The sequence below is a fragment of the Salvelinus alpinus genome, chromosome 19, assembly GCF_045679555.1.
Source record: "Salvelinus alpinus chromosome 19, SLU_Salpinus.1, whole genome shotgun sequence".
In the NCBI taxonomy this organism is placed as follows: Eukaryota; Metazoa; Chordata; class Actinopteri; order Salmoniformes; family Salmonidae; genus Salvelinus; species Salvelinus alpinus.
The window spans coordinates 24,629,736-24,773,914 of record NC_092104.1 but is presented as its reverse complement, the minus strand read 5'-3'; the positions used below and the strand labels follow the sequence as shown (position 1 = coordinate 24,773,914).

Below are 144,179 nucleotides of genomic sequence, written 5' to 3'. Positions count from 1 at the left end.
CGGCAGGGACTGGGAGACAAGTCAGGCTTGAGGGAAAGTAGCAAAGTACAGAGAGCTCCTTGATGAAAACCTTCTCCAGAACGCTCAGGACCTCAGACTGGGGCGAAGGTTCGCCTTCCAACAGGACAACGACCCCAAGCACACACCTAAGACAATGCAGGAGTGGCTTTGGGACAGGTCTCCAGGTGTTATTTTCACATTTCTTTTTGGGCTTAATTGTGGTCAATTTGCAGTGTAAAGTGTTATAGTTATTTTCTGGCCCCCTGACCAGCTGCAGCTGAATCTAGTTGCCTACCCCTGACTTAGATACACCACTCAAGTCAAGGCGCATTCAACTACTCTCACTGACTCAGACACTTGAGATACAATACTAAGTTCAGTCAATAGAAATGCTACTACTGTGTATTGTATATGCATTCTCATAGGCCATTCACTCTGACTAGGTGCATGTCCAGATACAGTCTGTATTAGTAGCTAGTAGCCCTAGACAATATGTTTTCCATTTTAGTTATTTAGCACATGCTCTTGTCCAGAGCAACTTACAGGAGCAATTAGGGTTGTGTCTTGCTCAAGGAAGGGCACATCGACAGATTTTTCACCTAGTCAGCTCGGGGAATCGAACCAATGACCTTTTGGTTACTGGCCCAACGTTCTCATGTTCAGTAGTAACCCATGTTGTGTGTCCTCCCGCCACAGCCAAAGAAGACCCCATCCTATTAGAAGATTACGTTAACAGTGACCCCATCACCGGAGTGGTCACAGCAGCAGCCCTGTGGTCAAGCTGCTTCTGCCCCCCGGTCAGTGAGGACTCACCAGAAGACACCACCCCAGCTGCAGAGCCCTCTGATGGGCCTTCAGTAGACTGCCAGAGCCCTGTAGGCTCCACCACCACAGACAGCTCTGGGACTGGAAGAGCAGCACAGATCTGGAGAAGATGGTCAGGTCCAACAGAGACCGCCAGAACCAAAAGGCAGAGTGTTATTAGAGTAGGTAGAGGGAAGGGCAGGAAGGTCAGTGTTCCTGTTGATAACTGGCTGAGTGAAGAGACCGAGGAGCAGGTAGAGAACTTTGATACAGAACAAGACCCAACAGAAACAACCCAGCCAGAGGTTTTAGTGTCCAGCCCAGCCAAGCACACAGTACCTGGTAACAGAGAGGGTGAACCTAATACACACAATACCTCAGACCCTGTAGATACAGATCAATGCACTGGCACACTTCCAGATGCAGGTAGGAGTGGGGATAGTCCAGCTAGAGCAGACACTGATACTACTACACCCTGCCCTCCTCCAGATAAGGTTAGCACCACAGTGGCTCCCTCAGAGCAGAAGGCAGTGAGCCATGTAGAACAGAGTACAAACAAAGGCGGGCAGAGAGGAGCAGCTCAGGGCCCAGGCCGCTCCAGGGGTAGAAGGAGCTCTTTATACGCCAGCTCAGTCATAGAGGAGGAGCAGGCTTCTCAGCCAAATGGGCCACAGGCAGTGGAGAATGATAACCACGGTTCAGGAATGGAGCTGGGTAATGTTATAGAACAGGCCTCCACCTCCTACCCAGACTCTCTCCTTCCCCCCTGGGCACAGGAAGAGTTCAACATTGATGATGTGCTAAGGCCTCTCCCCTGCAGGGGGCATCGGTCTGTCCGCCGCAGCCTGAGGAACCAGAGCCAGAGCAGCACCCTGGAGGCCGCCGGCCTGGCCTGGCTACCCCACACCTCTCCGGACTCCATTAGTGCTGTCCGCAGGAAGACCAGGGGCAGACGCAGCTCCATCCAGGCTCTACTACACCCTCCCCTGGAGGAAGTGAACCACACTAACCTATGAGCCACTCCAATGCTAGCATGTCCACTACCTGGACACTGGCTGTGAATGAAATGGCACCCTATTCACTACGAAGGTCGTTACTTTTTTTGACTAGGGTTGGCCATTTACACCTGCTTTTGATACTGTTAGAAAAGCTATTGGTTGTTGTGAGTTTTATAAAGCACTGTTTCTGTTTTTAGTAATTAAGTAGTATAAATTGAATAAGATCTACCTTTTAATGTGATTTAACAGTTTGGCAGTTATTGTCATTTACCAAGGCTCATGGGAGTAGGAGATGTACAGACAGTGCATGTTTTACTCTTTGAATGTGTACCTCCTGTATTCATTAAATAAAATGGGGATCTTCCAAACTATTAATTGTCTGAACATTATACAGGCCTCTCTTGAAATGTCTGAAAAGTTGAATTTATAAATACACTGCTCAAAAAAATAAAGGGAACACTTAAACAACACAATGTAACTCCAAGTCAATCACACTTCTGTGAAATCAAACTGTCCACTTAGGAAGCAACACTGATTGACAATAAATTTCACATGCTGTTGTGCAAATGGAATAGACAACAGGTGGAAATTATAGATTCCAAGAACACAGGATGAGATGTTACTATCCTTTGTGCAAGCACTTCCAAGAGTTCATGAACAGTGAGACTGGTGAAATTTGGGGAGCGCATCGTCAGTAGTGTACCTTTGGTTCCTAGGGTGTTTCGGCCTTTCACACTATACACCCTCCCCAAAGGCGGCCAGCGACAGGGTGATCAATCCTACGCTTGCGTCCCATTCCCAATTAGTCAAAGGAGTTGCCTTGTTGTTGATAGCCAACATCCCATGGGACTATGCATGGCAGGGGCGTCTTCCTCCCTGAGTCAAGCATTGTTGACCGCATACCTCCTGGCCCTCTCACTTCGGGGACCAGCTGGGGTCTTTCCTCTTCATCCAGAGCCATTGACTGCTGCCTTCTGCCACCTCTGATACAGCTTTGATTGCCGAACGCTGGCTCTGGCCCTTAATTCCCAGGTCTCTAAGCAGTCTGGTTGTAGATGTTGCCACAAAACCTCTGCAGCCCACCTCCACTGGTCGGACTTCTGTGTTCCAGCCATGATGCCGTGCTTTGGCAGCTAGATCGGCATAGCGCAGATGTTTTCGCTCATAAGCCTCATCTACTGAGTCCTCCCAGGGTACTGTGAGCTCAATGATGAAGACCTTCTTGAGCGAACGGGACCAGAGCACTATGTCAGGTCTTAGGGTGGTGGTTGCGATCTCCGGAGGAAACACAAGTTGCCGGCCAATGTCAGCTAGCATTTTCCAGTCGCGGGCCAAGCGCAGCTGGTCTCGCTCTAATGGTGTAGAGCCGCTCTTCGGTGGTTTAGCCCCTTCGCGGACAAAGGTCGTCCGTAAGGGGTGTGATGCTGCTGGGGGTGGTAGGGAGTTGGTGGCAGCTCGCTTGTCCTCCAGGGCGGAAGCAAGGTTTTTAAGGACTTGGTTGTGACGCCAAGTGTAGCGTCCTTGGGTGAGGCTTGTTTTACACCCTGTGAGAATGTGCCTGAGGTTGGCTGGCATGGAACAGAGGGCACAGTCCGGATCTTCACCATACCATTGGTGAAGATTAACTGGTGTTGGAAGGACGTCATATGTTGCTCTGATGGAAAAGCTCAACCGCCTCGCTTCCATGGCCCACAGATCCTTCCAGCTGATCTTCCTCTTCTCCACACTGTCCCATCGAGTCCACTGTCCTTGTTTGGCAAGAGAGACTGCCTTGGCCCACCTTGCAGCCTCCTCCTGATGGCGTACTTCCTGCACTACCATCTTCCGCCGCTCTGGTGCAGTGGCCTTACTCCAAGCAGCACGGCTAGTTAGCCCAAGGCCTCCTCTCCCTTGCTGAACATGACCCACAATGTCAGCATGTCTGAGGGCTGCTGTTGCCTCCTGGACTGCTTTTCCTGGCCTCCATTTGCGCCCAGTTGCCAAGGTCGGCGCGTTGTTGCTCACCACTGGGTCTCGAGATTCATTCAGTGTCATCTGGAGCCTGGTTTTTGCACACTTGAATTCCTCTGTTAGACTGGTGAGGGGCAGCTTGAGGACACCATCTCCATAGAGGCCTATGGTGGTAAGGCATCGTGGAACTCCGAGCCACTTCTTTAAGTAGCCTGTGACTCCTCTTTCCATCTTCTCCACTGTTGAGATTGGAACCTCATACACTGCTAGGGGCCACAACACCCGGGGTAGGAGACCAAACTGCAGACACCAGGCCTTTAACTTTCCAGGTAGCTGGGTGTTGTCGATGGACTGTAGGCTACTACTGATGTCTTTGCGCAGCTGTTGCACCTGGTCTTTGTCCTTCAGGCTTGCATCATACCACCTTCCAAGGCTTTTTACCGGCTGCTCAGACACTGTTGGGATTTGGTCATCTCCGATGAAGAATTTCAGGTCAGAGAGTACTGCCTTCACAATCGAGATGCTGCGTGACTTGGATGGTTTAATCTTCATACGGGCCCAGCTGATGTTCTCCTCGAGTTTTCTGAGCAGTCTCCTGGTGCATGGGACAGTGGTGGTCAATGTTGTAATGTCGTCCATGTAGGCTCTGAGTGGAGGGAGGCGGAAACCAGAGTCGACTCGCTGTCCACCAGCAACCCATTTTGAGGATCTGATGATAACCTCCATTGCCATTATGAATGCCAACGGAGAAATGGTACATCCCGCCATTATTCCTACATTCAGGCACTGCCATGAGGTCGTGAACTCTGAGGTGGTGAAGCAGAACTGCAGATCCTGGAAGTACGACTTCACCAGGGTTGTGATGGTGTCCGGTATGTGGAAAAATCTGAAGGCAGACCACAGGAGTTCATGGGGCACAGAGCCAAATGCATTGGCGAGGTCGAGGAAGACTACATGAAGGTCCCTTTTCTCCACCTTGGCCATTTGGATCTGGTGCCAGATCATGCTGGAGTGTTCCAAGCAGCCAGAGAACCCTGATATTCCTGCCTTCTGTACAGATGTATCGACGTACGCATTCCTTTGCAGGTACTCGGACATCCTCTGGGCAATGACCCTAAAGAAGATTTTACCCTCGACATTCAGTAAGGAGATTGGGCGGAATTGGCTGATGTTCACTGCATCCTTCTCCTTAGGGATCAGGACCCCGCCTGCCCTACGCCACACTTTGGGTATTATCTTCTTTTGCCAAGCTGTTCTCATAAGCCTCCAGAGGACCCTCAGGACGTCTGGTGCGTTCTTATACACTTTGTACGGGACTCCATTTGGCCCCGGGGCTGATGCTGTTCTTGCCCGTCGAACTGTGTTTTCCACCTCTTTCCATGTCGGAGGGCTGGTCTCAATATGATGTTCCGGGGGTTCAATGGGTGGGATATCTGATGGGATGGCCAGATGTTCATGTCGCTTTGAGTCAAAGTTTGTTGTTATCAGGTGCTCCTCTAGGTCTTTCTTTGTTGTTTTTAGAGCTCCACTTTTTTCCTTCGTGAAGAGACTTTTAAGGAACTTGAAGGGATCTTTATAGAATCGAGTTCTAGTTTGTTCTTTCTTCCTTCTGCGTTTCCGTAGGTTCTCTGCTCTACGGAGGGATGCCAACCGGGTTTTAATGTCAGCCTGAAGTGCCTCTATGCCCTCCTTTTCCACTTCCGAGGCCTTCTTCCACTGTTTCTTAAGCTGTCTCCTTTCTTGAACGAGGCGCTTGATTTCTTGTTGCCTCCTGGAAACTGGTGGGGTTGGAACCTTTCTCCCGCCTTTTGCCTCTTGCACTCCAAAGCTTTCTGCCCCGTACTCATAGATGATGTCCCCCATCCTCTCCAACTTCTTCTCCACTGTGCCTCGAAGTTTCTCAAGGGTCAAGGTAAGGTCAGTATTCACTGCTTCCCACAACTTCTTGTCACTGGCGCCAGGCCACTTCACATACGGTCTGTGCCCTGGTAGTCTCCTCTCGACTGCAGGTCTGGGAGGCTGGGTGAGTTCCACTCCTGTTGTTGGTTCCACCTCAGGTGTTACTTCGGTGCTTGAGTTTACGTCCTCCATGACAGTGGTACTGATGCACTGCAAACTATGGTTTGCGTCCAGTTGCTGTGCTTCATTCGACTGATTTGATCGCTTTCGCAGAAAGTGATCAATGCGGGGCCTCTGTCTCTCTTTACCCAAACACCCCTTCTTCCCCTGGTGGATCCTCAACCCATGGTGTGATGTAACTTTCCTCCAACCACAGACACATACCTGCATCTGTTTGTGGCCCGCTGTTGCAGCGGAACTTGTGACAGTTGCTGTGGTGTTCTCTTGTGCTGTGCTCTCATTACTCGTAGTCGTTTCCGGTCCAGTCGTTACCATGTTGTCAGCCGATGAGTCATCTTCCGCCCCCGCTCTCGCAGACTCTAGGGGTATTCTCGTATGTTGACTTTCTGTAGCTAAAAGCGGGTGTTTCCAACATACTGCGAAGCTTGGGAAACTACAGAAATGGGAAGCTACCCCATGACTGTCCCAGTGGGGTCTATTCCCTCCTGTCAGCCGTCTCTCCGTGCCGCCACAAGGACTTTCCCCTGTTGTCAGCTGATCTTTCTCAGCAGTCACTGGACTAGTCCAGATATTCAGATTCCAAGAACACAGGATGAGATGTTACTATCCTTTGTGCAAGCACTTCCAAGAGTTCATGAACAGTGAGACTGGTGAAATTTGGGGAGCGCATCGTCAGTAGTGTACCTTTGGTTCCTAGGGTGTTTCGGCCTTTCACACTATACACCCTCCCCAAAGGCGGCCAGCGACAGGGTGATCAATCCTACGCTTGCGTCCCATTCCCAATTAGTCAAAGGAGTTGCCTTGTTGTTGATAGCCAACATCCCATGGGACTATAGGCAATTAGCAAGACACCCCTAATAAAGGAGTGGTTCTGCAGGTGGTGACCACAGACCACTTCTCAGTTCCTATGCTTCCTGGCTGATGTTTTGGTCACTTTTAAATGCTGCCGGTGCTTTCACTCTAGTGGTAGCATGAGACGGAGTCTACAACCCACACAAGTGGCTCAGGTAGTGCAGCTCATCCAGGATGGCACATCAATGCGAGCTGTGGCAAGAAGGTTTGCTGTGTCTGTCAGCGTAGTGGCCAGAGCATGGAGGCGCTACCAGGAGAGGCCAGTACACCAGGAGACGTGGAGGAGGCCGTAGGAGGGCAACAACCCAGCAGCAGGACCGCTACCTCCGCCTTTGTGCAAGGAGGAGCACTGCCAGAGCCCTGCAAAATGACCTCCAGCAGGCCACAAATGTGCATGTGTCTGCTCAAACGGTCAGAAACAGACTCCATGAAGGTGGTATGAGGGCCCGACGTCCACAGGTGGGGGTTGTGCTTACAGCCCAACACCGTGCAGGACGTTTGGCATTTGCCAGAGAACACCAAGATTGGCAAATTCGCCACTGGAGCCCTGTGCTCTTCACAGATGAAAGCAGGTTCACACTGAGCACATGTGACAGACGTGACAGAGTCTGGAGACGCCGTGGAGAACGTTCTGCTGCCTGCAACATCCTCCAGCATGACCGGTTTGGCGGTGGGTCAGTCATGGTGTGGGGTGGCATTTCTTTGGGGGGCCGCACAGCCCTCCATGTGCTCGCCAGAGGTAGCCTGACTGCCATTAGGTACCGGGATGAGATCCTCAGACCCCTTGTGAGACCATATGCTGGTGCGGTTGGCCCTGGGTTCCTCCTAATGCAAGACAATGCTAGACCTCATGTGGCTGGAGTGTGTCAGCAGTTCCTGCAAGAGGAAGGCATTGATGCTATGGACTGGCCCGCCCGTTCCCCAGACCTGAATCCAATTGAGCACATCTGGGACATCATGTCTCGCTCCATCCACCAACGCCACGTTGCACCACAGACTGTCCAGGAGTTGGCGGATGCTTTAGTCCAGGTCTGGGAGGAGATCCCTCAGGAGACCATCCGCCACCTCATCAGGAGCATGCCCAGGCATTGTAGGGAGGTCATACAGGCACGTGGAGGCCATACACACTACTGAGCCTCATTTTGACTTGTTTTAAGGACATTACATCAAAGTTGGATCAGCCTGTAATGTGGTTTTCCACTTTAATTTTGAGTGTGACTCCAAATCCAGACCTCCATGGGTTGATAAATTTGATTTCCATTGATAATTTTTGTGTGATTTTGTTGTCAGCACATTCAACTATGTAAAGAAAAAAGTATTTAATAAGAATATTTCATTCATTCAGATCTAGGATGTGTTATTTTAGTGTTCCCTTTATTTTTTTGAGCAGTGTATATACACTACCGGTCAAAAGTTATGGAACAGCTATTCATTCAAGTTTAAAAAAAAATTTAAACTATTTTCTACGTCGTAGAATAATAGTGAAGACATCAAAACTATGGAATGATGTAGTAACCAGAAAAGTGTTGGACTATTATTTCCCTTTGCTTATTTGAGCTGTTCTTGCCATAATATGAACTTGGTCTTTTACCAAATAAGTATATCTTCTGTGTACCACCCCTACCTTATCACAACACAACTGATAAGCTCAAACGCATTAAGAAGGAAAGAAATTCCACACATGTATTTTTTAGAAGGCACACCTGTTAATTGAAATGCATTCCAGGTGACTACCTCGTGAAGCTTGGGGCGGCTGGTAGCCTAGTGGTTAGAGAGTGGGACTAGTAACCCGAAAGGTTGCAAGATCGAATCCCCGAGTTGACAAGGTAAAAATCTGTTGTTCTGCCCCTGAACAAGGCAGTTCCTAGGCCGTCATTGAAAATAAGAATTTGTTCTTAACTGACTTGCCTAGTTAAATAAAATAAAAAAGCTAGTTGAGAGAATGCCAAGAGTGCAACGCTGTCATCAAGGCAAAGGGTGGCTATATTTTGTTTTGTTTAACACTTTTGGTTACTACATAATTCCATGTGTTATTTCATAGTTTTGATGTCTTCACTATTATTCTACAATGTAGGAAATAGTAAAAATAAAGAAACCCTTGAATGAGTAGGTGTTAAACTTGACTGGTAGTGTATATATTTTTAATTCTAAACAATTAAAGTTACTGCTATAGTTATTTCCTACAATAGATTAGACTGCAGTGATCTGGTTTCCCGAACCAAGCTAGTCAATATACACACAATTATCTACTGACTTACCAATCAATACTAACTCAACTGGTAATCATAGTGAATATTAAATGTCAACATTAAATACCATTGTATTTAGTCTTACTGGTATTCATTTCCCCTTTGGACCGGATGTATTTTTCCTTGTCTCTAATGTGGCTTTTACAGAGAGCCTAAACTGAATCATGCTTTTTCACCCTAAAATGTATAGTTATGAAATGGATGTTTTAGCTAATGGAAAGGAAAACATTCGGCTCTACATATTGATATGGTAAATACATAAATAAATAAAATAGCAGGTGACTAATGTATGCGATTAAAAAAATGGTCTTTGCATGGGTCATATACACTATATACAAAAGTAGTGGATTCGGTTTCAGCCACCTGTTGCTGACAGGTGTATAAATTTGAGCACACAGCCATGCAATCTCCATAGACAAACATTGCCAGTAGGATAACCTTACTAAAGAGCTTTGTGACTTTTTTTGTGACTTGTTCCAGTTATTCCAGTTCACAGGAATAATGGCCTGGGGCTGTTTTTCGTGGTTCGGGCTAGGCCCCTTAGTTCCAGTGAACTGAAATCGTAACGCTACAGCATACAATGACATTCTAGACGATTATGTGCTTCCAACTTTGTAGCAACTTTTTGGGGAAGGTTCTCTCCGGTTTCAGCATAACAACGCTCCCGTGCACAAAGCGAGGTCCATACAGAAATGGTTTGTCGAGATCGGTGTGGAAGAACTTGACTGGCCTGCACAGAGCCATGACCTCCTCAACCCCATCGAACAAGCCATGTCTCCGTGCCCAACCTCACTAATGCTCTTGTGGCTGAATGGAAGCAAGTCTCCGCAGCAATGCTCCAACATCTAGTGGAAAGCCTTCCCAGAAGGGTGGAGGGTGTTTTAGCAGCAAACTCCATATTGATTTTGGAATGAGATGTTCGACAAGCAGGTGTCCACATACTTTTGGTCATGTATTGTATTTTATTAGACAGTTAATTCTGTATGTTGATAGTTGGCCAGTAGAGGTCACTCTCCCCTCATCTAAATCCCAAAGACAAGTGTAGTGACAAGAAAATACATAACCACAGAAATGTAGATTGAATATTGGTCTCCTATGTTCATGATAAAACATTTGGAGAAATCCATATTTTCATAGGTAGGTGAGGTGACCATATAATTACGTAGAGGGATGTAACTGGCTACATCTAGAGCCATATACAGTCATGTGAAAAAGTAAGTACACCCTTTTGAAAGTAAATTCCAACCACATTCATTGATAGAGGTAACCCAATTTAACAAATTACACACAAAAACATTTGCTTTGAAAATGTTATACTATTAAAATAAACACAAATGCAATTTCCTTATGCAGAAAAAAATGTGTACACCCCTACCTTTACCATCACCTAAAATGGCTAAAATTAGGATCAGGTGCCCCAAAACAGGTGCAAATGATTAGGAAATCATTAGAGAGTACATTGGGAGGATCCAACCTTCCATAAAGATTAGAAACTTGGTCTGGTTTTGTCTTAACCATATGGCTATGTGGTAACACATCATGCCAAGATCAAAAGACCTCAGAGGACTTCAGAAGTAACATTATTGATGCCATGAGTATGGGAGGGGTTACAAATCCATTTCCAAGCAATTCGAAGTACAATGTTCCACTGTCCGATGGATCATCCACAAATGGAGAAAATTCCAGACCACTGGCAATCTACCTAGGACAGGTCGTCCCACCAAATTCAGCCCAAGAGCTGACCGAAAGATGCTCATAGAAGTCTCTAAAAATCCCAGGGTAACATCAAGGGATCTACAGGCCTCTCTTGCCACAATCAATATCGAAGTGCATGAGTCAACTGTCAGAAAGAGACTTCACAAACTTGGCCTACATGGGAGGTCAGGAAGAAGCCTCTGCTCTCAAAAAAAGAATATCAAGACTGACGTTTGGCAGACAACACCTGGGTAAAGACCAAAGCTACTGGAACAATGTGCTCTGGACAGATGAGTCAAAGGTAGAGTTGTTTGGCCGCATCTTTGGCAAAAACGAAACACGGCCTTTGAACAGAAGAACCTCATATCAACTGTAAAGCATGGAGGCGGTGGCATTATGGTTTGGGGCTACATTAAGTTATTTCAGCCAAAGGGGGCAACACCAGCTATTGAAGCTAGGGGTGTACTTCTTTTTTTCGCACTATGGTATTGCATTTCTGTAGATTTTTTTTTTATTAATAAATTATTGCAAAGTATAATCTGTTTCATTTATTAAATTAGGTTACCTTTATCTGTCAATAGTGTTGAAGTAAAGACTTCATATACATCTGTCCAAATATTTACAAAAAATGACTACTTTTCAGGGGATGTATTTACTTTTTCACATGACTGTATGTATTTCTAATAATAAATGTAGCCAGAGCCATATCCAACCCATCCAATAATAAAAAATATCAAATATTTGTCATATGTAAACAACAGGTGTACACTAACATTGAAATGCTTACTTACGTGTCCTTTTCCAACAATGCAGAGTTAAAGTGGAATATAAAAATTAGAGAAATAGTGACACAGGAAATAAATAGAATGAGTAAAAATAACATGGTTATATACAGGGAGTACCAGTACCGAGTCGATTTACAGGAGTACAAGGTAATTGATGTAGCTATGTACATATAGGTAGGGGTGACGAGGCAACATGATAGATAATAGACAGTGGCAGCAGTGTATGTGGCAAGTGTGTGGCGTCTATATGCATGTTCTTGTTGTGTGGGCGTATGTAGTATGTGTGTTGGGTAGTCAGTGTAAATATGTTTGAGTGTGTGGGTAGAGCCAGTGCAGGAGAGTTAGTGCAAAAAAAAAGGTCAATGCAGCTAGTCTGGGTAGCCATTTGATTGCGCTATTTAACGGTTTAGCAGCCATGGCTCTGGGGTATAAGCTCTTCAGGGTAGTGTTGGTTCCAGACTTGGTGCACTGGTACCGCTTGACGTGCAGTAGTAGAGAGAACAGTCTATGGTCTGGGGGGCTGGAATCTTTGAAAATGTTTTGGGCCTTCATCTGACACCATCTGGTATAGAGGTCCTGGATGGCAGGGAGCTCGGCCCTAGTGATGCACCGGGCCGTACTCACCACCGTCTATAGCGTCTTGAGGACAGGTTCCTTGCAGCTGCCGTACCAAGCGGTGATGCTGCCAGTCAAGATGCTCTCAATGGTACAGCTGTAGACCTTTCTGAGGATCTGAGGGTCCGTACCAAATCTTTTCAGCCTTCTGAGGGGGAAGAGGTGCTGTCGTGCACTCATCACAACTATGTGGGTGTGTCTGGACAATGATAATTCCTTAGTGACGTGGACACAGAGGAACTTAAAGCTCTCGACCCACTCCACTACAGCCCCATCGATGTGAATGGGGGCGTGCTCGCTCCTCTGTTTCCTGTATTACAAGACAAATATAGTTTGTCTATGTCAAGTGTGTAAACTAAGGGTAAAGCAGTGATTTATTACCTATTTTTTTATTTCAAGATCCCTCTTGTTATTTTGGCCAGGTGGGTACATGTCACCATCTGGTGGAGCCAGTAGGACAATACATACATCGAACAATTCATCAGGCCTACTCAACTACTTGACATTCAATCCATTGTTGGATATTTTGCCATTGTACTACTATGTGGAATAATCTGCCATTTTAAAAACACGCTAAGAAATACTTGAACACACATTCTTATTTGTTATAAGTTTGTCTTTTTTACATAAGATCATTAGTAGAATCTGAGTCATTGATCAATTTGTCTTTGTTCTATCCTTGTAGTTGGACTCATATAAATAGCTTTGTTCCTTAATTTCTGTCTATAAAAGTGATATGTGCTGTAATTGCAGTGTAGGGCTGAATGTGTCGTCTCCTACTACTTAATGGGTTCAGTGGGGCTGTGTGTGTGGTGTGAGTGTCGGGGTGTGAAGCCTCTGTCCCTGGGCCTGGCAGACGGGCATAGAGAACACGGCTTAACACAAGAACAATGGAGTCCTTTGACCAAAAAGACGCCCCTAAGACATGTGGCCTCTTGTCACCGTGGCAACCCCCCATGGGATAGAGCGGGCTGACAGCTGGAGGGAGAGTTACAAAAATGGAGTCCATTCTTTCCACTGAACCTCTCCTCGTCTACTCTGTCATTCCCTCTCTCAATCATCAACGTGTGTGTGTAGTAGGCCTATATGTTACACTGCACTTTCCAGCTGTTGCTGGATAGGTCCACTTTATGATCTCAGGTTTTAATATACTATATAGGCCTGGCAGGCCGACCTATCCTTCTAAATAGAAAGTGAGTGTGACACCAGGTGATAAATAACACAATTGTTATTTCCTGCTCATGGAACAATAACATTTACCGATAGGGTCATTGATACTTATGAGTGATTTACAAGATCTTGCACTACATCTGTTTTTACACATTGTGCAAAAGCTATTCCAACAAAAGAAAACTTTCCTTAATAACAAGATAACACTTGATTTATATAATGTTACATACATTCTACACCACACATCCCTTCTCTGCTAAGGAGGTGAATGGTGTTAACAGTTTTGTTCATATCTGCTCCTCGGGACCTTAGTGTTATAGTAGGATGAGGATCTGTGCTCTCAACTTTCTATTATTCATGCACTCTCCCTCAGCTCTGCATGGGTTTCCTGTAAAGCTAAGGACAGCAGAAGGATGAGGGAAACAAAGAGTGGAGGGGACTACTGCAACACCAAGGGCTCCTAGGGCCCCTCCCACTGGGATCACACTGGTTGAATCAATGTTGTTTCCACGGCATTTCAATAAAATGACGTTGAACCAACGTGGAATAGATATTGAATTGACGTCTGTGCTCAGTGGGCTTCCTCCAATCTATTTGTGTTTTTCTCCTGATCTGTCCAGCTACTATGGTTGTAGTAGTGTTAGCTGGCAGGTGACTCGCCCCAGGGCTCTTATATGAGTAAATAAAATACAAGTCTAATTTGAATAGAATATTAAGTAGAATAGAATTGTGGTGGTCACTTGATTGACAAGTGACTTGCGGTATGTTAACAAGCCAAACCAACATACAATATGTTCTGAGTGAGGGACAGCCATTAAACTGAAGAGCTGTGCTGCTGCCCAGTTGAAGAATATAGAACACCTATAAGAGAAGAGTTCTGGGCATGTCTGGACTAGATGAGACACAATCTGACAAGGTGTGTCTTTGGGATGAGGTGAGGAACATACCCTGGTTGAATCAAAGTTCTTTCCCCATCATTTCAACCCCCCAAAATATATGTGATGACATTGAAGCAATGTCGAAAAATTATTGGATTTGCAAAAAGTAATCGACGTAACGCCATTTCCTATTTTTTATCACCTAACTTTTAACGTCAATCCAATGAGATGGTGACATTTTATTTGTATTTTACGTAGAATTTACTTTAGTTGACAACTCAACCAGATATAAATCAAAACTAGACATCGAACTGATGACGTCTGTGCTCAGTGGGTAGTTTGCCTGTGTGTGTATCTCTGTGTGTTTCTGAGGGAAGCTCATTCCCCAGTGGACCTATTATAGCATGAGGTTTTTGATGTGGAGAACCTAGACGAGAAGTAATCATGGTTCAAAACACAGGTGGCTGGTGGCGCCTTAATTGGGGAGGACAGGCTCATAGTAATGGCTGGAACGGAATTTTAGGAATGGTATCAAACACATCACACACATAGTTTCCATGTGTTCAATACCATTCCGTTCACTCCATTACAGGCATTATTTTGAGCTGTCCTCCCCTCACCAGCCTCGTGTGGTTCAGAACCTTATGAATACACTAATGAAGATGAATGCACTGATTGTAAGTCGCTCTGGATAAGAGCATCTGCTAAATGGCTAAAATGTCAATATAAACATGACACTGGACAAGGCTCCATATCAGAGATGACTAGCCCACCACAGGGATGATACTAACTAGACGCTGTGTGACCTTGAAGGGATAATAGAAGTAGGCTACCCAGGAAGGCTTGCAAAAAATATATACTGGGGTCGTATTCATTAGGCACCAAACAGAAGAAAACAGTCGGAAACAGAGATGGATGGACTACATGCATTGGTTCAATAACAAACGCTCATTTTGGTTGTTGCATTAGGTTTTGCATAATGAATATGCCCCTGATCTGAATCTGTAGAAATTAACTTTGGGGTTGTGACTGTGAGAAATGATCTGTCTCCGTTCATGACAGACGTCAACCATGATAAATTAGCAGTTGTTTGGGTCGGTGTTAAGTAAATGGAGTCATTATTGACAACCTTAAAGCTCTCTCTGTTTGCGGTGGTATCAGTGAGGACTTCCAGGCCCTGGCTGGCTGCCCGCAGTAAAAGGGGTTGTTGTGATTCCAAGTGGATCGGGAGGGAGTGGGACTTAGCCTGGAGGTAAATTGTGTCTGTGATGTAGATGGATAAAGGTCAAGTTGTGGCAGACTGATGACCTTATAGAGGAAGTACAGGCAATGGTCTTCTATGGGCATGTGGCAGCGGACAGAGGGCCTGTAGATTAGCTGTGACATGCCCATTTCCTGTTTATTTGAACAATTCTACTATCTCCGACATCATGGCTATAGTACATTATGGGAGACGTTACTGCATCTTATGAGAAAAATATGCTCTAAACGTATTTCCCCCCCGATCTTTCTACTTTCCCCTGGTCGACACAGGGGGGAGACAAACATACAGATCTGTACACAAACCTGATCCTAATTATGTGCTATCTTGAATGGCTAAATGAATAATGAGGATCATAGAATACTTAGCGAGGACTTACACCATGTGTTTTATTTGATCTATGACATAAGGGCTCAACCTAAAAGTAACCCATGTTGAAATTTCATATGGGTCATAATCTTGAATACGTATCAATGATATTAACAGGGAGTATTCAAGGAGAGGCATATCCACAGAACACTTAAGATATCAAAGAACTCTCCATTACCTATAGGTTAATTAATTGACAAACCCACATGCCCCCAGTAGTCATTCATTCCAACTCATAATGAAGCTAATAAAGCAGAAGCACTGGTGATACTAGTTATTGAGAAGGCTTATGAGAAGGAGATTATTGAGAAAGTAAGTGTTGCGTGAGAAAATGGGGATATACTATGGGAGTCTGCAGAGACAGAGTGGAAGAGAAGCAGTGCAGACAATGAGCTCCAGAGGTTAAGTCCCCAGCCCGCCAATAGGGCCCACAGGAATGCGAAAGGGTCTTGGAGGGGGCATTGTTGTCTGAGGTGCATCCTGCTCAGTGTATGAGACCACATTACAACTCAAGGTCTATAGACTGACTGGTCCATGGGAATGCTCAAGCTTATTTTTGTAGGAGAAGACATACTGTAGAAGACATAAATCACGTGGGGTACACCAATCTCGCAACTTTTTCTGTGTGTAATGTTTGTTTTTTCTTTTGAAATAATCTAAATAAATATGTAAATAGTAAACAGAAACACTGATCATCCAGGATATTGCAGCATTCTTCTCTGTTTGAAGAACCTTCTGGATAAATACAACTTGGGGCCTCGATATCCCTTCGCTGACTCCTCTCAGGCAGAGCGGCATGTGGTACCACTGTGTATCAGGGACTATAGCCCCAGGGGAGAGTCCTAGCCCTAACCCAGTTTGTGTCTGGGAAAGACAAAGGGAGTCCAACAACACACTGAATGGACTGGGGGCTGTTTATCCCCCTAGGAACATGCCCATGGCAGAAATGGAGCTAAGCCAGAGTTAAACCACCAAATGTGTTTTACCACCTTCAATAATGTTCCTCTCTTAACACATGAAAAGGGAGGCGTTAAATTATGACATGCATCCCGCTGTAAGGTCTAGACTTGTCTGAGAATTCTGTGATTTTGGGGTATGGCAAACTAGCAGTGTTTTGGAATGATGCCTTAGCCAATGGATTCTCTCCAACAGGGTTTGGCTATGGTAGCAGTACCAAAGGGACCCAAATTGCCTGTACAACAATGAGTATGTCACAGTAATGCCTTGCATTATGACAGAGTAATATTCCTGTTTTGAACCAACAGGTTCCTTCATGGACATGCAGATTTGTTACAGTTGACAAAGCTCTTTGTCATAGATATGTCAGTACTGTAGCGCTACTGTCTGTCATTGTTACTGAATACAGAACTCCACCACTTAGGATTAATTATATTAGAGTCAGAATTAGTTGTTAATCTAAATTACCTTGTCAGTGGCACATCTCTAAATGTACTCACACTGAAAGGATTGCAAGGCACAGTCAGCGAGACAATTGATTTGTCAAACCTCAGAGTTTTCCAAACAACCTCTTCCTTTATCTTTCAATTGGGCAATGTCTATGACAGAGAAGTGTACTTCAAGGCACTTTAAAAGTACTTTAAGTTATTAGCAGAGGAGCGTGTGTTTTCAGCTGAATTTCAGAAAGAGGAAAGACTGCAAAGAGTTCTCCACCACTTTGTGAGTGTGTGAGAGGTGTCTGGCTTGTCTTTAAATTCAAACCTCAATCCCTGGAGTGTGACCAGTCAGGCGGGGCCCTGGCTCTGGGTTTCCAACAAGCTGCACTTTACCTTCCAGCTGCTCTCTGTCCCCTTTGGATTGAGGGAGGGGAGGGAATAGGGGCCATGGGGGTGGAGATGGGTGGGGACATGCTCTTGCCGGACAGGCCTGGAAATTTCCTTTTTATGTTTCAGCAGCCCATTCCAGGATGGGAGGGGTGTGAGCTGTGGGGTTTTGGGACTTGGCTAGGAGCCAGCCACAGCAGGAAGCTTGCTAGTTCACATGAACAAAAGCAGTCCTGGCCACTGCCTAGCTATCTGTGCAGGACTCAACAGCTCTCACTCACCCAACCCCCAAAACAGGAACTTTGCACAGTTATATGGGTCCGGCGTCACCACTGCACAGATTGACTGCAGTCAGTTACTCACAGCTGCACTGACTATTCAACCCTCTTTACACATGAATGCATGTATGTAATGTCAGCAGTGTTTCTTCATTGTGTTTACAAAATAAAGTATTCTCTTTGACTAAATGCAACAGGCATAGAAGGATTTTCTTTTCATGTTCCCTCATGTTTTCATTCGTTATTTGATACTCTGTGATATTGTCTTTCTCTACTGCTCAAAATCTAGTTGTCTGACCGTCTTTATAGCTGCCAAGGCTATTGGCAGTTATTGGTTAGTGCCTCTCCTCCTGTCTGTGCACCCTGCCTGTCTGTAAAAATCTAATCAAATCAAAGTCCATTGGCCACGTACACAGATTTGCAGGTGGAGCGAAAAACTTGTGTTTCTAGCTCCAACAGTGCAGTAATAATACCTAGCAAAAAATTGTTTAAAGAAAGAAATAAAGAAATATCAGAATATATAATGCCCTCTCTGAACCCCTCATAGGCCAGTATGTAAACAGCAGCATGGACCAAAACAAAAGTCCCACTGTTGATCTGTCTGGCAGAAGACCATGCATCCTTTTACTCGCATCCAGGGGGTGTTTCCACTGTTTTTGTTAAACCAGACTTCTGCATTAATTGATATGATCTCTGTCATAGATCTCTGTCATAGTGCATGACATTATTCATTGATGTTGATTGCTATATGTTTATGTTCAGGTTGTGCACTTGGGGGGTTATGGTCTCAATACATATCTCAACAAACTTATGTTCAGTTTCATTTTATGATCACTATAATACTGAAATATTTGAAAGATACCATTTTCTAATATTTTAAATGTATGCCATTTACAAGCCTTTCGCTACACCCGCAATAACATCTGCTAAATATACAGTGGGGCAAAAAAGTATTTAGTTAGCCACCAATTGTGCAAGTTCTCCCACTTAAAAAGATGAGAGGCCTGTAATATTCATCATAGGTACACTTCAACTATGACAGATAAAATGAGGGGGAAAAATCAAGAAAATCACATTGTAGGATTTTTAATGAATTTATTTGCAAATTATGGTGGAAAATAAGTATTTGGTCAATAACAAAAGTTTCTCAATACTTTGTTATATACCCTTTGTTGGCAATGATAGAGGTCAAACGTTTTCTGTAAGTCTTCACAAGGTTTTCACACACTGTTGCTGGTATTTTGGCCCATTCCTCCATGCAGATCTCCTCTAGAGCAGTGATGTTTTGGGGCTGTTGCTGGGCAAACGGACTTTCAACTCCCTCCAAAGATTTTCTATGGGGTTGAGATCTGGAGACTGGCTAGGCCACTCCAGGACCTTGAAATGCTTCTTACGAAGCCACTTCGTCGTTGCCCGGGCGGTGTGTTTGGGATCATTGTCATGCTGAAAGACCCAGCCACGTTTCATCTTCAATGCCCTTGCTGATGGAAGGAGGTTTTCACTCAAAATCTCACGATACATGGCCCTATTCATTCTTTCCTTTCCACGGATCAGTCGTCCTGGTCCCTTTGCAGAAAAACAGCCCCAAAGCATGATGTTTCCACCCCCATGCTTCACAGTAGGTATGGTGTTCTTTGGATGCAACTCAGCATTCTTTGTCCTCCAAACACGACGAGTTGAGATTTTACCAAAAAGTTATATTTTGGTTTCATCTGACCATATGACATTCTCCCAATCTTCTTCTGGATCATCCAAAATGCTCTCTAGCAAACTTCAGACGGGCCTGGACATGTACTGGCTTAAGCAGGGGGACACGTCTGGCACTGCAGGATTTGAGTCCCTGGCGGCGTAGTGTGTTACTGATGGTAGGCTTTGTTTCTTTGGTCCCAGCTCTCTGCAGGTCATTCACTAGGTCCCCCCGTGTGGTTCTGGGATTTTTGCTCACCGTTCTTGTGATCATTTTGACCCCACGGGGTGAGATCTTGCGTGGAGCCCCAGATCGAGGGAGATTATCCGTGGTCTTGTATGTCTTCCATTTCCTAATAATTGCTCCCACAGTTGATTTCTTCAAACCAAGCTGCTTACCTATTGCAGATTCAGTCTTCCCAGCCTGGTGCAGGTCTACAATTTTGTTTCTGGTGTCCTTTGACAGCTCTTTGGTCTTGGCCATAGTGGAGTTTGGAGTGTGACTGTTTGAGGTTGTGGACAGGTGTCTTTTATACTGATAACAAGTTCAAACAGGTGCCATTAATACAGGTAACGAGTGGAGGACAGAGGAGCCTCTTAAAGAAGAAGTTACAGGTCTGTGAGAGCCAGAAATTTTGCTTGTTTGTAGGTGACCAAATACTTATTTTCCACCATAATTTGCAGATAAATTCATTAAAAATCCTACAATGTGATTTTCTGGATTTTTTTCCCTCATTTTGTCTGTCATAGTTGAAGTGTACCTATGATGAAAATTACAGGCCTCTCTCATCTTTTTAAGTGGGAGAACTTGCACAATTGGTGGCTGACTAAATACTTTTTTGCCTGTATGTATGTGAGCAATACAATTTGATTTGATGTGATAATGGTAGTTTCATGCTGGTTTAGAATGTTTTTTGCACTCATATATTTATCGTCTGTCAAAAGCTACTACAATAGCCTGCCTGCCTGCCTACATTCCTATCTACCTACCTACTTACTGTGTCATACGGGTAGCTACTTTAATGTGCATATGTTTTGTCTCATATGGTTTTTCTAACCAGTGAAAACCTCCTATGATCTAATTGCTCCCTTTATGACTTGATAATCCCTCTCTGAGGACTGCAGGGTGCTAATCATTTTAAACAAAGCTTCACATCATTTAATTTAGCGTCCAGGGAGATCATAAGATCATCATGAATAGGGAGTTTTAATAGGGAGGGCTGGTCTTTGCCTGGTTGATATACAGGCAGGCGTTGATGTTTTCTATTCAACAAAAAGCAAACTAAAGAATGTAATTCATTTCTTCAGTTCCAACCCACAGGGCACACACTGGTTGAATCAACGTTGTTTCAACGTCATTTCAATTCAATTACGTTGAACCAATGTGGAAAATACGTTGAATTGACCTCTGTGACCAGTAGGATGTGACAATTTGAATGTATTATACATTGTTGATATAATCATATACAATCGTATGAATAAGATCACTCACTGATAGCATTAAACTGATCCATGCATGATGTAGCCCTACAAGACATAATGCACTTAGCACATAATGTGGCACTTGTAGATTCAGAGATCGTGTAGTGAGATATCAAGAAATGTTCCCTAAATGTCCAAATGATATGCAAATGAAAAATATGCTATTATTTCAAACAATACCATATTGTTTGAAAACAGCTCCCCTTCTGAAATGCAGAACATTCATGAGCGGGAAAAGGTGTTACAAGATTCACCTGTCAATTCCAATTTATGGTCGTTTCTTCCGGTGTCGATTGGTGTGGTTCTCTGTTGCTCGGCATTGCGCTCATTTAAAATAATCGTTTTATTGTGGTATGAATATATTAGCCATAATAATCTGACTGGCGAGGAACCAGCGATCAACCTAAACAGATACACTTTGTCGAATGATACTAGCGTAGTCGGATACTAGTAACAAGCCTCCGATATTTATTTGGGGCACTGTATCTTTGCTGGTTCATCCTCCTGCTCTAATAGATAACAGAGCCTCTACAATAGATTGCAGAACCTACCGGGCTGTGTAGAGATGGCTCTCGCTTTGATCTTTAAATACCCTCTCATTTAAAACCACACTCAGTTGCTTTGATTTTTCTCTCACGAGCCAGCTGTAAAATGTATAAATTCAGACGTTCCCTTAAATGACACTCTCTGTGTGCGCGCGCGCCCAGTGGAGACAGCAAGAACACCTTTCTATCCTTTTTTTCTGCTCCACCATCTGTCCCTCCCTTTCTTCCATTTCATGTGTTCAACCGACATCCACCCCTCACAGCTACAACTCCGTTGTCCCCCCCTCTCCCCTTGCATTGAGTTTTCCTGTCCACTCGGCTTTGCAGTTTGAACGACGCAGACCGTCCCTGGCCCCGACTGTTCCCCCCTCCCCCACTAGCTGAGCTGCTGTTTCACTCAAAGATGGCGTCAGCTTTGGAGCCTCTGGTCTCTGGCTGCATTTTTGGGCTTGTTGTTGTCTCGGATTCAAAGGATTTTTGGCACATTCTCTTCGGCAACTCGACACGAAATTCCGGTGAGTAGCGGCTAGTGGGGAGAGGATATTACAAGGTCTCCGAGCTTCCTTTTGAAACCCGAACTGGACCAGTCCTAGCTTTCTGGGAAACGCGAGAGGTAGAGGGAACGGGGTACAGGGAGATGAAGATCGCGAGGGGGGGGAGCGAGCGAGCGAGCGAGCGGAGGCCTACTTCGCTCCAACGGCCTTGTCTTCACCGCATCGCAGTCCGCAGGCACTATGTGGGTGGGTGATGCAGGAAGGAAGTAAGGAAAGGTGAGGGATAGGTAGCCGTGTGTAGAGACGCGTCTTGCGGGAAATATTTTCACCCAGAGCCGAGGCGAAGGAGGCCGAACGGCCATAGAACATATATTGTAACGTTGAAAAATTATCCACTATGAAGTCGTCATTTTGTCACTTTCCCGATAGCGGTTATGGCCGTTTACAACTTACATTGTGCATTTGCAGTCAGCGATCTCATCGTGAATATCATCCATTCTATTCTAAATTAGATTGTTCCTTGTGATTGTTGCCTGTGTTATTGTTTGAAACCTCGGGCGTTGTAGGAATCTGTCATTGTTGATTGTGTCAAAGCACTGGTTTCCTTAAGACAGCTAGTTAGCTACACGTTGTTACTGTTTTGCGCTATTTCGTTACTGCTAGCAAGCAAATTAGCAATATCAGTTCGCGGGAAGGTTTGTAGCAACACAGCTAATTGCCTATCATATCAGTGAGAGTAAACAGAGGAGTAGGTTGAGAAAGTGAGACACTTGGCTATTGCTTGGCTAGCTAGCTAACGTTAACTACTGTTAGTTAACTGTGCTATAGTAACGGTAACACCAATCTGTTTTGAAATAAATGGCTAACGTTAACATGGTTACTATAGCTAGCTACCAGTAATGAGACAGATGTTTAGCCAGATAACGAACACATCTAACGTTAGCTACCTTAGGTCACTTTTTTTAACGATATATATTAATCAGCTACTGCACAAATGTAATCCAAGATCATGTTTGTTGTACATGGAATACAAATATATCTAACGTTAGCATGCTTGCTGAAATCAAGCCAAGGCACTGAAAACATGAGATGTGGATAGCTAGTAGTGTTCTGTTTATTTAGCTATTTCAGTTTATTTGTTTTGCTGTTCAAAGTGAGAACCATGTGGCTTGGCAAAATCATAATGTCAAGAATTCAACAACAATGTTTCCCGTTCTCCATAATCTGGGCTGTTGTTGTTATGACCTTTTATCAATGTCTGTTTTCTCACCCAATTCATGAGCCCATGTTGTGAAATTCTTAGGTATATAAAGATAATATACTATAAAATGTAAATAAAGGAGGTAGGGCTTTCTTCCGTAGTGTTTACTATGAGAGTTCTGGTTTTGTGGTTTAAAGAATCTGCATTTACACAAAAATGGAGAACAGAATGTAAAGTTACCTCCATATCTACATTAGAGATCATCACAGTGGCTGATGTTTACCTACTCAGACGCTAGGCTGGCACTGTCCTTCTGAGCTAACTATGCCCTCTGCTCAGGGTTTTCTCTTCCTGTCCTAAATGTTTTTGTTATGTTCAGTGTTATAAACAGTGCTCATGTCAGGTAATGTTGATTTAGACTTCAGGCAGCATATATCCATCTCATACAAGATGTGTGCTCCCTAACTGTGTCTGTGTGTAGTTGCCAAGCATGACTTTGTTTACATGCTGCTGCTGTTTGAGGAGTGTCTTAGTACATGTCTTTTGAGGGTTACATTCAGTAGGCACTAAAGGAAGCAAATGTTTTGAAATGGCAGAATTACCCTCAACTCTAATACAAAACTTAAACATGTTTTTCTTTCAGTTTTTGCCTGCAGAATGTGACCGTCTTGCTGCTTTCTCTCTTTCACATAGTTTCTGACCCTTCCATGTGTGTGTCCTTTGTTTCTGCAGGGTGCGTTTCCTGCTGAAGTTGACTGTGCATGAAGGTGATCAGCCCTCGCTGCTCCCTGGGGTGAGATCTGTCCCCTTCCAGTCCGGAGAACAAGTGGATACCGCTGGAGAGCGAAGGAGAGAAAGAGGGTGAAGGAGTGGAGCCGCACGGATGAAACACATTTCCATCCTTCTGCAAAAGAGTTTATTCCAATAATCTACAGAAAACATTTTTTTCCCACTGTCCTGATTCTACCCTTACAGTACAACTGATCTTCAACTCAAGATGACAGTCACGGTTTCCACATCACACTGAGAGCCTCTTATTTACATTGAGGGGAGACTGAATCGTCAGGTTGTAGTCGTTTGTCCCTCGGCCCTTTGCAACAGGCAGTAGTGGGAGAAACCTAAGTGTTATTGTTGTAGTGTGTGTGGGTCCACCACAGCTCCAGAGTTAGTCTAGTACCTGCTGCTCCACGACACTGCTCTCCCCCAGGCTAACTGACCCTGCCGGGAGAGGTAGTGGGTGGACCAAGCTTTATTGGGGGGGTTGGCAGGGGAGCCTATGCTATGGTGAGCTGTTCCCTGCCGTGCTGCTCAGGACCAGGCTCTGAGGGACTCTCTGTGCGGCCCCGGGACAAAGGATAGTCTTCGGACAGAGGGGCTAGGAGGAGGAGGCGGCCTGGGCCGCGGGATTCTTACCCTTTGCCCGCTACGGGCGTGTGTTTGTGTGTGTGTCGTCATTGCGACCTCCAGCTGCAGTCATGGTGAAGCTGGCCAACCCAATGTACACCAACTGGATCCTAGAGGCCATCAAGAAGGTGAAGAAGCAGAAGCAGCGGCCGTCGGAGGAGAGGATATGCAACGCTGTGTCCATGTCCCATGGGCTGGACCGCAAGACTATACTGGAGCAGCTGGAGCTCAGTGTCAAGGATGGAACCATCCTCAAAGTCTCTAACAAGGGGCTCAACTCTTACAAGGATCCGGAGAACCCCGGCCGCCTGGCCTACCCCAAGCCCCGCCTGGGCAGCGGTGGAGGAGGGGGTGGTCATCATGGGCATGTGGGCCATGGCGGGAGCCACCATCGCTCTGGGAAGAAACCAGGGCTGGACTGGAACAAGCTGATCAAGCGTTCCCTGGAGGGGCTCCATGAGCCAGGGGGCTCCACCCTAAAAAGTGTTGAGCGCTTCCTCAAGTGCCAGGGGGATGTGGCGGCCTACCTGTCTGGCAGTGGCTCCATGGGGCCCGGGCTGTTCCACCAGCAGCTGAGAGTGGCACTGAAGCGGGCGTGTGCCCACGGCAGGGTGGCTAAGAATGGGCCGCTGTTCCACCTCATCAGCCGTAGCTCCCAGTTGGATGGGACAGGCACCGTGGCGCTGGACTCCCTCCCACCTGTCCGCCTGCTGCCACACGAAAAGGACAAGGTAAGCCATGCACCTACATTCACTTTCTCAAATATAAACACAATGTAATGTCTCTGTAAACCTACAGTGTAAGTGCTCTTTTTACAGTTAACCGTTTTCAATCTGTCATTTTTGTCCCCTGTGGCAGTGGAAAGAATAAGTGATAATTAATTACATTTCTATAGCACTTTTTATAAAAATCTCAAAGCGCTTCAAAAGCAAAAAACAAACAAGCGATACATCATGAGTAGCCTAGCCTTAGTTAGGTCACCCAATAGAGGTCAAGTCTGAGAGCATGCATCCTCTAAAGACGGAGGGACAGTCCATGGCTTGATCAGAGGAAGGTGGTCAGGGAGATGGTTGAAGACCAGTGATGATCATGTAGAATTAAACAAACAATGAAGGCTGAAGGCAGCACACCACACAATCAATCTTAGCAGAGCTAGAATGATATTTTATAAAGTGGTTTCCCATGTGGTTGTAGGGCTGCCAGGGAAGACCTAATGCCAAAAATGTAACTATCTCATGCAATTAGTAGCCAGGTCGGGCAGCCATGCAGTAGAGTTTGTAAAACCTTGAACCAGTCTGTGCACAGTACACAAACAAAATCCCTCTAACTCCTTCCAGGGCATTAACTTCCATATTGCGTGAACACACTGTTTGCACAGCGTGGCTTGATTGATAATGTCTTTGTTGGAGTGAGTGGTGTCAAATGCAGGGCTTTAGAGTGCAACCATTTTACTCACATATGAACCTAAATATTTTCCTGTGTGACTTGAAATTTGTGGGCAGTGCGCCTAGAAAAATGTAAGGATTCTAGCTTTAATATCAATTTTTTAAAATTATGTTCTTAAATGTTTGTGTCCGCCTACATTTTTTAACTTAGGTGTACACGTGTTCCTTGTAAAAAAAGAAGGGAAAAAGGGTAAGTTTAGAGCCCTTAAATGGTTTAATACATTTCAAAGATTAGCTTGTGAATATAAGCAGGGGACGTAGCTGATAAAGAGTTCTGAGTAGAACAGGTCCGTCCACAGGTCAGAGAAGCACCATGGGGGAGACGACCAGCGGAGCATCGCTGTGGCGGTCAGTGGGTCCGGCTTTCACTGTCTCTTTCAGGGGGACGGGTCAGCGTGTAGTGGTGGTGTGTACTCCAGGAGGAAGCAGGGTGAGCGGAGTGCCCTATAAGCATTGGGCTTAGTTCTCTGTGGGCAGCTGCCAGGGGCGAGTGCTGCTCTACAGCCCTCTGTCTCAGGCCTGCAGCAGGAGGAGAAAGAGAGGGAAAAGAGGTGGTCAGGGAAGAGTCACGTGGCGCCCAGTGAGTATCATGCCAGGACGAGAGAGACTGGTGACCAGCTGCAGGGCTGGGTGGGGGTGAGGGAGGGATAGAGAGGGGTGGACACACACACACACACACACACACACACACACACACACACACACACACACACACACACACACACACACACACACACACACAGAGATTGGTGGACACACACACACACACACAGGGAGAAGGGTGGACACACACACACACACAGGGCGAGGGGTGGACACACACACATAGGGAGGGGGGTGGACGCACACACACAGGGAGAGGGGTGGACGCACACACACAGGGAGAGGGGTGGACGCACACACACAGGGAGAGGGGTGGACGCACACACACAGGGAGAGGGGTGGACGCACACACACACACAGGGAGAGGGGTGGACGCACACACACACACAGGGAGAGGGGTGGACGCACACACACACACAAGGAGAGGGGTGGACGCACACACACACACAGGGAGAGGGGTGGACGCACACACACACACAGGGAGAGGGGTGGACACACACACACACAGGGAGAGGGGTGGACACACACACACACAGGGAGAGGGGTGGACACACACACACACACACAGGGAGAGGGGTGGACACACACACAGGGAGAGGGGTGGACACACACACACAGGGAGAGGGGTGGACACACACACACACACACACACAGGGGGAGGGGTGGACGCACACACACACACACACACACACACAGGGGGAGGGGTGGACGCAACACACACACACACAGGGGGAGAGGGGAGGAGACACAAACACACACGTGGAGAGGGGTGCACACACACACACACACACACACACACACACACACACACACACACACACACGTACGTGGAGAGGGGTGGACACGCACGCGCGCGTGGAGAGGGGTGGACACGCACGCGCGCGTGGAGAGGGGTGGACACACACACACACACGCGTGGAGAGGGGTGGACACACACACACACACACACGTGGAGAGGGGTGGACACACACACGTGGAGAGGGGTGGACACACACACACACACACGTGGAGAGGGGTGGACACACACGTGGAGAGGGGTGGACACACACGTGGAGAGGGGTGGACACACACAGGGAGAGGGGTGGACACACACAGGGAGAGGGGTGGACACACACACAGGGAGAGGGGTTGACACACGGAGAGAGGGCTGGCGGAGAAGGGACATATGGGGGGAAAGGAGGCGGACAGAGGGAGGGGAAAGGAGGCGGACGGAGGGAGGGAGGTGGACACCGATAGAGGGAGGGAGACGGGGGAGCGGAAAGGAGGCGGACACCGACAGCGGGAGGGGGGAGGAAGGCGGACGCGGAGGGATGGAGGAAGGTGGACATGGAGGGAGGGAGGTGGACACCGGTAGAGGGAGGGAGGTGGACACGGATGGACGGAGGGAAGGAGGAGGTGGACACGGACAGAGGGTGGAGGTGGGGACGGAAGGTGGAGGTGGGGACGGACGGACGGAGGGGGGGAGGAGGTGGGGACGGAGTGAGGGAGAGAATCGTTACAACACTGTGTATATACATAATGACATTAGTAATGTCTTTATTCTTTTGGAACTTCTGGTAGTGTAATGTTTACTGTTCATTTTTATTGTTTATTTCACTTTTGTATAATATCTACTCCACGTGCTTTGGCAATGTTAACATATGTTTCCCATGCCAATAAAGCCCATTGAATTGAGAGTGGGAGGGAGGGAGGGAGTGGTGGGAGAGAGAAGAGGCGTTGGTCCCAGAGGAAGAGGCCTGGCTGTTGCATGTTCTGAGAAAGAAGAGGCAGAGGAGCAGACATGCAGGCGACAGAAGACACACCCACAGTGTAACCCGATAGACAGCTGGATGGGAACTAACCTCTCCTAGGGGCAGGACCGCACTCATACTTGCACACTAGCTAACACACATTACATTCAGGAATGCATACACCTATGGCATGCATACGCACCTCTGCATGCACTGTGAACAAACACAAGTGCACGCAAGCTGGCATACTGTACACACTCGTGTACACAGACAACCATGTGCTTGTACGCACCCTTACACTAATGCACTGAGTGTACAAAACCATGACTGACTGACCAGTGAAACCAGGTAAAAGCTATGATCCCTTATAGATGTCACTGAATCCATCTCAATCAGTGTAGATGAAGGGTAGGATTTTTAAGCATTGAGACAATTGAGACATGGATTGTGTATGTGTGCCATTCAGAGGGTGAATGGGCAACACAAAAGATGTAAGTGCCTTTGAATGGGGTATGGTAGTAGGAGCCAGGTGCACTGGTTTGTGTCAGGAACTGCAACGCTGCTGGGTTTTTCACACAAGTTTCCCATGTGTATCAAGAATGGTCCACCACCCAAAAAGACATCCAGCAAACTTGACACAACTGTGGGAAGCATTGGAGTCAATATGGGCCAACATCCCTGTGGAACGCTTTCGACACCTTGTAGAGTCCATGCCCCGACGAATTGAGGCTGTTCTGAGGGCAACAGCGGGGGTGCAACTCAATATTAGGAAGGTGTTCTTAATGTTTTGTACACTCTGTGCAGTACACACACTTATCAGCCATGGGATGATATCCAGGTCACAGCAGGGATGACAGGGCTGTAGTGTATAGTGATCTGAATGGTCCTCCTCCTGCTTTCCAGCCAGACTCTGTTGTGACTGGGTGAGTAGTACGTTTCGGTTCTGCTCTACTCTTCTCTGCCGTACAAGGGGTTTGTCTTGAGGCTTTCAGTTCATACTGCAAGGGTTTATCCCAAATGCTGCCCTCTTCCCTATATAGTGCACTACTTTTGACCAGGCCCCTTAGGTCTCTGGTCAAAAGTAGTGCACTATATAGGGAATAGGGTGCCATTTGGGACTTACGCTAGGATTATCTCTGCCAGGTGGTGGGAGCAGCCAGGAGTCACATGCCTGACTGACCTGCTGGTTGTTTGCTATGTAGGCTAACTCACTACTGACCCTCTGGCCCAGATGGCCTCCACTTATAGGGATAATCCACCACCAGAAATAAAATAAGAACATGACACTCCTGTCACTTGGTGAAAGCCTGTGTTCAGTGGGTAAAAAAAAACTTTCCCCGTGATTTAACTTCTATTTGGACTGTCTGTGAAATTCGGAAAATCGAGTAGGAACGCATCATAGCTACTGTACAGGGTTCTTGTCATTGGAGATAGAGGATAACATTTAATAATGCTTTTAAAACAATTACCTACTTCCAGATTGCCAAATCAGCCAATAGATGGTATGGGCATACTGTCTAAAACACATCTGTTTATATCCTCATGACTAAGTAGAGATTTTGCTTAGATGTGCTCATTCTATACGGTGTACCAAATTATTCAACTCAGTTTCTCTTTCAAGTACCATCTCGCAATGCGGCTTGTGTGTCTGTGGGAAACGTGGGAACTGGCCATTGTTGCCATAGCAACGTACTCTGGGCAGAGGAGCTGCAAGCTGAACTTGGTGAGACTCTTAAATTGATAGGGCAGTTTGTTTAGGAGATTTCACAGGTAGCTAGCTACTGTACTTCACATGCTGATATTGACTTGTATTATTGTGTGTAGCTACGTTAGTTGGTAGCTACCTTTGCATTATGGGTTTTGTAGTCCACTAGAGCTTCAACCAACATGTTCCTACCAATCTTGTTCTAATGACAAAATGAAACATTTGTTCACCAAACATATTGTTTTCACGTAGTAGTGTTAGAGATGGGGGGGATTGATACAGTTACAAATCGGGATATTATTTTTGACGCTCTATCGTATCATTTTGACAATATGCAACATTATTGCACTAGTTGGCTGTACTTGCACCAAAACACCAGTATTTTTCCTTCGTAGCTTGTTCTCCAGGTTAAATACGGAGCCAATTTGTTTTCAACACTTTCATTTCCTTTTTTTTGTAAGATTATAAAATATAATTAACAATACAAAACATACACATACACGGTGCATTCAGAAATTATCCAGACCCCTTGACTTTTTCCACATTTGGTTACGTTACAGCCTTATTCTAAAATGGATTTACCTTTTCCCCCCCTCATCAATCTATACACAATACCCCATAATGATAAAACTAAAACAGTTATATAAAAAAAAAAAAAATCTTTGCACATTTATTCAAAATAGAAAACGTATGTAAATGTGATAAGTATTCAGACCCTTTACTCAGTACTTTGAAGGACATTCAGAAAACTTGTCCCGAAGCCACTCCTGCATTGTCTTGGCTGAGTGCTTAGGGTAGTTGTCCTGTTGGAAGGTGAACCTTCCCTCAGTCTGAGGTCCTGAGTGCTTTGGAGCAGGTTTTCATCAAGCATCTCTCTGTACTTCGTTCATCAAGGATATCGCTGCTCCGTTCATCTTTCCTTCGATCTTGACTAGTCTCCCAGTCCCTGCCGCTGATAAACATCCCCACAGCATGATGCTGCCACCACCATGCTTCACTGTAGGGATGGTGCCAGGTTTCCTCCAGATATGACGCTTGGCATTCAGGCCAAAGAGTTCAATCTTGGTTTCATCAGACCAGATAATCTTGTTTGTCATGGTCAGAGTCCTTTAGGTGCCTTTTTGGCAAACTCCAAGCTGGCTGTCATGTGCCTTTTACTGAGGAGTGGCTACCGTCTGGCCACTTTACCATAAAGCCCTGATTGGTGGAGTGCTGCAAAGATGGTTGTCCTTCTGGAAGGTTCTCCTTTCTCCACAGAGGAACTCTGGAGCTCTGTCAGTGACCATCGTGTTCTTGGTCATCTCCATGACTAAGGCCCTTCTCCCCGAATTGCTCAGTTTGGCCCGGACGGCCAGCTCTAGCAAGAGTCTTGGTGGTTCCAAACTTCTTCAGTTTTTAAGAATGATGGAGGCCACTGTGTTCTTGGAGACCTTCAATGGTACCAGTCCCCAGATCTGTGCCTCGACACAATCCTGTCTCTGAGCTCTACGGACAATTCCTTCGACTTCATGGGATTGGTTTTTGCTCTGACATGCACTGTCAATTGTGGGACCTTATATAGACAGGTGTGCCTTTCCAAATCATGTCCAATCAATTGAGTTGAACACCGGTGGAATCCAATCAAGTTGTAGAAACATCTCAGGGATGAACAATGGAAACAGGATGCACCTGACCTCAATTTAGAGTCTCATAGCAAAGGGTCTGAATGCTTATGTAAATAAGTTGTTTCTGTTTTTTTTTTTTTATAAATTTGCAAACATTTCTGAACCTGTTTTTGCTTTGTCATCATGGGGTATTGTGTGTAGATTGAGGATAAAAACATATAATACTTTAGAATAAGGCTGTAAAGTAGCAAAAATGTGGACAAAGGGAAGGGGTCTGAATACTTTCTGAATGCACTGTACAAAAGACATCACACAAACATCCGCTACATCACACCTGCCCAGACCCACATGCTCACACCCCCATCTCCAGTGCCTGCATCACCCTGCGCCACATGGCCTCAAACTGCACCATTTTGTTTCTCTCCATTGCCCACGCACTTTCAACATTTAGATAATAAAGCATTTAAACTTTCCATTGTGTTAACAAGAAAAGTGTCTCACTGCACCCTCATATGCCATGTCTTGAAATATGCAGACAGATGGATTAAAAGAACATTTACATTGTAATACTTCTGACAGCCAACTTTAACTCGGCCCAGCACTTTTATTTCCATGACTGATCAAAACTAATTTTCTCATGGCATTCTTGGCCTTCTGCAGCAAACATATGGTGAGCAATATGTTTGGAACATCGAATCTCAATAAAATCACAGTATCGGAAGCGCAATACATATAGAATGGTGAGAATCGCAATACGTATTGTATCGGCACCTAAGTATTGTGATAATATCGTATCGTGAGGTCCCTGGAAATTCCCAGCCCTAATTAGTATTATTTAACACTGTTAATCATAGGAATTAGTGGTTTGGGGTGGATTATCCTTTTAAGATAGTGATCCGTCTTTGACTTAGTTGAGTAAACAGGCTCATTCGTAGTGGTGTTAATTTGTTGTTTGGAGCCGTTGCATGGTGAACTCTGGATGTACTGCTACTAAAGCAGCTTCCTTGCTGGCTGGTAGTGATTTGAATGTTTCTCTTTGGCATTCAGGCAACCTCCAGACCAGACAGCTCTGCTCCTCTTATGCTGCTATTTGCAGTATTAAAGTAGCTGCCTCACCATGTCTCTGCCATAGAGCCTCTGTCAGCCTCATGTCCTCTAGCTTATCCCACTGTGTGTTTGTGTGTGTGTGACTGGTGGGGTGTGACACTCACGCTTCCCTCTTCTCGCTCTCTCACTCAGGCGAAGGCTCATCAGTGCCATATTGCCTTCATGATTGCTAGTGGTTGTAATTTAGAAAGGGAGCGGTGGGTGAGGGGAGAGATGGGAGGGGAAAAAAGCAAAACAAATGGATAAGCACCGGCTTTGACCCCATGGCAGGGGAGATTTGTGTACTCAACACCGAATGACTGTGTCACACAGCTCCATTCAAACATTATTGCAGACCCACTCTCTCCCCCTAATAGGGGGTCACTACCGGGCCATATTGGGGGAGGCAAGGGGGGTGTGGAGTCAGTCAAGGGTCACAGATGTATAGATAGCAAAACTCATTGCTTTTCCTGAGATGAGCCACCCAGAGCCAGCTGTAGTTATGAGCCTAGTGGGCCATTAGGAGACTATGGGACGGGGATAGGATGGGAATTGTTAAGGTGTCGGGAAGGGAGGTGAGGTGAGGTGAAGAGCAATCGTGGCCCTGTGCTTGCCCTTTTCACAGCAGCTGGACCCGGGTGAAGCAGAGTTCTCCTCACTGATGTTGCTGTGTCAGGGGAGGGACTTGTGAAAATATAAGCAACTGATTGGATTGGGGTGACCGTGTAGTGTTCTCACTGACCTGATTCATTCTGTTCAGTGTGCTAGCAGGTTGGTGGTCTGCCTATGAATGAGTTGTAGGCCTAATTGGAGCCTGATTGTGTTTTTATCTCAGTCACTTTCAAACCGTAATGGCATACGCATGTACCGCTCTCCCTGTGTAGGCTAATTACTGAAACGTCTTACATGGATATTAGCTCCCCCTTTTAGCTAACATTACAACCCTCTACTGTTTTTATCTGCTAAGTAAAGGCTTAGCGCAACACAGGACATAAATACAACATACCAGTAAACAAGGATTATGTGCCTTGGGTCAGTGCGGTCTCCCCCCCCCCCCCCCCCCCCCGCTGCATCGCCAGTGCGGTCTCCCCCACCGCTGCATTTTCAGTGCGGTCTCCCCCACCGCTGCATCGCCAGTGCGGTCTCCACCACCGCTGCATTCTCAGTGCAGTCTCCCCCACCGCTGCATCGCCAGTGCGGTCTCCCCCCCCCCGCTGCATCGCCAGTGCGGTCTCCCCCCCCCCGCTGCATCGCCAGTGCGGTCTCCCCCCCCCGCTGCATCGCCAGTGCGGTCTCCCCCCCCCCCCCGCTGCATCGCCAGTGCGGTCTCCCCCACCGCTGCATTTTCAGTGCGGTCTCCCCCACCGCTGCATCGCCAGTGCGGTCTCCACCACCGCTGCATTCTCAGTGCAGTCTCCCCCACCGCTGCATCGCCAGTGCGGTCTCCCCCACCGCTGCATCGCCAGTGCAGTCTCCACCGCTGCATTTTCAGTGCGGTCTCCCCCACCGCTGCATCGCCAGTGCGGTCTCCACCACCGCTGCATTCTCAGTGCAGTCTCCCCCACCGCTGCATCGCCAGTGCGGTCTCCACCACCGCTGCATTCTCAGTGCGGTCTCCCCCACCGCTGCATCGCCAGTGCGGTCTCCCCCACCGCTGCATCGCCAGTGCGGTCTCCCCCACCGCTGCATCGCCAGTGCGGTCTCCCCCACCGCTGCATCGCCAGTGCGGTCTCCCCCACCGCTGCAGTGTTTCTGTGTGTAGAGAGGCGCTGGCCAGGTCAGAGAGGTGTCTGGACTGAGAAGTGAGACATTTCTCTCAGTAGTGGACACCACTGGGGTCCAGAAAGAGGGCCATATCCCAGAGCCATGATGACAATGTCTTTGAAGTCCGTTGAGTATCAGGTTTGCAATAGAGAGAGCAGATATTTGTTAGCAGTCTGCTAAGCCAATGGATCAAGTAGGGTTTAGGAAAGTATTGATGGACAATACAGGGCTGATTTATTTGTTAGTAGACTAAACCATATTATGGCGAAGTGTGGAGTCTGGGGAAAGTGCAGGTTGATTTGCATTGGAGGCAGCTATTGTTTACATTTAACCCAATGCATTACCTGGAGTCCTTAGGAGACATCATTTGAATTTGCTTCTACTCTGTGCTCAAAGGCCATGTCCATTGACCTATACTTCTCTTGGGTTATGGATGTATTTGGCCTATGCTTGGCCTTTAAATAGGGATGTATTATGAGCAGGTTGTTAGTGTTGGTGTTTCACTAATGAACAGAGCTCATATTTCAGAGCTCATATTTCACTGGCCAGGTGTTCCCACTTGCCCTAGTGACACCAGAGGTGTATGAGTCACACCCAGACACAGACAGCATCTGGGCAGTAGTCTGGTGGAGTACCATTATCAGGCTGACTGGGGTTAAAGTGGCTACGGCAGGAGAGAGTGATGAGAATGCTTGTTGGCGTAGAATGATTGCGGGGCTATGTAGAACTATAACCCAGCAAATACGGCCAATGTGTTCTCCATCTGGGAAGTCTTTAGCTGGCACACACACGGCCAACTCTTACCTTTTTGATACAGTGATTACTGATTTAGCCTTTTACCTCGTTAACCTCCCTGCTGTATGGTGCTTCACTGCTTCTAACAGCTAGACCGGCAGGAAGCACATCTATTTGAACCAAAATCCCAACGCGTGTAATAAGGTCATTTAGTTAATGCTATTATCCAAATCGACTTTCAGCCAGTAATACAGTGATTCAGGATATGTGGTCCATTGGCCCATGCAGGAGTCAAACACACTACTTGGGTGTTCCTAACACCATTCTCCACTCAACCATTTGAGCCAGCGGAAGATGTATAGCTAGCTATGTTAAGTCATCCACTCCCACTCCATATTCCTGCTATGCCTGGAGGTTGTGTGTTTCATGTGTGTGTTCCTCGTGACGAGAGTGTGCGAGTGGCCGAGCGTGTGCTGCGGAGCGACTGGCCTGTAACGGTGATCAATGAGGTTGTGGTGAGGGGGCTGAGTCTGTATTGGGGACGGGAGGAGGGGCAGCTCAGCGCTGCCTGGTGGTTGGATGGTGAAATAGGTTTCACATGTTAATGAGAACCATGACTTGAGATGAGACAAGGACAACAGGGCATATTCTCTCTCTCCCTCTCTCTCTCTCATCCTATTTCCTCCCTCCCTACATCCTTATCCTTTCGTCCTCTCTTCATTGTTCTCTCTCTCATTATCTCCTCCTTTGTCCTCTCCCTTTCACTTGTTCCTTCTCTATTACACCCAATGCAAATGGACAAGGAGAAACCAGGCCGCTCTCACAGTGCATCTCTCAGCTAGGGTATTGTACACCAGCGATTCTCAACTGGTGGGTCGCGACCCACATTTAGATCGCAGGAGATTTTGAATGGGTCGCGATGTATCTTATAAACGACTAAAACCAGGTAGAAAGTGTGTAGCAATGATAATTCATTAAAAAAAAAAAAAATATTTAATGGAGTTAAGCAATTTTTCTTCAATCGCAGTATCTTCAATATAGAGTTATTAGCAGCGCTATTTAGAGGATTTGGTTGATTTTTGTGGTCTCAAACCAGTGAGCTTAACCTTCTGCATCAAGAATATGAGTAAAGTGAAATTATTGACAGTGAAAAAGGTGGGACTATTGTTCCCTTGTTATATAATTGGTACATTTACTATCAATACAGCATTAAACAGTAAAACACATTTTTGAAAAGTAACTGTTCTCCAGATTGCATTTTGCCAACCTAAAAAATCGCAATGTGAATATTGGATTGCGACTGAGACAACTTGGTTCAATTTGAGTCCTGAGGCAAAACCAGTTGAGATCCACTGTTGTACACCATGGACATCTGCTACCGTAGCATGAGCCAGTGTATCTTTCATAATGGGACATCTAACGTGGAAAATCTAGGCCTATACTATAAATCCTTATTAACTAGGCTCTGTTTTTGCTCAAGTGTTGGCCTTAGTAAGACAGAGGGCTCGATGTCAGGACAGGTTAAGGTTAGGGTTACTTCTACCTGTCTGGGTATAAAGGGCTTGAGCCCTCACTCTAACCTGAAGGATGCTTATCCAGACTGTCTGTAGTTGTTCAAGCATGTAGAGATTACTCTGCTGTTGCGTTGACATGGTGAGATGAGTTATAGGCGTGTCTGTGTTTTGACTAACGTTTCCTGCCTGCTGAAATCATCTCTTATTTAGTGTGTACATAGTAGCATACAGGTCAACAACACAGTTGTGGGAATTCTGGACTATAATGTCACCGTCTGCCAACCATGTGACTGACTCACCAGTCTGTAAGTTTATGACTAATAAAGTAGAAGACTATCTCTTGAGGGAAATATATTGCTAACCTTACAGAAGGTTAGGGCTGTAGGTAGCCTAGCAGTTAGAGCAATGTGCCAGTAAGCGGAAGATCGTTGGGTCGAATACCCGAGCCGACAAGGTGAAAAATCTGTATGTTCCCTAGAGCAGGGCACTTCACCCTAATTTGCTCCAGGGGTGCTGTACTACTATAAAAACAACCCTGTAAAACAACACATTTCACTGTACCTATCTGGTATATGTGATCATAGCATTTTTGGGGGGCTTTTAAAAAAGAAAGCATGCCTCCGTGAGGAATTTCAGGGAAATGTACACCATTTGTCCCACACATATTGTCTTGGAAAACGATTTATTTCTTTAGTGCCAGTAATTGAGTCATATCACCAATGAAACCCCACACTAATGTGTATGTATGAAACCCGATGGCTGTGCTTTGCATGCGCTAGCTGCTCGAGCGTGGAGAGAAAAAGCGAGTGAGTGAGCACACACAGGGCAACCTCCACTGGGAGCAAAGGGGTTAACTGGCAGGAATGATTGAGGTGTTGGTCTCTGGGAGACTGCACAAAGGACTGCTGCCATATTTTCCCTCCTTTCTCTTTTCTACATTTTTTTTCTCTCTCCTAGCTCTTTCTTGCTTTCTCTCTCTCTTCTCAATGTGAGGTGTCACTGCATGCAAGCGGGAGCCTGAGTCAGAGGGAAATGAACCCAATAAATCAAGCTCTTCGGACTGTCTTTTCTCCTCTCCCCTGCTTGGACCTGCTTTTCCATCCCTGCGTGGAGCTATGTGCAGTCAGCCAGGAATGTCTTTGCCCCTGCCCCCAGCCTTATCCACCATGGTTTCCGTTTGGAAAATTTGGCGACATTTGAGAAATTTACCGGACATCCATATGTATTAGGGCGTCCACCCACGGTGCTCAAAATGACATTTCCATTATTGTAGTTCATCTTAAAAGAATAGAAAGTTGTAATAAAGTAGAACGATGTTCTTATACCAACATGACAGGTTTTACTGAAGTCTTCATTCCTCCTATAAATCATACATTAATATCATTTAAAAGCAGAAAGAAACATTTAGCCCAGAACAAGTTGCCTACACAGTAATAAAATACACCTTCAAAATATACATTTTTTATAGTATCATTTTCTAACGACCTGACCTATAAAAAGTATGAACATTTTAATTAAGAAAACACCAATGTTTTCAAATATAATTGAGGCCGCTCTAATTTAATTTAGCCTAGGCATGAACATTTTAATTAGGCCTAATAACAACATGGCTGTCTAGGAACACCAGAGCCGGGCCGTCCCGTCCCACTTCCCATTCCCGCTGCGATTCAGCACCACAGCAGCGGAAAGAGGCTGCTCTAGGCGGCCACAAAATGAAGAAATTAATAAACTGATGTTGGACAATCAAATTCAATATGTAAATAAACTATTCGTTAAGGCTGGTTCATTGAGAGAAAGCTTATTTTTCCAACGGTCCTGTGAAACGAGGCCTGTGCCACGCATTCATGAAAGCACTTTTTACAGTTCTACTGGATGATGTTAATAAATGTTCTGTTTATTGTAATTTGAACTTTCGTGGGGTCATGACTCTCGTCGTGTGATATACATGGCTTATTGATAACTCTGTTTCCTACTATAGGCAATTGGCTGCCTAGTGATTGCAGCATTGTAACTCTCCGACGTGAATAGTTTTCAACGTTGTGTTGTTTCCAAGTGCTACTGAATAAGCTCAACTGAAATGCACCAATTGCGCATGATCCAACATTATTACTCTACTCGAGTCTGTCCATTCCAAATCTTTATACTATCTATACATGACACGGACGGCATATGTTGATCTTGCTTAGGGCGGCAGTGGAACTTCTAGGACCGGGCCTGACCAACACAATAATATGCCTCTAATTTACTTGAGTTTGCGGCGGACCTTGACCTGCTCAAAGTGAGCCGCTGCTGTTGGGAAGTCAAAACTGTCCAACTCCTTAGAGTGGCTTGAGATGTGCATCAGCCTCGTTACTTTGTCTTCAAGAAGGTGCGATCTTGAGACCGTCTTCTAATCTGTTTTGGAGAAAGAATTCCCTCTCGTCGGGCACACTGGAAACGGGGATAATCAACACAATCTTCACCAATTTTGCCCAGTCTTTTAGCTTGATTAAAAATAAACACACTAATTTCCAAGTAGCTTGAAGATTTATTAGTGTATGAAATATTTAAGTTGGAGCACATTTGACTTCTTCCATCAATGATTGAAATGCATTATTTTGTGATGGAAACATTTTTTTTGCAGACGTTTTGGCTGGCAACAATTGTATTTATTTTTTGGGCCCGGCTTACAGAAAGCCTCCCCCGCCCCAGCATCCAGCCCTTTGCGCCAGCTCTATAGCCTGACCCCAGTCCAGGCTTCCTACCTCCCAGCCCCCTGGGCTTTAGTCATCAGCCTCCCTCCACCACTGACTACTCCCCTGGGCTCCAAGGCTCCAGGGACATTGAAGGAGAACCATCCCATCCCTCCTCCTGTTTCTATCCCCTCTATGTGTGCAGGGAAGACAATTGTGTGTGACTCACTCTGTGTAGCTGCCCTGTGTCTGATATGACTGTGTGAGGATGTGTTTGTGTTTGTTGGTGTGTGTCTCTGAGAAAGGGTCCTGGGTGGCTCTCCTCTTCTCATGCTGAATGATTTATGGCATCCCAGACACACACGTCAGATGGTGTGCTACAGTATAAGCATCAAAACAGAACATGGCCTTTAGTGGCCTAAGACTTAAGGCTGGGACGATACCAGGATCACTATTTTTTCCAAGGCAAAAATGAAATCACGAAGCAGATGTAACTCTTTTGTCATTTTAAAAACCTGCTGTATATAAAATATTGTGTGCTATAGCTTGGAAAATAAATAAATATTTCCAACATTAGGGCTGTTCTCCTAAAGAAGTTGAATCCGCTTGTTGTTTTGTTTCCTTGCCACGATACTAACAGGTATCCCGGCCCTACTCACACTGCACAGCGCTGCTCTGGAAATGAAATGGGAAGTTGTGCAGCCGTTCAAGCCGAGTCAAGGGAGGGACGGTTCATTCAGGTCATGCGACATGTTCTAGTATCAGATCAGGTCTGATCAAGCAGTCAGTTAGGAGCAGAACCAATTCCTCTGTGTACTGTAGAAACTATTATCTCTGGGCCCATATGTTGGAGTTGGACTGCTGATCTAAGATCACGTCCCCCGTGTCCGTTCATTATAATCGAAAAGGCAAAACTCATCCTAGATCCTCACTCTTACTCTGAGACACTTTGTGAATAATATGGGCCTTGATCTTCTGTAGTATAGGCAGGCTTTCATTATCATCATCATCATCATCATCGTCATAGCCTTTAATGGTCATCTGTTAGATCACAACATCCTCACCAGGGAAGAGTCTGCTGCCTCTGCCATTCACTTAATCTCACTGACAAATTAACTGTATTCATTTCCTGTCTGATTGAACTTTAACTGCTGTCTCTGTGGCTGGTTCAAACCTTCTCACAGCAGGCTCATTGACAGTGATCTGAATGTGGACACAACGATGCGCTGTTGTTTTACCCCTCTGTCTGGTACAATGGAACTGTTAATAAGTGACTCTCCCTCTGTGTGTGTGTGTGTGTCTCTCTCCCTCTCTGCCCCCCCTCGCTCTTTCTCTCTCCATCTCTCAGCCTGTGGCAGAGCCCATCCCTATCTGCAGCTTCTGCCTTGGCACTACGGAGTCGAACCGAGACAAGAAGCCAGAGGAGCTAATCTCCTGTGCAGACTGTGGCAATAGCGGTGAGTTGCATTGTGGCAGCACGGTTTCTATACGCTGAGACATCAAGGCAGCACTGCCTGCTACTTCTGCCTGCACCTTGTTCTATTGGATTTGTCTTAGGTTTAACTAAAGTTATAATTTGACAGGTTGGTTCTCGTAGATGTCTGAATTTGGTAGTTTGTTGTCATGGTTGATTTTGGCTCTATAGGGCCTTTTGAGTGTCATTTTTTTCTATTGTGAGGTGGTGGTGTCCTGTGGTTGTCAGGATAGTGAGTGTGTGGCTCTGTTGATCTGTGTCCCCTAGGCCACCCGTCTTGTCTAAAGTTCTCACCAGAGCTCACTGTGCGAGTCAAAGCTCTGTGGTGGCAGTGCATCGAATGCAAGACCTGCAGCAACTGTCAAGATCAAGGCAAAAACGCAGTGAGTGTTTGTTTCCGTGTGTCTCTGTGTCTCTGTCAGCCAGTGTGCCTGCCTGTACTTCAGCACAATACGTAGGAATCAGATCTGTTGTTTTGCAACAAACTGAGAACTATTTTAGACAGCTGCTGCAGATGGTTCTCTCTCTCCTCAGACCTGTCAAGTACAGTTCTGGTTGGAGGGAAATATGCAAATGGTGGAAATGTCAACTATTTAAACATGACGGCAGCGAGTGACCAAATGTTTACTGTGCGTTTAGGAGAACATGTTGTTCTGTGACTCCTGTGACCGGGGGTTCCACATGGAGTGCTGTGACCCCCCACTGATGCGGATGCCAAAAGGTAACCCCCCTCTCCACTACTTCTTCTCCTCTCTCCCTCTCCTACCCCTGACCCTCCTAATGTACCTAATAAAATCCACTTAAACATGCGCTGTCCATGGAAATTCCTACCTCTGTGCAGTAAATGGATCCACTGTACATCTAAATGACTATGGCCATGAGATAATTGGGAACAAATGACAAAGCTCAGAAGGACCACAAACCAAGACGGTACATCTTTCCACCAGTGTAATGACATGGACCTTTATTGTGGTTTTAATGCTGGTGGTACTGTGTAGTGCATGTCAGTGTATGATGGTAGTACCGAAGAAGCGGTTTCATGCCAGGCCAGCTAAGCTAATACACTCCTGATCTCTTCTGATCGGATCTCTTCTGATCTGTTTTGCTCTCCCACCAGGCATGTGGATCTGTCAGATCTGTCAGCCCAGGAAAAAGGGAAGAAAGCTCTTGCATGAAAAGGCAGCACAAATCAAACGGCGCTACAACGCACCACTGGGACGACCCAAGAACAGGTTGGTAACGACATGGAGAGAGCAGCACCGTCTGGGAGCTAGCAGTACGACACGGTGCTAGACCTGTAAAACACAGCGGGTCGCTTCAGATCAGCCCCACTAGAGTTTCACTGGCCAGTCAGACTGTTTTTAATGACTGCCTATTAGTCTAAGAGCTGAGTTTCATGCCATAAATGAAGCTTCTTTGGAGCCTGGACTCTAGCTATATGACACTCGCTGATCAACCAAATGGAGTTGTTTAATGTGGGAGTGGGGAACCTAGCTGTGCTCTTTTGTTGACATTACTTGATCATTGGAAACACAACCAAAACATTTTTGTCTGTCTTCTGTTGCTCTTGTTGCTATGTAAATGTATTCCAAATGACCAGGCCTTAGTCTATATAGGGTGTTGCTATTAGCTGGTGGGTGTCTGAATAGTCCTGTCTCCCATTGCAGGCCATTCAAGAAGCTGCGAGGGCCGGGTGGGCGTGGCAGGCGGAAGGGGGGCCGTCGCTCGCAGGGCTCCTCCTCCCCGCACTCGTCGTCCAGCTCGTCCTGCGAGGGTTATCCTGGCGACGACCGGCTGCTGTTCTCCCTACGAGAGGACTCGTCGGAGCAGGGAGGCCTTCGCTTCAACAAGAAGACCAAGGGCCTGATTGACGCCCTCACAAAGTTCTTCACGCCCTCGCCCGATGGACGCAAGGCCCAGCACGAGGTGGACTACTCCCAGCAATACCGCATCCGCAAGAAGGCCATACGCAAGGAAGAGGGGGACGACAGGACAGGTGAGGAGGGTATGCTGAATAATGCATTGAATATTGAGGGTGAATGAGGGGTTGTAGTGGCTGTATTTGTATCAGTCAAAAGCTGCACTTCATACTATGTCCTTCAGACAGACCCAACACCTGCAAAGTGGTTGTTGGTCTTTGAGAACTGGCCCAGTGTCCACACAGTTGTCAGTTCTAGCCCTTTGTGTATCAGTCAGAACCTTAAAACATGAATATACTGTCCACTTTCTGTAAGTGTCCCACTGACTTATTGTCCCCCTCTCTGTACTTCACAGACAATCAGGACAGTAGTGACTGGCGTGAGGATGAGGACAAGCTACCAGGACACGAGAACCTGACAGAGAAAGACGTGGAACTCTTCAGACACATCCAGGAGCTGGCGCTACAGGTAACCACAAAGACGGAGACAAAGAAAGTGTTTTTGTGTGTGTGTGTGAGAGAGGTGGCACTGTGGTTCAGTGCATTGTCAGGGCAGAGCTGATCTGTCGGTGTGATCCCTCACTGGCACAGACAGATCAGAGCTTCAGATCACTGCCGTACATCACAGGAGAAAGGCTCTGTCCCAACGCAGGGTTTGATTCTTGTTTTGGTCAGTAGGAGAATAGGAAAGGCTGGTGAAAAGTAGGTGCAAGCTCAGCGTTATTTCAACTTTGTATTTTATAATTTATGGTTTCCTGTTGTGGTTTGTTTACAATTACATTGTAGACTAGACACATTGTGAAACTGATTGTCTTCCTCTGAGAGTGGATCCTCTCTCACAGCAGTCAGTGAAAAAGATTCAACGCAGACCTGACTCTGTAGGCAGGGGTGACTGGCCTTAGGTGTGTGTGTGTGTTTTTTTGTTTGTTTGGCAGCGTGTGGTTACCAGCGCGTGTCAGCAGAACCCAGTGGCAGATGCTTGGGAGTTTCCACTCAAGACAGACCAGAGAGCTAATAATAATTATGTAAGCAGGCGTCAGGGTGCCAGCTGCACAGGAGCCGGAGTGGGTGTGCCTGTTTGGTTTACTGTGCCTGTGTGGGTGTGCCTTGGCGTGTGTATATGTCTTTCTGTCACTGTGTGTCTGAGTGCCGGTGTGTGCCAGGCCCTAGTGTGTGTGTCGGGCATACCGTGCTGGGTTAGGCAGGGGGCAGTCAGAGGCCCAGTAATCCCTGGTGTGTAATCTTGGTCTGATCCATGTTCTTTTCTTAATCCCCTGTTGGAAAACCTGGCCTTCACTTGATACTGGAGTTCCAAACCTGAACCCCCCTTCTCTGCTCTCGTTTTCTCTCTTTCTCTTGCCTATGCAGAAAGTGGGGGTGACCGGCCCTCCAGATCCCCAAATGCGTTGCCCATCTGTCATCGAGTTTGGCAAGTTTGAGATCCAGACTTGGTACTCCTCTCCGTATCCGCAAGAGTACAGCAGGTAAACGAGCACAAACATTTCACATGCTCCACTCTGAGTCAGTCCACTGTTAGTTTCTGTTCGTATAATTGATGTTAATGACTTAAAGTCAGTTTTGCTCTTGTCTGGTCCTCATCAATTTCCCTCCATCTCCTGTCCCAGACTGCCTAAGCTCTACCTGTGTGAGTTCTGCCTGCGTTACGTGAAGAGTCGCAGCATCCTCTTCCAGCACATGAGGAAGTGTGCCTGGTTCCACCCTCCAGCCAATGAGATCTACAGGAAGGATGGTGTCTCCGTGTTCGAGGTGAGACAGACTGAGAGAGAAGCAGATGGAGGCCACCGCCCTGCCACAAGCCAGACCGCTCCTGCCACATCCTGTGCTCAGTGTCACAAAGACTCTCTGTGGACTGAAGGTTGAGAATTGAGAACGCTACATACTGCGGCAGCCCAATTGTGATCTTTTTTTCACAAATTTGACTTTTGACCAATCAGATCGGCACTGAAAAAGAGCTGATGTAAAAACATCTGATGTGATTGGTCAAAAGACCAATTAGTGGAAAATAGATCAGAATTGGGCTGCCTGTGTAAACGCAGCCTAATTGAGGGGCAGTCCGTCCGTCTGTCTGGTAGGATGGCGTCTGCAGCTCTTGTTTCATTGCCTCTGCAGCCCGTCCCGTCCTGACTCGTTCCCTCCTGACTCATCCTCACTCAGCAGCAGAGTAGAATAGCTGGGATGTCAGGCTATTTGCCAGGGAGCCCCTCTCTCCTCCTCTCTCTTTCCCAGCCAGGGACACCAGAGATGCCATGGCTCACATCATTGGCATTATTGTCTGAGACTAGTCCCCTCCTCCCATATCCCACGTGTGTCTGTCTCATAGTTACTCATTTTAAGGTTCGGAAACGGGCTGAATGGTGCAGTCAAGACTGTCCTTTTGAACTTGGATCATTGTAGTCAAACTCATGTGTAATACTTGTATTTGTTATATTCATGTGCACGTTTGCCTCGGCAGCTTGGTGGTTGCTCTCTGCTCATGTCATGCAAATCAGATTCCTTTCTTGCAATACAGGTTTTCATTCATTTAATTTATTCATGGTGTGTTTGTTTTGTTTTGTCAGGTGGATGGGAATGTGAGCACAATCTACTGTCAGAACCTGTGTCTGTTGGCCAAGCTGTTCCTGGATCACAAGACACTGTACTACGACGTGGAACCCTTCCTCTTCTACGTTCTCACACAGAATGACAGCAAGGGCTGCCACCTGGTGGGCTACTTTTCTAAGGTACGTCTAACCACCAAATAATCCAAATAAACACATCCATAAATAATCACAACCGGTTAAACCCTAAAGTTACTTTTAGGGACAGATCTAGGATCAGCTTACCCTCCCCAAATCCTAACCTTAACCATTAGTGGATTTGCACAAAGTGGTCTTTAGATCAGTGTCTGGATGCACCTTCATTCTGTTCTAGTGAAATACCTCAGTATGCAGAGAAACCTCTGCTGCTTTGATGCTCTGTCTCACCGCTTACTGTCTGTACGGATGCAGGTGCTCTTATTAACATACAGAATAGCTGCCAAAACACTGCAATGATCTTTACACACACACACACAGACCTCTATGGTGCTAGCACAGTCTTTCTCAGAGTACATTACCATGCCTTTTCCCCCCTCATTGGAATCTCTCTCTCACGCTCTCTTTCCCCCTCCAGGAGAAGCATTGTCAACAGAAGTACAACGTGTCCTGCATCATGATTCTTCCCCAGTACCAGCGCAAAGGCTACGGTCGCTTCCTCATCGACTTCAGTAAGGAGCTCCGCCCAGGCTCAGCTACAGCTCCTCTTCCCAGTCATATTTGATGCAGTGCAAATTGCTCTGAGCTGCTGTAGAGTTTTGGGTCAATGCCATCAGAATAGCAGTCAATCCCATTGAATTGAACTAGCAACACGTTGGGATCTGATTCAAAGTGCCTGTAATGAATAATGTCCAGTCCGATTCCTTGTTGAGTTGAATAAGTGAAACCTCATTGGCCCCTTCCTACTCCGCTTAGCTGTTTGGAATGGGATGATTTAGAAGGTGGTTGTTTTGAGGAAAGCTGAACCACTATCATGTTGTGGTAGAAATAGTAGCATTTATTTATAATACACAGTCATAGACTGAATTGTATACACCAACAGTCATAGACTGAATTGTATACACCAACAGTCATAGACTGAATTGTATACACCAACAGTCATAGACTGAATTGTATACACCAACAGTCATAGACTGAATTGTATACACCAACAGCCATAGACTGAATTGTATACACCAACAGCCATAGACTGAATTGTATACACCAACAGCCATAGACGGAATTGTATACATCAATGTCAATTGACCTTGTATAGCCTACCGATTTTAACATTGATCTTGTTCTCACCCCGCACCCTTCCCTTCCAGGCTACCTGCTGTCCAAGCAGGAGGGCCAGCCCGGCTCCCCAGAGAAGCCCCTGTCAGACCTGGGTCGTCTGTCCTACATGGCCTACTGGCGCAGCGTGGTGCTGGAGTGTCTCCATGAGGTCCGCGACCGCCAGCTCACCATCCGACGCCTCAGCAAGATCACTGGCATCTGCCCCCAGGACATCACCGCCACGCTGCACCACCTCAACATGCTGGAGCAGAGAGGGGAGCGGTGAGAAACTCTCTCACAGACACACTCACAGGCATAATCATGATGACAACACAAATTCAACGATGCAGAAATTAGCAACAACATGCTAAACTACAAGCCCATTGAAAGCTGGCGAGACGATTCTACAGCATAGCATTCTACAGTCTGTTTGGCATCTGTCATTTGTTCAGAGTAGTTCTTCCCTCCCTGTAGAGATAACCAAACTGTCTCTGTCCCCCTGTAGGCTAGTCCTGGTGCGTAAGGAGAAGCTGGTGTCCAGCCACATGGCTTGTCTCACCGCCAGGCCCCGGCTGCTAGAGGTGGACCCGGACTGTCTCCGCTGGACCCCCGTCATCGTCACCAACACCGTGGTTTCAGAGGAGGAGGAGGAGGAGGAAGGAGAGGATACCTGCAAGGAGGTGCAAACAATGATGCTTCAGTATATTTTTTGATATCAGATGAATGACATTACAACAATGACTTGAATGGATTAGAAGTAAATGTAGTTATTATTTTACAGATCAAGCCTAGCCACAAAGTGTCTCCACTCTCCTGGCTCGTCCGAGGAGAAGAGGAGGAGGAGGAGGAGATGATGATAAAGTGCTTCCCGGGGTTCCCCACCAGCCAAAGCTCTCCGGCCTCCTCCCCAGTCCGCTGTCCCCTGCCCGTCCCCGACCACCGGTCCCCTCCCCCCGCCAATGGAGAGCGCAGGGGCAGGGGCCGCCCACCCAAGAACTGGCCCTGGGGCAAGGTGAAGGACGGGCCACGGACTGAGAGGAGGCCGGGACCGGGACGACCTCCAAAGATACGGTTGGAGGTGCAGGATTTCGATGAGGAGGAGGACAGGGCTGAGGGCACTAAAATCAGCCCCACCTCTGGCAGCAGCCCACCATCCCTGTTCTCTTTAGACAGACAGCTGGCTGATTCTACAGGTACCTTCAGGCCCTTAGAGATGCTTGGCAGGCACCCTGCTGTCCCTCCCCCACGCAGCAGAGGGCGCCCTCCCAGGAAGAAGGGCCCCAAGCGCAGGCTGAGTGAAGGTCCCGGAGAAACCTTGCCCCAGCTGCCCCTGGCGCCCAGGCTCAGCGACCCGCCTCCAGTCAGACGGAGCTGCTTCAGTGAAAGCAGCGAGGAAGAGGAGGAGGAGGAGGATGAAGATGATGATGACGAGGAGAGGGGGACTCACTCCCCACCCATCCTCACAAAGCCCACCCTGGGGCTCAAATGCAAGGTGAATGGGAATAATAAAGTTCTTCTTGATACAGGTCACTTGAAATGATGAGATAGTGCGAACCTCTAAAGAAACATTTGCAAGATTATTTGTTCCTACTTACTGCTTGTTTGCAAAAAAAAGTCTGTATTATATTTCAATAGCTGTTCCCATGTCTCCACAGAAGCCGTTGAGGAAGAGGCGCATGCGTCAGCGCAGCCACAGCCACGCCCACAGCAGCGTGGTGACAGAGACCATCTCGGAAACCACCGAGGTGCTGGACGAGCCCTTCGTAGACTCTGACTCTGAGAGGCCCATGCCCCGGCTGGAGGAGGAGAGCCCCCTGGGACACCCCCTGAGGTGTTACCCCCCGGCCCGCTCCGCCCTACGACACACAGAGACACCGCCCAAGAGAGCCCAACGAGCCAACCTCACAGAGTCAGAGGAGGATGGTGAGGCCACAGGAGTCCTTAGGGCTAACAGAGCAGTTATTTATATACCAATGTGTTGGTAGAGCTGTATGTTAGGCATTGATATACAATACTTGCTTGAGTAGATATGCATGTGTAACAATGGATTTCTCTCCCGTTCTCTGTTCTTGTACAGAACCCACTCCTGTTCTGAAGCCAGCATCCTTCCTACGGAACCCAGAGCCTATGGTCTCAGCAGAGACCCCGGCGGCCAACCCAGAGGCCCCCGTCAAGAAGAAGAAAGGCTGGCCCAAGGGCAAGCCCCGTAAGCCCCTGCACTGGAAGAAACGGCCGGGCATACCCCCTGGCAGCGGGGCAAAGCCGAATGCAGGGGACACCAGCCTGACCAACTCAGGGGACCCTCCACACCCCAAGATCAAGATGAAGCCGGGCCGCAAGCCCCAGAGCTTGTACCTACAGCGGGCCCAGGAGGAGGCCGAGAGGCAGGAGGCAGAGAGACAGAGGCTGGGTCTGGGAGGGGTGCAGCAGCTAGACAAGCCCCTCCAGCAGCTAGAGGACCGAGCATGCAAGAGGGCCTCAAGAGCCACAGCTACCGACAACGACAAACACAAAGACTCTGATGAAGAGGATGACTACCTCCCCAAGCCCGTGGAGCAGAGAATACCCAAGAGGCGGGGAAGACCGCCCAAAAACCCAGCCCTGCGACAACAACCTGTCCCAAAGCAGCCTACTGTCTCAGAACCAGAAGAGGAGGAGGAGACAGCGAGGGGCTGGGTAGAGGACAAGCTCAGCCGTCCACCGTCCCGTTCCCTGCTCTCTCCGTCCTCTACCGGAGGCCCCAGGGTTCCCCAGCCCAGTAGACCAGACACGGACAGAGTCATGGCTGACAGGGATGAGGAAGACGAGGAGAGGGATGATGAAGAGTGTGCCACCCTGGGCACCAGCAGCAGAAGGACTGAGGCCACGCCAGGCTCAGGCAGCAGACGCAGCGACGACCACGATGCAGACGATGAAGGAGACGGACACCTTGAGGACAAGAGCAACAGCAAAAAGCGGAAGAGCCAGGACTCTGAGGAAGAGGATGAAGATGACGAGGAAGAACCTACCTCCCCCGCCTGCTCTCCTCCCGTCAAAGAAGAACCCCAGGGCGGGGAAGGTTTTTTAGACATGCAGGGCAGTGTGCAGGCCAGAGACTCCTACGTCAGCAAGCAGGAGGAGGAGGACGAAGAGGAGGACGAAGAGGCGGAGGAGCTGCAGGAGGTGAAGTGCCGGCCTCTGGACGCGGCACAGGACGAGAGAAGGCGGCGGGAGGCAGAGGAGTCAGCAGCAGCTGCCGCGGCGGTGGAGACGGTGACAGCCATCTCAGTCCCCTCTGAGCCCCTGGAGCTGCAGCAGCTGCACCCCGAGGACAAGACCGTCACGCTGCTGATGGAGCCCCAGCACCCACACCCTCACCAGCACCCCGACTCCTTCAAGGAGGAGCTGAGCCACCACCACGGGTCCCACCATGGTCAGCACCACCACAGCAACGAGCTGGACCTGGAGACAGTGCAGGCGGTCCAGTCTCTAACCCAGGGAGAGGCCCAGGATGAGGAGCCAGAGAGCCACGGGGTCTCCCACGGAGCCTACCAGGACTGTGAAGAGACGCTGGCCGCCTGCCGCACCCTGCAGAGCTACAGCCACGCCGGGGAGGCCGAGGAGGAGACTACCCACCTGGCCCTGGTGGAGGAGTGTGGAACCTCCCAGCACAGCAGCCCCCTGCCCCACACTAACCCCCCCATGCCCCCCTTACCTAGCCAGTCAGTCCGCTCCATCAACAGCCCAGCAGGCATGATGGAATCTGGGCTGGGGCAGCAAAGAGGGGGCACACCAGGCCCTACTGGGGGAACAGGGGCAACGGGAGGAGGAGGGTACACCCAGATCACTCCTGAGCACCCCAGTTCCTTGTCGGCCCCATCCCAGCAGAACATGGAGACCAGTCCCATGATGGACGTTCCGTCGGTGTCTGACCACTCCCAGCAGGTGGTGGACAGTGGCTTCAGTGACCTGGGCAGCATTGAGAGCACCACAGAGAACTACGACAATCCCAGCAGCTACGACTCCACCATGGGAGGCGGGGGCAACGGGGGAGGGAACAACGGCAGTAACCATGCGGCTGTGGCTGCCTCTTCCTCGTCGTCGACGGGCTCCTCCTCTTCCTCCAGCTCGGTCACACCCTCCTCACAGGGCAGCAGCTGCTCCTTTGTCCCGGCGCCCTGTCTCACGTCTTCCAGCGGCGCAGTGACATCACAGCTTGCCATGGGCAGCTGCAGTCTCATCCAACAAACTGGACCAGGGCCCAATAACGGGCCGGGAGGCAACAATGGTGGCAACAACAGCGTGCCCCCGCCGCCACCCCGTCCCCCATCTGCCAACACCCACCAAGGCATCAAGTCCCCTCAGAGCTGTGTGATCGAGAGGCTGCCCAGCGCCAGCCAGCAGTCCCAGAAAAAGGTGCAGCATCAGCCCCCTCAGCAGCAGCAGCAGGCTCCCCACCCCCCGCCCTCGGCCCCTCCAACCCCCCACCCGCCCCAGCAGCAGCAACCTCTGTCCCAGTGCAGTATGGGGAACGGCTTTGGCTCCACACCTATGATCATGGAGATCCCTGAGAGTGCCTCCCAGGGAGGGGGCCGCAGCCTGTACGAGCGGATGGGCCAGGACTTTGGTGCAGGGGGTTACCCACAGCCCTCGGCCACTTTCAGCCTGGCTAAGCTGCAGCAGCTCACCAACACCATCATGGACCCCCACGCCATGCCCTACTCTCACTCTGCCTCTGTCACATCTTACGCCACCAGTGTTTCTCTGTCTAACCCTGGGCTGGCCCAGCTCTCCCCCTCCCCACTCCCTCCCTTAGCCCAGGGCCAGGCCACCATGACCCCCCCCCCCCAACTGAGCTCTGGCTCCATGAACCTGGGCTCCCTGCAGCTGCAGTGCAACATGCCCTCCAGCAACATCGGCCTGCCTCCCCCGCCCCACACCCAGCGGCTGCAGGGCCAAATGGCCACGGTGAAGGGCCACATCTCCATCCGCTCCAAGGCCCAGCTGGCCCCCGCTCCCTCCCCGCACCAGCAGCAACTGTACGGACGCAGCTCTGGGGCCGTGGCCATGCAGGGCTCGCCCCGTACCCTGGCTGTGCAGCGTGGCATGATGCCCAACCTCATGCCCACACCGGCCGGCTACAACACCATGAACATGAACCAGCTGAACGCCATGTCGGCAGGCTACCGCATGCCACAGCCCATGATGAACAGCGGTTACCATGGGAACCCCCCTTACATGAACCAGCCCACCCAGTACCCCATGCAGATGCAGATGGGCATGATGGGGGGACAGGGGTACCCACAGCAGCCTATGCAGCCCAATCACCACGGCAACATGATGTACACGGGCCCCACTCACCACAGCTACGCCGGCGTCCCCAAACAGTCGCCTTACATGAGCAGATGAGCAGAGCACCGAAGAACAACACCGCAGCTCTAGAGACAGATGGGAGGAACACTCTCCAACCTGACCTGACACTCGCTGATGGAGGGAGGGACTCTGCCTCTCTTTACTGAATGACTTACTGTTGTATCCACCCTCTCCAAAGCCCGAGCGAGCGAGCGCAAAGAGAGAGGGAGGACTATGTTTTTCTGTTTTGTATGTTGTCATTTTGTTCCATTCAGTTGGACACATTTCCCCCCCCAAGCTGGCTGTGTAGGGAGTGAGCTGGCAGAGCTGGGGCGATACATCACGGCTAAATGGTCCCCTGGTACTGTATGGCAGACTGCTCTAGTCTAGTCAGACCTAAGCGACAATGCTCCTCTGGCACAGTTTCTACGCTAACGGAAGAGCTCCTCTCCACTGTTTACCTGGCAGAGAGTGGAGGAGGTGGAAGATGGACTTTGGAGGACCTTACATTGTCAAAACTGAGAAAGGAGAAAAAAAAGTGGTTAACTAAATATATGAAACCATGCACACAATCTTTTAATTGAAATAGGAAGCCTTACCTTTAAAAAAGAGACTATGATTATAATTGTAGATGGACTTGTTTTTTTAAATTTTATTATTATTTTGAATACTTTTGTTTTCATTTTGACAGCTGTTGAAAAGAACTTGTGTGCAGTCCAACCTGTCTATGCTTTGATCGTGGCATACTGGAATGGTGGTTCACCCTCTAGCTCCGACACATTCTCACACACGCGCATCTCCATTGCTTCTCTGAGCCGTGGCATTTGTCTCAGATATGAGTAGAAGTGGGGCCTCATTGGAGAACAACAGAGTAACAAGTGTGGAGGGTCTTCCAGGTAGGACGGTGTGTATCAGGGCAGAACAGAGGAATACAGTGATGGAGGAGAGACGAGGGGTCACTGTCCATTAGTCTGTCCATAAATAAATAAACCAGTAGTGTTCTCAGCATCACCAACAGGATGCTGTAGCTGTTTGTTCTGAAATGATTAGATGTAAATGTTCTGGTACTTCCTGTTGATTCACAGCACAGTCCACCAGTCTCCCATTGCAGCATTCACACGTTTTTCATCACACTCCACAGAAGGCTATTAGGCCTTTTTACCCCATTGATGGTGTACATCTGTCAGCCCCATGCAGTTAACCTTCCATGGAATAAATAAATACACAGAGATTTGAGGTCAAACTCACTGCTTTAAGGAACATCAGCTGAGCCGCTTCGTTAAGTGTTAGTGACAGGCATCCTCTCTGAAGGGTGTTTTCTGTTAACCAGTTAATCTGTGCAAGTCTACCATGCACTTCCATTGACTAGTAGAGATGTCTGAGCTCTATGGACCATCAGCATCTAGAGAGGTGGCCAATGCCAAATACTGTGCATTGTGTACGCCCACCACACACGCAAACATCTGGATGGTTACCGTGTTAGGATGGGGAGGGTGGGTTAAGAATTTACCCAGTTGTCTCAGTGTTCCAGTATTCAAAGTCAAAATGAGGATACTTTTCTTACAGACCTGACGTTTCATATATTATTTGTGTGTATTATTGTTTTTCGTTTGTTCGTTTTATTTTCTCTGAATTTTATCAGACTGGGCAGCTTTCTTTTATGACACAAGCTGACTCTTTTTGACTTTAGAACCTATTGTAGAGAATGTTTTTTCTATAATATAAAGAAATTCTGACGTTGATATTGGTACTGTCATTTTTTTCACTTCTGTTTCAGGAACAAAAACTACATATTTTTTAGCTTGACTCTTGAGGTAATATTATAAAGAAATTCACAAAAAAAAAAAAAAAAAAATTACCACTCACTTTTAGTGAATTTAAGATGCCTTTAACCTCTCCATTCCACTCATCTCTAGAGTTTTCTATCTTTGTGTAGTATATTAATGCTATTTTAAAACAAAAGGAAAAAACAAATATCTAAAGGTCACTTAGCTGTTCTTTTGTTTGGATTATTTGTGTGTGAATAGGACGACTTCTTTACATTTAAGAGGCATGTAAAAATGAGCTCAGTATATTTGTCTGTTTATATCGCTTCCCTTTTTGTATCCTTTGTAATTGTACATGGTGCGTTGTAAGCTAAGAGAGAGCGCAAGATATAAAGAGGAATGGGGCTGGCTGGGTGCCTTGTGAAGGTTGATAGCGCCCGGCTGCCTCGATCTCTCTACTTAGTCCCTGTATGTATTTCCATTTATTAGTTTTTTCTTTCTTAGCAAGTACTTTCAAAGAACTCTGTACATTTTAACATAAAACAAAAATAAATTATGTTGAGCCATTTATGTTGTCATGGTATTTCTTGGCTCTATTGTTCTGACTCCTAATAATTGCTGCTCCTTGGCAATGATAATATTTTCTTTATTTAGAAACTAATGTTGCTTGCTTACATTATTTGTGCTTCTTTGCAGATAAAAAGCCTGTAAATATTGCTATGCGAAGCGGGCTCATATAAGATCCAGTGTACAGAAGAGTGGATCAAAGACTAGTTGGTGACTGCAAAAAGTCAGACATTCCATTCAAGGGAACCCTATGAAGAAAATGTACAATCATCCCCATCAACAGCTTTCTACTTGTCAAGACACCTGCTACATCTTCAATATAAGCCAGAGCGAGCGATTCTATTATCCTATTTATCATTTACAGAATCACATATGGAACTGTCAAAGGGTCAGATGATATACTGATTTAACAGTTGGCCTATTATCTCTATTGCACATATGTAAGTATCACATTCGTGGCCTATTATGTGTAACATATTCAAGTAGCCTTCACTATTTTAAAATACAAAAATATAATACTATCCTGGCGTCGCAAACACCATGCTCTACCAACTGAGCTACAGAGGACCATTTTCTATTGCATTTCTCATTAATAGAATGTATCTATAATGTATCCACAAGATGAAATCTGATACGATCCGTGGACGATGTCTTGACACAAAATGTCAGACACCGTTTTGGTGAGCCAATCAAGGTGCATGTTCATCTGGCGTTTAATAGGCACTGTCCAATTACAATCGAATTCCGAGTCTGACGTTAAGAAACTTCCGCACTATGGACCAATCACTATTTGGGAGAGGCGGGCATTCTTGCTGTTTCTCGTCTCCGATTGGTCCTCTCTGGTGTCAGCTTCCTCATTCCGTTCCAGCTAACGGAGAAGAAGCGACGGCCTTTTCTAATCTTTCATTGAGAAAAGGTGAAGGCGAGAGGAACACACCAATAGATTGTCTTTGGTATGTAATTACACTTTCTAAACAGACGCAATAGCAGTAAAATATTGAGAGCAATGCATGATTAATTCCATTCTCGGTATTCACCATCGCTGAATGACGGGATCGCCTTCTGTCACAAGACAACTGTGTGTGGCAGGAGGAGGGTCTGAATCACGGATGTTGTAGGGATACAGATGCAGGCCCGTCTTCCAGTAAAATACCATATTACCGTCGACTCATCTTATTACCGCACAGGTTCGTGTGCATGCAGGTAACCTACCCGTAGCACGGCCGCCCACTGCGGAACCTGATAGCAGGACCGAATATTTAATGAAATCGTGTCACCTGTCACCCTACATGAAACATTGTCACTGCTCATAGATGTATGTCTACATTTGTTGAAGGTACCACACGCGCGGTGTAACTCAGACTTTATTCCAACGGCATGGGATGGTATAGCTAAAACCGTTTTAGAGTCGCTAAATTCTTATTTTCCTATCTCAGCCTCCAGCCAAAATGATCCACAGCCTGTTCCTCGTGAATTCCTCGGGGGACATTTTCCTGGAGAAACACTGGAAGAGCGTTGTGAGCCGCTCCGTGTGCGACTACTTCTTCGAGGCGCAAGAGCGCGCCAGTGAGCCGGAGAATGTGCCCCCAGTCATTCCGACCCCCCACCACTACCTCATCAGCGTCCTCAGGCACCGCATCTACTTTGTGGCGGTCATCCAGAGCGAGGTGCCGCCGCTCTTTGTCATCGAGTTCCTACACAGGGTAGTTGATACATTCCAGGTTTGTACTTGGTATACTAACTTTTCATCCTTTCACTTGTACAGGCTCTTCATCACCACCACCTATGTCTACCTTGCAATGTAATCTGTCCATTAGTCTAGAGTCTTAGAACTGGTAACTCTCTGAGTTACTGATTGTCTTATTGTTAAGTTACAAGTGTTTTTACTTTTTAAAGGAAGTTGTAAGTCATTGATCAGAATATACTCATCCCTCCCTGTTATTAGGACTATTTTGGGGTGTGCACAGAGGCAGCGATCAAGGACAATGTGGTGGTAGTATATGAGCTGCTAGAAGAGATGCTGGACAATGGCTTCCCCCTGGCCACAGAGTCCAACATCCTCAAAGAGCTCATCAAGCCACCCACCATCCTGCGCACAGTGGTTAACACCATCACAGGTGCCTGAAGATTACCATGTCTGCCTCTACACAGTCACTATGTCATCACTTTTTCCTGACCATTAAAAACCTCAAACTCATAGTATTATACCATATAACCTGACCATGAAAAACAGGCCCTTAGTCATGACATATGTGTTCATCATTATTTACATTATTTCTTAATTATTCATCATTATTTACATATTATTGGCAGCATTGGAAATAATACTGTATGTTCTTAAACTTTTCATTTAGACCCATGTCACTGTACACAACTATCTGAATGTGTACATCATGTTTGTGTCATATTTGACTGTTCTGTTGTCTGTAGGCAGCACCAATGTAGGGGAGCAGCTCCCTACTGGACAGTTGTCTGTAGTGCCATGGCGACGCACTGGAGTCAAGTACACCAACAACGAGGCCTATTTTGATGTAGTGGAGGAGATTGATGCCATCATTGATAAATCAGGTATAGTTGGCCCACTGCCCCATCATGCTGTCAGCTAAACCTGTCCTGACCCATTAAAAACAACAGAAACGCAGAACTTGACATTCTGATTGACTCTTTCTCCTCTCTCTCCATCTCTTTCCATATTTCTCTCACACACTCTTAGGCTCCACTATTACAGCAGAGATCCAGGGGGTGATTGATGCCTGTGTGAAACTGACAGGCATGCCTGACCTCACTCTCTCGTTCATGGTGGGTTCTCTCTTTCTCTCTCTCTCTAGCCCAGGGGTAGGCAATAATATAGGCTCGAGGGCCACATTGGGGTTTCAAAATTCAGCGGATGGCTGCACAGACTTTTTCCCCAGACCTATTTGTTTTGTCAAAAGCAATTTAAGGTCAAGAAAAAGGGAAGTTATTTGAAAATATATGTCCATTATAATTTCTACATACTTTCTATCTCGTTTTAGATGTTCAAGAGTAGCCTGGAGTGTTTTGTTTTTTTAACCCATTGAATGGTCTTGCGGGCCGGATCCGTAGTTTGCCCACTCGTGCTCTAGCCAGTAGTTTATATCCACTCTTGTCCTTAGCAAATAACCGTTCCCTCTCTTCCTCTCCGTATGAAATCATTAATGTTTGTAATGTTTTTGACCTGTGTTGTATAACTGTAGACTTCCTGTCTGTTTCTCTTCTGTCTTGAAAACATATTTTTTACTGTTGTACTGAATAACTGTGTCAAAATTGTCCTGTCTGTTTCTCTCTCCCCCTCTCTTTCTCTCTATCTTGATACACCTGTCTGATCCTGTCTCAGAACCCTCGTCTGCTAGATGATGTGAGCTTTCACCCGTGTGTGAGGTTCAAGCGCTGGGAAGCGGAGAGGATCCTCTCCTTCATCCCCCCAGACGGAAACTTCCGGCTGCTCTCCTACCACGTCAGCTGCCAGAAGTCAGTACTGCGCTCTCTTTACCTCTGCAAAGCCAGACTAAACATCAGGTTATGTGCTCAAGGCATAACACACACACACACACACACACACACACACACACACACACACACACACACACACACACACACACAGAGTATCTGAATGTTTTCTTTTTCTTTTCATTGTCTTAATTCAGTCTCCACCCATTAAGCTCAACAAGGTATTTCAAAATTAACATTGTAGTTGGGGCTCGAACTAAAACTAGAGTTGTTGTAAAATGTTAGCTATATGAAGTCCTGTGTTTGGTTTAGCGTTACATGAAATATTAAATGGATGTTTTTGGCAAAGCATTAGATGTAAGTACAATAGTATAGTGTCGGTTGCGGACATCTATTGGTATAGATTGGATCATTATTCACTTGTGGTTTGGCTTGGGAAAACCCAGAAACAATATTTTACAGAAATGCCAGTATGGTAATGCTCCTAATGTTTACATTATATATCCACATTTTTTGTTTGACGTTTCATGTTTAAAGGTTGTAATAACAATGTAACAAACTGCCATCTGTGCAGAAAATAATTCACTTGTTCTTTCAGTATTATTCACTTACTTGCACACTTTGTGTTCCGTGTGCTTTGTGCTGTTTCTGTCTCTGTGCCCGTCCTACCTGTGTTATTCTGACACTCTGTGTCTGCCCCTCAGTCTGGTGGCCATCCCAGTGTACGTCAAGCACAACATCACGTTTAGGGAGGGTAGTTCTCAGGGCCGCTTTGAGCTGACCCTGGGCCCCAAGCAGACCATGGGGAAGGGGTTAGAGGCTGTTATAATCAGCAGCCAGCTACCCAGAGGAGTCCTCAACACCAACCTCAACCCCTCCCAGGGGACATACAACTTCGACCCTGTCACTAAGGTAAGGTGGTGGGAAAAGGAGTGTGTGTGTGTGTGTGTATGCAGACATGGATTTACCTGACCAGTTTAGTGTATGCTGTAAACATACAAAAGGGTATACAGTGCATTCGGAAAGTATTCAGAACCTTTGATTTTTTCCCCCACAATTGTTACGTTACAGCCTTATTCTAAAATAGATTAAATAAAAATTGTCATCAATCTACACACAATACCCCATAACGACAAGCGAAAACAGGTTTTTCAAAATTTGGGCAAATAAATACAAACAGAAATACCTTATTTACATAAGTATTCAGACCCTTTGCGATGAGACTCGAAATTGAGCTCAGGTGCATCCTGTTTCCATTAATCATCCTTGAGATGTTTCTACATCTTGGAGTCCACCTGTGGTAAATTCAATTGATTGCCGTGCGGTTGAAGGAATTGTCCGTAGAGCTCCAAGACAGGATTGTGTCGAGGCACAGATCTGTGAAAGGGTACCAACATTTCTTTGCAGCATTGAAGGTCCCCAAGAACACAGTGGTTCCATCATTCCTAAATGGAAGAATTTTTGAACCACCATGACTCTTCCTACTCACCCGGCCAAACTGAGCAATCGGGGGAGAAGGGCCTTGGTCAGGGAGGTGACCAAGAACCAGATGGTTACTCTGACAGAGCTCCAGAGTTCCTCTGTGGAGATGGTTGTCCTTCTGGAAGGTTCTCCCATCTCTGCAGCACTCCACCAATCAGGCCTTTATGGTAGATAGGCCAGACAGAAGTCACTCCTCAGTAAAAGGCACATGACAGCCCGCTTGGAGTTTGCCAAAAGGCACCTAAAGGACTCACAGACCATGAGAAACAAGATTCTCTGTTCTGATGAAACCAAGATTGAACTCTTTGGCCTGAATGCCAAGTGTCACGTTTGGAGGAAACCTGGCACCATCCCTACGGTGAAGCATGGTGGTGGCAGCATCATACTGTGTGGATGTTTTTCAGCTGCATGGACTGGGAGATTAGTCAGGATTGAGAGAAAGATGAACGGAGCAAAGCACAGAGAGATCCTTGATGAAAACCTGTTTCAGAGCACCCAGGACCTCAGACTCGGGTGAAGGTTCACCTTCCATCAGGACAACGACCCTAAGCACACAGCCAAGACAACGCCAGGAGTGGCTTCGGGACAAGTCTCTGAATATCCTTGAGTGGCCCAGCCAGAGCCCGGACTTGAACCTGATCAAACATCTCTGGAGAGACCTGAAAGTAGCTGTGCAGCGACGTTCCCCATCCAACCTGAAAGGGTTTGAGAGGATCTGCAGAGAAGAATGGGAGAAACTCCCCAAATACAAGTGTGCCAAGCTTGTAGTGTCATACCCAAGAAGACGCGAGGCTGTAATCGCTGCCAAAGGTGCTTCAACAAAGTACTGAGTAAAGGGTCTGAATACTTATGTAAATGTGATATTTCTAAACCTGTTTATGCTTTGTCATTATGGAGTATTGTGTATAAATATATGAGGGATTTTTTTAGAAGAAGGCTGTAACGTAACAATGTGGAAAAAGTCAAGGGGTCTGAATACTTTCCGAATGACTGTATAATCTTACATTTAATGGATTGGTTAATTCCTCCTCGCACCCACCTGTTTGCGTTCAAAACAATACCCTTCTCCCTGTGTGTGGTAATAACAGTGGAAGGCTGCTCTGTTGTCCGTTTGCAGCTCTTGTCATGGGACGTGGGTAAAATCAACCCTCAGAAGCTGCCTAGTCTAAAGGGCTCTATGAGCCTGCAGGCAGGGGCCTCCAAGCCAGACGAGAACCCCACCATCAACATCCAGTTCAAGATCCAACAGTCGGCTCTTTCAGGTTAAACACACCTTATCAGAATTGGTTATTACACTCTAGAGTAGCAATTGCTCCTTAGCCGCTGAACTGGTATTAGTTAACTTTACCCATATTCTTAACCGTAATAATTTTGTGATTTAAAGAAATATCTAACCCTAGATTATATATTAATATTGTATCTACTAACTCCATATTAGTCAGCTACATGACATCCACACAGTTTATTCACAGTGTCACCTTCTACCATTAGATGGAGACAAGATACTCTATTTGTATTTGCTCTATCGGATCCACACAGAGGTTTGCATCTGTTTCCAAAAGGGATGTGGGCTACTTCTCTTGCAATGGCCAAATCAATGATTTATATGACTTTCTGCAGAATACATATTAAATAGCAATGTGACACCTTCTCTCTTTTAATTTACTTGTTCTTCTCCAGGACTGAAGGTGAATCGGTTGGATATGTACGGGGAGAAATACAAACCATTCAAAGGCATCAAGTACATGACCAAGGCCGGCAAATTCCAGGTGCGGACATAGAGGCTCGGCTCTCCGCTCTCTGGCCTCTGCACCAATACTACTACTGTAAAAGAGAGAGGGGGAGGTTTCCGATGATGGGGAATAAATACAGAAAATATAGGGAAGGGAGTGTCTATGGACATTCCCTGTGTAAATGCATTTCAGGATTTATCCACACAAACTGTGGGCTCTGCTGTCTAACTGAACTAGCTACCACAGAATGTGTGACACGACACACAAAAGCATATTTAATGGAGTTGTTTGCGAATAGGTGGCGATAAGAGACTATCCGTCTCAATGTGTCAACAGCATTTTTAGTAAGCTAAAGCCTGGAATTGGTCTATCTGTTGTGTGTCATTTCTGGTTCCTTTTCCAATCTCATTGCTATCCTTTGAGTTCCTTTTGTGAGCGAGAATAGCAGGCAAAATGGTTTGTGTGCTTCTACTGCTACTACCTCTCTTCTCATGCTCCCATCCATTCCTTATAACCAACGGCCCAGAGTTTGGGTCATCACGAGTTAACACAGCCACAATGTCATAATTATTTATTGAGTTTATTTTATTTTTTTAACCTTTATTTAACTAGGCAAGTCAGTTAAGAACAAATTCTTATTTACAATGACGGCCTACCAAAAGGCAAAAGGACTCCTGCGGGGACTGGGGCCCGGGATTTAAAAAATAAATACAATATAAATATAGGACAAAACACACATCACAACAAGAGGGACATAACACTACATAAAAAGAGGCTTAAAACAACAACATAACAGCAAAACATGACAGCAACACAACATGGTACGAACATTGGGCAAAGTCAACAGCACAAAGGTCAAGAAGGTAGAGACAACAATACATCATACAAAGCAGCCACAACTGTCAATAAGAGTGTCCATGATTGAGTCTTTGAATGAAGAGATGGAGATAAAACTGTCCAGTTTGAGTGTTTGTTGCAGCTCGTTCCAGTCGCTAGCAGCAGCGAACTGAAAAGAGGAGGGACCCAGGGATGTGTGTGCTTTGGGGACCTTTAACAGAATGTGACTGGCAGAACGGGTGTTGTATGTGGAGAATGAGGGCTGCAGTAGATATCTCAGATAGGGGGGAGTGATGCCTAAGAGGGTTTTATAAATATGCATCAACCAGTGGGTCTTGTGACGGGTATACAGAGATTACCAGTTTACTGAAGAGTATAGAGTGCAGTGATGTGTTCTTTAAGGAGCATTGGTGGCAAATCTGATGGCCGAATGGTAAAGAACATCTAGCCGCTCGAGGTCACCCTTACCTGCCGATCTATAAATGATGTCTCCGTAATCTAGCATGGGTAGGATGGTCATCTGAATCCGTGTTAGTTTGGCAGCTGGGGTGAAAGAGGAGCGATTACGATAGAGGAAACCAAGTCTAGATTTAACTTTAGCCTGCAGCTTTGATATGTGCTGAGATAAGGACAGTGCACCGTCTAGCCATACTCCCAAGTAGTTGTATGAGGTGACTACCTCAAGCTCTAAACCCTCAGAGGTAGTAATAACACCTGTGTGAAGAGGGGAATTCGTCTTACCAAACCACATGACCTTTGTTTTGGAGGTGTTCAGAAGCTTGTTGGAAACTAAGAAGGCTTTGAGGACCTTTAAGGTTGCAGTGACACATCCATAATCTGAGCGGAAACCAGATTGCATACCAGAGAGAATACTATAGACATCAAGAAAGCCAGTCAGTTGATTATTGACAAGTTTTTCTAACACTTGATAAACAGGGCAAAATAGAAATTATGGCTAAGCCCTGCCCATTTATACAATTAATCTTCTTAAAATCTGATTTTAACCCTAACCTTAACCACACTGCTAACCTTATGCCTTACCCTAACCTTAAATTAAGACCAAATATTATAATTTTTTCCATCAATTTTGACTTTGAGGCTGTAGAATCTGACTTTGTGGTTGTGTTATCTAGTGGGATCCCAGAGTTTCTTCTGGTCAGGTCACATGGCCAGGACTGGATAAGTTCCTGGCTCTACCTATATTACATGTTATTCTAAATTCTGTATTCCCTTGCTATTTTCTCCCTTTACTTATTCCAATGCTCCCTGTTTTCTGAACTTCACCCTTCGGTCCTCCAAACCAAATGCATTTCTGTGTCTCTCTGTTATCAACTCTGGAGTCACGCACTGGAGTTTGAGAATGTGACATGAAATTTCTCCGCCTGAATCATTCACTACCATGCCTATTGTTCTGTCAACAGTTAGTACTATAGGCATAACCATGTCATTCTCAAATCCAATCTAGTGGTTTGTAGGATGAGGTTGACACAGTATGTTACTGTTTTTCTCTCTTTTTCTATATCATGTAAGGCGTCAGGTCGAGCACCTTGCTGTGGCCTACCTGATGTTTTATCCACCTTAATCCCTCCCGATGGCCTTTTTTAAATTCTTATTTATTCAACAATGATATAATCCTGATAGGAGCACCAAATCGGATGCTGAATAACCCAGCTCATATCATGCAGCTAAAATTTATCTGTATTACTCTATAGTGAATTCTACAGAGGCTTGAGCATCATGAAGACCAATAACATGAAACATGCTGCTCCCCTATGATGTTATTGAAGCTTTTACTCACAGTGGCCTGGCTTTCCTATGTTTTCTATAAGTTCTCCATACTGACTGACTCCATACTGCAGTTTGATGACACGGTTGGTTGGGTTTCCCTATCAAGAATGTTCAAGGTTCGGGTTTACAGCTTTTGTTTGTTTTGTTTGTGTGTTTGTCAAATTAATTCAAATTTAGTTTTACAATGCTATGACATTAAAGAATTAAGAAGTGATATGATATACGTTGAATTATCCAGTCCATTGTGTTCCCCTCTGATAGATACTAGGAAACTACAAATCAATGTAGTGTACATCTGGTTATACCAACTAAAATAACCTAATTTGTCTACATGTTTGTAACAACAAACACATTTCTGTCTAAAAATCATCTTGAGTATTATAAGAGCCCATTTATGATGATGTATGGGAGGTTTGATTAAAGGTTCATGCCATCCTTTTTAGTTTCACTTAATTTCAATACAATGATCTTGAAGTACAGTATCATCAAAAATGGGAAACGAATGTTATGGGGTCAGTTTCTTTTCTACCCCATATCATAGGCTCAGGGGTGAAAGTAAGGCGGTATGGTCAGGTACTGCATCCAGATTAAATAAATAGTGGGGGTATGCCGTACCGGTAAAACGTGAGCCTATCACAATTAATACAACATGCCCAAACAAATGTAGGCTATTGCACCATTATTTAACATAACTGCATGTCAGCAGCATGACAAATTAGTGAATTGACTGGAAGCCGGGTGGTATACGCTCCAAATTGCGTTGTGGTTTTATAACACTTACATTTTGTCAAGGCAGGGAAGAGTGGCTGACACGGAGGCGCTCGTGAACAACAGTGGCTGCATCAATTCAGGCTACAAGTGTAGACCTAATGACAATCTCAGAATTTCATTACACTATACGTAGGTGTTTTGTAACTGATGTCTCTTTCCATTCATCAAATTGTGGGTGAACAGTGTACTGTTGGGGTTTGGATGCTGAAATTATTTTGTGAGTGAACGAATGCGCGCAGGTAGCCTACAGGAGCGCCTATGTAAGTGCTTGTTTGACAATCAGGTGAAAACATCACGACTGGTTGTGTTTATTGCACATTAAAAGCAATAAGGCAGCGTGTCCATAAGGCTTTCCCTAAAGTAAATTGCCAAAATTAAATAGCCTAATTAGCTTAGTCTATATAGAAATAAATATAAATCATTCAAAATAGGCTACTACCCCATACAGCATGATTTGGCCTCAAATGATCATTTTTAAAAAGCTGTGGATTGTTTTATATTGGATAGCCTACAGTCGGAAGGACCCGTAATTTATACAGCGCGCGCTGCAATTACCAAATAGATGATTGTTAAATTGCGACTGTCGGTGAAAAGCAGAGAGACCCAGCCAGGCATATCACAATATTTAAAAATACAATCGCGGAAAAACTGTTTTGAAAGCAAATGGCTATTGCTGTAAAGAGATGACAATGAAAACACTCCAATCTGTCTTTGAGTTATCAATATTCTTAATTTAATTGAGCGAACAGTAGCCTATTGGCACCAGCTGAGACATCCGCCATATCCGGGTGAGTGTGCATATTGACTGTCTTTATAATTGGGCCAGTGCCACTTTTGTTTGTTTTTGGACAATAATTTCCTCCTCCAGGTTATATGGTTGTCATATTGTATTTGTGTCTCCCCTTTTTGTAAGCCGATTAGATGGATCAGTCAACATCGTTTTTATTGCTCTGTTTGTCAGTGTTTTTGTAGTTTAAAAAAAATGCGTGCGCACACTTGGGTGTCCTGTACCAGTAAGAAATAAATTAAATCGACTTTCATCCTGCATAGGCTAGATTGAACATTACTCTCAAATTCTTCTGTCTTAACATTAAGACATGGCTAACGCCAATTACTAATACTAGGCTATCTATGGATAATGCCATCATGGCCAATACTTATTTTAATTTTAATATCATTTTCATAAAATTCATCAGGAGGACATAGCCCATCTGATATGTGTTAACTTCTGAAAAGTAATGCCCTAATTTATAACTGATGCCATTGCATGTTTGAATTCTATTGAAGGTTTGTGTAAAACGCAAAAAATGTGTCCTGTCTGAGATGAGAATGACGTTGTCCCAGGGGGCATGTTGTTCCACTGCGTTTATCGAACTCCATTCCGTAATTTGCTGATCACTTTAACATCAACACAACGTTTTCTTCTCCCCTTCGACTTTTAACTCTAACCAGACCTCAGACTTTCGACGACTCATACGCGAAAAAGTGTTTAAATAAATGTAAGACAATCGCGATTTTTTTTCTTAATCTGATCACTTATTGGGTTATTGGTTGTTTTTAGTTTTTATTCTGGGAGTTGAGTTGCTGTTTAAGTTACTTGTCCATTGCAATTTTTAATAACTTTTCACATTATTATAATTCACCTTCGAATAACATTTCAATATTAGTATGTAGACTTTTGCTAAGTCTTTGAAGAGGGAGTTTTAGCTGTTTTTTCCCCCTCACTTAAAAAAACGTTATCTAAGGTGAAAAGTCGAAACATTTAAAGAACCACCCTCAAACGTGGTATGTATCCTATTAACTACATTTCTCTATTTACTTTACTTTCTATGACCATAAGCCTTTCTAACAGCCTAAGAGCTTGTTGTCAAAAGAAATCTAGACGTGTAGGCTATTTCGCCCAGTGAAAGTAAGTAGTTTCTCACCAGTAAAGCAATTAGTCAAATACACATTGGGGCCACTGATAAACTCCATTATTAGTTGTGACTTCACACATGCCCTAACAGATTTATAACGTGTTCGATCTGACAGATAATAGGGTTTATGTAAATGTAATGATCCCATCTAATTGTGTATTGTTGTATCTGGTGTTTTTCTCACTTTTATCCTTTAATCGTTGTTCTTGTCTATTTTGCTTCCTGGGGTGATGTTTTGAAAGTCTAGGGGGGGCTTCCTTATTTGATGTTTTTCCCCCTCCACCCCTTTTACCTGACACTTCTGTAAACTATATAAAAATGGTTTTGTACTTAAGTAATAACGAGACTGTAACAGTCTTGTGCAGCGGTGGCTTTGCTGCAAGTTAAAGGACCGGTTATAAATTGCTGAATAAGCCACGTGCTTATTTGGGAAGGGTAGCGGAGCTTGTTACTTTGTGGAAACGTTCCATTGCATCTGACTGATTCTGCGCAAGACTACGAAGAAAGTAAGTAGCAAAAATAACGACTTTCAAAAAAATGTTTGGGATGATTGACAATATTGCAATAGTAAAGTAAGAAGTAAAATTTTCGGTTCTCCAGGGCGATTTGCCACACTGATACTTTTACGTTTTACGAAGCCAAAAAAAGCTTTTTCATTCGAATTTCAGACACGTTGACAGTATTCAGTATATTAGTGAGCCTAATAATAACTAAGCTATATCAGTCGTTCGAGCTCATTCAATTAGAAAGTCTCATTATACATATTTCAGTGTGTCTTTTTATATGCACAGCTGCATGCTACAGCAGTGATTCAACATGAGCTTAATGTTACTGCCACGGAGAAACAAGTTGCCTACGGCGGGGTTATCGACACAGTTAAAACAACATTGCAGTTTATTGACGGCTGACTGGAGTCTGACTGTGGAACAAAGAGCACCGTCGCGGGTTCAACGAGACCCCCTTTCTCATTCATAGAGAGAGGGCAAACCAAGCCTCCTCGTGGGAGGACTCGCCATTATAGAACTCAGCATATTCCCATATCGACCCATGAGCATGACATCTTTCTGGCATCCCCAGCCATTTCAAATTACAGGTCTAGACTACTAATAACTGTCATTAGGTGAGATTCATGTCTTTCCCAGTAAAGCAGTTATTGATTAAGGTTTGTTGGGGGAAATGACAGGTGAGTTTGTTTTGTTAGTATGGCGTGTCATCTTTTCCCAGAGTTTATAGGCCTAAATGGAACAGACAGATAGCTGCGGGAAGTAGGTGTGCTGCAGCACCCGCTGATAAATGTAAATAATTTTGGCAAAATTAGGCTATACATTTTTTTTCTCCGCCCAAAATGATATTACTCCTGTCTGAACAGACATAAATACAATAATTCAAAATACTACATAATTTAGCTGCAGAGGATCAATAGCTTCAAATAAAATGTAGAGCTGTGGATAAAGTTATCACAAGCAGTTCTTGGGAAGACCACAATTTGGGCAGCATGCGTGCCAAATACAATGTATTCGGAGAGTATTCAGACCATTTCCCCTTTTCCACATTTTGTTTTGTTACAGCCTAATTCTAAAATGGATCAAATAATTCCCCCCCCCTCATAAATCTGCACAAAATACCCCATAATGACAAAGGGAAAACAGGTTGACATTCTTGCAAATTTATATAAAAAAACAAAAACAGAAATACCTTATTTACATAGGTATTCAGACACTTTGCTATTAGACTCGAAATTGAGCTCTCTCACGTTTTAGGTAAGACGCTGATGCAGACAACGTCGAAGTAACAACAGTTTATTATTCCAACAGGGGCAGGCAAAAGACAGGTCAAGGGCAGGCAGGGGTCAGTAATCCAGGTAGGTGGGGCAAAGACACAGGGCGGCAGGCAGGCTCAGGGTAGGCAGAGGTCAGTAATCAAGATAGGTGGGGCAAAGGTAGGCAGGGTCAGGGCAGGTAGAACATGTCAATACTGGGAAACTAGAAAACAGGAACAATCGAGAGACAGGAACAGAGGCGAAAAGGCTGGTAGGCTTGACGAAACAAAACAAACTGGCAACAGACAAATAGAGAACACAGGTATAAATACACAGGATAATGGGGAAGATGGGTGACACCTGGAGTGGGGTGGAGCCAATCACAAAGACAGGTGAAACAGATCAGGGTGTGACAAGCTCAGGCGCATCCTGTTTCTATTGATCATTATTGAGATGTTTCTGCAACTTGATTGGAGTCCACCTGTGGTAAATTCAATTGATTGGACATGATTTGGAAAGGCACACACCTGTCTATATAAGGTCCCACAGTTGACAATGCATGTCAGAGCAAAAACCAAGCCATGAGATCGAAGGAATTGTCCGTAGAGCTCCGAGACAGGATTGTGTGAGGCACAGATCTGGGGAAGGGTACCATATTTATTTTGAAGCATTGAAGGTCCCCAAGAACACAGTGGCATCCATCATTCCTAAATGAAAGAAGTTTGGAACCACCAAGCTGGCCGCCCGGCCAAACTGAGCAATCAGGGGAGAAGGGCCTTGGTTAGGGAGGTGACCAAGAACCAGATGGTCACTCTGATAGAGCTCCAGAGTTCCTCTGTGGAGATCAGAGAAGATTCCAGAAGGGTAGACATTACTGCAGCACTCCACCAATCAGGCCTTTATGGTAGATAGGCCAGAGGGAAGCTACTCCTCAGTAAAAGGCACATGACAGCCCTTTTCGAGTTTGCCAAAAGACACCTAAAGAACTCTCATACCATGAGAAACAAGATTCTCTGGTCTGATGAAACTAAGATTGAACTATTTGGCTTGAATGCCAAGTATCACTTTTGGAGGAACCCTGGCACCATCCCTATGGTGAAGCAAGGTGGTGGCAGCATCATGCTGTGGGGATGTTTTTCAGCAGCAGGGACTGGGAGACTAGTCAGGATCAAGGGAAAGATGAACAGAGCGAAGTACAGAGAGATCCTTGATGAAAACCTGCTCCAGAGCGCTTTGGACCTCAGACTGGGGCAAAAGTTCACTTTCCAACAGGACAATGACCCTAAGCACACAGCAAAGACAATGCAGGAGTGGCTTCTAAACAAGTCTCTGAATGTCCTTGAGTGGCCCAGCCAGAGCCCGGACTTAAACACTATCTAACATCTCTGGAGAGACCTGAAAATAGCTGTGCAGCGACGCTCCCCATCCAACCTAACAGAGCTTGAGAAGAATGGGAAAAACTCCCCAAATACAGATGTGCCAAGCTTGTAGTGTCATACCCCAGAAGACGCCAGGCTGTAATCGCTGCCAAAGGTGCTTCAACAAAGTACAGATGACCACAGGGATGCGTGCTTAGTCCCCTCCTGTACTCCCCTCCCGTTCACCCACGACTGCCTGGTTGCACACGACTCCAACACGATCATTAAGTTTGCCGACTGCATGACTGTGTAAGGCCTGATCACTGATGACGATGAGACCGCCTATAGGGAGGAGGTCAGAGACCTGGCTGTGTGGTCCGAGGACAACTCCCTCTCCCTCAACATCAGCAAGACAAAGGAGCTGATTGTGGACAACAGGAAACGGAGGGCCGAGCACGCCCCCATTCACATTGACGGAGCTGTAGTGGAGCATGTCGAGAGCTTCAAGTTCCATGGTGTCCACATCACTAAGGATCTATCATGGTCCACACACACCAACACAGTCGTGAAGAGGGAACCACAACGTCTCTTCCCCCACAGGAGGTTCAAATGATTTGGCATGAGCACTCAGATCCTCAGAAAGTTATACAGCTGCACCATTTGAGAGCACCTTGAATGGCTGCATCGCCGCTTGGTATAGCAACTGCTTGGTATCCAACAAGGCACTATAGAGGGTACTGCGTACGGCCCAGTACTTCACTGGGGCCAAGCACCCTGCCATCCAGGACCTCTATACCAGGCAGTGTCAGAGGAAGACCCTAAAAATGTTCAGACTCCAGCCACCCAAGTCATAGACTGTTCTCTCTGCTACCACACAGTAAGTGGTAGCGATGAACCAAGTCTGGAACCAACAGGACCCTGAACAGCTTCTACCCCCAAGCCATAAGACTGCTAAATATACAGTTGAAGTCGGAAGTTTTACATACACTTAGGTTGGAGTCATCAAAACTCGTTTTTCAACCACTCCACACATTTCTTGTTAACAAACTGTAGTTTTGGCAAGTCGGTTAGTTAACCAAATAGCTACCCGGATTATCTGCATTGACCCTTTTTGCACTAACTTATTTTGGGACTCATCACATACGCTGCTGCTATTGTTTATTATCTATCACTTTATTCCTAGTTATATGTACATATATATCTGAATTACCTTGTACCACTGCACATCAACTTAGTACTGGTACCCCGAGTATATAGCCAAGTTAGCGTTACTCATTGTGTATTTATTATTAGTTTTATTATTACGTGTTTTACTTTGAGAAACAGACGCCTCACAAGTCCTCAACTGGCAGCTTCATTAAATAGTAACCCGCAAAACACCAGTCTCAACGTGAACAGTGAAGAGGCGACTCCGGGATGCTGGCCTTCTAGGCAGAGTTCCTCTGTCCAGTGTCTGTGTTCTTTTGCCTATCTTAATCTTTTCTTTTTATTGGCCAGTCTGAGATGTGGCTTTTCCTTTGCAACTCTGCCTAGAAGGCTAGCATCTCCTCACTGTTGACGTTGAGACTGGTGTTTTGCGGGTACTATTTAATGAAGCTGCCAGTTGAGGACTTGTGAGGTGTCTGTTTCTCAAACTAGACACTAATGTATTTGTCCTCTTGCTCAGTTGTGCACCGGGGCCTCCCATTCCTCTTTCTATTTTGGTTAGAGACAGTTTGCGCTGTTCTGTGAAGGGAGTAGTACAAGATCCTCAGTTTCTTGGCAATTTCACACATGGAATAGCCTTTATTTTTTAGAGCAAGAATAGACTGATGAGTTTCAGAAGAAAGTTCTTTGTTTCTGGCCATTTTGAGCCTGTAATCGAACCCACAAATGCTGATGCTCCAGATACTCAACTAGTCTAAAGAAGGCCAGTTTTATTGCTTCTTTAATCAGGACACCAGTTTTCAGCTGTGCTAACATAATTGCAAAATTAGTTTTCTAATGACCAATTATCCTTTTAAAATGATCAACTTGAATTAGCTAACACAACGTGCCCTTGGAACACAGGAGGTTGCTGATAATGGGCCTCTGTACGCCTATGTAGATATTCCATAAATCAGCCGTTTCCAGCTCCAATAGTCATTTACAACATTAACAATGTCTACACTGTATTTCTCATCAATTTGATGTTAAAACCTTTTGTCAATAGGGGGAGCTGTTAGCATTATTTTTTTTTTTACATTTCCAAATTAAACTGCCTCGTACTCAATTCTTGATCGTACAATATGCATATTATTGTTATTATTGGATAGAAAACAGTCTATAGTTTCTATAGGAGTTGAAATTTTGTCTCTGAGTGGTACAGAACAATTTCTACAGCACTTTTCATGACAGGGTTCAGATTTCAGAAATTTTTACCTCTGATCTGGGGTCTGTTTATAAGGCCACAGTGAATGCTATGAAGAAACCGACACTACCTACGTCTTCCTCTGGGTGTCTGTACGTCATCACGTTTTCAATGAAGTCTATGGGACGTTCACAGCCATTATAAATGACAAAAATGTACAGAGACCCCTCTTTCTCAACGTGCGCCTCAAGCGTGAAGGCCATCGGACCTGCCTCGTTCCAAATCGTTTTCTAACCAGCAGTATTTCTCCGGTCATGTTTTCAGTCGTTATAGTTGTTAAAAACATCATAATGTAGTGAATTTTAACCGTTTTATATCAATTTATATCCGTTTAGTGCGATTTTGAGGAATTTCTTTGTCGTGCACTCTGAAAGTTTGGACACGCTTTAGGGTGTCGGTCGTTGGTGATGGACATTTCGAAGGACAGAGGACATCTATCGACCAAAAGACGTTTATAACATAGAAAGGATACATTGCCCAAGAATATGATGGAAGATCAGCTCAAAGTAAGCAATATTTAATATGATAAACCGTGTTTCTGTCGAAATATTTTAAACGCATACATCGCCATTTTGTTTGGTATAGCTTCACTTGGCCAACCCTGTATTGAAAAGTAAGGATAATTTTAAAAATGTAAATCAGCGGTTGCATTAAGAACTAATTTGTCTTTCGATTCCTGTCAACCCTGTATTTTTTAGTCAAGTATATGATTAGCTTTTAATTAAACTAGATCACTCTGATAGATGACGTCAGACATATTGAGGCTTGATTTCCTAGTATTTTCATTGTGTAACCACGGTTTTGTATGGCTAAATATGCACCTTTTCGAACAAACTGTATATGTATGTTGTAAAATGATGTTACAGGAGTGTCATCGGAAGAATTCTGAGAAGGTTAGTGAAAAAATTAATATCTTTTGGCGGTGATTACGTTATAGCGCTCTTTGCCTGGAATCGATGCTCTGGTAACGTTGGAACATGTAGTATGCTAACTTATCGATTTATTGTGTTTTCGCTGAAAAACGCTTAGAAAATCTGAAATATGGTCTGAAATCACAAGAACTGGGTCTTTCCATTGCTATGCTTTGTCTATTTTTATGAAATGTTTTATGATGAGTAAATTGGTCATACACGTTGCTCTATCTAGTAATTCTAGTGGATTTGTGATGGTCGGTGCAATTGTAAACTGTGATTTCTACCTGAAATATGCACTTTTTTCTAACAAAAACTATCCTATACCATGAATATGTTATCAGACTGTCATCTGATGGTTTTTTTTATAGGTTATTGGCTATCAATATCTTAGTTGAGCCGAATTGGTGATAGCACCTGAAGGAGTAAGAAACTGATGGAGTTAGAATAGTGGTGTATTTTGCTAACGTGTTTAGCTAATAGATTTACATATTTTGTCTTCCCTGTAAAACATTTTAAAAATCTGAAATGGTGGCTTTATTCACAAGATCTGTATCTTTCATCTGGTGTCTTGGACTTGTGATTTAATGATATTTAGATGCTACTATCTACTTCTGAAGCTATGCTATCTATGCTAATCAGTGTGTGGGGGGTGGGGGGTGCTCCCGGATCCGGGTTTCTGAGGCTGTAAAAGTTAATTTAATATACAAAAAATTAGCTTTTCTTTCAAAAACAAGGACATTTCTAAGTGACCCCAAACTTTTGTGAAGGTGTTAGGGTAATATCAAAAGTAAATCAAGCCGTTGTTTATAGGGAAACTACAAGCAGGATATTATATCGCTGCAAACACAACATTACAGTTGAGCCATTTTCTTTGCTAAATTAAGTTCCATCAGAATTAAACAAAACACTTGTGAACTGGTTTAAACATTCACAAAAGTTAGATTGCAGCAATTACCTAGAAAAGCTAGTACCTACCGTACCCAAAAAATGACAGCAATAGGCTAATAAAAGGCCTATCTTAAACTAAATACGTAGCTCACAATTGAAAAGACATATCGAACTTAATTTAGCCAATGAAAATGCCTCAACAGAATGAAACTAAACATGTTTTGCATATTTAAAGAACTGGTTTAGATTAATAAATAGGCCTACAATAATAACAATGATATACAATAATAAGGATTATGATTATAAATACGAGAAGAAAAAAACGTTTTTTAAATTGCATCTTACCTGATTAGTGAGTTGAACAGTAGCCTGCATTTGGCCATTTGTATGATATAAACAAATATTGTAATATGGATGTAGAAATGCATTTAAAAAAGGCAAATGTTTTTCCCAGACCATGCAACAACAAAAAATCCATTGTATGGAAATGTCCAAAATGATTCTGCTCAACTGTTTGCCATCAGCAAATGCGATTATAGATGAATGATTTTTTTCTCTTCCCCCCAGCACCCCCGACTCAAAACATCTTCCCACAGTTATGAACAGACACATTTAAATTGTTCATTGTAAGTAGGCCTAACTGTTCTTTTCCATCTTTCTTTCCCATGCCGTCTATTCCCACTTTCAGAAAGCACCCAGGTAGGCTACTGCTGGACAGGTGAGACCAGACCATGGCTCCTCTGACACCTCTTCCCCTGTTGTGGTTATGGCTGACCCCTGTCCATCCCGCTGGGTAGCTGGGAAATATGCCCTATCATCAATGACCTATCTCATCCTGCAGCCCAACCAGGAGACTGACAGGACAGGACTAACATACTCATTAGCCCTTCTCAGCTCTTACAACAAGTACCTCCCCAACTCCAGACCATTAGACTACACTACTCTGTTGCTGTGCTGTTCTGTTTTTATCCCTCACATTGCCACCAGGACAGTGCAGCTAAGCTTTAGGCTGGACTGTCTGCCAGCATGCACAGGGCCAAGGGAGGGCCTGGCCCCCCACACTTCCAGGACATCTATGAATTCTCCTTGGATGGTGACGAGACCGCGACCCAGATCTTTCTGCGGGGCCCGGGGAAAGCCATGGAGGGCCCGGGAATGCCCCGGTCCCCTCACTACAAGTATATCCAGACTGAGCACCAGCAGGGGGGTCTCTTCTCCCTCGGGCCCCCTACCCATGAAGAGGCCCTCGCGGCCCTCCAGGGAAAGAAGAGGAGGCGGTGCGGCGTGTGTGGCCCCTGTATGCAGAAGGAGAACTGTGGCACCTGCAGCAACTGTATGAACCGTAAGATTGGGAAGCAGATCTGTAAGCTGCGTAAATGTGACCAGCTGAAGATGAAGGGACAGAAGGACTGGGAGGTGAGTGTAAATGACTGACCAGACTTCTAACTAACACACATTTGCATGATATATTCCCAGTGGCTATTTCTCCTATGTCAGTGTGAGACTGTTTGGAGCTGGTTGAGGGAAATTGAAAATGTCTCTCTAAGATATAGGGCCCTAAAATGTAAATGTCATGATCCATATCAATTTAACAGTTTAAACATTTAAAGGTTTTATAGGTTGAGTTTTGTATACAGATAATGGCCATATGTGGACGTACCACAGCAGAGGAGGATGGTATTTGTGTTTCATAACTGATTAATCACATTCAATTTAAAACAGCTAACGTTCCTTTTTGAGTTTGACAAAGACAGATTTTAAAGTGCATGTAGCTGGCTGTCTTAGGTTTTCATCAGACCACATAAGTCATAACAAACTGATGTTAAAGCCCCTGTCTGGATCCACCCTGGAAATTATTTAGGTGTCAGGTCTGGACAGGCATCACCCCAAGGCCTGGCTATGGGAATAGTCCACCCAAATGACACATACACCTCATCTTACCTATCCATAAACTCACCTATGTTTACCTAGGAACAGCTTACCATTGTTAGTCTCTACCAGTCTGTTTAGCTATCATTCCACTCCTTGCCACTCCTGTCATGCTAAACATCTTTGGCATATGACACAGAGTACAAGGAGTGGAATGTTAGCTCAACAGACTGGTACCCAGGCTATACCATTGTCATTGTTTAGTACAAAACAATGGGGGAGGTAGGACCCCTGTTGGTGTGCTCCAAATAGCATGTCTGAATGGACAACTTAGACTAAATTCAAGCTAAGTTGTTGAGCAACTAGTGGACCTGTCCTTGTCCCAGACAGACGTTGTAAACCAGTCATAATTACTCAGCAGGTTTCCAGCCTGTTTGACCAGCGGTTTGTCATTAAAGGTCAGGGAAACAGATGAGATGTCCACTGAGGTGTGTGTGCCTGTGGCAATGTGCGTGTGTAGATGTAAAAAAAAAGAACTAGATATACATGTATTGCAGAAGATTTTGACTTCTAGAAAGCTTAATACATTACATTTTGGTTTGGCCAAGTACTGAGGTTTTGTGCCAATGTAAGCAACCACCCCAACTGTCTCCATTAGCTCTGTTTGTGGAATAATGAAGATGAGGGTCGTGTTTGGTTCCTCCTTCCATTCAACAAACAGCAGCAGTGTAGAATTCCTTCTAGCTCCCTCTGGAGCTCAGGGTGGGGGTCAACCTTAGGGCCAGGGAGGGAGGAGTAGCGAGGGTGTGGTGGTTGACCTTAGGACCAGGGTCACGGAGGGGGGAGGGTGTGGTGGTTGACCTTAGGACCAGGGTCACAGAGGGAGGAGGGGGGAGGGTGTGCTGGTTGACCTTAGGACCAGGGTCACAGAGGGAGGAGGGGGGAGGGTGTGTGTGTGTGTGCGGTGCGTACACAGGACGGGGGATGGGGTTGAAAGGTAGGATCAGGGTGGGGGTTGACCTTAGGGTCAGTGCAACGGTGGAGGGAGGGTGTGGGGGTTGACCTTAGGACCAGGGCCCCGGAGGGAGGAGGAGGGGGGGGGGGGGGGGGGTGTACACAGGATGGGGATGGGGCTAAGAGGCAGGAGGACAGGAAGAATGTAAATAAATAGTCAGCAGTGAGGAGGAAGGGCTCAGGAAAAACTGAACTGGCTAGGCAAGGCCACAGGAAAGAGCCTGCTGCTCATCTACTCTTTCCTCCCTTCTTCCCTCTCTGTGTGGGTTTAAGAAAGGGGAGGGGGGGTTGTACACAGAGACATGGAACACATTTTGGACATGGTGGCCTATAGCCTTGGGGACAGAGGAAAAGATCTGAGGAGGGGGGAAGAGGTTCAGTCAATTACAGGAAATCTTGGCTTACCTCCTGGACTGCCCTCCCCTGCTCTGTCACTCTGTCCCCTTTGTTTTCACACTGTCACTTTCCCAGTCTGTGATTGGTTACCTAGACCTCAAATGTGGTCATATTTAAGATGAGGGTCATGGAGAGGAGTTGTAACTTGTAACCCAGACATTTCACTAGTCCTGCTTTAGTGGGAATGACTTCAATTCATGGATTTATCTTAATTTATCGTCCTGCATTCACTTACAGCACTTGTCAAAATCATTCCAGGGATGGCCGAGTGTCTGCAGGTTTTTGCTTCACCCTTGTACTTCATTGATTAATTAAGGTCACAAATTGTTAAGGAACTCCCCTCACCTGGTTGTCTAGGTCTTAAATGAAAGGAAAAAACTAAAACCTGCAGACACATGGCCCCCCGTGGAATGAGTTTGACACCCCTGACTTACAATAACTCTATATTCAGGGACCAACATTGTAGAAACACACAGCTATATCTAACATGATACTCATGATGACCTCTTCTATCTGTCTCAGAGAGGAATACAGAAGCAGCCCAGCTAGTGTTTATGGACTGGAAAGATGATCCTATGCCACAGGTTTTCACTCAGTGCCATTGTTGTTAGAAGTAGAATGTTTATGGCCACCATAGATTAGACCAGTGACCTCGTAGGGTAACTCTACCTCTGTTTAACCTGGAGTAGGCCTAGCTAGGGTCTGATCCCGACTAGTGTCTGCCCTAAATCATTTTTATTAACCATTAATACTGATCTGTCTGTTTCTGTCTTATACTGTATCTGTCTTTTTAGCTTTGTAGATCTAGTTATAAGTTAGACCAACAAATTAACAGTGTATATACATGTAACTGCCAAAATAAAGGAAACACCAACATAAAGTGTCTTAATAGGGTGTTTGTCCACCACAAGCCACCAAAACAGCTTCAATGTGTCTTGGCATAGATTCTACAAGTGTCTGGAACTCTATTGGACAAATGTGACACCATTATTCTACAATAAATGTTGTTGTTTTTTGTTGGTGGTGGTGGAAAACACTGTCTCAGGCACTGCTCCAGAATCTCCCATAAGTGTTCAATTGGGTTGAGATCAGGTGACTGAGACACACACACACACACACACACACACACTTTAAACTCCCTATGGTCCTTTGAGACCCCTCTTTCAAAGTCACTGACATCTCTTCTAGCCATGGTAGACAAAATATTGGCCAATTGGGCATTTTTATACAAATTCAGGAGTATTTCCTTTATTTTGGTAGTTACCTGTATATTGATGGTGATTTTTCTCATTGAAACAAACCATTGCACCCTGGTAACAGTGTGATTAGAGCTATCAGAGTTATAGGTGATGTGTGACTAATAATGTCTGTCTGTCTGTCTGAACCTGAGAATTCCCTCCCTCGTCACTCTTACACACAGGGATAGAGTGTGTGGGCGGTGGGTGTTTGTATGGGCCATGCTATAATGCGGACTGTATTTACAGTGTAAGATTGTAATGGCCAGCCATGAGTAGGATGGACAGAGAGAATAGGCTGTAGCTGTGCTCTTTAGGTGAACTGTATTAAGCACAGAGGTTGAACAGCTCCCTCCCATCCCCTTCACCTCTGTCTTTTCTGAGTCCCCATCGCCTTGGCAACCACATCCCATCATCTCATTTGAGATCCGTGGTTGCCATGGAGCCGTGAGGAAGCCTTGGCAGAGAGCTCTGTAAATATTGTTCATGTTTTTGTTAGTTTTAAGTGTTTTTTTTGTTGCATTTAAAATAAAATAAAAATAGTGGGGGGTGAAAACCTGTTGAAGGTTGAGCTAAAATATCCGGTGGTGACCCATGGAGTTGCAGGACTGATGATGGGAAGTCGGTTTGCTTGGCTTGGCTAGCTAGCTGACCAATCTAATTTGAATGATGCATCAACGCCTGATCAACACAGCACTGGCTTTTTATTCCACCTGCCTCTGTTTCTGGAAGGATGTGGACTGTATGAGGGGATGACAGAGGCTCGCCGCATAGTACACTTACTGATTACTGCCGAGGTGTGGTGGTCTCTCGGGCGCTTATAGCTGCCAAAGCATCACAAGTGAGTGCTACACTTTCGGTAGTGGATGTTCCAGCTTTCCTACAGAGGAGAAGTACTAGCTGTGAACTTCAGAGACAGAGGTGCCTGATGAAAAGCTCCGGGCCTGCCTGTCTGATGTTTTCCCTCCCTGGCTAGACCATCGTCGACATCTCCGCTCACTCTACTCATGTACTGAACTGCATCATGGTCTGGCTGTGGAAGACCATCTCCCATCAACTACTAGCTCCCTGAATTATTATTTTTTAAATTATTATTATTATCTATCTCCATCCATCATTGTCCTCTCCAGATGAGAGCTGGCCACACATCTCATGGTGTTTACACCCTTATTGCCTTAGCCTCGGGAGACCAGGCATATCATTTGGAAGGATGGCCACGCAAGACTACTTCAGCCTATATACAGTTGAAGTCGAAGTTTACATACACCTTAGCCAAATAAAATTAAACTCAGTTTTTCACAATTCCTGACATTTAATCCTAGTAAAAGTTCCCTGTCTTAGGTTAGTTAGTATCACCACTTTATTTTAAGAATGTGAAATGTCAGAATAATAGTAGAGAATGATTTATTTCAGCTTTGATTTCTTTCATCACATTCCCAGTGGGTTTACATACACTCAATTAGTATTTGGTAGCATTGCCTTTAAATTGTTTAACTTGGGTCAAATGTTTCGAGTAGCCTTCCAAAAGCTTCCCACAATACGTTGGGTGAATTTTGGCCCATTCCTCCTGACAGAGCTAGTGTAACTGAGACAGGTTTGTAGGCCTCCTTGCTCACACACGCTTTTTCAGTTCTGCTCACAAATGTTCTATAGGATTGAGGTCAGGGCTTTGTGATGGCAACTCCAATACCTTGACTTTGTTGTCCTTAAGCCATTTTGCCACAACTTTGGAAGTATGCTTGGGGTCATTGTCCATTTGGGAGACCCATTTGCGACCAAGCTTTAACTTCCTGACTGATGTCTTGAGATGTTGCTTCAATATATCCACATAAATTTTCCTACCTCATGATGCCATCTATTTTGAGAAGTGCACCAGTCCCTCCTGCAGCAAAGCACCCCCACAACATGATGCTGCCACCCCCGTGCTTCAAGGTTGGGATGGTGTTCTTCGGCTTGCAAGCCTCCCCCTTTTTCCTCCAAACATAACGATAGTCATTATGGCCAAACAGTTCTATTTTTGTTTCATCAGACCAGAGGACATTTCTCCAAAAATAACCATCTTGGTCCTCATTTGCAGTTGAAAACCTTAGTCTGGCTTTTTTATGGCGGTTTTGGAGCAGTGGCTTCTTCCTTGCTGAGAGTGCTTTCAGGTTTGGACTCGTTTTACTGTGGATATAGATACTTTTGTACCTGTTTCCTCCAGCATCTTCACAAGGTCCTTTGCTGTTGTTCTGAGATTGATTTGCACTTTTCACACCAAAGTAGGTTCATCTCCAGGAGACAGAACACATCTCCTTCCTGAGCGGTATGACGGCTGCGTGGTCCCATGGTGTTTATACTTGTGTACTATTGTTTGTACAGATGAACGTGGTACCTTCAGGCATTTGGAAATTGCTCCCAAGGATGAACCAGACTTGTGGAGGTCTACAATTTCTTTTCTGAGGTCTTGGCTGATTTCTTTTGATTTTCCCATGATGTCAAGAAAAGAGGCACTGAGTTTGGTAGGCCTTGAAATACATCCACAGGTACACCTCCAATTGACTCAAATTATGTCAAGTAGCCAATCAGAAGCTTCTAAAGCCATGACATAATTTTCTGGAATTTTCCCAGCTGTTTAAAGGCACAGTCAACTTAGTGTATGTAAACTTCTGACCCACTGGAATTGTGATACAGTGAATTATATGTGAAATAATCTGTCTGTAAACAATTGTAGGAAAAATGACTTGTGTCATGCACAAGGTAGTCCTAACTGACTTGCCAAAACTATAGTTTGTTAACAAGAAATTTGTGCAGTGGTTGAAAAATGAGTTTTAATGACTCCAACCTAAGTGTATGTTAACTTCCGACTTCAACTGTACATTACTCTATATTTAAAGATGTATATGGTGTTTTATAGGTCTACTGCCTCTTTTATTTAGTCTGTATTAAGCCAAGTAAAATAAAAATAAAAAGTAAGTCATTTAGAAGACATCTTCTTACAGTAACCATGTGGCAGGTTTTGATCACATACCCGACTGTGAACCAGGCCTAATAAGCTGTGAGCAGTGTGAGTACATATGACAGGAGCGATCACACTTCTCTTAGTCCAATGTATTGATGGGTGACAGCCAGTGGTGTGTTTGTGCTATTGCAGAGGGAGGGGAGTGGTTGTTATTAGGGATTAACCGGAGGTTCTAGAGACCAGAGGCATGGTCACATGAGAGGACAGGGTGGATGGAGTCGGACCTGAAATAATACTGTTAATAGTGTTGTAATTACAGCCGGCCACCCACCACACCCCCCCACCCTCCTTTGAATTGTAGATCTTTACAACTCATCATTAAAGTGGTTGCAATGAGTCTCCCTCCCCCTGATTCTGTTCCTCAGTCTCGAGGGGTGTGGGAGTGGAGGTGGGTTGTCACAGGTCTGGGTGAGTGAGGAGAGTGTTGGGGGGGTTGGTAACCTGTTTACACCAGACTGAACACCACTCATTCTTGTTTAATTTGTTCAGTCTGGTATAAGCAGGGTTGATAGGGAGGATGGTGAGGCCTGTGTTACCAGGCACTGTCATTTGTGTGAGTGGGGGTGAGGGAGACTGACTGACAGGGTATGTGGGAATACGCTGAGATTTAGGTATGAGGGTGCTTGTTTTTTATATCAGGATTACAGTAATGTCATTGAGCAAATGGGAGTGTGTGTGTGTGTGTGTGTGTGTGTGTGTGTGTGTGTGTGTGTGTGTGTGTGTGTGTGTGTAAAGAAATGGTGAGGGCCGTCTGGGGTTGCCGGGTGTAGTGTGACCAGGTCAGTCAGTACTGAGTATTGAGATGGGTTGGAGATATACGGTACATTACGTGAGACTGAGCAGTCCACAAACTTCTGCGTTAGTCTCGACTCAGAGTCGCATGTCTAACAGACCTTATTACAGATATATTTTTAACACTCGATTACTGTAAGCGCTGCAGAGCGAGAGCATGCTGTCCCGCGTGCCACAGACACACAAGAAAGCCATGGCACGCCGTCAGATGCATGATGATGTTGGTCGGTCACCACCCATAACACAGCCACGCTGCGCATCTGCTCTCGCTGTCCCCCACACACACAGTCTGTCACATGGGGATGACGCTGGAGAGACGAAGCAGGTACGGGAGTCAAACATTTAATAAGGAACGGACATTGTTTTTGTCTTTGTTACCCTTGTGCTGACACTGTGTCAGCACAAGGGTAACAAAGACAAAAACAATGAATGGAACAGAGCGGGGAACTAACAAATATAGGGGAGGAAATAAACAGGTGATGAATGAGTCCAGGTGAGTCCAATATCGCTGATGCGCGTGACGAGGGAAGGCAGGTGTGCGTAATAGATGGCAGGAGTGCGTGATGCAGGGCAGCTTGGCGCCCTCAAGCGCCAGGGGGGAAGAGCGGGAGCAGACATGACACACTCACTCACACTCAGACTCTCTCTCACACACACACACACACACTCACTCACACTCACTCTCTCTCTCACACACACACACACACTCACTCACACTCAGACTCTCTCACACACACACACACTCTCACACACATGGCAGCGGGCGTCTCCAGTGAGTGACGTCAGAGCAGGGGATTTCACACACCAGCCATATGAGAGGCTGTGGCTCAGACAGACATTACAAATGCTGTGTTACTCACTGACTGACTGCTTTACTACCACTCCAGTCCCGCTCTTTCTCTCTCTCTTTCTTTCTCTCTCTTTCTTTCTCTCTCTCTTTCAATCTCTTTCTCTCTGTCTGTCCTCAACATGAACTCGTTCAATCCGTTTGACTTTTACCCTCTCTTTTTCAGTCATTTTTCTCTATGCCATTTTTTTCTGTTTTCTACTCTCTCTTTCGTCATTCTGTTTTGGTGATTTGTGCTTTTTCAACAAAGAATTGTCACTTCTAAAAAAAATCCAAATAAAAAGATTGACACTACAGCAACACTATATCCAGGTAAGCCCATATACAGTATATCGTAGCATCTGTTGCCTGGCACTCTGATTGGGAAGTATAAGAAACTGGCATACCCTAGATACAACTCTGCTCATGCCAATAGTTCACTGGCATTCACAGACCCATTACTAGTGTCAGTAAAAACTAAACAGAGAGCATATTAACCTTTTACCTGGGTCTGAGACGGTACTAGCAGGATATCTCTCTCCCTTTAAACTGACATTAGCAAAACACTTCCCCCACAGACCTCCTAGATATGATCGGTGTATTAGTCTCGCATGGTCAGGTTCCTAAAAGAGAAAAACTCTGCAGAATGGAGGGGGAGCACTTTTATTGTATAACCTTGGGGGTTATTTTGTCTATCAGAATGATACAAAATAGGCAATGTGTTTTCTTTAATTTCATCTTAACTTTTGTCAATGACTAGTGTTTGCTACATTACACTGTCCGTGTATGTGGATGTTGAGTCAGCATGTTTAAATGGCTGTGGTGCTGTGTGAGTGTCTGTTCCCCGCTACACAGGGTGTGTGTGTGTGCATGCGCACTCTGCACTGTGCAGTCCAGTCCAGTTATTGCAGGCAGCCCTGACACAGATGGTCCTCAGTGATACCACATACCAGAGTCATTGTTTAGGAAAGCCGAGCTCCAGGAGATAATTGACAGCCATAGAGAGGTCCCATCCCCCAGTCCACCTTCCATCTCTCTCTGTCTCTCTCTCTCTCTCTCTCTCTCTCTCTGTCTCTCTCTGTCTCTGTCTCTCTCTCTTACTCTCTCTCTTACTCTCTCTCTCTCTCTCTCTGTCTCTCTCTCTGTCTCTCTCTCTTTCTCTCTCTCTCTCTCTCTCTCTCTCTCTCTCTCTCTCTCTCTCTCTCTCTCTCTCTCTCTCTCTCTCTCTCTTTCACCCTAGCAGCAGAGCTCAGGATGGCTGCTGATTGGTTGCTTGACTCTCTTTGTGTGCTATGTGTAGCGTGACGTCTCGCCGGTTGTGTTTGTGTGTTTTCATGCGAGTGTATGGTTGAAGAGGGGGTAGGGGGGAGTTTTCACAACACGAATGCAGTTAGCTTTACTCGCTGGAAAGACAGAGAGGGAGGAGGGGGGTTAAAAGATTAAAGAGGGAGTGGGAGGAGGTAGTGTGTAGTGCAGCAGTGAAAGCGATCAGAGGCTGGCTTTAAAAAAAATCCTCTCCCGTGTGTGTGTGCGCGGTAGACCTATTGGTGTAGGGGAACGAGCAAGAGAGAGAGAGGGAGGGACAGAGAGAATGTGTGTTTGTACTTGGGCTGAAGTAAAGCAGGATTTAAAACACAAGATGGCTTCCTGAATGGATTGGAGCAAAGACGAGAGAGAGAGTGATAGTAGGGGTTAGACGAGAGGAAGCTTGAGTCTTCTGATGGGGATTCGGCCAGCCGACGGAGAGAGAGAGAAGCACACCAAGGCAGATTGGCTCACTGGGTAAATATTAATTACCAGGCAGAATGCCGGCCCTGGAGGGGGGTATATTTGAGATAGAGTAGAGGGGGGGCGGAGAGACCAGGAGGGTTAGCTGGAGACAAAACACTGCCGGCACTAAACAGCTAGATGGGGGTAGGGTTAGGGGGACAAATGTAAACTGCTGCTATTGTTTCATTACTTAAATGATTACTGCTGTTACTGTAAATGTAACAACCCCATTGCAGTGTCTGAACGTTGCTTTTATTCTCTTATTGACAGTAATCTATACATGAATATAAACTGTATATGAATTATGAAGATGTAATAATGCATGACCATTTACCTGAAATATTTAATTGATATGAAATCATGGTGATATTTAAAGGCACATACAGTAGCTACAATCGTGAATAGAGGCAATCCTCTTTCATGAAGCATTACATAATTTTATCATTAAAACAGAATCCTTGCTCTCTCACTCTTGCTCATAGCAGTGGGGAAGCACCAGCTTGGCATTTGAAGACAAATAGAAGTGATATGTGTTAGGGTTGTTGTCTGTCAGGAGGGGAGAATGTGAGAATGGGATTATATAGGTAAAGATGAATGAATATAAATATTCTTTAGGCAGTCATGTGTGGAGTGACACCTCTTTAAAAGGCTCATCATATTATTCTATTGATTGTTGTTCTTCTCCCTCCCTCCCTCCTCTCTTTCCCTCTCTCTTTCTACCTGTTTTGAATGTCTGGAAAGGTGGGACATATTGAGGACAACAGTAAAGCCTGGTTTGTAAAGGCCAATCTGGCGACAGAGGTAAGAGACTCGACCTGGGGCAGATAGACAGAGCTGGTGGGTGTAATATCTGGTCTATTTCTTTGTTATTAGTGTGATTGGAGAGCTTCAGTTCTTGTGTTCCTGCTGGTCTCTCATCTGGTCTCTCATCTGTCTGTGATGTCTCTTGTCTGTTTTGTTGTCTTGGTGTTGTTATTTTAAAATAATGACGAGTAGTTTGGTAGGTTTAGAGTAGTAGGTTTCCATACATTGGGAAGGGAAGTAGGCTATATACTGCTGCAGCTTTTTTACTGTGTGTGTGTGTGAAAGCACATGTTCGTGTTTATGCATCATATTAGTGAGCTTTACACTAGCCCCTGATCTACAAACAGACAGACACACAGTAAATATCCACTGTCGTGCCCATGGCATCTGTATGTTGGCTCTCACGCCGGTGACCATGTTTGGTTTGTGTTCAGAGTTGTCTGAGCTCTGTGTCATAGAGGAGAGGTGTTTAAAGTCAGGCGTGTAAACCAACACATACTGTAGTGCAGTGTGTAGTTAGTTCTCTTCCCCTTCTAGCTCGCTGCATGGCTGCTAGTTCAGCGCTCAGGCTTTCTGGCGGCTGCGTTGTGCACTAGGTTGTTGTGATTAAGTGGCTGGCGGCAAGGCTGGGTCGGGTTTTAAAGCGTCCCGGGCTGGGTGGCGATTGGCGGCAGAGTCAGGCATGTGCTGAGAAAGGCGGCCAGCGAGAGGAGAGGAGGAGACAGGGGGCAGGCCCTCCTCTCAGAGTTCTGAAGTCAGCCGAGCTAAAAGTTAGTGGGTCACACAGACACGCATGCGCGTGTGTATGTGTGTATGTGTGTGTGTGTGTAGTAACCTGTAGCACGTGGCCTCTAAGCGCTGGCGGGCTGCTGTTCCCTGGTCTACCAAGTCGTGGCACGCTTGTGTGTTTATATACAGAGTGAATCTCTGCTATATTCTGCCCGTGCTGTTGCTGAACTGGTAGTCTGTTTATAGCAGGAGACTGGCAAAGCTGATCAATGTCCAATATTCTGGCACCTGTTTTTGGAGCATTCTGTCATTGTTAGACTGGTTGTCAATGTTGAGTGTTGACATGTATAGCTCTGTATACTCTGTATAGTCACTTTATTTTGGGCAGAATTTTGTTGTAGGCTTTTCTTGTTGAACTGACTGTCTTCATGGTTTCAGTTAGACATGTTCAGACAGTCAGAGAAATGGTTGTCATGTTAGTTTTGACCTCAGTGAACTTCCGCAGGTTTGCTGATAGGCTACATTCTTATCAGCTAAGGCTCTTGGCCACCATCTGTTGTCATGATTAAAGAGAGAGTTCACCCAAATTACAAAATGACCAATTGGTTTCCTTACCCTGTAAGCAGTCTATGTACAAGGTATGACAGCAATCCATACTTGGGTTTAGTTTATTTGTCAGTGTCTGTCAGTGTTTCCAAATGCTAACATGTTAACATTTGTGACACAATTCCCATTCAAGTCATGGGGCCGTTATTAGCATTGTTCGTGCATGTTCAAATCATCTATACGTGACTTTGGTGAGCTTCGCAATCAATTTGAGATATTTCTTGGATGATTTGGACATGATGCGCGAAAAATGCTAATATCGGTCCCATGAGATTTTGTGCCACAAATGCTAAAACGTAATTCTGGAAAATAGTCAAGGCTGGCTCACACCATCCATACAAACATCCCCCTGTTGAAGAATCACTTCAGCATACTCTATAAAAATCTAGTTTTCACTCTTTATTTCTACATTGTATATACATACGATATACAAATATACACATACAATGTATACATTTCAGTTCTAGAAGGGGTATACTGGGCTTTGTAGTAGGGTTCTAACACTTTGTAGTAGCTTTTCAGGAAATGCTAGAGCAATGTTAGTTACCACAGACTGCGCTGGTGTGATTTCTCTTCAAACGAAGTGTTTCCTTTTCATTCATCAAATGTGCACCTGCACCATGCGCAAATACACGTAGACTGTAAACCGGAAAGGTGGATGGAACACAGACACTGAGTCATTGTGTTTCTGACTACAGATGGAAAGTACTGTGCTAGCAGGTTTGGTTTAACCAGGGTGTGTTCCAAATGGCACCCTATGGGTCATGGTCAAAAGTAGTGCACTATAAATGGAATATGGTGCCATGTTGCAGAATCCCTTGATTAGAAAGGGTTAGCCGTGACCTCGTTTCTGTGGCAACAGTGAGTGGCAGATGACATCATGGCTGTAATTTTAACCCAGGCCCTCCCTCTAGGAGGGTGATGTGTTGAGATGGGTTGCGTGTGTGCGGGGGAGCGGTGTGTATGTAGTATTTACAGGAAGCGTGTGGTGTTTCAGGATAGCTATTCCATTCAGCTTGTTTTCTTGGACCTATCACTGTCAACTGATGCCTGTTGGCAATAGGCCATGGACTGTTTGTCCATGGCAGAACATGGCAGAACATGGACAAACGGATTGAGAAGGTGGAGTTTTGAAAAGACTGCTCACATGTAGAGAACAAATGTCAGAGCTTTCAATGAAGAATCCCAATGCACCTGTGTTCTGCAGAAAACAGCTCACAAGTTCTTAGGAACGTATCTGTAGAGCACAAAGAACAATTATTCATTTTGGTTATATTTCCATTGGTTACGTCAGATATTCTTTAATTCTCAATAAAACCTGTATGAATACCACTTGAAATCAAGTGTCTGTCACCCCATAATACTCCTGAACCAAGATGTGCATGAAACATATTGAGCCTCAGTGGAACCGAAATGACATTTTGATTCATGTTCTGTATTCACCAACTCATTCTCCTCCCCCTCCCCAGTCTACAGGGACCACTCAAATGTCAAGAAGGGATTGAGTATCATCAGCATCCCTGTTGCATGTTTCTGCTCTAATGAATGCTCTATAATGGACGCTCCTGCCAGTGGTGTCTCTTCCCCCTCATCGCACCCGTCTGTGGGGCTGACTGAGGACCCATGGCTAGGCCTACGTTTACGGTGCCCTGTATATGGTGAAGCATGGTTGTAGTGTTGTGGCTCTCGCCCGTGCCGGCCGGCGTCTGGTTTCTCCTGGAGTACAGAATGGCTGAGGGCCAGCAGTGCCTGCTGCAGTTAACAAAAAATGAATGGAGGAAGAGGAAGAGGAGGAAGAGGCTGTAGTGGCATGTGTTTAACTCTCACCCCTTTGCTGGCTACTCTCCCTCTCAGACTGGGAACTGTTTGTGTACAGTACTGTCATAAATCCTGCCAAACCATGATTATACATGTCACGATTTAGAACGTATCCCTGTAGCTTTGTTTTGAGTTTTCATGATACAATATTGGAGGCATGTCTGGTGTGTTGCTTGGAGTCATGTCTGGTGTGTTGCTTGGAGGCATGTCAGGTGTGTTGCTTGGAGTCATGTCTGGTGTATTGCTTGGAGTCATGTCTGGTGTGTTGCTTGGAGTCATATCTGGTGTGTTGCTTGGAGGCATGTCAGGTGTGTTGCTTGGAGGCATGTCTGGGGTGTTGCTTGGAGGCATGTCTGGTGTGTTGCTTGGAGTCATGTCAGGTGTGTTGCTTGAAGTCATGTCAGGTGTGTTGCTTGAAGTCATGTCAGGTGTGTTGCTTGAAGTCATGTCTGGTGTGTTGCTTGAAGTCATGTCTGGTGTGTTGCTTGAAGTCATGTCTGGTGTGTTGCTTGGAGGCATGTCTGGTGTGTTGCTTGGAGGCATGTCTGGTGTGTTGCTTGGAGGCATGTCTGGTGTGTTGCTTGGAGTCATGTCAGGTGTGTTGCTTGGAGGCATGTCTGGTGTGTTGCTTGGAGGCATGTCTGGTGTGTTGCTTGGAGGCATGTCTGGTGTGTTGCTTGGAGGCATGTCTGGCGTGTTGCTTGGAGTCATGTTTGGCGTGTTGCTTGGAGTCATGTTTGGCGTGTTGCTTGGAGGCATGTCTGGGTTGTTGCTTTGAGTCATGTCAGGGGTGTTGCTTTGAGGCATGTCTGGGGTGTTGCTTTGAGGCATGTCTGGCGTGTTGCTTTGAGGCATGTCTGGCGTGTTGCTTGGTTTCATGTCTGGCGTGTTGCTTGGAGGCATGTCTGGGGTGTTGCTTTGAGTCATGTCAGGGGTGTTGCTTTGAGGCATGTCTGGCGTGTTGCTTGGAATCATGTCTGGCGTGTTGCTTTGAGGCATGTCTGGCGTGTTGCTTGGAGTCATGTCTGGCGTGTTGCTTGGAGTCATGTCTGGCGTGTTGCTTGGTGTCATGTCAGGTGTGTTGCTTGGAGTCATGTCTGGTGTGTTGCTTGGTGTCATGTCAGGTGTGTTGCTTGGAGTCATGTCAGGTGTGTTGCTTGGACTCATGTCTGGTGTGTTGCTTGGAGGCATGTCTGGTGTGTTGCTTGGAGGCATGTCTGGTGTGTTGCTTGGTGTCATGTCTGGTGTGTTGCTTGGAGTCATGTCTGGTGTGTTGCTTGGAGGCATGTCTGGTGTGTTGCTTGGAGGCATGTCTGGTGTGTTGCTTGGAGTCATGTCTGGTGTGTTGCTTGGAGTCATGTCTGGTGTGTTGCTTGGAGGCATGTCTGGTGTGTTGCTTTGAGGCATGTCTGGCGTGTTGCTTGGAGGCATGTCTGGCGTGTTGCTTGGAGTCATGTCTGGCGTGTTGCTTGGAGGCATGTCAGGGGTGTTGCTTTGAGGCATGTCTGGCGTGTTGCTTGGAATCATGTCTGGCGTGTTGCTTTGAGGCATGTCTGGCGTGTTGCTTGGAGTCATGTCTGGCGTGTTGCTTGGAGCCATGTCTGGCGTGTTGCTTGGAGTCATGTCTGGCGTGTTGCTTGGAGTCAAGTCTGGCGTGTTGCTTGGAGTCATGTATGGCGTGTTGCTTGGAGTCATGTCTGGCGTGTTGCTTGGAGGCATGTCTGGGGTGTTGCTTGGAGTCATGTCTGGTGTGTTGCTTGGAGTCATGTCTGGTGTGTTGCTTGGAGTCATGTCTGGCGTGTTGCTTGGAGTCATGTCTGGCGTGTTGCTTGGGGTCATGTCTGGTGTGTTGCTTGGGGTCATGTCTGGTGTGTTGCTTGGAGTCATGTCTGGTGTGTTGCTTGGAGTCATGTCTGGCGTGTTGCTTGGGGTCATGTCTGGTGTGTTGCTTGGGGTCATGTCTGGTGTGTTGCTTGGGGTCATGTCTGGTGTGTTGCTTGGAGTCATGTCTGGTGTGTTGCTTGGAGTCATGTCTGGTGTGTTGCTTGGAGTCATGTCTGGCGTGTTGATTGGGGTTATGTCTGGCGTGTTGATTGGGGTTATGTCTGGCGTGTTGCTTGGGGTTAAGTCTGGCGTGTTGCTTGGGGTTAAGTCTGGCGTGTTGATTGGGGTTAAGTCTGGTGTGTTGATTGGGGTTATGTCTGGTGTGTTGATTGGGGTTATGTCTGGCGTGTTGCTTGGGGTTATGTCTGGCGTGTTGCTTGGGGTTAAGTCTGGCGTGTTGATTGGGGTTAAGTCTGGCGTGTTGATTGGGGTTAAGTCTGGCGTGTTGATTGGGGTTATGTCTGGCGTGTTGCTTGGGGTTAAGTCTGGTGTGTTGATTGGGGTTAAGTCTGGTGTGTTGATTGGGGTTATGTCTGGCGTGTTGATTGGAGTCATGTCTGGTGTGTTGATTGGGGTTAAGTCTGGTGTGTTGATTGGGGTTATGTCTGGCGTGTTGATTGGAGTCATGTCTGGCGTGTTGATTGGGGTTAAGTCTGGCGTGTTGATTGGGGTTAAGTCTGGTGTGTTGATTGGGGTTAAGTCTGGTGTGTTGATTGGGGTTAAGTCTGGTGTGTTGTTTGGGGTTAAGTCTGGTGTGTTGATTGGGGTTAAGTCTGGTGTGTTGATTGGGGTTAAGTCTGGTGTGTTGATTGGGGTTAAGTCTGGTGTGTTGATTGGGGTTAAGTCTGGTGTGTTGATTGGGGTTAAGTCTGGTGTGTTGATTGGGGTTAAGTCTGGTGTGTTGCTTGGGGTTAAGTCTGGTGTGTTGCTTGGGGTTAAGTCTGGTGTGTTGATTGGGGTTAAGTCTGGTGTGTTGCTTGGGGTTAAGTCTGGTGTGTTGATTGGGGTTAAGTCTGGCGTGTTGATTGGGGTCAAGTCTGGCGTGTTGATTGGGGTCAAGTCTGGCGTGTTGCTTGGGGTCATGTCTGGTGTGTTGCTTGGGGTTAAGTCTGGCGTGTTGCTTGGGGTTAAGTCTGGCGTGTTGATTGGGGTTAAGTCTGGCGTGTTGATTGGGGTTAAGTCTGGCGTGTTGATTGGGGTTAAGTCTGGCGTGTTGATTGGGGTTATGTCTGGTGTGTTGATTGGGGTTATGTCTGGTGTGTTGATTGGGGTTAAGTCTGGTGTGTTGATTGGGGTTAAGTCTGGTGTGTTGATTGGGGTTAAGTCTGGTGTGTTGATTGGGGTTATGTCTGGTGTGTTGATTGGGGTTATGTCTGGTGTGTTGATTGGGGTTATGTCTGGTGTGTTGATTGGGGTTATGTCTGGTGTGTTGATTGGGGTTAAGTCTGGTGTGTTGATTGGGGTGAAGTCTGGTGTGTTGATTGGAGTTAAGTCTGGTGTGTTGATTGGGGTTAAGTCTGGTGTGTTGATTGGGGTTATGTCTGGCGTGTTGTAGCTCAAAGTGACATGTCTATTGTTCATGATTCTATGGAAACTATTTAAACACATGGATACAATCTGCTAGGCTACAAGCTTGGTATATAGACGATACAATATGAATTGAAAACATTAGATATTTTACAACAAACGTCATGGTTATTGGATATGTATGGTATGTAGTGGTTGATGTAAAGCATGACAGAGCACAGGGATGGATGGTGTGTTCTCTGCAGTGCTACAGGCAAGGCGAGTGTTGGCCCTTTAAAACGGGCTACGCCTGACTTGAACATATGGGGAGCTAATCTTAGCCTGACTCCTGGGAGAGACAAGGCTGGCAACATGCCACTGTGCAGAGGAAGGTTCTCTCTATTCTTTCCCTTTAACTCCCTCTCTATATATTTATATTTCTCTCCTCTCTGTAGCTCTCTCTCCCACTTCTCTCTCTCTCTAGTTCCCTCTCTCTTCTCTCTTCTCTCTCTCTCGCTCTCTACTTCCTCCTCTCTCTAGCTTTCTCTCCCACCTCTCACTCTCTCTCTAGCTCTCTCTCTCTCTCCCCTCTCTCTAGCTCTCTCCCACCCCTCTCTCTCTCTCTCTAGTTCTCTCACCCTCCTCTCTCTAGTACTATCTCTCCCACCTCTCTCTCTCTCTCTCTGTAGCTCTCCCCCATTGGTGTTAAGTTGTTGCACCATAGTTGTATTATTTTCTAATATTTTCCCAAACTGTACTGCTGTAGCATACTGTTTGTTGTCTGTCTGTCTTTGATGCATGGGTCTTGGTCAGATTCCTACCCAAAGTAATCCAACTGAAAGTATTCCAACTGAAAGAAAGTGCTATTGTGGGATTTAAACAGTATGACTTCATCTAACTACAGTGACATCATCTGCTATCTATTCCACTGTTTGTCAAATACAGTATTTGAACCGTTTGTAAGGGTATTATTTCCTCCTTTTGTTCACTACTTTAAACCCTTTCACCCTTTCTTCCCCCCATCTCTCTCCCCTCTTCCCTCCAACCGTTCCTTGCCTCCTCATATTTCCCTCTATTTTCCGTTCAGTCCCAAGTCTTTCCCACAAAGACCACTCTTTTAAAAACACTATTCTTTCTTCACTTTCCTCCCCCTCTCTTGGTGCTGGAGTGTTTTTGGTGGCTCCACCCTGGCCTCTCCCTCCCCTCTCCTTCCTCATCCCTCCTCTCCTCCTCTCTCCCTTTCTGAGGAGTGGTGGAGTGGGGCAGGCAGGCAGACCTCACACCCCCAGGTGGGCTGTGTGTGCGCGTGCTGACTTGCACATGCCTCGTGTCAGGGAGGGCAGAGTCAGGTGGATAACCTACACCGCCACCCTACTACTCTCTCTGTCCCTCTCTCTGTCCCTCGCTGTGTCCCTTTCTGCCCCTTTCTGTTCCTGCCCAGAGCAGAGGAGGAGCCCACGGGTCAGGGACAACACAGAGGAGGAGCCCACAGGTCAGGGACAACACAGAGGAGGAGCCCACAGGTCAGGGACAACACAAAGGAGGGGACAGGGTGAGAGACAACACAGAGGAGAGGACAGGGTCAGAGTAAAAAATAAAGAACGGGAGGGAGGGAGAAAGAGGAATAGTGAAATCACTGGCAGAGAGGGATCAATAAAAGAAAGAAAGGAAAAACAGAACTAGTGAGCAGAAAGATGGATGAGGATAGATTCTCAGATATTTTTGTTATTCTGTTTTCTATGCTACACTTTCAGTACCACTCAGCATTCATCCTCACCAATGCACCCACTGACCCTCTGTCAATGTGTATGTGTGAGTGAGAGCACAATCCAATGTGTTGCACAATCCAATGTGTTACACAAGCCAGCCAGCCAGCCTGTACTCTGCAGTATTCACTCTTCTGTGTACAGATAGAGGAACAATCCTCTAAATGTTCATTTGCGTGTGTTCCCCTGTTTGTGTGACCCTTAGTGTGTTTGCCTGTGTGTGTTTCTCTGCCTGTGTGCTTATGCATGTCTGTGTGTGTGTGTGTGTGTGTGTGTGTGTGTGTGTGTGTGTGTGTGTGTGTGTGTGTGTGTGTGTGTGTGTGTGTGTGTGTGTGTGTGTGTGTGTGTGTGTGTGTGTGTGTGTGTGTGTGTGTGTGTGTGTGTGTGTGTGTGTGTCACATGGAGCATGTGTGTCAGAACAGATGACCTTGATGGTATGAGGCTGGAGGGGAGGAGGGTGTGTAATGTGGGTCAGGGACTGACAGGAAGACATTAGAGTGGGGGTTGGACCCTGCTCTGTCAGGAACACAGAGCAATTATCTGATTTGGGTGTCTGGACTCTGTCATCTATTGATGAGCTAGGCTGTGTTCCTCATAAGAAGATATGCACTGTATACTGCATAGTCCTCTGCTGTTAGAGAAGATGGGACCTGAATGGAAGACAAGGTGGTTGTTCTGACACAAGCCTCCCTACACATGAGGGGAGAGGGTTGCATGTGGTTGCATCATCCGCTAGGGCTACTTGATGTCTTACACCTGCCATCTTTTACACTGAGAGCTGGTCTCCTCTGTACCCTTAGAAATAAATCATATGCGCTGTTTGTCATGTTTTGTCATTTACATCATTGAGATTCACCCCCACCTGTCTTGATCAGTGGAGGCTGGTGGGAGGAGCTGTAGGAGGATGGGCTCATTGTAATGGCTGGAGTGGAATAAATGGAACGGTATCAAACACATCAAGCATATGGAAACCACGTTTGACTCCGTTCCGTTTATTACATTCCGGCCAGTTCAATGAGCCCATCCTCCTATAGCTCCTCCCACCAGCCTCCACTGGTCTTGGTAAAGTAGGTACATTCATGTGTTGGTGTGTGTGTGTGTGTGTGTGTGTGTGTGTGTTGTTTTCTTGTCAGTGTGGGTGAATGGTTGGATGAGAAGATGAGTCAGACTCGTAGTCATGGTAAAAATGTGAACACAGCTGCACTTCTCTATACTGTCAGCACTCCTAAAAGGCCAATACTCTGCTTTGTGCGTGTGTGTGGAAGAGTGAGAGATGGAGAGAGACAGAGATGTTGAATCACACCTCCTGATGATTGTCTAAGTTCATTTCATTTCTGAGATGCCACATACCACGCACCTCATGTTCAAATAGAGTACTCCTACTGTACGTGTTGAATTGTCCTTCTGTTTTTGGAATCATCACATTCTCCTTCTTTAGGTGTCCCTCATCAAACCAGCACCTGTGTTGTTATTATTCACTACGTCAGTTTATCGTTGCTATGGAACTACCCTGTATTGTTTTGAGAGCAGAGCACTCACTTTTCTATTAAGTCCTTGAAAGTCGTCTATGTGCTAGTTGTGTGCTTTGTGGTTAGAGAGTAAACAAGGTTGTTATGTCTGTTAGGGCTTTAGGAGAACACAGAGGGCCTTCAGAAAGTATTCATACTCCTTGACTTATTCCACATTATGTTGTGTTACAGCCTGAATTCAAAATGGATTATATTGATATTTTTTCTCACTCATCTAATACTCTGCATGCCAGTCTCTCTTGGCGAAGAGTTAAGGAAAGACTGAATGCGTCACTTCTTGTTTTTCTAAGAAACTACAAATAGTTTGCATAGTCAACATACACACAGCACTGACGCACACACTTACCCCACCAGACATGCCACCAGGGGCCTTTTCACAGTCCCCTGGTCCAGAACAATTCAAGGAAACGTACAGTATTATACAGAGACATGAGTGCATGGAACTCCCTTCCATCTTATATAGCGCAGATGAACAGCAAACCTGGTTTCATAAAAAATAAATACAAAAATACATGACGGCACAACACCTCTCCCCCAAGTGACCTACTTGTTGTGTGTATGTACTGACATGTATAGCTGATAACTGATAGATGCACGCACACTACATGTTAATGGTTTTAAATGTATGTCAATTGTAAAGTATTTTGTCTGTAAAGTCCTTTTCGTTATGTATCAGACCCCAGTAAATCTAGCTGTCACCTTTGGCTTGGGCTAATGGGGATCCTAATAAATCAAAAATCATCCACATTTCACTTTGAAAAGAGTGGATGTTAGTTTGTCCCCATCCTACATATAAAGGGCTGGTTTACTGGACACCAGTAAGGGTGCGTGGGTAAAATCACTGGGGAAGCTGGAGGGGAGGAGTGTGTTACTTTATGGGAAGCCTGGCTTCCCTTGGCATCCATGAATACGCACCACTGCTGAACACAGATTAAGCCTAGTCTTGGACTAGAAACAAACTCAATGGAAATTCTTTAATCTGTGTCCAGAAAACAGCCCTTTATGGGTCCACAATAGAGTCCGGACATGGCCGTCAACTTTGAAGTGACTCTGACGTACTGAGGTGACTACCAGGGCCAATAGTGCTCATCAGGGAGGTGGCGGTCTTGCCATACTAGATAAGTAGGTCTGTTGTCTGAGGTATGATGCCTGCTGGTCTGCTCTTCCCAGGCGGTCTATCACAAAACAGTAGCACTAACCTAAAACTACCTCAGGGTTACTGTAACAAACATGGATTATGTTTGCTTACTTTTTTGGAAAGAAATTAATTAAAAAAAAAAACGTATAGTTCTGACAGGAGAATTGGAGTGTAGACTGCTATTAGTAGATGCATCTGCTGTATATAGTGGCCAACTAGTTGCTTAAAAGCATCACGATTATTTCACCGAACTCCAACTTTGGCTTTTTAGAAATAGGTTTGGCTAATCAAATTCATATTGTGAATTCATATTCATGTTGTATTCAAGTGTCAAATAATGTAGCGTTTCTGGTTCTAAAAACTGGCGAGTGGTACACGGTGGTACACAGTTTGCTTATTTTGTTGTTGTTTTACATGCTCATCTGCTCACAACAAGAGAGTGTGTGCTATTCTAGAGAATGGAGAGGGTTAAGTTCGCTCTAAGCGCAAGGAATGCTGTGTCACTGTACTGGGGGAGAGAGAAAGCGTAGTAGTCAGGAGGGTGGATGAATGAGAGTGTGTGTGATGGGGGAAGGGGTCTACACACTGTCCTATGACACATCCGCCCAGCCTGTGCGAGCGGGTGGGCAGGGTGGGAGCGAGGTTGTGAGATTCTGATGATGTAACAGCAATGTCATAACTACATGCTTTCACTAGCTCTCACGCCCACCTGCCCTCTCTCTCTCATTGGTGCTTCCTGGGCATGTGACATAACAAACTTCCCTTTACTAGGCACCGGCTTGGGTTGTGCCGTGTTTGTCTTTGGGTTGTGTGTGTGTGAGTGTGTGCCAGACAGCGCTGGTGGAGGACTGTGAACAACAGGGCCAGAGAGTAAAAGCCTCAAAGGGTTGGAGAGACACTGACTGCAATGAACGTGGAGCGAAGGAAAGCAAAGGAAGGGACGGAAACCGAACTAGTGAGAGAGAAAGCGGGAGCGAAAGAGAGCGTGAAAGACAGAGATCGAGGGAGAGGTTACTCAAGTTAATCCAGCAAGTGCGCAGCGCTCACATGCTCAGTGAGGGATAATAAGAGAACGATACTGCGCAGGAGCCGACAAGGATCTCATCTGCATGGAGGAGAGAAGAGACGTCGGCCATGTTTTTCCCCCCTCTTCTTCCATAAATACGATTCCAAACTTCTAGCAGTGCTGCTGAAGGAGAGAGTGAGGACAGAGAGAAGAGAAGGTGCAGAGAAGGGCGGTCAGAGTGGTAGCATGAACAAGTGGAGCGAGCCAGCGACGATGGTGCTAAAGCTGAGCAATGGTGAGGGGATAACGTTGGAAAAACATTGGAGGGACCGAGTGAGACTGAAAGACCAACCCGGCCGACTGGAAGGAGAGGGAAAGCAGCCACGCCATGGAGAAGGAGAGACGCCGGAATCGTTTCTGTCCTCTTACGCTTTGGTGCAAATGATGTTGCTGTTTGTCGACGTCTCTAGTACCACCATGTCACTGCGGACGTCCTCTGTCAAGCGAAAAGCCGCTCGATCTCTGTTCCCTCTTCCTTCTCTTATCCATGGTCTCCTCTCTTGCTAGAGCCGAAGTCACATGAATAAGACAACTTACTAGGTTGTTATGTGTGTGTGAGTGTTGCATTTCTGTAGCTCAACATCTCTCCTTACTCTCCTCTCTACTGTCTCTCTAGCTTCCTTTATCCCTGTGGTTAGTATGTTGCCAAACTGTCGTCGACCGTTGCTTGTCCTGTTCCCCAACCTCTAGTCCTCTAGTCTTTATCCCTCTCTCTCAATCACATTCAATCCTCCATTCTCTTTGTCTTTCACGTGTATGAATCAGGAAATGAAAGGCATTAGAAACGATTGAGTGTAAAACGTATTGGCACCTTTTTTAAAGTCATCTCAAGTCATCGCTATCCTCTGGTATTTAAGAGACTCGCTGTGCATTGTCTCGCCTTCACAAGTCCTAGACTGCTCCTCTTCCCCCGGTATTACCTCGTAATGAGCGACACATCAGCCAGCGGTGAAGGTAACAGACCTGTAGAGAAATAAATAAATAGTTATTATTAACATAGTTGTGGTAAAAGGCAGAGAAACAAACAGAGAGATGGTCATCGGCTTTGTGGCGGCCAATGGACTATGACAGAAACAGACCTAAAGATGGAAGTACAGCTTGTCTCGCAGGAGAAAGAGGAGTCTGAATCGGTCAGATTCAAACCACCTACAGAGATTCTCATGTTGTTTTTCTTTCATTTTTTTTATTTTCCTGTTAATGTCCAGAGGGCTGCTGAGATTGGCGTTCGCCTGCGACTAGCGGCTTCCATCACCTCCGTGCTCAAAAACCGCTCCGCTCTCAGATATCCAAATTATTAGACGCTACTGGATAGACTAAAACATATAACATCATGTTTTATGAAACACACTGTTATGTATTCAAAGTGTTAGTTTTCAATAAGGGTTTGTGTGGGAGAGAGAGAGCATTGCCTGGTAACAGCTCTGCTGCAATGTGCTGCTGTTTCTAGGGCTGCCACTAGCCTCCCAGCCCCCCCCCCCTCTCTCCCTCTCTCTCTCGCGGCTAGTTGCACACTCCTCCATTCCCTCTTACGTGCCCACTGTGCCTCAGAAAATGGCCTCTCACTCTGCACACACAGAAGAGAGAGGGGGAGGAGAGGGAGAAAGAGACTGACTGAGCGAGAGGTAGAGGAGCGGAGGGAGAGAGAGAGGGGAAGGTGGGGGCTGCAAGGAGATCCAGACTGAGCGTAAGAGAAAGAAAAAGGAAGGAAGGAGCAGAGAGGGATAATGAGAGAGGAAAAGGGAGAGAACCGAAAGCGACGGCCGTAAGAAGAGACAGAGAGCGAGCGTGTGTTGGTTGGTTGGGGGAGGTGTGTGTGAATGTGTGCCGCACTGACTATAAAAAAATGCCTCCACCAGATTGCTAGTGGCTCTTGTCCTATAGCACCACTATTCCATGCTCCTCTTTACCTCTTCTCCCCTCTGTGTTTCTCCACTACGACTGTCAGGACGTCTAGACCCATGTAAGTACTGGAGCTGTCTGGGGTTCTTTGCTGTTTTTTTTCTCATGGTTCCTTTTTCACGTTTTCTCTGTGAGAGACAAGGCAGGAAAGGCAGGGGAGGGAGTGGGGTGGGAGAAGGAGGAAGGGAGGTAAGGAGTGGGGTGGAGTGAGAGAGTGGGGTAGGAGAATGAGGGAGGGAGTGGGGTTTGGGTTGGGGGTGGGAGGAGGGAGGGAGTGGGGTTTGGGTTGGGGTGGGAGAAGGAGGGAGGGAGGGGTTTGTGTTGGGGTGGGAGAAGGAGGGAGGGAGAGGGGTTTGTGTTGGGGGTGGGAGAAGGAGGGAGGGAGAGGGGTTTGTGTTGGGGGTGGGAGAAGGAGGGAGGGAGTGGGGTTTGTGTTGGGGGTGGGAGAAGGAGGGAGGGAGTGGGGTTTGTGTTGGGGGTGGGAGAAGGAGGGAGGGAGTGGGGTTTGTGTTGGGGGTGGGAGAAGGAGGGAGGGAGTGGGGTTTGTGTTGGGGGTGGGAGAAGGAGGGAGGGAGTGGGGCTTGTGTTGGGGGTGGGAGAAGGAGGGAGGGAGTGGGGTTTGTGTTGGGGGTGGGAGAAGGAGGGAGGGAGTGTGTCTAAATGTGTGGATTTATGTTCAGCTGTCTACTCCCAGGCTTTATGCCCACCTCCCCACCCTCTTGTCTCCCCTCCCTCCCTAATTTTTTGCTTTGTGCTGTCAACCTTGAGGGCATCTGTTTTGGTGTGGTGGAGGTGGGGACTGACGTGTAGTGGTACAGTTGCATGTTGTTTGAAGGGACTAGTCTCAGTGACTATGGTGTCTAACAGGTTAGGCAGTCTCTTCTAGTTTGGCGTGTTGATGTTTTGGAATGGAAGCGCCGTGTGTGTGTGACTGGGTGTCCTGGCAGGAGAGAGTAGGCTCTGGCACGCTGTAAATAGTTTTTGGAGCACGTGGTCTGCACTGTCAGAAGCACCGTGGTAGGTACCTGCAGGTGTGAGCGTGCCACAGTGTGTATAGTGTAGTGTGTAGTACGGCGTGTATGAAGAGAGAGAAGGTATTCGTGACAGTCTCATTTGGCTAAATATACACTATATATACTAAAATATGTGGACACCACTTAAAATTTGTGGATTCAGCTATTTCAACCACACCCGTTGTTGCCAGGTGTATAAAATAATTTGTCCATAGATGAACATTGGCAGTATAAGGGCCTTACTGAAGAGCTCAGTGACTTTCAACGTGGCACCGTCATAGGCTGACACCTTTCCAAGAAGTCAGTTCGTCAAATTTCTGCCCTGTTAGAGCTGCCCAGGAAACGTCTAGGAGCAATAACGGCTCAGCCGCGAAGTGGTAGGCCAAACAAGCTCACAGAGCGGGACCGCCAAGTACTGAAGCACGTAGCGTGTAAAAGATTGTCTGTCCTCGGTTGCAACACTCACTACCGAGTTCCAAACTGCCTCTGGAAGCAACGTCAGCACAATAACTGTTCGCCAGAAGCTTCATGAAATGGGTTTCCATGGCCGAGCAGCCGCGCACAAGCCTAAGATCAACATGCGCAATGCCAGGCATCAGCTGGAGTGGTGTAAAGCTCGCCACCATTGGAGCAGTGGAAACGCGTTTTCTGAAGTGATGAATCACGCTTCAGCATCTGGCAGTTCGACGGACGAATCTGGGTTTGGCGGATAACAGGAGAACGCTACCTGCCTGAATGCATAATGTCAACTGTAAAATTTGGTGGAGGAGTAATAATGGTCTGGGGCTGTTTTCCGTGGTTCGGGCTAGGCCCCTTAGTTCCAGTGAAGGGAAATCGTAACGCTACAGCATACAATGACATTCTAGACGATTCTGTGCTTCCAACTTTGTGGCAACAGTTTGGGGAAGGCTTTTTCCTGTTTCAGCATGACAATGCCCCCGTGCACAAAGCTAGGTCCATACAGAAATTATTTGTCGAGATTGGTGTGGAAGAACTTGACTGGCCTGCACAGAGCCCTGACCTCAACCCCATCAAACACCTTTGGGATGAATTGGAAGACCGGTTGAGAGCCCGGGCCTAATCGCCCAACATCAGTGCCCAACCTCACTAATGCTCCTGTGGCTGAATGAAAGCAAGTCCCTGCAGCAATGTTCCAACATCTAGTAGGAATCCTTCCCAGAAGAGCGGAGGCTGTTATAGCAGCAAAGGGGGGAACAACTCCATATTAATGCCCATGATTTTGTAATGAGATGTTCGATGAGCAGGTGTCCACATACTTTTGGTCATGTAATGTATCTCGAAAGTCCCAGTTAACCGGTTATGAGAACTGTCATTATGGTTGTGTTATTGTTTGCACAGTAGATCCCTGTAAGTTTCGGTTTGAGACGTGCAAAGCAACAATACAATTGTTATTGTATGTGTTTAAGAGAGAAAAAGAGTGTCAGTATATCAACTGTGTGAAAAGAGGAAAAGTGAGCAGCAATGTGACTGACTGTGGGTTGTTGGGTTGTGCATTTTAGTGACCACGCTGATTCAACAGACTAGTTATCCAAACTGTTGTTACTCACAACCCCGTCTCAGTTCAGTCTGATCAGTCTGCGGTAGGGCAACTTGGGGCCTCACTTATCGTCGGCCGGCTGTCCTCCCCCCACCCCTCCAGGGACCCCCACCAGACACCCGGAACAAAAGGTGAATTACAAGGGCCTGAGCAAGCGGCCCGTCCAATAAGACACTTCAAAAGGCCCATTTAAATATATTCAAACCACGGGAAAAGCAGGATGTCTTTCTACTTCAGCTGTCAACCAACTATATGAATTACAAACGAGAGCTGTGTTCTCACTGTGAACATACTGTAGATATGATCAAGTCTGCATTGTAAACCGACTAGCATTGTACACAGGCCTGTTGGGTCATAACTCAAACAACAAACCAGTCTAGTTCCTCTCTTCTAGACATGTTTAATGGTGTAGCCTACCTTTATGTGTACCTGTATATGTGTGTACAGTAAACTGTGAATGTTTGTGTGTATGTGCGTGCGTGCATGTGTGTGTAGTACATGTGTGTGTGTACAGCATACTGTACGTGTGTGAGGTGGACATTATTATGACTGTGTGTAATCCTTATAGAGCTCTGTCTGTCTGATCTCACAATGCTTCAGGCTTTATTAATGTCTGTCTGTCTGAACAATAGGGCAGGACTTACCTGCTGTAGCCTCAATGTCATTGCCCTCTCTGCTCTGGCAGGTCCATTAGATAGTGCCATGTTGAATACTTCCTTATTTAGTTTAGGCTATTGTTGAGGTACAACTTCTAGAATAAGATTTGAAGATGTTCAGAGGCAAATAAAAAGTGTTAAATGTATTATTTGTTTTTTTTTAAATATTTAGTGTGACATAGATTTGTGTCTCTGTGTAGAAGTGGTTGAACATACAGTACCAGTCAAAGGTTTGGACACACCTACTCATTCCAGGGTTTTTCTTTATTTTTACTATTTTCTACATTGTAGAATAATAGTGAAGACATCAAAACTATTAAATAACAAATATGGAATCATGTAGTAACCATAAAAGTATTAAACATATTTTATATTTGAGATTCTTCAAAGTAGCCACCCTTTGCTTTGATGACAGCTTTGCACACTCTTGGCATTCTCTCATTGCCAAAATCCCAAAGTATCCCTTTAACTGTGCGTGAAACAGTGCAGATACACGATTCAAGCAGAGATCTGTTGCATTTTTTAAAGTCAGTGTCATGTTGAGAGGGCTGCAGCAATATACACTGAGTATACCAAACATTAGGAATACCTTCCTAATATTGAGTTTCAACACCCCCCCCCCCCTCTTTTGCCCTCAGAACAGCCTCTATATGTCGGTTATGGACTCTACTAGGTGTTGAAAGCGTTCCACAGAGATGCTGGCCCATGTTGACTCCAATGTTTCCCACGATTGTGTCAAGTTGGCTGGATGTCCTTTGGGTGGTGGAACATTCTTGATACACACAGGAAACTGTTGAGCGTGAAAAACCCAGCAGTGTTGCAGTTCTTTACACAAACCAGTGCGCCTGGCTCCTACTACCATACCCTGTTCAAAGGCACTTATATTATTTGACTTGCCCATTCACCCTATGAATGGCACACATATACAATCCATGTCTCAATTGTCTGAAGGCTTAAAAATCTTTCTTTAACCCGTCTCCTCCCCTTCATCTACACTGATTTGAAGTGACATCAATAAAGGATCATAGACTGACCAGGGGAATCCAGGTGAAAACTATGTCACGGAAAGAGCAGGTGTCCTTAATGTTTTATACACTCAGTGTAGAGTGTTTTGACAACAGCACTGCTTTGGTTGCACTGTCAAAATGTCACTTTGTTTTTCCCTCCAAAATCATCAGCCAGGTCAGATCCTCTCCATAGTGTTTCAGCCTCCCTTCTGCAGGTCTAGTAAACAGTGATGTCATCACAGCTAATGAAATGGATGAGCAGGTTCAACCCCCAGATGAGATCATCAGTACTATGCTCTACCTCTAATGGATGCTAATCGAAGGCTGTAGCTACTATCATCTTATTAAGCACACTTGTGAAAGGGCATCAAGAACGTAACCATATACTAACAATTGCTACTCTTTGCTACATCTTTGCTCTCTCGATGCTCTCTCGATCCTTCACACATTTGTGTTGCATTTGTTGAGACATCATGCATTGATTGTGTCTAGTCTTACATCATGGTGATATGACATACAGGTGTTGAATGCTGCAGTCTTGTAGAGGTACAGTAGATACAGTAAATAGTCCCTTGTCATAAAGGCCTGAGGGGGGAGAGGTTCAGGACCAAGGATCAGAAACCAGGAATCCTGCTTGGCTAACCTGATTCAGATAACACTGTTCATTTGGCCAATATAGTAGACAGTCGTTGACAACACAGAGAGCTAATTGACATGTATAGACTGGTAATATACAGTATGTTGACATTCAAACTAGAGGTCGACCGATTATGATTTTTCAACGCCGATACCGATTATTGGAGGACCAAAAAAAGCCGATAGATTAATCTGCCGATTTTTATTTTTATTTATTTGTAATAATGACAATTACAACAATACTGAATGAACACTTATTTTAACTTAATATAATACATCAATAAAATCAATTTAGCCTCAAATAAATAATGAAACATGTTCAATTTGGTTTAAATGCAAAAACAAAGTGTTGGAGAAGAAAGTAAAAGTGCAATATGTGCCATGTAAGAAAGCTAACGTTTAAGTTCCTTGCTCAGAACATGAGAACATATGAAAGCTGGTGGTTCCTTTTAACATGAGTCTTCAATATTCCAAGGTAAGAAGTTTTAGGTTGTAGTTATTATAGGAATTATAGGACTATTTCTCTCTCTACGATTTATATTTCATATACCTTTGACTATTGGATGTTCTTATAGGCACTTTAGTATTGCCAGTGTAACAGTATAGCTTCCGTCCCTCTCCTCGCCCCTACCTGGGCTCAAACCAGGAACACATCGACAACAGCCACCCTCGAAGCAGCGTTACCCATGCAGAGCAAGGGGAACAACTACTCCAAGTCTCAGAGCGAGTGACGTTTGAAACGCTATTAGCGTGCACCCCGCTAACTAGCTAGCCATTTCACATCGGTTACACCAGCCTAATCTCGGGAGTTGATAGGCTTGAAGTCATAAACAGCGCAATGCTTGAAGCATTGCTAAGAGCTGCTGGCAAAACGCACGAAAGTGCTGTTTGAATGAATGCTTACGAGCCTGCTGGCGCCTACCATCGCTCAGTCAGACTGCTCAATCAAATCATGGACTTAATTATAACATAATAACACACAGAAATATGAGCCTTAGGTCATTAATATGGTTGAATCGGAAACTATCATCTCGAAAACAAAATGTTTATTCTTTCAGTGAAATACGGAACAGTTCCATATTTTATCTAACGGGTGGCATCCATAAGTCTAAATATACGTGTTACATTGCACAACCTTCAATGTTATGTCATAATTACGTACATTTCTGGCGAATTAGTTCGCAACGAGCCAGCCGTCCCAAACTGTTGCATATACCCTGACTGCGTGCAATGAACGCAAGAGAAGTGACACAATTTCACCTGGTTAATATTGCCTGCTAACCTGGATTTCTTTTAGCTAAATATGCACGTTTAAAAATATATATTTCTGTGTATTAATTTTAAGAAAGGCATTGATGTTTATGGTTAGGTACAGTCGTGCAACGATTGTGCTTTTTTCGCAAATGCGCTTTTGTTAAATCATCCCCAGTTTGGCGAAGTTGGCTGTCTTTGTTAGGAAGAAATAGTCTTCACACAGTTCGCAACAGTCTTCACACAGTTCGCAACGAGCCAGGCGGCCCAAACTGCTGCATATGCCCTGACTCTGTTGCAAGAGAAGTGACACCATTTCCCTAGTTAAAAGAAATTCATGTTAGCAGGCAATATTAACTAAATATGCAGGTTTAAAAATATATACTTGTGTATTGATTTTAAGAAAGGCATTGATGTTTATGGTTAGGTACATCTTGGAGCAACGACAGTCCTTTTTCGCGAATGTGCACCACATCGATTATATGCAACGCAGGACACGCAAGATAAACTAGTAATATCATCAACCATGTGTAGTTAACTAGTGATTATGATTGATTGATTGATTGTTTTTTATAAGATAAGTTTAATGCTAGCTAGCAATTTATCTTGGCTTCTTACTGCATTCGCGTAACAGGCAGGCTCCTCGTGGAGTGCAATGTAAAGCAGCTGGTTAGAGCGCTGTACTAGTTAACTGAAAGGTTGCAAGATTGAATCCCCGAGCTGACAAGGTAAAAACCTGTCGTTTTGCCCCTGAACAAGGCAGTTAACCCACCGTTCCTAGGCCGTCATTGAAAATAAGAATGTGTTCTTAACTGACTTGCCTAGTTAAATAAAGCTGGGAAGAAAAAAAATAAATCGGCCAAATCGGTGTCCAAAAATACCGATTTCCGATTGTTATGAAAACTTAAAATCGGCCATAATTAATCGGCCATCCCGATTTAATCGGTTGACCTCTAATTCAAACGGGGAAGTTGAGTTGCAAGTTTATTACCAGTAACTATAGAAGTGAATGGTAGATATGCACTATACAATGGATGCTGTAGTTCACCTCATTCTCCTTCACCTTTCACTTGTTCTTCCTCATATAGATAAGATGTTTAGATAATGGCCCTGAATTGTGTGTGTTTGAGTACTTTTTCAATTATCCTTTGTGTTTTTCGGGGGGATGGTACCTTTACATGGTCTGAATACTGTAGTAGTGTGCATATTACTGTGCAATGATGTGACTTTAACATTTCTAGCAAGTGCCCTATCATAATCATTATTATTTGTCTGTTCTCTGTGAATGTTTTGTTTGAGTAGAATGTTATATTAAGATGATCAAATGAAGAAACTAGTTGTAAACATGTTTAAACTATATTTTTTTGTATATTGATTGCTATTGTTTATTTCATGTTGATGCACAGTTCCTATTTAGTTTTTCTGGTTCCTTGTCCCTAACCTGTGTCCTCTCACTCTCTCACTCAGACTGTTTCGGACGCTCGTTCAGTGGATGGCCCCAGAAGAGGAGGCCAGATGGAAACTGGGTCACATGACCGCCTCGAGGAAGGCGGTTTGCTGAGCCTGGAACTGACCAATGGGGTGAGCCGGCATCCCAGGGACACCCATGAGGAGGGTGGAGCTGGCCTTGAGCCCCAGAGGGAGCCCCAGCGGTCAAGGAGTGTTTCCCCAGGACAGGGCTGTGTACCTGGCCACAGCAAAGCCACCCAACCCCATCAGCAGCAGCATTGCAATGGCTGGAGCAGTACTGGTAGGACTCTTGGGAAGCCTGTCCATGAGGCAGACATGGAGGTTGCACGCAACCTGGTAGCCTTCTCAGCCAGTGTGAGTGTGGGCTCCCTGCCCCCCTCAGGTCACCTTGAGCCCCAGTCCCACACCGCCCAGCTGTATGAGAAGTTCAACCAGGAGATGGGAACTGGTGAGGGGGCTGCGGCTCAAGCCAGACTCCAAGCACCAGAAGGAGGAAACCAGGCTATCCCCCCAGAGGACCTGAACACCCTGCAGAATGCCCTGAGCCAGGCGCGGCACGGCTACAAGCCCCCCAACTGTGACTGTGATGGGCCAGACTGCCCGGACTACCTGGAGTGGCTGGAGAAGAGGATCAAACAGAGAGGGGCAGGGGAGGAGCGGGACAACAACATGCCCTGCTCCAAGATGACCGCTGACACGCCGCCTCATCAACAGCCCCCACACTCACAGCAGCCCCCCCACCCCCAACCCTATGTCAATGGAGGTAACCCTCCCTCCTGTCCACCACTACACCCACATCAACAGGGACAACATCCAGCCCCTATCCCCTGCTCCCCTCAGGTCCTCTCGATCGCCAAGGAGAAGAACGTCAGTCTGCAGACGGCTATTGCCATCGAGGCCCTGACCCAGCTGTCTGCCACTGTCCCCCAGACCGTGGTCCCTCCTGCCCAGGCCTCCTCCACCAGCCAACCTCAACACCACCCCCAACACCCCCCTCTACACCTCCAGCACGGCACCCGCCTGGTCCCCTCCTCCCCCAACCCCCTCTCCTCTTTGTCCTCCTCGCGTTCACAATCCGTCCCTCCTGGACTATACCCCCAGCTCCAGCAGAGCCCTGTGTCGTGGGAGCAGCAGCACAGACCCCAGTCCCATGGCCATCCGGCCCACGCCTCCCCTCTCCCGTCCTCCACTTCACCCTTCCCCGGGAAGCCCCAGGCAGGCAGCCTCCTGCCTCACCACCAGCAGTGGCAGCAGCAGCAGCAGCAGCAGGGCCCTGGGGGATCCCAAGAGCAGAGGAACCAGTGGATAAACTCAGATTCCCAGCAGCCTCTCTTCGCCCCTCCGTCCGGTGGCCACAGCACTGGCGACCCCATGTCCGAGCTCAAACAGCTACTGGGGGACTCCGGCGGAAAGTACATAAACGGCCCCTTCAAGTTGCCCGTCCCACAGCACCACATCAAGCAGGAACTAGGGATGCCTCGGGTCAAGCAGGAGGTAGACTCCGGGGAGTACCAGAGCTCTGCCTGCGCCTCCATGGGGGGCTGCTACAGCTTGATAAATGGCCAGCAGCAGCCTGGGTACCCTGGTCCACCTCTCTCCCCGGGCAGCGCAGCCATCCGCCACTCCACCCAGACAGCTCTGCAGCAGCACCTTCACCACAAGAGGAACCTCTTCTCCAACTCTCCTGGCCTCCCAGGCCTCTGCCCTCTGCGGCCCGCCAAGGCCTGCCAGAACCTCCGCAAGTGGTGGCCCCAACAGATGGGCCCCGAGGGCCACCCCGTCCCCGTGGCCATCAAGCAGGAGCCCAAGGAGCCCAAGAGGAGGAAGAGCACAGCGGGGACATCTCCGCTCCTCAAGCAGCACCCAGGGGGTGGGATGCTGCTCCAGCCAGGCCCCAAACCCAAGACGATAGTCATCAAGAAGACCAAGCAGAAGGTCTCCCTGCCAACCTTCCTGCCTCACAGACAGATTTCCATACAGAAACCGTCTCCCCTCACCATTACCGGAGCCCTGCCTCTGGCCAGCGCCCACTTAGGTTTTCTCCCTCTCCCTACCTTCCCCCTCCTCAGTAACCCCACTCAGGCTGCCGCAGGCCTCCCTGCCCCAGCCCAATCTCAGGTATCCATTTTAAACTCTTCTATTGCACCCTCTGTCGCTCCTTCTGCCTTGTCTGTAAACACTCCAGACTTCTCAACCCCTCAGCCTCTCCCTGTAGCCCTGGACATCCCAGCAAGCTCAGCGGAGGCTAGTGCCACACAGACCTCCACCACCTCTCAATCCATACCAGGCCTCAGTTCCCTGGACCCCAAGTTCGAGGAGCTGATCTGCCAGTTTGAGGCAGAGTTCGGGGACAGTTCATCCTCGGCCCCAGAGCCCTTCCCTTCACAGATCCAGAGCCAGGACCAGGCCCCTTCAGCCTCAGCCCAGCCCGTGGTGACAGAGTCTCAGCCCAAAGGTAACTCAGGACAAGCCAGGCACCCATCACCATCCAGCACTACCATCACTCAGTCCTCCAGCGCTGCTCCATTAGCTCCTACCACAGCCCCACCAGCAGACCAGGACACGGAGGTGGACAAGGAGGAGTCAGGGGGTATGAGTAAAGTAACCTCCACCACACAGCCCTCCACTGAGAGCCCCATGGAGGAGCAGCGGGAGGCAACCAAGCTGCCTCTCTCCCCGTCCCCACTGCCCAAACGCATGAAGATTGAGACCAATGGGAACGTAGCTGTCCTCTCCACCACTGGATTATTCTCTGATGGGGGCGAGGACGACACCCCCACTAAAGATGGATTCCCCCTTAACCCCTCCCTAAAAGGCTTCCTTGAGTCGCCACTACGCTACCTGGACACGCCCATTAAGAGTCTGCTAGACATGCCCGCCAAGGACCTCCAGGCTGAGTTCCCCAGCTGCAACTGTGTCGGTGAGTGGTGTGTGTCTGTGTTTGTATTGAACAGTTTGTAGCTACATTTAGACCACTGTTGGCCCCGCAGAGTTACACATGGCTTTACACTCCCAGTGAGTGGGCTTGGGCTGCACACAAATGTTGTTGGTATATTTGGTATATAATAAAAGTATATAGTATAGAAACACACAAACTCATTTAAAAGACTTACAAAACCAATAACTAGCCTACAGATTTTTCTGCACTTGTTATGTCTAGGGGTCTTAGGCCTAGATACATGGTCTTGATGTGTGCATTAATGTGAGAAATCAGCATTTGACGACGGCGTTAGATGCCCAGGGAGACAGCAACCTTACCTTGGTCCAGGGTCTGCTCTGTCTATCTTGACCTCTTGGTCGGCCAGTCCATGCGGATTATTGTTGGTTCAGATGGTGACAAAAATGAACATACAAAATGGAAAACTACAAACAGGCATGCCCAAACTAAAGATTCAAAACAAACAAAAGGTCTCATGGCAACCAAAACCAGCAGCCTCACGGCTCTCCAAGCTGGCACTCTGACTGAGGACCTTAACCCTTAGCCTACAGCCGCGGCCCCCGTTGAAATCTAATTAACACAACGAAAAAATTCCCATCAAAATCTGTCTGTTTAAGCTAGAGATATCTGGTATATTTTTTTGCATGGGTCGCGTCTGAATCCACCACATCTGCGGTGAAAGGTGACAGACCGTGAGACATCCCGAAAATCGGTGTTCTCACGAAATCGTCTGTAGCGTCCGAACGGTTTGGCCTACACTATATGACCCCTCTGGAAAGCTGAGACTCTCATGAACATGATGGCGTTCTCTGTTTTGCTCTAGGATGCCCACAAGCCTCAGAAGACTCTTCCTAAGGTCCCCGGTACCCGTTTAAAATAATTTATTGAAGTACACTACATGACCAAAAGTATGTGGACACCTGCTCGTCGAACATCTCATTCCAAAATCATGGGCATTAATATGGAGTTGGTCCCCCTTTGCTGCTATAATTGCCTCCACTCTTCTGGGAAGGCTTTGCACTAGATGTTGCAACATTGCTGCGGGGACTTGCTTCCATTCAGCCACGAGCATTAGTGAGGTTGGGCACTGATGTTGAGCGATTAGGCCTGGCTCGCAGTCTGCATTCCAATTCATCCCAAAGGTGTTCGATGGGGTTGAGGTCAGGGCTCTGTGCAGGCCAGTCAATTTCTTCCACACCGATCTCAAAAAAACATTTCTGTATGGATCTCGCTTTGTGTACAGAGGTTTTGTCATGCTGAAACAGGAAAGGGCATTCCCCAAACTGTTGCCACGAAGTTGGAAGCACAGAATCGTCTAGAATGCCCATGATTTTGTATACTGTAGCTTTAAGATTTCCCTTCACTGGAACTAAGGGGCCTAGCCTGAACCATGAAAAACTTTACAGTTGGCACTATGCATTTGGGCAGGTAGCGTTCTCCTGGCATCCGTCAAACCCAGATTTGTCCGTCAGACTGCCAGATGGTGAAGCGTGATTCATCACTTCAGAGAACGCGTTTCCACTGCTCCAGAGTCCAATGGCGGTGAACTTTACACCACATCAGCTGACGCTTGGTTTGCGCATGGTAATCTTAGGCTTGTGTGCGGCTGCTCTGCCATGTAAACCCATTTCATGAAGCTTCCGACGAACAGTTATTGTGCTGAAGTTGCTTCCAGAGGCAGTTTGGAACTCAGTAGTAAGTGTTGCAACCGATGACAGATGCTAAACGTTTCAGCACTCGGCCGTCCCGTTCTGTGAGCTTGTGTGGCCTACCAATTTGCCTTTGTTATTCCTAGATGTTTCCACGTAACAATAACAGCACTTAAAGTTGACCGGGGCAGCTCTAGCAGGGCAGAAATTTGACGAACTGACTTGTTGCAAAGGTGGCATCCTATGATGGTACCACGTTGAAAGTCACTGAGCTAAGGCCATTCTACTGCCAATGTTTGTCTATGGGAATTGCATGGCTTTGTGCTCAATTTTATACACCTGTCAGCAACGGGTGTGGCTGAAATAGCCAAATCCACTAATTTGAAGGGGTGTCCACATCATTTTGTATATACAGTACCAGTCAAAAGTTTGACACGCCTACTCATTCAAGGGTTGTTCTTTATTTTAATGTGTTCTACATTGTATATTAATAGTGAAGACATCAAAACTATGAACTAACACATGATGTAGTAACCAAAAATATATTTTAGATTTTAGATTCTTCAAAGTAGCCACGCTTTGCCTTGATGACAGCTTTGCACACTCTTGGCATTCTCTCAACCAGCTTCACCTGGAATGCTTTTCCAACAGTCTGGAAGGAGTTCCCACATATGCTGAGCACTTCAAACTGCGGTCCAACTCATCCTAAACCATCTCAATTGGGTTGAGATGGTCAAATAGCCCGTACACAGCCTGGAGGTGTGTTGGGTCATTGTCCTGTTGAAAAACAAATGATTGTCCCTCTAAGCGTAAACCAAATGGGATGGCGTATCGCTGCAGAATGCTGTGGTAGCCATGTTGGTTAAGTGTGCTTTGAATTCTAAATAAATCACAGTGTCACTAGCAAAGCACCCTCACGCCATCACACCTCCTCCTCCATGTTTCACGGTGGGAACCACACATACGGAGGTCATCCGTTCACCTACTCTGCGTCTCACAAAGACACGGCGGTTGGAACCAGAAATCTCGAATTTGGACTCATCCGACCAAAGGACTGATTTCCACATGTCTAATGTCCGTTACTCGTGTTTCTTGGCCCAAGCAAGTCTCTTCTTCTTATTGATGTCCTTTAGTAGTGGTTTATTTGCAGCAATTCGACCATGAAGGCCTGATTCACGCAGTCTCCTCTGAACAGTTGATGTTGAGATGTGTCTGTTACTTGAACTCTGTGAAGCATTTATTTGTGCTGCAATTTCTGAGGCTGGTAACTCTGATGAACAAACTTTCTCTTTGCTTATTTGAGCTGTTCTTGCCATAATATGAACTTGGCCTTTTACCAAATAGGGCTGTATAGCTTCTTTATACCACCCCCACCTTGTCACAAGACAAGTGATTGGCTCAAACGCATTAAGAAGGAAAGAAATTCCACAAACTAACTCTTAACAAGGCACACCTGTTAATTGAAATGCATACCAGGTGACTACCACATGAAGCTGGTTGAGAGAATACCAAGTGTGCAAAGCTGTCATCAAGGCAAAGGATGGTTACTTTGAAGAATCTGAAATCTAAAATATATCATGATTTGTTTAACACTTTTGTGGTTACTACATGATTCCATGTGTTATTTCATAGTTTTGATGTCTTCACTATTATTCTACAATGTAGAGAATTGTAAAAATAAAGAAAAACCCTTTAATGAGTAGGTGTGCAAACTTTTGACTAGTTTGGACACACCTACAGTGGGGAGAACAAGTATTTGATACACTGCCGATTTTGCAGGTTTTCCTACTTACAAAGCATGTACAGGTCTGTAATTTTTATCATAGGTACACTTCAACTGTGAGAGACGGAATCTAAAACAAAAATCCAGAAAATCACAGTGTATGATTTTTAAGTAATTAATTTGCATTTTATTATATAGGCCCGCCAGATCAGTCTCAATGCCCTTCTGCCCCCCATGCCCCCTGCCCCTGCAGCAAGGACCTCAACATAAAAGGTGCACATATGCCCAGGCTGTGAGCAGAGCAACAGGCCCAACCCCCACTATTACACCCGCCCAAACACCATCCCGTGACATAAGAGGTATGTATCAGATGCTCAACATGCTCTGCTCACACCTACTGTAATGGTCCCTAAACCACACGAAAACAACACTAGACACTATGAAACACAAAGCTTTCACTATCTCATCCTGGAATATACAAGGTCTAAGGTCATCTGCCTTTGGTCTAAAGAGCAGGAACCCAGACTTCACCAAAGAAATTGGAAATACAGACATTATCATCCTACAAGAAACCTGGTATAGAGGAGATGGACTAACTGGTTGCCCTCTAGGATACAGAGAGCTGGAAGTCCCATCCACCAAACTACCAGGTGTGAAACAGGGAATAGACTCAGGGGGTATGCTAATTTGGTATAGAGCAGACCTAACCCACCCCCCAAATGATGTCAACAGAGAAAAATGACCTTGTGTGCTACCTATATCCCCCCAATAGAATCGCCAGACTTTAATGAAGACATCTTCTCCATCCTGGAGGGGGAAATCAATCATGTCCAGGCCCAGGGACATTTACTAGTCTGTGGCGACCTAAATGTCAGAACTGGACAAGAACCTGACACTCATGAGAGTACACGGTGTGCCATCAGAGCAGCAAGAAAAGGGCAACCAGTGAAGAACAAACACCATTGTAAATACAACCCATATTTATGTTTATTTATTTTCCCTTTTGTACTTTAACTATTAGCACATCATTACAACATTGTACATACCTATAATATGGCATTTGAAATGTCTCTATTCCTTTGGAACTTTTGTGAATGTAGTAATGTTTACTGTACATTTGTAATTGTTATTTTCACTTTTGTTTATTATCTATTTCATTTGCTTTGGCAATGTAAACATATATGTTTCCCATGCCAATAAAGCCCTTTAGGGAGAGATGCAGGGAACACTTGCTGTGCTGTAAGGCTGTTGGCTGTTACCAAAAGCCAAGGGCGCCAGACAATGGGTCTCCATAGTGAAGCCTACACACTCCCCTGACAACACCACACTGAAACACCCCATGTGTAACCTGACTGGGGCTGTTGCTGTGACCGTATTACCACCACACCGGCAATCATGAGTCATGAACGCAGTAAAGTTCTGCGTGATTGTTGAGTTACAGTAATCTCCTTTTATGCACTCTGGACATTCTTTGGTAGTACCCAACTTGCTAATGACCATCAGGTCCTAATTGCCTGGTACTCAGGGCTCTATTGTCCATCTAACCACTGACATCAGTGCAAATGCTATTGGAAATCACATCAAAAGCGTACCATCAAAACAGTAGGCCTATCTTACTTTTAAAACTCACCTCACTGTGATGATCAATTTAAAGAAAGAAGTTCAACAGCAGTTTGAAACGGTGTAAAACATGGTTGTTGTGGATGTTATTTCAAAGCCTAACAACGAAATGGACAGCGTTTTCTGATGTGATGATTAATTCAAAACACCCATATGCATATTAGAGCTTAGGCATATCATGTTTATGAGCCAAAGCCCCCCAAAAATCTGAATTAAAATGATGATTGTGCCATAATACAATACATAGCCTCTCATATTACGCATGGCAGAAAAACATCAAACTTAACGGATTTAACATGTCTGTGGTACATATTTGGTCTAGCCTATACAGTGAATTTGTATTTGATTTTGAATAGCCTAATAATAGGAAATTGTTTATATTTTCATAATGAAATGGGTGACACATCACCTTTAGCTGTACAGAATATCTCACCATCATGAGTTTCCATCTCCTTCTCTCTCCTTTATTCCTTTCTCAAGCGCGCAGACGTGCTGTCAACAGTTTTTTGTGAAATACACTAAATACACTAAACTACACTAAATACACTAAACTGTTGTAAATATACCATACAAAAGATTGTGGATACCCCTTCAAATGATTGGATTCGGCTTTTTCAGACACACCCGTTGCTGATAGGTGTATAAAATTGTGCACACAGCTTGCAATCTCCATAGACAAACATTGGCAGTAGAATGGCTTTACTGAAGAGGTCAGTGACTTGCAATGTTTCACCGTCATAGGATGCCACCTTTCCAACATGTCAGTTTGCCAAATTTCTGCCCAGCTAGAGCTCCCCCGGTCAACTGTAATTGCTGTTATTGTGAAGTGGAAACGTCTCAGGGAGCAACAACGTCTCAGCCGCGAAGTGATAGGCTGGTTGCAACACTCACTACCGAGTTCCAAACTGCCTCTGGAAGCAATCTCAGCACAAGAACTGTTAGTTGGGAGCTTAATGAAATGGGTTTCCATGGCCGAGCAGCCGTACAGAAGCCTAAGATCACCATGTGCAATGCCAAGCGTCGTCTGGAGTGGTGTAAAGCTCACCGCCATTGGACTCTGGAGCAGTGGAAACGCGTTCTCTGGAGTGATGAATCATGCTTCACCAGCTGGCAGTCCAACGGACAAATCTGGGTTTGGCGGATTCCAGGAGAACGCTACCTGCCTGAATGCATAGTGCCAACTGTAAAGTTTGGTGGAGGAGGAATAATGGTCTGGGGCTGTTTTTCATGGTTTGGGCTAGGCCCTTTAGTTCCAGTGAATGGAAATCTTAACGCGACAGTATACATTGACATTCTAGACGATTTTGTGCTTCTAACTTTGTGGCAACAGTTTGGAAAAGACCCTTTCCGGTTTCAGCATGACAACGCCCCTGTGCACAAAGCGAGGTCCATACAGAAATGATTTGTCGAGATCGGTATGGAAGAACTTGACTGGCCTGCACAGAGCCCTGATCTCCTCAACCCCATCGAACACCTTTGGGATGAATTGGAACGCCGACTGTGAGCCAGGCCTAATCGCCCAACATCAGTGCCCGACCTCACTAATGCTCTTGTGGCTGAATGAAAGCAAGTCCCCGCAGCTTTGTTCCAACATCTAGTGGAAAGCCTTCATAGAAGAGTGGATGCTGTTGAAGCAGCAAAGGGGAGAACAACTCCAAATTAATGCGCATGATTTTGGAATGAGATGTTCGATGAGCTGATGTCCACAAACCTTTGGTCATGTAGTATATGTTTCGTTGCGATTTTCGTGAACAAATTTCACATAGTTTCCAAAACTAAGCATGGGTACAGGGTTGGAGAGCCCAAGGCATACAGAGTTTGACCGGTATATCCCCTGTCAGGCAGCGAGAGCATGCTCCTCAAATAGTGGTTGATGTATGGCGTGAAATACATTTTCTTATATTTAATGCTTAACTACTCATATTAAGCATATGCTCCGCTATAAAAGCAAAGTAGCCTACAAAACGGATTGGCGGAAAAGCTTGCGGCCTCCATGCACTGGATTAGCGAATACAGATGATACAGTGCATTCGAACCCCTTGACTTTTTCCACATTTTATTACGTTACAGCCTTCTTCTAAAATGTATTAAAATCGTTTTTCTTCTTCACCAATCTACACACAATACCCCATAATGACAAAGTAAAAACAGGTTGTTAGATTTTTTTTGCAAATTTATCCACAAAACCCCCCCGGAAATATCACATTCACTTTGTTGAAGCATTTTTGGCAGCGATTACAGCCTCACGTCTTCTTGGGTATGACGCTACAAGCTTGGCACACCTGTATTTGGGGAGTTTCTCCCATTCTTCTCTGCAGATCCTCTCAAGCTCTGTCAGGTTGGATGGGGAGCGTCGCTGCACAGCTATTTTCAGGTCTCCAGATATGTTTGATCGCGTTCAAGTCGGGGCTCTGGCTGGGCCAATCAAGGACATTTAGAGACATGTCCTGAAACAACTCCTGTGTTGTCTTGGCTGTGTGCTTAGGGTTGTCGCCCCAGTCTGAGGTCCTGAGTGCTCTGGAGCAGGATCTCTCTGTACTTTGCTCCGTTCATCTTTCCCTCGATCCTGACTAGTCTCCCAGTCACTACCTGCTGAAAAACATCCCCACAGCATGATGCTACCACCACCATGCCTCACCGTAGGGATGGTGCCAGATTTCCTCCAAACGTGATGCTTGGCATTCAAGCCAAGGAGTTCAATCTTGGTTTCATCAGACCAGAGAATCTTGTTTCTTATTATCTGAGAGTCCTTTAGGTGCCTTTTGGCAAACTCCAAGTGGGCTGTCATGTGCCTTTTTACTGAGGAGTGGCTTCCGTCTGGCCTATCTACCATAAAGTCCTGATTGGTGGAGTGCTCCAGAGATGGTTGTCCTTCTGAAAGGTTCTCCCATCAACACAGAGGAACTCTGGAGCTCTGTTAGAGTGACCATTGGGTTCTTGGTCACCTCCCTGAAAAAAGTCCCTTCTCCCCCGATTGCTCAATTTTGCTGGACGGCCAGCTCTAGGAAGAGTCTTGGTGGTTCAAAACTTCTTCCATTCAAGAATGATGGAGGCCACTGTGTTCTTGGGGACCTTCAATGCTGCATACACTTTTTGGTACCTTTCCCCAGATCCGTGCCTCGTCACAATCCTCTCTTGAAGCTTTACGGACAATTCCTTCGACCTCATGGCTTGGTTTTTGCTCTGACATGCACTGTCAACTGGGGGACGTTATATAGACTGGTGTGTGCCTTTCCAAATCATGTCCAATCAATTGAATTTACCACAGGTGGACTCCAATCAAGTTGTAGAAACATCTCAAGGATGATCAATGGAAACAGGATGCACCTGAGCTAATTTTTGAGTCTCATAGCAAAGGGTCTGAATACATTTGCAAACATTTCTCAAAACCTATTTTAGCTTTGTCATTATGGGGTATTGTGTGTAGATTGAGACATGTTTTTTATTAATACATTTTAGAATAAGGCTGTAATGTAACAAAATGTGGAAAAAGTCAAGGGGTCTGAATACTTTCAGAATATGCTTTGTCTGTTTTCCCCTGCCCCTCTTCCTGCCCGTTTTGATAATGGCCAATTATAAATCAAAATTAATTTGACATATTAGTAAAGACCAAATTAAATTGAGAACAGTCTCATGGTTGAATATATGAATACTTGAGAGAACAGTTGTGCAGCCTGAGACAAGGAACAGAGCTCAACCTTTTTTTGCTACTTTATCAAACCATCAATAGCCTATAGTCACATCATGTAGCCCATATACTATATGTTCTGATTTCTAAGACTTTCTAAGGTTTGTATTATTAACAACTAAAGTTGCCAAATAACTCTAAATCTAACGTACCCTATAGGACCTGTTTCAAATGATCACTTTTACGCTCAACATAGCCACTTCATATGTGCACTCACTCCGTAATGGGAAAAATATCCTTTCTATTTCATTCAGCGAAGTTCAATTATATTCTTCTTACTATAAAATCATATAAAATAAAGATAATGGAGGAGACTTATAAGCATATCTTGTCAGCTGAATGAAAAAGCCTACAGCCTATGGCATGGAGCATAGCCAGATAACTAACATACAGTAGGCCAACTCATATTCTGTTCTCCTGAAATACATTTTCTTCATATCATAATGTTTCTTTAGACCTGACTAAAATAAATAATGGATTTATTGTGATGGTGTATATTAAATTGATTCATTAGACTTTTTTAAACGTAGATGTTCCAAAGGCATGCATCACTGGCTTGTATGTGTGGAGGCCTGGAGATGCTAAACATGTTTATGTTAATTAACCGTCAATTACTGTGAGACCGGCTGTCTTTTTTCATGACAATAACCAGCGGACAAAATTTCATGACCGCCACAGCCCTAAACCTGACTCCCTCCCTCCCTCACACACACACACACACACACACTTCTCTTTCAAAAAATATGTCTCTCCTACTCTCTCAGAGAAGCAAGTATACTTTTACACTGCCCTCCACTCTGCTGCTTACAAAAATGAGACGACTTCTGCCTCTCACACAACAATTTTCACACACACAGTTCTATTTAGGCTACTAGTCCTATGTAGCGTTTCCCGCCTACTTCTGACCACGCCTTGCTTGGTTCCTCCCTGCACCGTGTCACTGGAATGTGGTCTCATTGCCTCTCAACCAGATACACACACACACTCTCATCCTCTAGCCTCCCTTGTTACACACACACACTCTCATCCTCTAGCCTCCCTTGTTACACACACACACACTCATCCTCTAGCCTCCCTTGTTACACACACACACACTCTCATCCTCTAGCCTCCCTTGTTACACACACACACACTCTCATCTTCTAGCCTCCCTTGTTACACACACACACACTCATCCTCTAGCCTCCCTTGTTACACACACACACTCTCATCCTCTAGCTTCCCTTGTTACACACACACACACTCATCCTCTAGCCTCCCTTGTTACACACACACACACTCTCATCCTCTAGCCTCCCTTGTTACACACACACACACACTCATCCTCTAGCCTCCCTTGTTACACACACACACACTCTCATCCTCTAGCCTCCCTTGTTACACACACACACACACTCATCCTCTAGCCTCCCTTGTTACACACACACACACTCTCATCCTCTAGCCTCCCTTGTTACACACACACACACTCTCATCCTCTAGCCTCCCTTGTTACACACACACACACTCTCATCCTCTAGCCTCCCTTGTTACACACACACACTCTCATCCTCTAGCCTCCCTTGTTACACACACACACACTCTCATCCTCTAGCCTCCCTTGTTACACACACACACACACTCTCATCCTCTAGCCTCCCTTGTTACACACACACACACACTCTCATCCTCTAGCCTCCCTTGTTACACACACACACTCTCATCCTCTAGCCTCCCTTGTTACACACACACACTCTCATCCTCTAGCCTCCCTTGTTACACACACACACTCTCATCCTCTAGCCTCCCTTGTTACACACACACAATCTATTACAGCTACCCTTGTGGGGACACACAATTAAGTCCCATTCAAAATCTTATTTTCCCTAACCCTTAACCCTAAACCTAACTCTAATCCTAACCTGTACTCTTACCTTTACCTTAACCTTAAACCTAACCCTAACCTTAACCCTAAACCTAACCCTAGCTCCTAACACTAATTCTAACCTTAACCCTAAACCCCGTAGAAATAACATTTGACCTTGCGGGGCCTAACAAAATGTCCCCAGTTGGTCAAATGTTTGTTTGTTTACTATTCTTGTGGGGACTTCTGGTCCCCACAAGAAGAGTTAAACACACACACACACACACACCACACACTGATTCATTCACTCCCTCAAACAGCCTTGGTTCTAATGTAGTGCCCCCACCCCGACTATCCCCCCAGTTATAACATAGTCAGTTTCAGCATAGTCAGTTTCAGGTTAGAGGAAGTGTGTGTGGCTTTACATCTATCTTCAGTCACACCTATCTATGGTCCCTCTTGGTTTCCATGGCCTGTTAGATATGAATAAGCAATCACTACTACTTCTGATACCTTCAATGTCACAGAACAGCCCTGCACTAATCCAAATAATACAGATATTATTGTGAGGAAGTAAAAAAGTTTGTGGTTGAATTAGAGGTGTACTATATTGCATTGTGAACTCTTTGTAATTCTCTCTCTCTCCTCTTCCCAGAGCAAGTCCTGGAGAAGGATGAGGGTCCGTACTACAATCACCTGGGCTCCGGGCCCACTGTGGCCTCCATACGAGAGCTGATGGAGACCAGGTGAGACTTCTGGAGCAGACTTGCTGTAGCGAAGATTTCCCTTCACTGGAACTAAGGGGCCTAGCCCGAACCATGAAAAACAGCCCCAGACCATTATTCCTCCTCCACCAAACTTTACAGTTGGCACTACGCATTGGGGCAGGTAGCTTTCTCCTGGCATCCGTCAAACCCAGATTCGTCCATCGGACTGCCGGATGGTGAAGCGTAATTCATCACACCAGAGAACGCGTTTCCACTGCTCCAGAGACCGTTGGCGGCGAGCTTTACACCACTCCAGACGACGCTTGGCATTGTGCATTGGTGATCTTAGGCTTGTATGCGGCTGCTCAGCCATAGAAACCAATTTCATGAAGCTCCCAACGAACAGTTCTTGTGCTGACATTGCTTCCAGAGGCAGTTTGGAACTTGGTAGTGAGTGTTGCAACCTAGGACAGACAATTTTTACGCGCTTCTGCACTCAGCGGTCCCGTTCTGTGAGCTTGTGCGGCCTACCACTTTGCGACTGAGCCTTTGTTGCTCCAAGACGTTTCCACTTCAAAATAACAGCACTTACAGTTGACCGAGGTGGTGCCACGTTGAAAGTCACTGAGCTCTTCAGTAAGGCCATTCATTTGACAATGTTTTATTGCAAAGCTGTGTGCTGTGTCCACATACTTTTGTGTATATGTAGTGTATTTCCCTATAGATAAGACATAGTGCAAAGGAGCAAGGACTGAAATAGCCTTAACCTGAGGGGAAATATCAGGGAATAGATGGGTGGAGGAAACACTACAGAATACTGTTGTAGTGTGCTTGTTCAGGAATTTTAGCCCCCTAGATTATAGCCACAAAACTCTTGATGGCAGCCTCCTGATTTTCCTGGAACAGTTAGCTGTTCTCTCCCTTTCCCTCTCAGTCTCTCCCTCTCCTCCTCTCCTTTTCTGTCCTTCTCTCCCTCCCTTTCTTTCTCCCGCTCTCTCCTCTCCCTCTCTCGTCACCTCTGCCTGTGAACAGGAGGTTATCCAGAGCTGCTGGCTATGGCCTGCTGTCTTGGCATCCAACTCTCCCACAGCTTTGAGCTAGCATCACTCTCTCTCTCCCTCTCCCTCCCTCTCTCCCTGCCTCCCTTTCTCTCTCTTTATTTCTCTCCCTCTCCCCCAGCACTGCTGTCTATCCCCCTCTCCCTTTTCTCCATCCCCTTCTCCCGTCCCCACTCCTCTGATCCTGTCCCCAGGGAATCCCTGACCCAGAATCCAATAGGAGGAACAGGAACTATCAGTATCAGCAGATTAGACAGAACAGAGGGATAGGCACAGTGAGAGGAAAGGAGATGAGGAGAGAGAGGCAGCAGGTAGCCTAGCGGTTTAAAGCGTTGGGCCAGTAACCGAAACGTCACTGGTTCGATACCCAGAGCCAACTAGGTGAAAAATATGTCTATGTGCCCTTGAGCAAGGCACATAACCCTAATTGCTCCTTAAATCACTCTGGATAAGAGTGTCTGCTAAATGACTGAAATGCGAAATCAGAGGAGAGACAGAGATGAGATGAAGAGACAGAGGAGAGGAACAGACGGAGAGAGGTAGAGAGCGATGAGAGAAAGAAGGGGGGAGACATTGAGAGAGAGTCAAACAGGGATACATTTGCATTAGGAAATAGATAGACTCGGTTTGAGGCTTTCTCTTGGGAGTATTGTAACGTGAAACTAGTGAATGGAAACATTACATACAGTAGCTACTTAATCACATTTACCAATTCAGTACCCTAAAAGTCGGGGAAATCTCAACTGACAAAACAGGAATAGTTCATTGGCAGCTGGAATGTCTTGGGATCAGTGTTTTTGCTGACTAAATATGGGGGGGGGGGGGGGGGGGGGGGGCTGCTTAGTGCATTTCCCATACATTGCTGTATAGGGGACCGGGGTCGAGAGTGACTGGCCATTATAGTAACAGAGGATATTTCCATAGACCAGTGACTCATCACTCTCCTGAGAGAGGGCGGGGTAGCAGATGCGGGGGATGGGTGAGGAGAAGAGGGGAAGATCCCTCTTTGTTTCTATTTGAGAGGTGACTTAAGAACTAAAGCCCTCTATAGTCTTCTCTTGACCCCTGAACCCACCTCTGACCCCATTGGCCCACCCCTATGGAGGCCAAGCCCACTCCTTCCGACTGGCTGGTGATTGGGGAATGAGTTCCCATTCAGGACAGAGCCACATGTGTCCCACCATAGTAGACCCGCTCAGGGGTGACATGACATCAACATGACATGTATGATACACAGGGAGGAAAAGGTGAGCTGTGGGCGAACATCTGAGTAATGCTGGTAGCCATAGTTCAAGACAAGTTTTGTTTCAGGTTGGGGGGCCTCCGGGTGCTCACCCGCCGTCGCCGAAGCGCCGTGAGGGCTGGGGAGAGTTTAAACCCCCGCCTGCGCCGGGGCGCAGAGCGGTTGACTGGGTTCCCGGTGCCGAGCGAGGATACTGGGCGATACTCAAGCCGCTTAAAAATGGGAGACCGTTTCGGGAAGTCCCGGTTCACCGGACACCCCCAGTCCCCTTCGGTAGCGGCCGACTCACCTGCCCATAGGTGCGCCGTGTGGCCGTGGCTAACGGGGAAAAGGGATGGAGCCGGTCGGGCGCAACCCTAGGCAAAAGGAATAGCGGGGAACCTCTTGACACTACAGGGGGTGCTGTTTCAACTTGGACATTTATCGTTCCCAAATTAAACTGCCTCGTACTCAATTCTTGCTCGTACAATATGCATATTATTATTACTATTGGATAGAAAACAATCTCTAGTTTCTAAAACCGTTTGAATTATGTCTGTGGGTGAACCAGAACTCTTTCTGCAGCGAAATCCATGACAGGAACTGCGAAGGTCTGAAAACGAGGCTCTGTTCTCAGTTCAGTTTAAAGCTCTGTATGTATCCTATGGGTCGACATGAACTGCACCCGCCTTCCCCTGGATGTCAGTAACCAATGAGAAGTGGAATGGAGTTTCTACGTAGTTCTCAGAGCTTATAAAAGGCCAAGGAACGAAGGGAGCTCTCTTTTCGACGTTCGTCATTGCGCAAAGCAAGACCTCAGGATGGCATTTTGAAACGCTCAGTTATCGACCTTAGATATATCCGTCTGTAATTTAATTCGATATAGGTGTTAGAAACATCATAACAAAGTTATTTTAAACCGAGTTATATCAGTTTATGCGAGTATATTGCTATTTTCGGAATTTCCTTAGTATTGCGTTTTGAACATTTGGGCATGTTGTGGCCACATAGCTATTGTTAGCTGCTAATTCCGAAGTTGAAGACGACGTTTTACAACCAAGCAACGATTCTTTTGGACAAAGGACCACTTGCCCAAGATTCTGATGGAAGCTCGTCCAAAAGTAAGAGCTATTTATGATGTTATTCCGTATTTATGTGGAAAAATGTAAACGCATTTGTCCGCCATTATTGCGGCACTAGTCTGGCTGTAACGCACACTGTATGTCTAGTAACGTTAATTTTAAAAATCTAACTCAGCGGTTGCATTAATAACTAATGCTTCTTTCATTTGCTGTCCAACCTGTATTTTTTTGTCAAGTTTACGATTATTTATTGATTAGATTAGGTGCCTTTCCAAGATGGCGCCGGCCAGAATGCATGACCTGTTGCCACTGATCACATTGTATAACCACGATTTGTGCTGCTAAATATGCACATTTTCGAACAAAACCTATATGCATTGTGTAATATGATGTTACAGGACTGTCATCTGATGAAGTATATCAAGGTTAGTCCAACATTATATATCTTTTGCTGTATTGTTACGATCGCTAACCTGTGCTGCTGGTAAATTGCTTGTGTTTCTGGCTATTGTGCTAAGCTAATATAATGCTATATTGTGTTTTCGCTGTAAAACACTTAAAACATCTGACATATTGGCTGGATTCACAAGATGTTGGGCTTTCATTTGCTGTACGCTGTGTATTTTTCAGAAATGTTTTAAGATGAGTAATTAGGTATTTGACGTTGGTCTCTGTAATTATTCTGGCAGCTTCGGCACTATTTCAGATTGCAGCTGCAATGTAGAACTGTGATTTATACCTGAAATATGCACATTTTTCTAAAAAAACATATGCTATACAATAAATATGTTATCAGACTGTCATCTTATGAAGTTGTTTCTTGGTTAGTGGCTATTTATATCTTTATTTGGTCGAATTAGTGATGGCTACTGATGGAGTAAAAAACTGGTGGAGTAAAAAAAGTGGTGTCTTTTGCTAACGTGGTTAGCTAATAGATTTACATATTGTGTCTTCCCTGTAAAACATTTTAAAAATCAGAAATGATGGCTGGATTCACAAGATGTGTATCTTTCAACTGGTGTCTTGGACTTGTGATTTAATGATATTTAGATGCTAGTATTTACTTGTGACGCTATGCTAGGCTATGCTAGTCAGCTTTTTTACTGTGGGGGGTGCTCCCGGATCCGGGTTTGGGAGGAATTAGAGGTTAACCCAACCCCCTGCACATTGTGCAGAGAGAGAGAGACACGCCAGAACGTAACCGGGCAAACACACATTCGTGTGGTTACACTTTATTTGGATAGTCCCCTATAAATGATCTACAGATGCTCACACTCTTAGGTTCTAGATAGCAGATAGTATATCAACAAACTCTGTTGAAATGCAACCGCTTGTTAGGGTTACTGTAAGGGTTAGGAGTAGCCCTTTCCTGCATTCAAATGACCAAATCGCCCTCTAGTGGCCTCATGCGTGGAATGTTATTCATATTTTTCATAATTTCAAAATTACTAAACAATATTTAAACAAAATGTCATACGATTTTGTTATATTTCAGTCTTCTGTGATGTAATATTGGGATGCAAACTCAAAATGTAATATATTATATCTGACATGGTAAAGGTGTCTTCTTTTTTAAGCCCATAACAATGTGTGTGAGGTGTATACTTTTGTTTCTTAGTAGATTTGTTTAAGACTACAAAGAAACACTCTGTGACCCTAAAAGGTTTTACGGGAAGGGGAAAGGGGGATACCTAATCAGTTGTACAACTGAATGCATTCAATTGAAATGTGTCTTCTACCCAACCCCTCTGAATCAGAGGTGCGGGGGGCTGCCATAATCAACATCCATGTCTTCGGCGCCCAGGGAACAGTGGGTTAACTGCCTTGCTCAGGAACAGAACAACAGGTTTTTACCTTGTCAGCTCGGGTTGGAGTAAGGGTTAAGGTTAGGGTCAGATTTAGGTCTGATTATGTTGGGCTTTGGCCTCTGTGAATATCAATGTGCCCTGTGAACACTCCTCTTGGCCAGCCCGGGTCAGCCAGCTTGTGGTGTCTTTGTTTGACAAGACACGTCCAACTCTCATGGAGACCAAAGGCTTACATTATGGTCTTGCAGAAGCACATAGGTTACTTGCTTATTAAGCAATAAGGCCAGAGGTGGTGTGATATATTGTGAATATACCACAGCTAAGGGGTGTTTTTAGGCACGATGTGAAAGTTTTATAATTAAGCAATAAGGCACCAGGGGTGTGTTATATGGCCAATATACCACGGCTAAGGGCTGTTCTGAACAATTAATAAAATCGCCACCGGACAATTTACATTGACCCCCTCCCTCTTGTACACTGCTGCCACTTGCTGTTTATTATCTATGCATAGTCACTTCACCCCCACCTACATGTACAAATTACCTCAACTGACCTGTACCCCCGCACACTAACTTGGTACCGGTGCCCCCTGTATATAGCTTCGTTATTCTTATTGTGTCACTTTTTATTATTACTTTTTATTTTAGTCTACTTGGTAAATATTTTCTAAACTCTTCTTGAACTACACTGTTGGTTAAGGGCTTGTAAGTAAGCATTTCACGGTAAAGACGACACTTGTTGTATTCGGCGCATGTGACAAATAAAGTTTGATTTGATTTAGCTGTGGTATATTGGCCGTATACCACAAACCCTCGAGGTGCCTTTATGCTATTATAAACTGGTTATCAATGTGATTAGAGCAGTAAAAATAAATGTTTTGTCATACCCGTGGTATACGGTCTGATATACTACGGCTGTCAGCCAATCAGCATTCAGGGCTTAAACCACCCAGTTTATAATGAACACTATACAATACAGTTAAACTATTCAGATTAAATCAAGTTTATTTTATATAGCCCTTCGTACACCAGCTAATATCTCGAAGTGCTGTACAGAAACCCAGCCTAAAACCCCAAACAGCAAGCAATGCAGGTGTAGAAGCACGGTGGCTAGGAAAAACTCCCTAGAAAGGCCAAAACCTAGGAAGAAACCTAGAGAGGAACCAGGCTATGAGGGGTGGCCAGTCCTCTTCTGGCTGTGCCGGGTGGAGATTATAACAGAACATGGCCAAGATGTTCAAATGTTCATAAATGACCAGCATGGTCAAATAATAATAATCACAGTAGTTATCGAGGGTGTAGCAAGTCAGCACCTCAGGAGTAAATGTCAGTTGGCTTTTCATAGCCGATCATTAAGAGTATCTCTACCGCTCCTGCGGTCTCTAGAGAGTTGAAAATAGCAGGTCTGGGACAGGTAGCACGTCCGGTGGACAGGTCAGGGTTCCATAGCCGCAGGCAGAACAGTTGAAACTGGAACAGCAGCAAGGCCAGGTGGACTGGGGACAGCAAGGAGTCATCATGCCCGGTAGTCCTGACGCATGGTCCTAGGGCTCAGGTCCTCCGAGAGAGAGAAAAAAAGAGAGAAGGATAGATTGTGTGTTGTTGTGATCAGTAAGACACACACACTCACACTGTGCTGTCTGTCTCTCTGTGCAGGTATGGAGAGAAGGGAGATGCTATCCGTATTGAGAAGGTGATCTATACCGGCCGGGAAGGCAAGAGCTCTCAGGGATGTCCCATCGCCAAGTGGGTGAGTACAAGTAGCCATACATAACAAACTGAACCTATACCTTTCACAGAACAAACCAAGCCTAACCACCCTACACAACACTAGCCTGGTCCCAGATCTGTTTGGGCTCTTGCCAACTCCATTGTTGTCATTGTCAAGCCAAACATGAAAATGAGTGTAAATGGTTGGCATGGTAGCACAAACAGACTGGCCCTCGTCGGGCTAACACAAAACACTAGTGTAGGCAACCAAAAACTATTTCATATCATCACACAATGTTTCATTAGGCTTATTGTCTGTGCATTTTCTATACTCTTCTATATACTAAGAGCAATGAGGTTAAAAAAACATGCAAAAATGAATAAGAGTAGAGTAGATGGCACCACATCCTCACCCTCACAGACACCACAGCCTCAACCCCACAGACACCACAGCCTCACCCTCAGACACTACAGCCTCACCCCTCACAGACACCACAGCCTCACCCCTCACAGACACCACAGCCCCACCCCTCACAGACACCACAGCCTCAACCCCACAGACACCACAGCCTCAACCCCACAGACACCACAGCCTCACCCTCACAGACACCACAGCCTCACCCTCACAGACACCACAGCCTCACCCTCACAGACACCACAGCCTCAACACCACAGCCTCACCCACAGACACCACAGCCTCACCCTCACAGACACCACAGCCTCACCCTCACAGACACCACAGCCTCAACCTCACAGACACCACAGCCTCACCCTCACAGACACCACAGCCTCACCCTTACAGACACCACAGCCTCACCCTCACAGACACCACAGCCTCACCCTCACAGACACCACAGCCTCACCCTCACAGACACCACAGCCTCAACATCACAGACACCACAGTATCACCCCCACGTACACCACGGTATCACCCCCACGTACACCACGGTATCACCCCCACGGACACCACGGTATCACCCCCACGGACACCACAGTATCACCCCCACGGACACCACGGTATCACCCCCACGGACACCACAGTACCACCCCCTCGGACACCACAGTATCACCCCCACGGACACCACAGTATCACCCCCACGGACACCACAGTATCACCCCCTCGGACACCACGGTATCACCCCCACGGACACCACAGTACCACCCCCTCGGACACCACAGTATCACCCCCACGGACACCACGGTATCACCCCCACGGACACCACAGTATCACCCCCTCGGACACCACGGTATCACCCCCACGGACACCACGGTATCACCCCCACGGACACCACAGTACCACCCCCTCGGACACCACAGTATCACCCCCACGGACACCACAGTATCACCCCCACGGACACCACAGTATCACCCCCTCGGACACCACAGTATCACCCCCACGGACACCACAGTATCACCCCCACGGACACCACAGTATCACCCCCACGGACACCACAGTACCACCCCCTCGGACACCACAGTATCACCCCCACGGACACCACGGTATCACCCCCACGGACACCACGGTATCACCCCCACGGACACCACGGTACCACCCCCTCGGACACCACAGTACCACCCCCTCGGACACCACAGTATCACCCCCACGGACACCACAGTATCACCCCCACGGACACCACAGTAACACCCCCTCGGACACCACAGTATCACCCCCTCGGACACCACAGTATCACCCTTCTCGGACACCACAGTATCACCCCCTCAGACACCACAGTATCACCCCCACAGACACCACAGTATCACCCCCACAGACACCACAGTATCACCCCCTCAGACACCACAGTACCACCCCCTCAGACACCACAGTATCACCCCCTCAGACACCACAGTATCACCCCCTCAGACACCACAGCCTCACCCCCACAGTATCTCCCCCACAGACACCACAGCCTCACCCCCACAGACACCACAGCATCACCCCCTCAGACACCACAGCCTCACCCCCACAGACACCATAGCCTCACCCCCACAGACACCACAGCCTCACCCCCACAGACACCACAGCCTCAACCCCAGACAGTAAAGCAGTAGGGGGTCCAGTAGGGGGTCTCCCATGTCCCTCTCCCTCCCAGTTAGGGTTCTCCACCTCTGTCACTCCCTCTGACACCCTGCTAATGGCTTTATGGATTCAAAACAGACACTATGGAGAGAGTAGAGGAGAAGACAGGTTGTTAGTGACAATATAGACACAAGGTGGGAGGGAGCTGGGGGAAGACAAGACAGGTGTCGATCTTACCCTTTCTCTCTCTCTCTTTCTTTCTCTCTCTTTCTCACCCTTTCTCTCTTTCCCCCTCTCCTCATCTCAGGTGATTCGTCGGGGCAGTGAGACAGAGAAGTTGCTGTGTCTGGTGCGTCCCCGGCCGGGTCACCACTGTCCCAACGCTGTCATCATCATCCTCATCATGGCGTGGGAGGGCGTGCCACGGGCGCTAGGCGACAAGCTCTACCGAGAGCTCTCCGCCACCATCACCAAGTTCGGCAACCCCACCAGCCGCCGTTGTGGACTCAACGACGAGTAAGTGACAGCACAGACCCATGGCTCATCTGAATAAGTGACAGCACAGACCCATGGCTCATCTGAATAAGTGACAGCACAGACCCATGGCTCATCTGAATAAGTGACAGCACAGACCCATGGCTCATCTGAATAAGTGACAGCACAGACCCATGGCTCATCTGAATAAGTGACAGCACAGACCCATGGCTCATCTGAATAAGTGACAGCACAGACCCATGGCTCATCTGAATAAGTGACAGCACAGACCCATGGCTCATCTGAATAAGTGACAGCACAGACCCATGGCTCATCTGAATAAGTGACAGCACTTATCTGAATATGCTCATGTTCTTCTTTTAAATTAGCATTAAACTTGAGGCTATACAGTGCAGTGTGTTGCCATTTAGATGGCAGACTGAGGGAGGCTTTCAGCCGAAACATCTTCATGATAATCGCTGTTGTAGATTGAAATAATATAATAAGTTAATATGTTATTCTAGTTCTACTTCTGGACTGCAGATCACTTCATTATCCTTTTTTTACTGATATTCAATATGCACTGAGGCATCTGTTCCAGAATGATGAAGAGGACTGTGTCAGTGTCTGACGACTGTGTCAGTGTCTGATGACTGTGTTCGTGCTCTCTGTCGCCCCTGGCCTGCCTGCCTGCAGTCGTACGTGTGCGTGCCAAGGCAAGGACCCTGACAGTTGTGGAGCGTCCTTCTCCTTCGGCTGCTCCTGGAGCATGTACTTTAACGGCTGCAAGTACGCCCGCAGCAAAACACCCCGCAAGTTCAGACTGGCAGGAGACCACCCCCAAGAGGTAAGGGACCACGAGATCTATGGTCTATCTCACAGGAGGTTGGTGGCACCTTAATTGTGGAGAACGGGCTCGTGGAACACACAACTCTGATACCACCTTCACAGCACTGGTATATTATTGACAGCACCACACCAAGATAAAACTGTTACTGATGTGGTTATGCTGACCTGTTGTGTGTGTGTGTGTGTGTATGTCAGGAGGATCAACTCAGGGATAACTTCCAGGATCTGGCCACTGAGTTGGCTCCCCTGTACAAGCAGCTGGCCCCACAGGCATACAATAACCAGGTAACACCTGCCTTCACACCCACCTTCACCTAGCTGCAGCTGTTAAGTTATAGCGCCAGAGCCCTCTAAATAGTAGTCTATCCCTCCAATAGTAAACAACACAAGCTGCAGGATGCTATGAGTTTTTGATATGTTGTGTGTAGTAACAGGTTGCTCTTGGATATGGCATCCTCCTCCCCCTGTGTCCCTCAGTGTCATAATGTATAGTCTGTGTAACATGGTGTCCTTTGACATGCTGACCATCCTCCTCCCCCTGTGTCCCTCAGTGTCATAATGTATAGTCTGTGTAACATGGTGTCCTTTGACATGCTGACCATCCTCTTCCCCCCGTGTCCCTCAGTGTCATAATGTATAGTCTGTGTAACATGGTGTTCTTTGACATGCTGACCATCCTCTTCCCCCCGTGTCCCTCAGTGTCATAATGTATAGTCTGTGTAACATGGTGTTCTTTGACATGCTGACCATCCTCTTCCCCCTGTGTCCCTCAGTGTGATAATGTATAGTCTGTGTAACATGGTGTTCTTTGACATGCTGACCATCCTCTTCCCCCTGTGTCCCTCAGTGTGATAATGTATAGTCTGTGTAACATGGTGTCCTTTGACATGCTGACCATCCTCTTCCATGTGTCCCTCAGTGTCATAATGTATAGTCTGTGTAACATGGTGTCCTTTGACATGCTGACCATCCTCTTCCATGTGTCCCTCAGTGTCATAATGTATAGTCTGTGTAACATGGTGTCCTTTGACATGCTGACCATCCTCTTCCCCCTGTGTCCCTCAGTGTCAGAATGTATAGTCTGTGTAACATGGTGTCCTTTGACATGCTGACCATCCTCTTCCCCCCGTGTCCCTCAGTGTCATAATGTATAGTCTGTGTAACATGGTGTCCTTTGACATGCTGACCATCCTCTTCCATGTGTCCCTCAGTGTCATAATGTATAGTCTGTGTAACATGGTGTCCTTTGACATGCTGTCCATCCTCTTCCCCCCGTGTCCCTCAGTAGTTTTACACTCTACTGGAGAATTACTTGGTATACTTCCCCCCAAAAGTACACGATAGAAACTCAAGGATGATATGAGTGTTAGACATAGTCTGTAGAGTATTCCCATGCTTACCCTGCTGTGTCCCCTCTCCTGTCCCTCAGTGTCAGAATGAGGTGACGGCTCCAGACTGCAGGTTGGGTCTGAAGGAGGGCCGGCCCTTCTCTGGTGTCACCGCCTGCATGGATTTCTGTGCCCACGCTCACAAGGACCAGCACAACCTCTACAACGGCTGCACTGTGGTATGACACACAGCCCTACCTCTCTCTCTTTCTGTCACTCTCTCTGTCACTGTCTTAATAGCTTTCAGTCTGTCTTCTTTCTCACTCTTTCCCTCTCTTTGTGTGGACATCGAATGGATGCTCTGCTGTGTGTGTTTGACTGTGTGTATGTGTGGCAGGGGCATGTGGTGGTATAGAGACTGTTTGGATGGTACAGACAGTGAGTGTCCCACACTAACCCCCCCCCCCCTCCCCAAGGTGTGCACTCTGACTAAAGAGGACAACCGTACAGTGGGGGAGATCCCAGAGGACGAGCAGCTCCACGTACTTCCCCTCTACAAGGCCGCCCTCACAGACGAGTTCGGCAGCGAGGAGGGCCAGCGGCAAAAGATGCGCACTGGCGCCATTCAGGTGCTTAGCAACTTCCGCCGTGAGGTCCGCAAGCTGCCCGAGCCCGCCAAGTCCTGCCGCCAGCGCCGCCTGGACGCTAAGAACCGCGCCTCGGAGAAGAAGAAGGCCAAGCAGCAGCTGCCCACGGAGACGCCGGATAAGACGGTGATCAAGACGGAGGTCCGGCACGCTGGCTCCCCTGTCAGACAGTACGGCAATAAAGGCGAGATAACCCCTGAACTCTACTAGAAACATGGGAGAGTGGCTTCATGAGTGTTGTGAGCTTTATGCTAGTAATAAACCCAGAACTCAGGTGTTTTAAACAAAACTCCAGCCAACTTTACGATATGACGATAATAATATGGTCATAGAGTATATTTAATCCAAACTGACCTCGGGGTTAAGACTTATAGCTAGTCAGCATACAGTATGCAGCCCATTCAGGAATAAAACCCACTACTGGTGTTCTAAGCAAAACTCCAACCAAGTGAACCATAAAAACCACAGATTTGTGCAGAGGCAAATGATTATCTCATGTCTTATCACCCCTCTCTCCTCTGCCTACTCTCCCCCACAGTGATCACTAAGCAGGAGGTGAAGCCCACCATAAAGAAGGAGCCAGTGGACCAGTGCCAATACCCCTACCACGTCTACCCCTCCAACCCTGGCTACTACGCACTTGGAGGCCCCCCTTCCAATGGCCAGCCCCCTGCACTTCCACCTCCACCAGGCCCTGTAAATGGCTACCACCCCAATCTACCCTCAGCACTGCCTTACGGCTACTACAACTATCCCCCCAACCCTAACCCACTTTTCCCCCATGAGCTCACTTACGAGGGCCGCAACAGCTCCTGGCTTCACGCAGGGCACAATGCTTCCCCCGGCCCTGTGGACAAGAAGCCAGACGTTCAGAGCCTCCAGGCCAGGCTGGCACACTCCTATTCAGGCCCAGGCCTCCCTGAGCAGCAGCATGGAGACCCAGCCAACCAACACCAATGCAACGCTTACCCACACCCCCACCAGCCTGACTATAACCAATCACGTCCCTCCTCAGTCTCCTCAGAGCCCTCCCACAGAGGGACCCCTGTCATCAAGCAGGAGCCCATGGATGTGCCAGTGTATGAGGGGGGCAATACCCAGAGCTGTCCCGACAGTCCCATCCCCACCCCACAGCCTGAAGGGCCCTGGCCCGGGCACAAGCCCAACGGGAGTATGGTACCAGGCAGCTGGGAAGGCAACCTCCAACCACCATGCCCCCCGGAGGCTCCCTTCACTTCAGACAAGCAGCAGGTCCACCAGCAGGGACCTCACCAGACTTCCCAGTCTCCATACTCGCAGCATCAGCATCCCCCACAACAGCCCTCCCCATACCCCCAGCAGTGGAACTCGTACCCTGGCCCCAACACCCCCAAGGCCTCCCCTGTTCCCTCCCCGTCACCCTCTTCTTCCCCACACCCCGGCACCCCCCGCCACTGGGACAGCCCTGCTCCCAGCCCTCAGCCTAAGGCTTGGCCCATGGGCATGGTTCCTGCTGGGTACTGCCCTAGCCCCGCCAGAGGCTTCCCCGACAAGATATGCTCCAAAGCGGGCGAGAGTCAGGGCTCGACCCCCCTAGGTCTCCAGGAGAAGGCCTGGAAGTCTTTTGGAGGATCCATGGCAGGTACACAGTCTCCAGACCCAGAGGCCTGCTGGGACCCTAACCGGGCCGAGACCCCGAGCGACGTCGAGAGCCAGAGAGGTCGCGACCTGGACGAGGAAGAGCAGTGGTCGGACAGCGAGCATAACTTCCTGGACCCCAGCATCGGAGGGGTGGCGGTGGCACCCGCCCACGGTTCCATCCTGATCGAGTGTGCCCGGCGTGAGCTGCACGCCACCACGCCGCTCAAGAGGCCCGACCGCTCTCACCCCACCCGCATCTCCCTGGTGTTCTACCAGCACAAGAACATGAACCAGCCCTGCCATGGCCAGTGGCTCTGGGAGGCTAAGATGAAGATGCTGGCGGAGCGGGCTAGAGAGAGGCAGCAGGAGGCAGCACTACTGGGGCTGCCCTACGAGGACATCAAACCTGGGAAGAAACGCAAGTTGGGGGCCACGGCAGGAGGGGCCAGCCCGGGGCCTGGCCAGACCATGGAGGGGCCAGTGATGGGGATTGTGACGCGGTTGGCCACCACCCACCACACCACCTCCACGGTCACTGTGTCCCCTTATGCCTTTACCACCCTCACAGGGCCCTACAGCCACTTTGTGTGAGGATGGACAGACAGACGGACACACAGGCTGGTGGAGGGAGAGCGGGCTGAGCAGGACAGAGATGAGTATCTCAGCCCCTCCTTTAGTCCTGTGTCTCTCTCCATCCTTCTCCTCCTCCTGCTCTGTTTTCTCACTCTGGTGCTCTGGGCTGGAAGGAGGGGGACTACTGGTTTGATTCCTCTTTTTGTTTTGTTTGTTTTTTACCTCATGTCAGGCAGCAGTTTGGGCCCGACCCTGGACCAGACAGACACACTGCCTGTGGTGCTCTTTCTCTCTCCTCTGCGGGAGGGACTCCATTGCTTCTCCTTCTTCATAGAATTTTAATGATCCTCCTAATTATTACTATTATTATCAATATTATTACGATTGTTATTGTTACTGTCAATGTTGTTATTACAGGTATTATTATTATTATGAAGATGCTGATTTGATTTGTTTGTTTATTGATGTGGTTGTTTTTTCATGTTATTAATTATTATTTTGTTTATGTTGTGTTTTTTTACCGAGGGGTCTGTCTTGCTTTTTTCCCATATTTCTGTAAATCTGCCCTTTTCTTTTTTGGGGGGGGCTTTTGAAATGTTTGTAACTGTACTTGGAGAAAGGCCTTTCTCAACACTGCAAGGCTCTTCAAGACTGTCTTTCCAACAAGCATGACATACACATGTTTTACATTTGAATCATTAATCTTGACCAAAAGAGTGAAGAGAAACCCACAGAAACTTCTCTGAACCATCCCACATAGTGGAAGGTTTTTAGTAACGTCCCCAAAGTCTTTTTTAAACCAACTCCTGTCCTGTCTGCCTTGCTGTGAAGAGAAGGGTTCTTCTCTCTCCATTTGTACTCTCACCCCCCGATCCGCATCACTCTACTGCTGTGGTGCTTCATTGATCTTTATCCCTTTTACAGGGATGATATCAGTCTCTCCATTCATCTCTTCTTCACGGCACTAGATGCTGAATATAAGGGTGCTCTTATAGCATAGATGTAGAGTGAGAACAACAGGCACTAGAAGTCCTCATCTTCCTTCAGGTGTTGGTTGAGAGATCTATCCCTCCAGTTCTATGGCTCCTGTGGGGATTAGTGAGCGCTTTCTATTTGAAGCACAAGAGGGCAGCAGTGACCCCTGTAAAATGGTGCACTGATACACACAGAAACCAACTCTCACTTACAAACACACATGGGCACACACACACACACACACACAAAGCTCTTGTCATCAAGCCAGCACAGAGCAATGCCTTACTGCTTTAAACCACCGAAGCATGGCCGCCAAAGTCTGGTCCTTCCAATGACCGCAGGCAGCACGGGCCACGCAAGCCCTTTATCCTGAAACCAGAGACAATGATGGGAATAGTGTGTGGACAGAAATGCACTCCTAAACACACTGGTGCTTTCCCTACACATGTTGACACACAAAGGGCTCAGTCAGTGAGTCCTGCTTCTGCCTGGTGCTGTTTTGAAGCAGAGCAAGGTTTGTCTCTATGCACACACTGTCACGACAGAGCCAGTAAATCCTTATTCACCAATCATGGCTGCCTCTGCATTGCTTGCGTGTCAGAGCCAGAGCCTGCTTGGGGCTCACTTTTGAGATGAGAAATCTTGGTGCTTATGAAGTGGTCGAGATAGAGCTCTCTATACCTCAACGTTGCCGAGACACTGGTCATGGTTGCAAAACGCTACAAACACACACACACACAGGCACCACTGAGGTCAGAGGAACATGATAAATATTAGTCCACAGATTCCCCGTGTGCTCTACAAACTCATTTTAATCCACTTTTTTATTATTTATTACATGATAATGATGATGATTGTTGTTATTGTTTTTTTGTTTTGTTATAGCTAATAGAAATTGTACATACAGAAGAAAATATTTTATAAAAGCACTTTTAATCTTGATTTCATTGAGAGAAAAAAGAGAACAGATTATTGACAACTTGAAGCTTCGTTTTTTTAATGTTTTTTGTTTTTTTCTCGAGAGAGATAAAAAAAAAAGGTACATATTTAAAATATTTAGGTAAGATTATTTAACTGTTGAGGGATAATGACTAAATCATAAATGATTCCAGGCTTTTTAGTCCAGTCAGTTTGCCAGACAGCCCTTAGTAACAGAAAACAACTCAGTGATTTCCAATGTGTTGTTATGTCTGTAGATGTATACTCAATACTGCTGTCCTGATTTCATAAGTACTGTACTACACGATACCTCTGACAGCAACCAACCAGCCACCCTTCCTTCATGAGAAAAGATTGACCTAATCAGTAATCAGGCCATTTATAAGCCAGAGTATGATATCTAACATTCCACTCTGAGAATCAATGAGAAACAAAGTATTTCTTGTTTTTTAACACAAGAATCAAACAGTTGCAGAATCAAAGTTGTCAGAAGTGCTTGTATGAGAGAACTCTAGTGACAGAGGTGAGGTGTAGCCCCAGCAATCTGTCTTGTCCATTGTGTTAGACTGAGGTGAGAGGTTGTCACCACCGTAACTTGTTTTTAATGTGGTATTATCAATGATAGTGATTTTAACAGTAGTAAAAGATGTAACAGTAATGGAAAACTATGACAACTTAACACTTGTAGTACCAGACTGAAGGTGCAGTGTATTAATGGAAGACACCAGATAATAACTGGTAGTTTAGTTTGTAATATCTTTTATTGGTTGTTGTAGATTGTCACAGACATGACCAACAGGACTTTGACTAATTTAGGGACTGGGGGAATATGGCTATTCTATTCCCACCGTTAGAACAAACTCCCCCTTTAATAACGGCAATGCATGATCGACACACAGTTAGAATGATTCAGTCATATTTATGACCTATGTAATAATGGGTGCTGATCATATATACTGCATATTCATTTTTGATTTGTACAAAACATTTTGGGAGGCTAATGCTATGGTGCTACTCCCTAACTTCACTGTGGAATAAAATGGGGGGACATGATTATATCACTGATATTTTTCTGAGCTCTTAGAATGATAAGATAAACTATTTCTTTGAATATTGCAGTTTCAATGATGGGGAACTACTCCGGTGCTGATGTAATGGGAATTTCCCATTCATGTTCAAGGTAATAAAAAAATAAGAAGAAAACTGTTGAATTGAACCACTCACACAGTTCATACACAACTTTTATTAATCCTTCGTCCACATAAGCTACTTGAAAAGGAACTCTATTCTCGCTTTAACTGGTATGGGGATTGAAGAATCATATTATATTGAAGTGAACAGACTGTTATCTTAATTAAAAACTTGGTGCAGTGTATGTGCTGGAAGCTATTATACATGACTCTTTTGGGTATGTTGTACATTTTTATGGTGATGGGAGAATGTTAAGATATTGAAACAACAAGAGCATACTCCCTCCCTATGTTTCTTACAGGTTGGCATTTATTGAGATTACTCATGTACTGGAGGCAGCTCTGCAGGGTGTTCATTAGCTTGCACAGCCACAAAGTCATAAAATCTGATTTTAAACCTGACCTTATCCCTAACCTTAAACACACTGCTAACCCTAATGCCTAATAACCCTTACCTTAATTGAAGACCAAAAAGCAAATTTTTGTTTTCAAACATTTCTACGATATAGCAAATGTTGACTTTGCAGCTGGCCCATCTAGCAGAAACAGCTAAATTCTGCCTCCAGGGCAAGACTTATGACAATAAACATCAACCTGCATGTTTCTCCCCCATAGACTTATTTACTTACATACTTATACACTCACTAACTCTTTACCTATACACACTTCACATATTTTAAATGTTTATCTCATACTTTGTCTTTCTCTCCTCCCTCTCTCTCTCACACACTCACGCCCACCCACCCCCACACACACACACACACACAAATATTATCAGGATGTATACTCTGCTCTCAGTACTGATCTCTGATCTTCATTGATCACCCCATCTGCCCACTCTTCCAAGCTGGACTCAAGCTGGGCTCAGGGTGGACTCAAGCTGGACTCAATCTGGGCTCAGGCTTAAATCCTGTCCCAAATAAACAAAACATCACATCTGGCAGCTACATTCCTTTTTGAGTTTAAAGATTGTTCATGGTTCTATTTTTTCATGTCAAGTATGCAGTATGTTAAAAAAAAAAAGATTTGTTTCTTTGTTTTTGTTCAGTCTCTCTTTGTAGATGTATGGTGTACTATGTGAATACATAATGTATGTGGTACAACCCACAATATTGTTTTATGTTGCGAGATAATAAAAAATAATAAAAAATAATAATTAGTGTTATGATCAACATTTTTGCTATATACAGTGCATTCGGAAAGTATTCAGAACCGTTGACTTTTTCCACATTTTGTGACGTTACAGCCTTATTCTAAAATTGATTAAATAGTTTTTTCCCCTCATCAATCTACACACAATACCCCATAACGACAAGCAAAAACTGGTTAAGAAATACAAAAATGTAATATCACATTTACATAAGTATTTTGACCCTTCACTCTGTACTTTGTTGAAGCACCTTTGGCAGTGATTACAGCCTTGAGTCTTATTGGGTTACAAGCTTGGCACACCTGTATTTGGGGAGTTTTTCCCATTCTTCTCTGCAGATCCTCTCAAGCTCTGTCAGGTTGGATGGGGAGCGTCGCTGGACAGCTATTTTCAGGTCTCCAGAGATGTTAGATCGTGTTCAAGTCCGGGCTCTGGCTGGGCCACTCAAGGACATTCAGAGACTCCCGAAGCCATTCCTGCGTTGTCTTGGCTGTGTGCTTAGGGTCGTTGTCCTGTTGGAAGGTGAACCTTCCAGTCTGAGGTCCTAAGTGCTCTGAAGCAGGTTTTCATCAAGGATCTCTCTGTACCTTGCTCTGTTCATCTTTCCCTTGATCCTGACTAGTCTCCCAGTCCCTGCTGCTGAAAAATATCCCCACAGCATGATGCTGTCACCACCATGCTTTACCGTGGGGATGGTGCCAGGTTTCCTCTGGACGTGACGCTTGGCATTCAGGCCAAGGAGTTAAATCTTGGTTTCATCAGACCGGAGAATCTTGTTTCTCATGGTCAGAGTCCTTTAGGTGCCTTTTAGCAAACTCCAAGCGGGCTGTCATGTGCCTTTTACTGAGGAGTGGCATCATTCTGGCCACTACCATAAAGGCCTGATTGGTGGAGTGCTGCAGAGATGGTTGTCCTTCTGGAAGATTCTCCCATCTCCACAGAGGAACTTCAGAGCACTGCCAGAGTGAGCCTCGGGTTCTTGGCCACCTCCCAATCAAGGATGATCAATGGAAACAGGATGCACCTGAGCTCAATTTCAAGTCTCATAGCAAAGGTTCTGAATACTTATGTAAACAAGGTATTTCTTTTTTTTGTTTTTTTTGTGCTAAAACTTTAAAAAATCTGTTTTCACTGTCATTATTGGGTATTGTGTATAGATTGATGAGGGGAAAAAATATTTAATACATTTTAGAATAAGGCTGTAACGTAACAAAATGTGGACAAAGTCTGAATACTTTCTGACTTGTATGACAGTAAATAGTATATTAGTTTTGAACTAGTATAACAATCACACAAACCGTGGTTCAGTTAACTCTTCATGTCCACATGAGGGCAGCAAAGCAATATGATGTTCTATAGGTGTCTGTCTGTCTGCACATATACTTGTGCAATAAGTGGCCAATTCCAAATGGAATGTTATTCCCTTTCCTTATGCACCTTCCTCTACGTGTATTCTGACGTTGAACTTAAGCATGAGAATAGCTTAAGTTCAAAATAGCTTGAATACTATTCAAACGCTATTCATTTTGGGAGATCAAAGAAATGAAGGTGTTGCGGTGTGTCTACAGATACACCACTTGACTTAATTCCCTCATAATTGCACCACCTTTACGCACAATGAAACGATGAATAAGGTCGCGCAACCTGTCGGTTCCAAGTGAAACATCTACTTTTTCTCTGATAGAAATAACACCATTCTTCATGCACTGCAATTTACAAATTTGATACGAGCTAGATAAATGACTATTCCGTTTGGATAAGGGGATCGTAAATATAAATTACAATTGTTTTATATATACACCACATGACCAATAGTATGTGGACACCTGCTCGTCGAACATCTCATTCCAAAATCATGGGCATTAATATGGAGCTGGTTCCCCCTTTTGCTGCTATAACAGCCTCCACTAGATGTTGGAACATTGCTGCGGGGACTTGCTTCCATTCAGCCACAAGAGCATTAGTGAGGTCGGGCACTGATGTTGGGTGATTAGGCCTGGCTCGCAGTCGGCGTTCCAATACAGCTGCAAGATGTTCGATGGGGTTGAGGAGATCAGGGCTCTGTGCAGGCCAGTCAAGTGCACGGGGACATTGTCGTGCTGAAACAGGAAAGGGCCTTCCAGAGGCAGTTTGGAACTCAGTGGTGAATGTTGTAAATGAGGACAGATGATTTTTACGCGCTATGTGCTTCAGCACTCGGCGGTCCCGTTCTTTGAGCTTGTGTGGCCTACCACTTCGCGGCTGAGCCGTTGTTGCTCTTTTAGACATTTCCACTTAACAGCACTTACAGTTGACCGGGGAAGCTCAGCAGGGCAGAAATTTGACAAATGTACTTGTTGGAAAGGTGCCATCCTTTGACGGTGCCACGTTGAAAGTCACTGAGCTCTTCAGGAAGGCCATTCTAGTGCCAATGTCTGTCTATGGAGATTGCATGGCTGTGCGCTTGATTTTATACACCTGTCAGCAACAGGTGTTGCTGAAATAGCTGAATCCACTAATTTGAAGGGGTGTCCACATACTTTTTGTGTATATATAGTGCATTTGACCTTATGAAGACACATTTGAAACCAGTAACATGGCAGCAAACGGAAGCATATCAACATATCACCTTTTCCACAGTAAATGAAACGCTGCCCTTATAACTTGCAGATATGAAATATGGAGACCCAAGCTATAGGCTTCTGTATCCATTTGCAAATGACATTATAGCCCCAAACCGACCGAGCTGATTTATGATTTCTAGAATGTTTTAATTATATGCCTAGACTTTTCACTGCAATTTGTATCATGTTAAATATTAGCCACTATCGGTAGCCACCGTCAGTTATACCCACATACACTACCGTTCAAAAGTTTGGGGACACTTAGAAATGGCCTTGTTTTTAAAAGAAAAGCAATTTTTTTGTCCACTAAAATAACATCAAATTGATCAGAAATACAGTGTAGACATTCTTAATGTTGTAAAGGACTATTGTAGATGGAAACGGCTGATTTGTAATGGAATATCTACATAGGCGTACAGAGGCCCATTATCAGCAACCATCACTCCTGTGTTCCAATGGCACATTGGGTTAGCTAATCCAAGTTTATCATTTTAAAAGGCAAATTGATCATTAGAAAACCCTTTTGCAATTATGTTAGCACAACTGAAAACTGTTGTTCTGATTAAAGAAGCAATTATACTGGCCTTCTTTAGACTAGTTGAGTATCTGGAGCATCAGCATTTGTGGGTGCGAAAACAGGCTCAAAATGGCCAGAAACAAAGAACTTTCTTCTGAAACTTGTCAGTCTATTCTTGCTCTGAGAAATGAAGGCTATTCCATGCGAGAAATTGCAAAGAAACTGAAGATCTTGTACAACGCTGTGTACTACTCCCTTCACAGAACAGAGCAAATTGGCTCTAACCAGAATAGAAAGAGGAGTGGGAGGCCCCGGTGCACAACTGAGCAAGAGGAAAAGTACATTAGAGTGTCTAGTTTGAGAAACAGACACCTCACAAGTCCTCAACTGGCAGCTTCATTAAATAGTACCTGCAAAACACCAGTCTCAACGTCAACAGTGAAGAGGCGACTCTGGGATGCTGGCCTTCCGTCTGGCCACTCTACCATAAAGGCCTGATTGGTGGAGTGCTTCAGAGATAGTTGTCCTTTTGGAAGATTCTCCCATCCCCAAAGATGACCATCGGGTCGGTTCGTTTGGCCGGGTGGCCAGCTATAGGAAAAGTCTTGGTGGTTCCAAACTTCTTCCATTTAAGAATGATGGAGGCCACTGTGTTCTTAGGGACCTTCAATGCTGCAGAAATGCTCTGCTACCCTTCCTTAGATCTGTGCCTCGACACAATCCTGTCTGGGAGCTCTATGGAGAATATCTTTGACCTCATGGCTTGGTTTTGCTCTGATTTCCACTGTCAACTGATAGACAAGCTTGTGCCTTTTCAAATCATGTCCAATCAATTTAATTTACCACAGGTGGACTCCAATCAAGTTGTAGAAACATCTCAAAGATGATCAATGGGAACAGGATGCACCTGAGTTCAATTTCGAGTCTCATAGCAAAGGGTCTGAATACTTATGTAAAATTTCTTAAAACCTCTTTTTGATTTGTCATTATGGGGTATTGTGTGTTGATTGATGAGGGGGAAAAAAACTATTAAACACATTTTAGAATAATACTGTAAAGTAACAAAATGTGGAAAAAGTCAAGGGGCCTGAATACTTTCCGAATGCACTGTATGATTATGATGGTCATAATGGTTCTTGACAGTGTCATAAAGTGCATTTTCTTAGTCCAAGTAAAGTGACACAGGATGGTCATAATGCTTCATGACAGTGTCATAAACTACATTTCCTGCAAGTTATTTAAAATATGATGAAAAAAAAATGACTGTAAAACATTTATTATAACACAACAATGGGCAAAATAAATAAACTTTCAAATGAAATGAAACTTCTTGGCAGGGAAAAACACATTTGAATTAATGTGGGTTT

The 144,179-nt window shown here is 46.0% G+C and overlaps 4 protein-coding genes and 1 long non-coding RNA gene across 18 annotated transcripts in view; 4 read left to right on the top strand and 1 right to left on the bottom strand.

Annotated features, from left to right (window-relative positions):
- Window positions 1–2,173, top strand: part of cdca2 (cell division cycle associated 2) — a 15,150-nt gene extending 12,977 nt beyond the window's left edge. For all 6 annotated transcript variants that reach the window (XM_071352687.1, XM_071352688.1, XM_071352686.1 and 3 more), the window contains one exon: window positions 697–2,173. In XM_071352687.1, the coding sequence (XP_071208788.1) occupies window positions 697–1,820 (1,124 nt within the window). In that variant the 3' untranslated portion in view covers window positions 1,821–2,173. The remainder of the gene's footprint in view (window positions 1–696) is intronic.
- A 21,820-nt stretch (window positions 2,174–23,993) lies between these two features.
- kat6a (K(lysine) acetyltransferase 6A) lies at window positions 23,994–54,342 on the top strand. 2 transcript variants are annotated; one of them, XM_071352674.1, is made up of 16 exons: window positions 23,994–25,307; window positions 40,783–40,891; window positions 41,176–41,291; window positions 41,548–41,629; window positions 42,026–42,140; window positions 42,576–42,904; window positions 43,183–43,295; window positions 44,195–44,310; window positions 44,452–44,593; window positions 45,406–45,567; window positions 45,998–46,091; window positions 46,728–46,959; window positions 47,183–47,357; window positions 47,459–48,169; window positions 48,333–48,600; window positions 48,755–54,342. In XM_071352674.1, exons 1-16 carry the CDS (start codon window positions 24,648–24,650, stop codon window positions 52,063–52,065), a joined length of 6,735 nt encoding a protein of 2,244 aa, XP_071208775.1. In that variant the 5' UTR covers window positions 23,994–24,647; the 3' UTR covers window positions 52,066–54,342. The 2 variants fall into 2 exon arrangements, with proteins under 2 accessions (XP_071208775.1, XP_071208774.1); XM_071352673.1 differs by having other exon boundaries at window positions 42,576–42,913.
- Window positions 54,343–55,198: 856 nt separating this feature from the next.
- Window positions 55,199–64,087, top strand: ap3m2 (adaptor related protein complex 3 subunit mu 2). Of its 3 annotated transcripts, none has more exons than XM_071352683.1 (9): window positions 55,199–55,294; window positions 55,778–56,062; window positions 56,287–56,458; window positions 56,772–56,909; window positions 57,055–57,140; window positions 57,697–57,830; window positions 58,514–58,721; window positions 60,409–60,553; window positions 60,972–64,087. In XM_071352683.1, exons 2-9 carry the CDS (start codon window positions 55,790–55,792, stop codon window positions 61,070–61,072), a joined length of 1,257 nt encoding a protein of 418 aa, XP_071208784.1. In that variant the 5' UTR covers window positions 55,199–55,294; window positions 55,778–55,789; the 3' UTR covers window positions 61,073–64,087. The 3 variants fall into 3 exon arrangements, with proteins under 3 accessions (XP_071208784.1, XP_071208785.1, XP_071208783.1); XM_071352684.1 differs by having other exon boundaries at window positions 55,252–55,528; XM_071352682.1 differs by having other exon boundaries at window positions 55,252–55,544.
- A 1,738-nt stretch (window positions 64,088–65,825) lies between these two features.
- tet3 (tet methylcytosine dioxygenase 3) lies at window positions 65,826–139,698 on the top strand. 6 transcript variants are annotated; one of them, XM_071352677.1, is made up of 12 exons: window positions 65,826–66,205; window positions 74,333–75,060; window positions 85,289–85,348; window positions 106,881–109,803; window positions 121,000–121,090; window positions 127,877–127,970; window positions 130,255–130,463; window positions 131,118–131,268; window positions 131,466–131,555; window positions 132,700–132,837; window positions 133,075–133,429; window positions 133,784–139,698. In XM_071352677.1, exons 2-12 carry the CDS (start codon window positions 74,671–74,673, stop codon window positions 135,454–135,456), a joined length of 6,174 nt encoding a protein of 2,057 aa, XP_071208778.1. In that variant the 5' UTR covers window positions 65,826–66,205; window positions 74,333–74,670; the 3' UTR covers window positions 135,457–139,698. The 6 variants fall into 6 exon arrangements, with proteins under 6 accessions (XP_071208778.1, XP_071208776.1, XP_071208779.1 ...); XM_071352675.1 differs by lacking the exon at window positions 65,826–66,205 and adding an exon at window positions 66,743–66,842; XM_071352678.1 differs by lacking the exons at window positions 65,826–66,205; window positions 85,289–85,348 and adding an exon at window positions 66,743–66,842.
- LOC139545191 (uncharacterized) lies at window positions 86,889–98,582 on the bottom strand. The gene is made up of 3 exons (XR_011669011.1): window positions 98,473–98,582; window positions 98,205–98,356; window positions 86,889–87,923 (listed from the first exon to the last, which is right to left on the bottom strand). It is a non-coding gene; the product is annotated as an uncharacterized lncRNA (long non-coding RNA).
- Window positions 139,699–144,179: the final 4,481 nt, after the last annotated feature.

Coding starts and splice junctions, on each gene's coding strand:
- kat6a (XM_071352673.1), top strand. CDS start 24,648: ATGGTGAAGCTGGCCAACCCAATGTACACCAACTGGATCCTAGAGGCC. Junction 42,914..43,182: donor CGACAGGACAGGTGAGGAGG/GTATGCTGAATA, acceptor TGTACTTCACAG/ACAATCAGGACAGTAGTGAC. Junction 44,311..44,451: donor TATCCGCAAGAGTACAGCAG/GTAAACGAGCAC, acceptor CTCCTGTCCCAG/ACTGCCTAAGCTCTACCTGT.
- ap3m2 (XM_071352682.1), top strand. Junction 56,910..57,054: donor TGCCATCATTGATAAATCAG/GTATAGTTGGCC, acceptor ACACACTCTTAG/GCTCCACTATTACAGCAGAG. Junction 57,141..57,696: donor ACCTCACTCTCTCGTTCATG/GTGGGTTCTCTC, acceptor ATCCTGTCTCAG/AACCCTCGTCTGCTAGATGA.
- tet3 (XM_071352677.1), top strand. CDS start 74,671: ATGCACAGGGCCAAGGGAGGGCCTGGCCCCCCACACTTCCAGGACATC. Junction 130,464..131,117: donor CGTTGTGGACTCAACGACGA/GTAAGTGACAGC, acceptor GCCTGCCTGCAG/TCGTACGTGTGCGTGCCAAG. Junction 133,430..133,783: donor CAGACAGTACGGCAATAAAG/GCGAGATAACCC, acceptor TCTCCCCCACAG/TGATCACTAAGCAGGAGGTG.